Below are 144,179 nucleotides of genomic sequence, written 5' to 3'. Positions count from 1 at the left end.
GCATTTTATTCAGTTGTTCAAACACTTCACACCCCAGATATCCAGCTTTTATTAGCTTTTGCATCTTCAGAGCAGCAGACAAAACCCTTGCTGAGACTGAACCTGTTTGGGAAGGCCTGTTTATCTTGCTTTGGACTTTTTCCCTTGGAGGTGCAGTGGGTTTTTAGTGGAGTTAAGTGACTTTCCCTAAGGCGTAAGAGTTGGTAGGGAGAAAAAAGCAAGAACTGAGGCAGGCTTTTCTGGCTCCTCTTTGGTGTTATTACCCATCAGCTCTGCACTCAGCACTCACATGTTCCAAAGAGCTTTCCTGGGAGGGCACCACTGATACCAGGGGCAGGAGGTGACGTTTGGGGTGTGCTGTGTGTGGCCATCAGGGCTCCCACACAGTTTCTGAAGGAGCACAGAGTCACACCCCGTCACAGCAACCCCGCAGCACTCAGGAACATTCCCAGGGGAGGTCATCGTGTCCACACCATTTTTTCGTCCTCTTTCTGTTCCTCCCACTCATTAGGCAAACAAATATGTTCTGTGTGAATACACATCACAACAGGCTGGCAAGCAGCGAGCAACCAAAACAAATTACTGACAAAATCCCTCTGTCAACTTAGCAGCAAATCTGAACACCATGAACTTTACTAGGATGGATATACTAGAGAAAAGAAGATGCTGATTTCATGATGCTGCCATAAGCTAATAATTGGAATGCTAGGCATTCCAATTTACCTCCTCTTCCACTGTCCTGCTTTTTAACTTCCTTTTGTCTGTCTCTCTTAACTCTATCTCACATAATTTTTCTCATTTTATTCATGTTTTGATGATCTTTCTTCACGACCAGTTTTTTATATGCATGGTTATACCCATTCTTCCCATATGCATCAAGATGCCATTTTTATTCCTCTTATTAATTATTCTTCTCTGTTCTGGCTTTAAATTTTAAACACCAAAAGATTTTGGAAGTCTCAAGAAATTTACTACTTAATAGTTCATATTAACTCATGTTAAACTGCTTTTATCTTGCAAGTGTCAGTCCTTCTGACTGGCTTATCTTCCTTTAGGTTTCATGGTCAGTTTGTTAACCATGAATTAGAGAATTGGAAATGTTTAGTAATATAATTCAAGTACAAATGAAAGTTCACATGACTGGAAGGTGTTAATAAAGAGAAAAAACCTAGACCTTCTGGAAGATTCAAGTCACCCCTCTAATCCAAGACTAAGATTTACTTTAGGGCCTGAAAAGCAAATTCCACTACTGACTGACATTTCTTTTTCCTGGAAAACAAAGTTTTGGAAACCTTTAATTCCCCCACTGAAATAAAAATGGAGCCACTTAATAGTTTTCAGAAAGGAGGAATGTTATTCTAAAGTTTATATTGGGCATTTGCTTATGAGTCCCAGATTCCATATCAAAATATTCTCATTCCATGCCACTTTGAATCAAGCAGAACAGGAGCTTAAGGGCTGTCACAGACCAGTCTGGTAATGGGACTGCAGCAGCTTTTGGTTCAGCATTCCAGCCCAGGTCTCTGCAGGTGGTTTCACTGGCTTTCCTGAACAATCCTGTCATTGTGTGTAATGGTTTTAGACCAGTGAACCAAATCCTGCCTGCCTTTCTCTTTAGTTTCAGTGGGAGTTTGTAAGCAAAGTATCAGAGCTCAGAAAATGGCACATGATCCCACTTGAGCTAAAGGGAGAATTTGGGGTAGGTGGAATGCAATTATGAGGCTGGAATTCAGCCAGGTTGCAGGCAGGAGCTATGAATCTGCCAAGTGCCTATGAAATATGTCTCAAAGTTGTCCCCAAAGCAGAGAGAAAAGAGTACTGGGCTGAGAATTCTCTGTTCTCTGCTTCCACGTATGGAGGTAGAGGGGAAGGTGAGGACCAGGGAGAGCTGCTGTGCAGAGCATTCAGAGAAAGGCAGAGGAAAGTGCCAAAGGTGGGAGAAAACAGCAGGCACTGTCAGAACACGCCTTTTCTGCCCCTTGCTGCCAGCAGGTGGGGAACACAAGCAGGGCTCTGGTGGTCACGAAGGCAGTAAAACACCTTGAACTGCAGGCTGTGGGGAAGCTCTCGGTCCCTATTTTATGGAACAGCCCTTTGCAGGAAATACAAAGGGAGAGGAAATTCAGGTGCAGAGACTTCAAATCCAATTTTCTGAAGCATTAGAATTGGCTAAACAGAGCTCTGTGACTGGTTATCATTAAATTATGATAAGTGCTTTATTACCTCTCCCCACTTGCCTGGAGTCCAGAAATCCCATTTGGTGAGAGGCATTCTCAGGAACCAGGCAGAGCTGGGCTCAGACTGAGACTTTTCTTTGGTTCTACTCTATTGGAAGAAACAAGGAGACATTTTTGATGCTTCCCCAAATGGATATAGCAGTAATTAGAAGGAATTTTTCCAGTCTTTTTCTCCCCCTTATGAGTTCAGCTTTCCTAGACAATAACTTTCTCTAGAGATTCAAGTGAAAGACTGTAGCTAAGTTAGGAAACAACACATCAGAAACAGCTGCTGACTGCTGGGTTGGTGGTGTTGGACTCCAAGAAACCCCACAAAAATATACATCAGAAAGTGGGAAAACTTTTATTTTTTAATCAATTTTCTTCCTGGTCCTTCTTTCCTCCAAGTAAGTGATGTTTTCAAAGTCCTGTCTGTTTTCACCTGTGTGTTGAAATAGCGTGTTATTTTAAATGTTTCTGTATTTTTTCCCTTCTTTTTTAATTTTAAAGTATTTTCCTGAAGTTAAAATTAGTTCAGAGACTCTTAAGAACAGCACTGATGCTGTGTTTGGCATTTTTTTGCCCAATATATATATGCCATTTCAATAAAATATGTTTTACTGATGAGATACATGTACAGGAAAGCTAAATGACATTTCCTTAATCAGATGGTCAAAAATATGGGCAAAACTGAAACATAAACCCAAAATTCAGACATGTGTGTAACAGAGATATTCTTTGGAACCAAAAAACCCCAAAAGATCAAAAAAAGCCCATTTGATTCTTTAAGAAACTGTAATTAACTTTTGTAATAAATGTTCCTTCTAAATGGCTACACAGGGAAGCATCTTCTGAGAATGAAATATGAAATAATCTTAAGGCAATTACAAAGAAGTTTTTGATTTGCAAAATTTAGCATAATTATGTAATTTTCTTTTGTGTGCAACCAGGCTTGGCATGGAACTCCCACAAATGATGAGTCATATGGAGCTGGTTATTTCCTTGAGAATAGCAAGAAGCAAGTGAAAATTATCATCTGAATACAAGAGCCCAGGAGTGCAATGCATGAATCTAATTTTACAGTAGAACCCACAGCAAAAAGTTCACCCTGATGCTTGAAGAAGCTGCACCAAAGGTGATCTCTGGAGCACTTGATGGCCTGGCAGGATGTGCAATGGGAAAATGCTGCTTCCCTGAGATGGGAAAATCAAGCTTTCAAGCACCACCTGCAGAAGAGTTCACTCCATTAAGGGTTTCATTTCTTTGCCAGGATGTTTGCAGTGAAGGAGCTGTAAGAGAGTGTTTGACTTTATTATGCACTGTGAAAGGTGAACATATTGTAGACATTTAACAGGTTCCTTCTTTCAGACTTGTTAAAAACGGAGAGCTCAGTAAATTAAATGTTGCCCAGCTGAGTACGTGGCATTCCGTGTGTGGATATAGAAATTTGTGCTGCAGTACATGTAGGCAAAGTGTATCAGTCAGTGATACTCTTAATCCAGACTTTAATGACTCAGTGTGTACTCTTGAACAGAAAATTGCTCCTCTCAGTGATATTAGCCCACAAAATCATTTGGATGATGTCCCATTTTCGTCTAGATCCAAGCAAATACTATTAAATTACTTACAAAGAATTCTTGTAATTTCTTTTAGTTTTCAAAGTCCTTTTTACTGCTAAATTTTTCCTGAAAAGTGCTTTATCACATTCTGAAAGTGCAGTGTTCTACCTAGAGCAGGGATGGTAAGGAGGCACTTTGGATTAAGCAACGCTTTTTGTATTTTTTCAGAACTGTAAATATTTTTTTTTTTTCAGATTTTGTTTTATATAAACAATTATTAGAATTAAGTTCCTTTTAAAACCCACAATCAGATGTCAGTGGTGCCCAAGTGACAGGATGAGCAGCAGTGGGCATAAATCATGTACAGGGAATCTAAGTTAAATATAGGAAAAAACTTTCTGGGACAGGCTGAGAAAGGGGAATTCTTGGAGAAAATAAAAATGAGAGTGGCCCAAGGCCCTTGGCAACCTGCTTGTGTCGAGCCTGCTCTTAGCAAGGGTTGGAGCAGCTGAGCTCAGGAGGTTCCAACCTCAAGGATTCTCTGATAAATATTAATCAGTGAAATGGATTATTCACTGTTTTCAGAGAAAGGAATTTCTAATTAATGCACCCTTTTCCAAATGAATTATGTCTCTGCTAACACAGTTTTTAGAGCAGGAATCTCTATTATAACTCATTTTTTTTCCAGTGGATTCCTACTCTGGCACGAACTTGTTGTGCCATCTCTCTTCATTAAGATATACATGACATGTTCACAGGACCAAACCAAGTGCTTTTACAGGACATATGCTATGTGACTGGCAACACATTAAAAGATAATTAAGCATATTAAACAATAATTTGATTTATTTCATATTTGTTTTATATGGGGATATAAAAACTGATTCATGCCTAATTCGTTTCCCAGGCAGTATCTTTTCATGGCACAGATGTTGAGCAGGCAGTACCAATGCTGTCACCAGAGTTCTGCTCATGTTGTGTCAGGGAAAGGCTTGATCAGACAGTCTGTAATCAAAGGATCAATCACATGAAGAGGACAAACACATTTGTCCTTGAATACTCCTAAAATGTGTTGGTCAGAGGTGACCAGCACAAATAGAAGCGCTAAAAACAGGTCAGGACAGTTAACCAGGAGAGGAAAAAAATAAACCAACTTCTGGTTTAAGATTTTTTCTTCCAAATGATGAATAAAAGTGACTTATCATAGGCAGAAACCTAAAAATTTCGGGTAATTATCCTTTCACTTTTCTCTGCATTAGCGTGGTTGCTTGAAGAGATGCAAACTGCATGATAGACTTAAAGTCAACAAAAATTTGTCTGTCTAAACCACGTACAAATTTATTCCAATTTTACAGATAATGAAGGTTCTAGTAACTGAAAATGGAAATATAAAGTTAAATAGACAAAAATTTAAATGTAGAGTTTATAATAACTCCAAAAAGCTGATCTTCCACTTTGTTAAAATGTGTTCTGATTTAGATGGCTGAAGTGTTGTGAGTAATCCATTGCTATAGAACATCATTTATAAAACACCACTTAACACATCTTGTGTGAAGTATCTATTATTAGCAGATTGTTGATTTCTAAAGAGCAGAAAAAATCTCAAAGGTAGAGGTGAGATAAAGGATGAAATTTCACTTTTGTAAGTACAGATTTTGAGGAGACAAAACAAACCATGAAAACTTTTAACAATTATTATTCTGGAATACCATCATTTTAGAAATTCTTCAGGGGGTAAATTTAGAGGTCAGATTTAGAAACACACAGAAGTAACTGCGGGGATATGAAAAACAACATGTCGCATTTGAGAGCTCTCCCAGCACTATTTTGGCAGAGTATCAGCCGTTCTCAAACATCCTCCTCAAACTGCAATCAAGGTCATCCAGCAAACATCCCATTTCCCAGACAGCCTCCCACCGGGTTGGGCTGGGACACTGACGGGGCTTGGAGGAAGCCCTGCAATGATTTTCATTGTCCAAGGGGCTCAGAGAACCAGAGTCTCTGCCTCACAGAGACAATGGTGAAGCTGCACTTGCACTTCAGACTCTTCATTTTTCTTATTTCATCTTTTACAAATTCCATTTTTTTTTTTTTTTTTTTTTTTCCCTGGGGTTGAATGAACTGTGTTAGGAATGCAGGAAGTCAAAATGTTCTTAAATGGCAGACAAGCCACGTGGGCAGTGATGTGACATTGGCCAAAGCTTTGGTTTCAGCAGTGTTCTGAGAGCAGACTGTGACCTGTTGAATGGAATGGCAGATTTATTAGCAGTTGTGCTCTCTGCTGGACGAGTTGGAGTGGCTGTGTCTGGAGATCCAGACTCTTCTCTGCTGCAGAGCCCAGCCCCAGCAGGGTGAGGGGGGACAGGGCTGTGTCCCTGTCCTGGTGCCCAGCCAGGCTCTGGCACTTCACAAACCTGAACTGCAACAGCAGCTGGGGTCACCACCTGCTGAAATGATCAGACTGGAGTTGTGATCCCCATCAGCAGCTCTTCACCAGCCCCAGAACGTTCTACAAAAACACTGCATTCTGATATGAATGTCCATTTAATAATGGCCAGTTCTGAATCAATTGGATCCATTAAAAATGGGGTTTTTATGACAGATTTCGCAACACCTCTTTGATTTCAGTTCCAGAGAGTCAATTTTCAATCTTCCACAAGGGTCAGGGCACTGAGGCACTGAGTAATTCACAGGCCTCCTTTTGATAGACAGAACAGATTATTAACTTTTTTTTTTTTCCAATTTTTCATTCTTTCAGAATAGCTCTGCTTTTGAAGGCAGAACCAGGAAGTTTTTCTGAAGATAACTACAACAGATTGTGTAAAAATATATTTTTTAAGACTTGTTTGCCTGCAAGATTTTCCCTTGTTTTTTTCCTAAATTAATAAAATCAGTGTTTAATATCCATTAATAATCTGTTTCTATTAAGATTCAAGTGCAATAAACACGTTTTTATTCATTTATTTGCATACTATCACTTAAATCCCCTCATTTTTAGATCATGGCTGGGTTATTCAGGGCTCTCTGCAGACCTATAACAAAGAAACAAGTATTTACTCCAGAGCATTTACAGTATACATGAAAGAGGAGATGAAATAACAGACCAAGACAGACAATCAAGGTTGGGGAAGAAAAGGAAGATAAAATAAAAAATGAACAAAACTAAGCAGAAAAGAAAAAGTCACTCATGACTCGTGGTAAAACAAGAAACAGATCTGAAAGCACGGTATTTGATCAAAAATGTGCAGAGATGCACAGATGTTACAAAAAGTAATAAGTAATAATATCTGCTTCCATTATTTCTAATTGATTATCTAATTTCCCAGCCATCTTTACATTTTAGGGACCAAGACTCCCTACCTCTGCTTACTTTTGAGGCTATGTTCAATTTCTCTAAGAATTTGGAGAATTTTGTCCTCGGGGTCTTTGGCTTACCTGGTCTGCATCTCAGTTTTATCAGCAGTATTCCCTGTGGGCACTTATTTCATGAGGTATTTTTTGTAATTAGTGCCTGATTTTGAGAACTGATCTTTCATGCTCTAATTACAGAGATGCTTAGGAGTAAGTTGTATTATTTCTGTATTATATATAGAATACGCCCTTGGTCAGCATTCTACAGAACTGTCAGTGCTCTCTCTGTCTCTCTCAGTTGTTAATTCAAGATTCAGAACATGTTTCTTCCATTGAGAAAACCTTGACCAAAGCTAGTTTCTATCTTCAAGAAAGGTTATTTTCCTGCTGTCTCACATTCTGCACTGGAAAATGTTTAAATTTGAACTATTTCTCATTATCTGGCTTTTCCTGTGTTCATATTTACCTCTATGGTCACATGCCCTACACACACAGGTTTATGAAATCCTTGCACCTTCAGAGGAAAATATGTCTCACTAAATACACAAATTAATTCCTATTTCAAGACTGTAATGGTTTCTGTTCTTTGGTGATTTGTCATTTCAGACCTTCATAGAAATAGTAGAACTTTGTGTTGTAACGTTCTGGAATTCCCTCAATGCCTGTGCTAAGGGCACACAGTTCTGCTGATGAATGTCCCGTGCTTTGAGCACTGATATGTCATTAATCACGTTAAGAAATAGGCCTAATGAACCATAATTTAAAAGTAAGACTATGTTACCTGCTCTCTTCTTAGTAAAAGTTAAGCAGTCTATTAATATCTCTGCATTTGGGGTGCAGGAGTAGCTGGGTGTTGCCATGGCAGGTCCTTTTCCCAGGGACCTGGGAATGTGACAGGATTCCCCCCATGCCCACGAACCCCCGTGAACACTGTTCCATATTGCACACTGTGCTAATCACAGCCAGGGCATGGGCAAATTACTGGAGTCTAATCCTCATTTATACTTTCTGTGAACAGAATCAGAAAACTGCCTGGCATTACAGCCTGAAGGACTCTGGGAATGATCTCCTCAACTGGAGCTATTCCCCTCAACAGCTACACTGAAACTGTGATTATCGGGAGCTGCGTTATTTAAAAAGGTATGTGACTGCAAGCAAGGGATATAATTAGCATAGTCTGTTCCTTAAAAGCTACACCTGCCATTAAAATTTTAAAGAAATAAAATCTGAGATCATCTTTGTAATTTACTAACACTCATTTCCATACAATTTTGCCAGAACTGCACAAACTTGGTGTTGACACAGCCTGAGCCTTCAGAGTTGCGCTCAGTTTGTGCATTTTGGTGTCTGTAAGACTGACATTGATTGTCTCAGATTTCGTACAAATTTTCCATTTAACTCTCAGTATTTTATAACCTCAGTTCTGAGCACACGAGATGGGTGAGAAGCAATTGCCTCTGTTACTGAGCACAGATCCTGGGTGAGCCTCTACCACTGTCGTCAGAGGGATGCAAAGGGAACAAATCCCATTTGGATATTGGTCTGTGCAGTGCAGTGAGAGGGGAATGGTTGTTCCTCTAACTTGGTTCAAGAGCAACTGACCACTGACTCATGTGCAGCTCCCTGACCACAGGACCCCCACGTCCTTCCCTCAGTGCTGGAATTTTATCCAGGACCTGACAGACCTCAGATATGCTTCCTTGTTTATATTTGAATTTGAAAAATGCCGAGCATCTGCACCTGTTCTCCTTGAATGACCTTCTATTCTAGAGAGTCAAACCCCAACTTTTTACAATCCCTATTTGCAAGTAGGAGAAAAAAGACAGAAATATCATGTTCAATGAGAAAAAAATAGGAACTAAAACCACAAAGGTCACTTTTCACTTGTAACTGCAAAGATCTGTTATTTCAGATGTTGCAATGTCTTAATTCTTTTATTCACTGAGGTGTTAACTCTCCTTGGACTTGTGAGACTTCTCCTCTAGTTACACACATTTAATGAGAAGTAAATAGATTTTTTAAAGCCCTGCACTCTGCAGGAACCCAGTGCAGGTAGAAACATTAATTGTTTTAATATTCAGGTGTTTATTTCAGGACATATTAGCAGTCAAAACTGTGCTGTTCACACACTTTCCAGTGAAACTGTGGAAGTCCAGAATAAGTCACAGCTGTGTTAAATCATGTTCTATCTTTCAGCTCCTTGATTTTTTCTTAGCTGACAGGTCTGCAAGGACTCTGCAGGTGAAATCCCATCTGAGGCCATTCCTTGGCTCACGTGCTGGGGAAGCACCATGGCCTGGCAGAGCAGCAGGGGGATGGCACTGGTGGCACTGCCTTGGTCACTGTCCTCTCCAGGACATCTCCTGAGTGCTGCCTGGGGCGAGTGCAGAGTTTCCAGGGAATCCCTGAGGAGGGAACAGCAAGTGCCAGGCTCCACTGGACTCTGTGTGCAAAGGCACCCTCTAACCTGTGCTTGCCCACCCTCCAGGACACCTCAGCCTCACCGACAGGACTGTGTGCTGGGAGAACAAGGAGAGGCTGTTTCAGTGTTCAGAGGGAGGATTTGAGCCTTTCACAGTCAACCACACAATTGGGCAAATCATGCCATGATAAAATCTGAGTTTAGAAACCTTGGTTTATCTGTTTGTGTCGGGGTGCTATAAAAAGCACATCACCATGGTATCCCAGCTCTTTCCAATTAAAGAAAACTATTTCTACCATTTACTTAGCAACACTGACAATAGCCTCCAGCAGCAGTAAAACAACTTGACTGCCTGGCATTTTACAAGATAAATTCTTCACTACAGTCTGTTCTTTCTTGCACTGTTGCTTGCAAAGACTTAAAAAGTTACTGCTTCCTCAACGACTGGGACTGGTATTGTTACAGTCATTTGAGCTATGGATCACTAGGTACACTTTGTACCTTCACATGCCACTTTGAGAAAAATCAATTTTAGTCTTGAAGAGCTGGAACAAGTGTTGCAGAAGATCAGTGCACATTTCCAGGTGCTGCAGGGCACTGGCATCTTGATGTGGATTCAACAAAACATGACATAGGTATGGTGCAAAATTGCTTACTCTTATGCTAAGAGATCTTCTGAAAAAGATTACCCAGTAAATCAGAATACTGTGAGGACATGCAAGGCACAGCAGCTGCAGTAAACACTTCTGCATTTTTCACAATCTTAGCACAAAACATAATTTATGTTACTAAATATAAATTGCTATGCTAATAAATGTAGTAGGTATAAGAGGAAAATCAGATAATATTCAACATAGAGATTAAAAATAGCATGTAACTGATGTTGAGAAAAGGATCTGTTTATACCTAATAATGGTTAAAAGTATTTAAAAAGCTTCTGTCCAGCACTGTCACCTAAGTTGGATGTAATGTCAATACAGCTACTCTCTACCTTTTTTTAAAAAAATTATTTGAAATCTCTGCACCATTTTTATGCCTCTGCAAAGCTTGAGAAAAGGTTCACTTACTTTCTTTGCCCTTCTGTATGTCTACACAGACAGAAGAGTTAATTTCTAAATCTCTGTAATTTAGCAGTGGGTGTAGCCTTCCCTGTCTGAAGGACTCAGATTGCACTTCCACGGGATATTAACTGAGCTCTCAGTGAGCACAGCCCAGAAATGCTGAGTCCAGACAAGACATTCTGCTGAACTCACAGAAATGTTCCCTGCCAGATCATATTTATGAACGTTTCTGAAAGAGTAGCTTTGTCTCCGAAGAGGTTATGCTAAATCAAGTATCATCTGTTTGTAAGAATTTAACTTAATGCTGGGTCAGGGGGTGTCCATTCTCCTGCAGCTGATAGAAGTCAGATGTGTTCTGGTGCAAAGATAAAGCAGAATATACATTTCCCTGTGCATCCAGGCTCACTTGATGCAGATCTATGCTTCTGTCTGGAGTCCTACCAGCTGGAGGCTGCTGCTGGCCCCCAACCCCTCCTCTCCATGCCAATATTCCCTGTGGAAGGCAACCCTTTCTGTAATCTCCTGGATTTCCTTACCTGGGTGCTGCTCAGGTAAATGATCCAAGTTAGCAAACAGAGCAGGCATAGAAGAATTTTGCTAATCAGAGTGATTGGGACTGGGGCAGGTTTGGAATTGCCCACAGGAGCAGCTCCCCTGGGAGATTGGTGGCAGCAGTGACCTGCAGGCACTGCAGGGCGGTGATTGTTGCACCGGCCGTGCCTCAGATGGAGAGGGAGATGAAAACAGCTCAAGAGACAAAAATGACACACAGGGTATGGATCCTGTATAAATACAGATTGGAGCTCTCCATTTCCCAGTGGAAGCACCAAATATTCAGGCAACTGCAGGCTGCAGAGCAAAACCGAAGGAGCAGAAAGGGAGGATGAGCAAAGAGACTTATCCAAGGATTTGCTCCTCTGTTTTTCCTTTTCTGTACAGTTTTCCAGGAAATACAGTTAAACAAGCAGGGGTGGCATTGAAGTACTCTCTGCATTCTTCCCACAACAAATCTGGATTTGTGCAGAGATTGTCAAAACTCGCCGAGTCACACCAGCTTTGTTCGTGCTCTGTTTGGAAGAAAAACCAGGTGAAAATTCACTGCCAAATATCAGTTCTGTAGAACAAACTGGATAAAGGAATTGTAAAATAAGAGTGAATTAAGAAATTCCAAATATATAAGTGACTCAGCTTCATCGTAAACCCGATCTTCACTGAAATATGAAAACCAAACAAGGATGTTTAAAGTGCTTCATTTGGCAAATTCTGGATTTTTTTCTTATTGTTTCCTTTAAAAAATAGCTGATGATGGTGATGAGGATTTTGTGACAAATTATTTTGACATTTACACATTTTACTGAATGCTACTGGGCACTCGTAATTTATTGTAATGATTTATGAGTAAAGAAGCCTACCAGTGTTCAAGTGCTGATATCCTTTCTGTAATTCTGGCAAGGATTTTCTAAACAATAATGTTCTCCTGTTGTATTTCAGGGTTTCTAGAGCACACAGAACATTTACATTTGTTCCTGCAGGGGAAATTTCTCAATGACCTCACCTTCACTTTATCTTCCTTTTTTGAGAATACCTTTGAGCACAAATCATTCTTTTACATTTCTAATTTTATGATACCCCAGTTACAGATCATTTGTATCACAAGTGATTGGATCAGGAGCCATCTACTTATCCAAAATATTATCAGGATATCCAGTCTTGCTCAGGTTACCTTTTAGTGGGAGAAAGGCTTCTGTAGATATCATATACACTCAATACATTTCTTTTCAAAGAACTCTGAAGAAACAATCCCTTTATCTTGGAGGGGGTGCTGTTGTTCCATTTTTGTTAACAGGAGGTCTATCAGGAGCCTGGTTGATAAATTAGAGCACCAGAAAAATAAAAAGGAACTTAGGGAAGTAGGACCAAATCCATTCATGGAAATCACTATCAGGAGGTGGATCAATGGGCTCTGTTATCAAAAATCAGTGCAGGAATGATGGGTTGGAGCTTTGCTGATATTGTCCATATGTTGCAGGCCAGAATCAGTGGAGCATTTGGATGCAGAGCTCCCCTGTGGTAAGCAGTGTTTCCTGATGCAATTTGAGCTCTTTTATTTCCATCTCATTTTACTTAATAAGAAATCCACTGCATTCAAAAAGAAAATCCCTACTTCCTCCATCAGAAGTGAATCCCACTGTTCAGAAGCCGAGTGGAACAATGTAAACATTTCCTGGAAATCCTCCTTGTATTTCTGTGTGATTAATTGTCAAACTCTAAAATTTATTTGATGAAATTGTGGCTGTGGAAACCCCCTCGTGTGAGCCCTAGCATGTAATTCCAGACTGTTCTCATGCTGTTCAAGAATTGTTCTTCCTATACATTGGCTTTCCTGACCGTGTGACCATATGCTTAAAAGTTTATTTTCAGGAGCAGAATCAGTTTACAAGTCTGAGTTATATTTATATTATCTCCACTGTAGCACTTAAAGAAAGCAAAACTCAGTTTTGGAGATTTTCCTAATTAGTCATCACCTTGAATGGAGTGTGCTCAGGGAAGAATGCTTCATCCAGAGTCTATTTTTCATTGCTTTATATTTATTTCTTATGTTGAGAGTAATGTTTAGAGCAGCATTGCTGCTCATTACCCTGCTTAGGACTTGACTGTTTCCACTAACTGTCAGAGTCTTTTTTTGGAGAAAAATATACTTTTCCTCTTAGTTTGCTGTTTCTAAATTCAACAAACATATCACATGCCATTTCCTCTTTCTGCAGTTTCTGCAATACTATACTTGATGTACAAAGCTAAAATTATCTGTGCATTCAATTATAGGTGATTTCAAAATTAGTTCATTTATGGAGAATGTTTTCGAATGAGTGTCTAAAGCAACTCTACCCCCATTCCTTTTCATGCACAGGAGAAGTAAACCCACTTTTTTTTCTGCCTTCCTCTCCTTACTGCCTTACACAAAAAGCAGATTTTTTTCTCTGATTGTTCCCTGTATTGCTGCATTTTAGGACTTCTTTGAAGAAGCTACATATGAGGAAGCTAACATATGAGGAGCTGAAAACTCATAAATTAATTAGATAATCTCCTTCCTTGCCTCAGATTGCTCCAGTGAGTGCTCTTTTAGAACATCCCGAGCTTGTTTTGACTTGTAGTGGCTGCTCAGAAGGATCTGTAGCATCTCCTGTTCATGGCCAAGTGTGCGCTCCACAGCTGCAGTGATTCTCTCTTGTTAAATCTGTGGTAAAGGTATTTGAGCCCAGCTGAATGATGTGAATCTTAAATATTGACTGAAAAGATGGTCAGAAGTTTGAAAATGTGAGTTCAGTTTCTCTTACACCTGGTGTTTTTCCTGCTCTCTAAACAGTAAATGGATCAGGCATTGAATCAAACCCAAACCTCACCTGTAATTACACCTCTGCAAGGAGTATATGAACTTGTCAGAAATTCATTAGAATGATAATGTGTGAGTGTTTTAATGAAATTATTTTGACACAGAGACAGAAGAAGCAGCAGAAGGATACAAGAAAACCGTGAGTTAATTACTTGAACTTAAAAGCCTCAACCAAAATATCAAAATAAAAGAACAGTGTTTATTTTTGCTTCAATCTGCTTCTCACAGATACATCTTTTTTACCTATGGTGCTACAAAAGACCTTTTTGAGACATGAATTATTGTGAGAAAAACAATGTTCTTGCATTAAACATCTTTATTAATATGGATATTGTGTGATTTAGCTGTGTCTAGCTTCAAAACACAATGTTTTGGAAGACAAAGTACAACCAGAATTTAGAATGAATGTGAGAAATAAGTATTTGTAGATGGATACTTTACTCACAATTCGAGTTTAATCCTTATTCAAATTGAATTTCCTTTGAGAAAGCTTAAGGCCATCAATCTATTATCAGACAACAAAACTGACTATTACTCATTCGAGTTGGGTTTTTTTTTTTTTATTAAAGCTGTAAGAAGTTTGGTGAAGTAATGTGTTTGTAAACCCAGCCTGCAAAAACACAGCAGATTGATAGTCGTGTTTAATTTGGTACCAAAAGAGCTTTAGTGCAGTTTGTGTTTTCTGATCTTTTTTTCCCTAACACGCCTCAGCTCTGATTCCTCCCACCTTCCTCTTGCCCCTTGCAGGTTTCTGTGGCTCTGTTGCTGTGTGTGTTACGTTCTTTACTCATCCTGGACTGAGTTAGGGCAGTGTGCTGGTGTGGGATTCACCACTGGCTGAGGTGTCTGTGCTCACCAGCTGCTCCCTAGACACCCACCCATTTTACACTTGCCACAAAACTGTTTTCATGCTAAAGTCTTTGAAATCTGAAGGGAAATTCTAGTGACCATGGATCCCCTGTCTGGCTTGCCTTCAGAAGGATGTGGAGGAAAGCAAAGCAGAGGGATAGAGTAGGTATGGAATTTACCCTGAAACAAGGGACACTGAGGACCAAAACTCAGCAGGGCTGTTTCAAATCCAGTGCCTTGCAGACAATATGGAGCTGCAGTAACATAATCAGAACAGAACCAGCTGCTCTGTGACAATGGCAAGCCTTAACACAATTACCTGGAGTGTCACAGCAGAGACAGGACTCGAGCTGGCACAGATTTTACACCTGCAGGGAGCCTTTTAGAATCCCTGAATGGTTTGGGTTGGAGAAGACCTAAAAGTTCCTCTGGTTCCACCCCCTGCCATGGGCAGGGACACCTCCCACTGTCCCAGGCTGCTCCCAGCCCCAATGTCCAGCCTGGCCTTGGGCACTGCCAGGGATCCAGGGGCAGCCCCAGCTGCTCTGGGCACCCTGTGCCAGGGCCTCCCCACTCTCACAGGGGAGAATTTCTCCCTAATATCAAACCTAAATCTACTTTCCTTTAATTTAAGGCCATTAATGTTCATTAGCCATTTCCTCATCCTTAGGCTTCACTCTGCTCACTGCTGGTTGGGGTCTGCAGCTGTGCTCATCTCTGCTCTGTACCAGTGACTCCCTTGTCTCTGAACCTCCCTTTTATATGAACAGTATTGCTTTCCTCCCCTTCTGCTCTTTAAAATAATATTAATTTGTTTATTTTGCCAAAAAAATGCTTTTAGGGGAGCAGCCAGGACCAATAAAAGTCATGGATGCTAATTAAGGTAGTCACACATTAATAGATTGCTTTTCTAGAGGTTTGAAATCACCACACATTGTAAAGTCAAAATTAATCCTTTTTTAGTGACTTGTAAATGAGGGCAGGTTATTATTTGGAAAACAGGAACAAAACCTGTAGCCTCAACCTCATTAAGTTATTTTGGTGTAGAACCATAATAATCAGTGTTGCTTGGGGCTGAAACAGATGCCCAGTATGATCATCAAGGATATGTTTATGCATACCTTTTGAAAGAAAACCCCAGAGACGAGGACACAGCAGGATTCCATATCCAGCAGTTCTTCTGAGCAGGTAGGGGACAAGAATGGCATTGCTCACCTCCTCCCTTTTTACGAACAATACTTTAAGGAATAAAACTCCACACTAACAGCAGGAATCCAGCTGATAGGTATTGGTCTGAATGTGCTGCTCAGTCACAGCAGAAGCACCACTTTAGGTAGATTCAGTGCTCCATTTTTCCTCCTGATAGTTGTATCATTAAGATTTTGCTTGAATTTCAAATGTTAAGTGTACTATTGGTACAAGAACACAAAATGATTAATGGCCCATCCCAGGAAACGTGTCATGTCAATAAAACTGGTTTTTAATAGCACTGCTGCAATTCCCCAGTTGAAAGAATTTCAAGAGTCAGTTAAGACAAAACCTATTTTTCTTTATCAAAATTCCTTAGGAGTTCTGTACCTGAGCACAGAGGACAGAATGGGCTCAGTAACTACACAGAGGATTATTGCTACTCTGCTCCCATTCTCTCACTCCTTATCAGGGAAGAGAACAAAAAAAAACCTACTGCTTGCAGCTCCTTTCCTTTATCTCCCACCAACCCAGCAGCCAAACTAACCTGCGTCGCAGAAAAAGGGCTGGAAACACCCTTACTTCAAGCTACCAGGGAGCTGTGTGCCCAAAAACATTCATTGGAATAGTCAAAAAAGTTGGTTTTCCTTAGTGATTTTTTGTGTGACCAGCAGTAGAAGGCTCTGGGTTCCTTTATTAGACCTTGTCGACTTCTCTTGGGTGTCTTTCACCTGGTCATAGATTGGATTGCAGGTGATGACAACTTCCAGTTTTTGCATTACCCCAATGCTCATTTCTTTAGCCACAGTTTGTGCCCCCAGGAAGGCAGATGCAGCCTTCTAGTGTCGTGTAGACCTGCTGAAGAGAGAATAGTTAATAAAAGGGAAAAACAAAACAAAAAGCTCTAGATCTCGGGAAACGTTGCTGCTGAAAAGCTCCAAAATTATAATACTCAAACTGATTGCATGAAATTTCCAGCTGTTAAAAGCTGATCTTGATTCCTCCTTTAATCACTCTGAACACATAATACATGTCTAAAATTAAAGGTCATCCACTCACCCAGGGCCCTACAAACGTGCTTTGACATCAAAAGGTTTACAATTAAAATCCACCAGGGCTGGGAGGTTCCAGCAGGGCTGTAGGGATGCAGCAAGGCTCTTCCCGGGGCAGTGAACACTTTTTATTCCGTGTTGGGGCTGAGGGAGAGGGGCTGGCTGGGATCAGGCAGGGGGACCCCATCCTGCTGCTCCTGGGGGTGCTGGCAGCTCTGACCAGCGGTGTGGCCGAGCTCAGGAGCAGGGGCAGGGACGCTGCCCACGGCCAGCCGAGCCTGCAGAGCTGGGGCAGCTCCGAGGAGAGCTGGGAAGCCGGAGCCGTGTCCTGGAGCAGCCGGGGATCGCTGGGACCGCGGTCAGGCACAGCCCCAGCTGTGGCACAGCTGGGAGCATCCAGGCTGCAGCCCAACGGGACAGCGGCAACTGCGCAGCAGCAGCGGGGCTCAGCCCCGGCTCGGGGCACCCAGCAGAGCTGGCTGGGCTCGGACACAGCCCAGAGCTGCCCTACAGCTCTCCCCGAGCCCTGGAAGAAGAGCAGAGCTCTCAAGGCCATTACACTTTGATGCATTAATGTTTAGGAGAAATATGGCTGTTTCTCTACTTAAAATTATTTCTTTACCAGCAGAGCGGAGACGCTCTTTTTCTTTACATTTCTGTCAAAAAACAATTGGTTTGTCAGGTTGCATTATGCCACATCATTTGGTGAAACATGAGCTGACATACTGGAACTGAAAGGTATTTGAACATATCATGTCAGAAACTGGAAGCAGAAATACAGGCTCTTGCTCTCTCTCTCTTGGCAGAAGTTCTTCTTTTCCACTCTTGTTTTAATTCCTCTTGATTGCCAATTAAAAAAAAAAATCACTGCGAAGACAAGTGTCCAGTTTTGCTGCCTGTGCTCAATGCCCCTTTAATCTTTCCTTCTGTTCTTTGAGAAAATGCAACAAAGCCATGAAAGCAGAAGAAATACCCAGGTGAGAGAATTTGCTTACAAAAATCACCTGTGAGACTCGACAACCTGAAGAAAGATTAATTAAACAGAAATTTGAAAATTAAAGAAACCAAAAACCCCCAAGGAATCAATATGTCAGTGTGTAAGAAACCAGAGAAACCTGATGCCAGTCATCATCATTTTATGGGATGATACATGTCAAAGATTGAAGCTGAGAGATTGGCAGGTTTTTTTTCAAGGAGAAATCCAGGGCTGCTGTGTCAGTGTGACAGGATTAGGAACCAGCCCTAGGCATCCTCTTGCTCTTGGTCAATCTGAATTTTTGTGCCCCGACCTCTAGTGATATCTCACCCAATTTATATACTCATTCATTCATTTAATTGTGTGCTTTTTCATTGATGTTTTTCCAGAAACTGAAGAAAAGGGAATACAACCTCATTGGTGTTTGCTCTCCTTTCCACCACTTTGTTATGCACTCTCTTTTCTGTCACTGCTGGGTGCTTTCTTCTCTTTTCTGTCTTCCTTCCTTGGTTCTGTTCTTCCCTTTCATAACTTCTCAGCACATTGCACTTTTCCTCACTTTCAGCCTTCCCCTTTCCTGTGTTTCTCCAATCACCTTATGAAACTCCATCCTTTTCCTGTATTATTTTACGTTCTTTCTCACTGGAATTGTCTTCTCTTGTCTTGCTCGGGAGTTGAATTTTGCTGGGAAGGGCTTTCAAAAAGCTGCTGCTTCCCCAGTTTTCTTCTGCTGTGATAGTTACCCGAGATGAGACTGCTTTGGCGTGCATTAATATTTAGAGACTTGTTTTATGAATCTGAAGATTGATTTAGCATGAGAGTAATGCAGGGAAACAGATGAACCATGGAAATGGTAAGGTCTACTTTGCTAAGATTCATAAATCTAAAAGCCGTGCTGAGGTGAACAGCTTTCAGAAGAGCAAAACCTAATGACAAAATCATTGAGTGTCTAAAGTCTTAAGCTCAAAACTTATCTTTCACAGGCAGCAAAAAATGATCTTTAATGGTTAAATACATTCTCCAAACTCTTACAGAATTACAGCCTTTCTCTTTAAAATGCACAAAGTCTAAGGAGTTCAAGTAACAGTAGTTTTCCTAGGCAGTCAGGTGATAAATGTGCTATTTGCTAACATCATGTATGCATTTTCTTACAAAAGCACAGCATATCTTAAAATGTTCTTTGTACTGCCATCCTTTTCTTTTCAAAAATTATGGGCTTTTTTTGCCACTGAGGTTTTTTGTCTTCTAGATACCAAACCCAAACACTTTTCAAGGTCAAACCATGCAGTACAGATTTAATTTCAGCATGGACATGTGAAATTGTAATCAATGCATACTTATTATTAACTTCAACAAAATATTCCCATTACAAGTGAAACATGGAATGACTTTTACCACCCCTCGCTACAGAACTACTGTGCTTTTAGACCAGCCAGTAGAAAGGAACATTTTGAATAAAATGAGATATCCAGAGGTGGGACTGTTGCGTCTCTGATGCACAATAAGTTCTACAATGGAAGCACTACAGCAGAGGATTGAACACATTTACTGCCCTGCTGACAGGGGCAGACAGGGACGAGCTCAGTGTCCGTCACACAAACTTGGTGTTTGAGAATGAGACACGTTCTTCTTCTGGCAACTCTGGAGCAGTGGGAGGGAAGACATCTGAGAAAGGTACCTTGCAATAGTCAAGAAGTTTGCTTTCTCTTTGTGCTGTGTGTTGTCTTGTGCTAGAAGAAGCAAGTTGAGCTCCAGGGTTAGCCTGATGTGTACTTGTGTAATCTATACACAGACACTGCTTTTTACCTGTAAATTCATTTTACTTTAAGACAAGCAGAATAAGCCTTTTTCCTTGAACCACTGAACTCTCCAAACTCTGCCAGTGAGACTTCCCTAAACCAATCAGATTATTTTGATATTTTCTACACTTTGTTTTATGTATTGTGAACACTTCTCCTCAGTTTAGGGATAAAAGCTTGACTTGTAGAACCAAAGCCCATTATAAAAAAGAAAAATCAAAAGCAACACAGAGTGTGCAATTAAAGAGTAAAACTGCAAGGCAGTTCTGCTTTCAGGAGGGTTTTGTCCTATCAACCCATCATGTAAAGTGATGCTTATATGGCTGGTGTGGGTCTCTCACGTGTGCAATATCCACATCACAAAAATAGACATTTTGGAAAACAAAGTGGCATCTATTCAAGATGGAAATGTACAGGAGAAGTCACTGCAGAGAAAAACCAAAAAGACCTATGGGCACCTGCCCTGGATTTTGAATAAAACTGTGAAACTGGGCACAAAGTATGAAGAGGACTTGCAGCAGCTACACGTGGCTTGGTTCTTCTCAAGCACTGAGGGAAATTCAGCATTAATGAACCATTTTCTAGCTTCATACATTGTTCTCTTGGGAAAATGTGGTGCTTCAGTGGTACTTGCTTCTTGATAAAATTGTGTGCTTCTCTGTTGTTTGTGTTTTGGCAAATAAACCCACCTGCATTCCAGAGCTCTGCAGCCGTGGGCTCTCTGCTGAGCCACACTGCAACACCTGGCACAGCCTCTAAGCACTTTCCGAGTACTGAGAGCCAAGCAAGGAAGTTAGAGTTGTAAAGCTTGGTGAAAAAAACCCACCCAAACCCCAAAACACCGTGAGTACTCTTTGGTTTTGTATTTGTTCTAGATTCATGACTCTGATGGGTAAGTTCTAAGATAGAGCAGGAGGTGCAAATGGTGTATGTGAACACAGAGGTTTTCAAAAGTGTCCTGAACATCACTAAAGAATCCATACTACCAGGAGAGTCTGATCATTCCATGTTTGGTTGTTTTTTCCCTGTTGCAAAATCTATAGTCTTTATCAATATTTGAAGAGTCAAACCATTCCCCTCAAATGATTAATAGAATCCCCTAACATATAGGGGAAAATGTTTAAATTGGATTTTTTTTTAAAAGTAATCAAAGATTAAATTGTTTTCATATAGATTTTTTTCTGAACCTATATTGAAGCATTTGAATTGTGCTCATGGAGCTACATTTATAAGAAAAAGTATTATCTTTTATTAGATCACACAGTATATCTTGAAAAAGAAGCATCTCAGGCTCACAAATGCTTTCTTGGCCCCTCTGTAGGGATATGGAAAATAATCTTGCTGGGAGGAAGAGAGCTCAAGGGAGAATATAGATGTCCTGTTAATCAGGACATAAAAAAGAAAGACGCTGTGATGTGACAGTGACTGGTGGGAGAAAATCTGGCAAACAGCAGAGAGAAGATTGGGAGATATGACAATTTGGGAAATGTATGTATAATTTATAAATCCAGACTTATTTTATCAATTTCATGTAGCACTCTTGCTCGGTCTGTATTTAATCTGCCACTTGCTGGCTGGGGCTGTGCCATAGATCACACACTCTGTGAGAGCAGATACAAGAGTGATCTGGCAAGAGGTAACAGGATATGATTTTTGCTCAGCAAAGCACTGGCTATGCTAAATAGACTGGTTAAACTAAAGGAAACTGATGGTCTCAGGTTGTCTTCTAAATTAGAACAATGGAAACTGCCTAGTGAGGGAACAGATGAGGAAACCTGGTCTGTGAGCTGGGGAGCTGTTGGAACTGCAGGCTGATCAGAGGGGCACTGAGGCTTTAATACCACAGAAGAACTGTCCAAAACTCCAAGGTCTTGCAGGGTTACAATGGTCCTGGAGAGAAGGTTTTGATTTTCTGGATTTTCGTTTGCCTTTTTGCTTTTTATTTTGGGAGCTGTAAGCCTGGGTGCTTTCTCTATTAACATGTCCTGGATAATAATATAAATTTATAGACTCCACTTTGTAAGTGCTGTAGGGTCTCACAAGATGAAGCTGTAAGCTGCAGTATTTTGTGTCTGGAGTGGGAGGTTCTCATTCTCCTCGCTCCTGCTGTTCCGACTTTGGTTACTTCCTGCTCATTTTACTGATCCAAAAAGTTCAGGTTTGCCTTTCCATCAGCGTGTGCTTACTAGCAGCACTTTGGCACAATCATCTTCCCTTCCTCCTCCCCAGGTATTACAGCCTTGAAGAACTTTTAAGTGAGGACTGAGCACAAGTTTCTGTTTGTGTCATCTTGTCCTGGAAAGGAAAAATGTTTGGCAGAGCGCTCCAACCCAACCAGCAGCTGCAAAGGAAGCAGGGTATCTTCTCCACACCAGCACAGGTCAGCATATAGATGTTGTTGTTTTCCTGTCTTCTTTGAAAGGTAAATACTGTCATAAGTTTAAAATGTGGGGTTTTTTTCTCTAACAGGTCTTTAAGCATTCAGGGTCACCAAGGTCCTGGCTCGGTGATCTCAAGTTGCTGTTAGAATACAAATATCTTCCAACATAAATGCAGCACAACTGTTCTGACAAAAATGTGTGCACTGAGTGCCCAGCCTGGCCTGGAGTGACCACCACCAAGGGGGAGGCTACAGCCCAGATTCTCCTTGGTGGCAATGGTCAACCAATTAATGCAAATACAGGATTTTTTTTCATCTCATTATATTTGATAAGATTTTATACATAATTAAATATTCAATTACAATAAAATGACTCTCTTTTTCCCTCTGAGCAGTTACAACCTGCTTGTGTGAGGAAGAGGAGGGGCAGGCTCTGCTCTCTTCTCCTTCATGACCAGTGACAGGACCTGAGGGAACATCATGAAGGTGACTCAGGGGAGGTTTAGGTTGGACATTAGGAAAAATTCTTCATCCAGAGGGTGGTCAGACACTGGAACAGGCTCCTCAGGGAAGGGATCACTGCCCCAAGGGTTCAGGAAGTGTTTGGACAGCACCCTCAGACACACAATGTGACTTTTAGGTTGTTCTGTGCAGGGCCAGGAGTTGGACTTTGATGATGCTTGTGGCTCCCTTCCAACTCAAAATGGCCTGTGATTCCAGCTGTTTTGTGCTGGTTGTATTCACTCTCCACATAGCTTGCCTCAAACAGCCCTTCACAAAATCAGAATTATCTGTATGAAAACTGTTCCTTCGTTGGGGGCCCCTCCTCAGAGGCGCCAGCCCAAGGTGTTTCTGTGCTGCTGCACTGGGAACAAATGGCTTTATGGGACAAGACAGGTTTGTCAGGACAAAAAGAAATCAGATATTCCCAGTATCTGGGGAGAAAACACCCAAAAAGGAATTTTTAAAGGACAGTCTATACTGTGTAGTTGCCCCATATAGGTATGTAGGTAGCATTTGGTATTTACCAGATAATTTTAAAATGCCTGGTGAGTTTGGCCTTAACTTCAGAAACAGAACCGCTGTGCTGAAGAGTGAATAAAGTTTTGTAGTAGATGTTGGACTCACTAGTGGTTTTTGAAATGCACCCTCTAAATCTACAGCTGAGCACGGCTCCTCTTCCTACAGTCAATCCTAACTCCCACCTGTGCCAACCACAAAAGGTTTGACAGAGGAACAATGTGCTAATTTTGACAGAAGTGTCAAATTTGTCTTAAATTTTTTTCATTTACCATGTAACATGACTGAAGGAAGCACATAGGAAATACTTTAGAATTGCTTTTCAAAAACAAGTTCTTCTGGCAAATCAAGAGACTTTTGTTCAAACAGTTATTTGCTATTTTTAGTTTCTGTTGTCATATCCACTTTTCTAATTGCCTTTTTTTTTTTGTAACAGAAGGAATAATAGAGTCTTTGAATGAAAAAAATTGATATCTGAGGCTAGTCTTGGTTCTCAGAGCTAATCTTACTCAGTTTGTACTACTTTTTGTTTGTTTGTTTATAACAAGAAGTCTTCTCATGCAAAGCAAACATTTATGAAAATGCGTAAACATTTCCTTTGGAAATCGAGGCTTTTAAACCAGTTTCAGTGAAATTATGCTTACATTGATGTGTCAGAGCAGAAATAGCACACTGCATGTCTTGCTTAGACTGGGATATACAACTGCACTTTGGGGCAGCCTCGCTGATTTAATTGTTTCAATCTGAAGGTCTCTTTATTTAATTTTTGTCTTGATTTTTTCAAATTATGCTGGAAGGTGTCTTTACATAGATCCCATTCTAATGAATGTTCAATTTGCATGTTTTGAAAATAATTTTTTCTTTATTTGGAATCTGAAAACTAAACAGGTGAAGTATCAGGCAAAATGCACAAAGGGTCCCTTTAGGTAATCCAGGTGGGCATGTTCCTCAGTACCTGACTGCTCCAATTCCAGAACTCCACTGGACAGGAAAGAAGCAGTTTTGGGAAGTGCTTTATAGTTGTACAAGTACATGGTAGGGGGGCAGTCCAAGGACTCCTAACTCATATCTCATTTTAGTTCTTACCAGCGTGTTAATGAAGTACTGCTGCATTCTTGTAGCTGGTTTCAACATGGAACACTACAAACCAATATATATTTATGAGATCTCTTTTCTGACATCATAAATCTGTTAAATTCCTGTCTTTTCCATATCTATCTATAATAAAAACAGGCAGATGATTATTATTGTGTCTCACCAATAGGTGTGTAAGTTTAAGAGAGACATAAACAGTTTCCTGCTTTTGACTTAGAAATCTAGCTCTGATTGAATTTTTTAAAAGGCTTTATGAGAATGCAGGGAGTCCTGGCTGCCTGCAGCCGTGTCCATTTTCATCTGATGTTGTGCCTGTTAATTGCTTGGCCCACCTCACTGGGGCAGAGCTGCCAAGCCACTATAGCTCCATACAGGCACTTTGCATAAGGTGAGGGGCATCATTTGCAGCTGGAAGAGCCATCCCAGGGAGGTCCTCAAAGCCCTTTGGAGCACTGAAGCTCACCTGGTGCCCTTGCTGTGCCAAATGTGACTCCGGGTGGTGCAGGGAAGGCAGGCATGGAAAGCAGGATTTCTCCAGCCAGAAGGGGCCATCTCCACTGCAGCTGGCAGCTTGGGCCTCTTGTACTCCATCTAACAGGAAAACACTGCCTGATTGTGGCTGGAGAGGGAAAATTAAACCACCCAAGACAGAGACTCTGACCTTACTCTGAGGAATCGGCTGATCCTGACACAGAGTGCAGGAGAAGAAACGTTGTTGAGTCCAGGTGGTGCCATGAACATCTGGAACTCCTGAGCCTGTGTGGAAGGTCTGTCTCCTCCTCCTGTGTTAGGATTTGGCTTTGCCTTTCCTTTCATCGTGGCCAAGATCTTCTGAGCAAAGTATCTTTTTCCTGAACAAAATTGGAGTACACTCCTGCTGCAGCACTCAACATCAGGGCACCACCAGATCCTGACAGCAGCCCAAGATGATGTGTACTGAGAAATCACATGACTCAGTTCTCAATGGATGCTTGACAGGTGCTGTAGGCAAATGTTGCTTTAGCTACCAAAAATTGCATTTGAAAGAGTCTTTGGCCTAAGGGATATGTAAGCCTGTGCATCAACATATTTCACTTCAGTATAGAGCAGATGCATTGCTTAGGACATTTTATGTCCTGTTCTATTATATGTTTGTCCATTTATATTAACTCTGGAAATTTTAGAAGTGGGAGAACGTCCTGTGTATTTCTCAATGTAATAAGTGAATTCTGGAGTCAATATGTAATACATATTTTATTTTTTCTTGTGCCTATGCTATCTGCCGACCCCCTTCTGTCTGATACCCATCTCCTACCAGTGCACATCTCGCAAATGTTTTCTCTTCCAAGCAGAACACCTTCCTCCTGCTCTTTCTGCCAGGTTTCTTTCTCAATGCAGCTGAGTCTCTACTGGAGCTCTGAGCCAGTTCTGAGGCAGCAGTGTCCTCTTGGATCAGGCAGCAACATCATACAGGAAATACCAACAGGGATCAAGAGTAGCTTGTCAACCAGAGAAACACCATCTCGAGATAAAGGGAAGTTTCTAGCTGGTTCTTTTCCACAGTGACCACACACCCTCTCTTCCACTTGGTTTAGTGCTCGATCATCTGGAAACAAGAGGGTGGAGAAAGATCTTTCTTGACTTAAGTGCAACTTTCATTTTATATCTCAGGCTTTCTAGCAATAAACATAAAGAAAGTAAAACACCTGAAAAGAAAACAACATTCTCAGGAACCTCTTGAGAACACCCAGTCCAAACCCCTGCTCAAACAGGGTTAGACAGAGCAGGTTGCTCAGGATTGAGTCCGTTCAGGTTTGAGTATCTCCCAGGGTCATTAAGGAGGTGTTAACACGACTGAGCAGCTGCTACAACCAAAAAGCAATTACTGGTGCAGCAGGACATGGTTTGCTTAACAAGGGCCTTCCCCTTCTTCCTAAGGACTGCTGGAACAGAGGAAGAATTTAGGAGGAGCAGAAGAAACAGAATCTGACTCTTGAAATAATTACGAACTTCTTTATCCCATGTGGTGCCTGCACAATGTGGAACCTGGTGATGGAGCAAGTTCTCAGAAAAGATTTGGGTAAATCTTAAGTCTGGTGATAAGCAACCAGTGCAAAATCTTCCCCCAAAATGAAATTCAACCATTAAACTCACACCGAGCACTGCAACGTTTGGCACGGAAGAGCAGACGTCCATTTCTGCTCCAAAGGCAGCACGTGAAGCAACACTTGCTGTTGGATTTGTAACTGTGCATTGTTTGCTTGGGGAGCTGTGAATACATGTTTTCTGTTATTAGAGATAACAAATATCTCTTAATATTGAATTAAATTTCGGTCTTTGCATATTTAACAATCGTATGCACTTAAAAATGCAAATAATAACACTTAATTTGTTCTGAATTTACTTCATCACTAAAATATTTGTACTCCAAACCTGGGATATTTTACAGGTTCTTAGATTAACTTTGCAGACAGCTTGTCAGTGAGTGGGGGTTACGTGCGTGGCCTGGTGACATGTTTTTGACAATCTGTTGCCAGAATATCTGTCTATCAATAAGTTTATCAGTAGACTTCATTTATTAAAGAGAAAATTAGTAGCGGGCTTTGTTTTTCTTTTCTGCTTAAGTAAGGATATAAATTGCCAGTTGGCTTGTTTTGTTGTTGTATTTTTCCCCTGTGTGCTTGTGGTGGGGGCTTTTTCACTGCAGTATTTGCAGTTTGATTTGAATTACCTGCAGGAATAAATTCCTTTTTCAGTGACGAGGATTAAAAGAGAGCACCGAGGTATTACTGTAGTCAGGCAACATTGCACAGTGTCCTATATTAAGCATTCCCTGAAAGTAAAGATTTGCATGTTCCACGTTAATTATCCCACCTCTAATTGTACCCCCTTGCCATAATACCCTAATGAAAGTGCTATTTATATTAATAAAGCATTACACTCATAAGAGCAACCCATCACACTGGGCTTCACTCCACATATAAACCATCTAAAATTAAAAAGGAAAAAAAATGAGCTCTACCCCAAGCAGAAAGCGAGAGAGTGTGTCTGGCAGCTTATGGAAACACAGCACATCCACAATCACATCTGACTGCAGACTGAGGGGCATATCATACCTCAGACAACCTCTTTTTCTCCCTCAGGGATATTAATTCTCTTTATCTACTCAATTAGCATGTAAAATTAACACTGTTCCTAAGAATATTAGTGATCAGAATTTTAGTAATGCTCATATCAGTGTTCATCTCACTGCATTTTCCATGACAATTAAGGTGATAGTAGAATTATATTGTAAGAGTCCTGTGACATCCCTATTTGTCAAATATTTGTCCTCTGCTCTTGTACAGGAGACTTTTAAAAAAGCCCAGACCATTCCACTTTAGAGGGAGAAATTTATTTTTCGCCTTTTCTTAGTGGGCTTACTGTGGTAGTTGACACTTATCAGTAATATTTAATCATGGTGTGGAGTTGATTCAGAGTGACTTATCTGAAACATCTTAGCCTATCTCTTTAAAATAAATCTGTCACATATTCATAAACACATATAGAGGTCAGATAATGTTAGCTGTCAGCTCTGACTATGTCCTGGCTTTTATTTGAAAGCGTAGAGAGACCAATCTTAATAAGAGAACAGCACTGCTGCATTTGAATTACATGCTTTTTGTCCTTTTCTTATTTGAAAATCCTGCCTGCTTAATTTGGCAATAAATTAAGCACCGCTGTTAAAACTGGATTTTCACTGAGACTGAAGGAACAACGTCCCTGCTAAGAGGAAATGATTGCAATGAAGAGGTCTGGTTCATTCATCCCCACCTTAATTGAGCTGTAGGACTCTGGATTTAGATTCCAGCCGGTCTCTTCCTGGCAAGGATCAGTCTCAACAAACAACGTGATTTTAGGATCCTATGAAAAGATGGCTTAATCTGGGTATTTCCCTTCTCCCTTGCTCCTTTCCTACCACTGGGCTGACATGTCTTACCCATGCTGCCCTCTCTTCTGTGGTCCTCCTGTATAAAGTCGGTGGCCAGGCTCTAAAGGAAAAAAAGATATTTATATTAAAAAAAAAAATATATACATATATATCTCCATCAATAAAATGAGATATATGTATAATATATCAAGCAATTTTTAATACTCAGAATTAATTTCTTAACAGGAAAGTAAAATTATCTAATAATATACTTTACTAAAGCTGTTCCATGGCAGTGAGCATGATTAAGAAAGAGCAGTTTTCATCCTATAAATTATATTTTAAAATTGTTTTAATAAGGCAGTAATGCTGTCATTCATGTTTCCTATATTTTTAATAAGTAAATTGGTTACCTTTCAAGTCTTCTATAAAACTGGATTTCTGTCCTATGACAAAACTGAAAGTAGTGCTTTTCCCAAATTAATAAATTATAGAAATTAAAGGGAAATTCCTGAGAGGTTTAATTTTCACTCCACATCTAATCTTCCCATTTGTGTTTATAGAGGTTTTCTCTGGTTCTTGTTTCTAAAATGTACCTCCTGGTGAATATTCATTACTGCTGAACCCATAGAAGCAGACATTTATTGACAGTGTTAAAATAAACTCAGTCTCTACAAAAGAGAGCTTGGTTATACATTTTAATATGTCTGCTTATCTTTGTATTTCTGTCCGAGTCAGTAAACAACCTGAACAGCTCTCTTTTATAGCCTGTAATGACTTGAGCGGAAGAGCTTTGCAATTATTTAATTAATTCTATTGAATATTAGTGTGTATGGCTGCCAAGATATTTATGAACTGGTTCAGTTCACTCATCTTCTGGAGCTCACTCATACTGGAAACCCCTTCTCTCTTTAAGATCAGTGCCTTCCCCTGAAAAATACTTATATTTGTGGTTTATTTTGCTTTTTTGCCATGTGGCAGGAGGAGGAGTTTGTGTCTTTTCCTGCCTACCTGCCTTTTTAAACAGAATTCCTGCAGTCTGGAGCAGTGTGTTATGTGGATCCTTTACTGCATTTAGGAGAGCAAGCATGGCACCACGATTGAGGGGTGTTTCCCAGCATGGGACACTGTTGGATTATCCCAGTTTCAGAGGAATTACAGACAACCACAACTTTCTGAAGCCCCCATCCATCCCAGACGGGGGTGAGCAAGGCACAGCTCGTTGTGCCCTGAGCAGAAATATCACCAGGGGCAGAGCTTGTATTAAACTGTATTCAGCCACTGTTAAATTCTTTTTAGTTTCTGCTGATGTCAAACAGGCTGTCCACTGAGGAGCTCTCATTTGTGCAGAATTAACTTCTAGAAGAAGGGCCCTAAGTTGACAGAATGTAAAATATCATCAGAATATCATTCTCAGGGGCACAAACCTCACTGCCCTGTAATCCTCTGACTTCCACAGCACTAGGGTTTGGTTCTCAACCAAAACAAGAAGGACATTCAATTATTTTTATAAGTGGGTAGGAACACTATACAGGACTGTAATTCTTTGAACCTTTGTCCAGGAAAAAAATCCATCCAAAATCAGGTATGTGCAAGGAATTGCCCCTTGTGGGTGAGCTGTGCACAAGGAGCAAATGCTAGAATAAAATGTTCTCTTAAACATGATTTACTCTATATTAGTGCTACTATGGTACAGTCCTGGTCTGAAAATGCATCATGCAAACTCTAAATAGCTCCTTTGGAAACCAGAAAAACTTAGAAAAGGATCTGATATCGATAATTTCTTCCCCATGGCATTCAAAAAGCAGAAAGTGGAGCAGAAGAAAACCCAGGTGTTCAAAAAGTGACCACATATGGTTACTAACAAATCTTATAAGCTCAAATTTGGATAATTCTGAAGAAAAACATCTAAACAAAGTGTAAAGAAAAATTTTGAAAAAAAGAATCCATGGAAATGGTGTCACTGGAATGTGTGCAATTATTTGGACATTGCAGAGCAAAGGTTAAACTTCTGCTGGCAGGAGGTTGGAGAAAGGTAAGACCAGATCAGCTGTTTCATTTGCTAATTAGTTGATTTTATAAGTACAGGCTGATTGAAGAGATTGCAACAGCCTAAATATTATTTACTACTTGGATCTGTAAGTTTCATAGCTGCTAATAAATATCGCATTTTATCAACAGTTCACTGTCTTAGAAATCCTGCCAGTGGTGTGTTCTTCTGGAAAGTGAGTTTAGATTGTCAAGAATCTTGGAGCAACAGCCCTGAATCAGCTGTAGGAATGGGGTGGGTTTTTTGTAGGCCACCCAGTCAGTCTGTTTTTGTCTTTCCTTCTAGGTTTGCAGACACAATTTAGTCTCTCTGCCAGCTCACCCCTTGACCTTCTGCTGAGAATGACCTTATAACACCAGTTCTGATGACAGTTTGGGATGAGGATATTTATTCACTGAAGCTCTGGACCAAACCCATCAATTCACTGCATACAGAGGATAAAATGTGCCACTGGGCAGCTCTGACTTTCAGCCTTTGCTGTCTGGGGTCAGGAGGGAACTGATGACCTTTCTGTGAATGACACCATGGCCTGTCAGAGAACTCTCATTTAAAATACTACTCTAAAATAGATAAAGATACACCCTAATCACTAATCAAAGAAGAGCTTTAATGCCTCAAAAATGTCGAGCAATTTACAGGCGACAGAATGAATTACAGCTGAGTTTGAGCAGCCATTGAAGAAAAGGTTCAGGGGCCATGACAGAAAGAGACCTTGGGACGGGCTGATCCATTATTAATTCAGTCTGCCAGGTCAGGTCCTGGCCATGTATATTTGCAGTGGGTTCAAAATGCCTATTAAACATTTACTATTTTGAAATGTTATTTATACTGCTAAGCCACACTTAGCATGGATTGACACATTTTAGCAAGTTGCTAAAATGCAACTGTGTGGCACATGATTAGGATGTGTGTGAACACACATTTGGACATATGTATGTGTACAAACACAGAACTGTGTGCCTACAGACAGAGCATCTGGAGGTGGTTTTTTTGCCTTTTCTGTTTTACCATCCCTTGCATTACTTTTCTCCCCTTCTGCTTTCACTGAGCCTTGCCAAGGGTAGACCCTGAGGCAAAATACCTACAAGTTTGCCTGCCATTTTGACACTGCAAATAATTCAGGAGGAATACCATGGACTAGTTTTTTCCATTCTCTTTCCTTACTCCCCTTCCACCTTCCTTTCAGTTTTGTTGCCTTTATTAAGGATAAACAGTAAAAAAAACACTATTTGAATTCTCGATTTAAAAAGCCAAACAAAATAGCTCCTTTTTGGAACAAAGGCTTTGGGGGAATGACCATGATGTGAAGAAAGACATGAAAAGTAGTTTTTACTTCACTGTTAATTTTAGCCTATGGTTTTGAGGTCAGTGTCATGTGATCTTAAGCAGATAAATGCAGCTGATGCACAGCAGAGTTGCCAGAGTTTGCCATGGTGCACTTTTCATACTTTCATGTACCAGTGTTTACCTTCATGGAAGTAAAACCTCGGTATTTGCTGGCATTCCAGGTAATCAGTGAAATAAAATGGCAGAGATCCCAAAATTACTTCTTTTTTGTCATTGTTCACCTTGCAAAAGTAAATCTTTCTCTTAAAACACAGACAGTTTTCAGAGTTCTTGTAGAGTTTTCTTCTCTAAAAATAGAAATCCTTATTTGTAAGAATTAAACTATCATACATTAAAGAAAATTATTGCACCAAACATAACCTTTCCTTGCAGATAAAAAAAAAATGCTTTACAGCTACAGGTTCAGTTAGTTTATTCATGCATATAAATCTTCCCAAGGATGTGTGCATTTTCAGAAACTTTTTAATGCTTTAATTTGCAGCTTATTCCAGAGTGCCTTTGTTAGAAAAACCCGTGCAATATCTTGAGAATCTGGATTTGTGGCATTAAAATAGTAAAAAATTAAAACCAGGGCTTTGTGATTCGGCTTCCACCTGGTGTTACCTGGGAGCAGTGAGAGGAAATGTCACTTCATCTCTAGAAAGTGCACGTGTGACTGAGGGAATTGGCTGCACAGGCAACATGCTCATAAAATGCCCTGGACTTCATTAAGCTGGATTGGCTATCAACGGGTTCCTGAAGGAAGAAAGTGTGGTTGGTATGTGAATGTGTTATCTGTGGAAGACTTTTTTCATTTAACAAGTAATTCACTGTAATTAAAATAAAAATGAAATGGCTTTCACTGTAATATCCTCAGAGAGTTTACCAAAGTGATATCCTAACCCCATAAAGGCAGAGGTAATTTTTCATCCATAAGGTTTTTATGGAAATATGTCTATTCTTTCCCAAAGCAGAAAATGATGCATTTTATTTAAATTACATTTTCTAGGCAGGAAGATTTTTTGTAATAGAATTCTTTACACACTGCATAATTTATGGACTCTGGGAACAGGTGATTAAAATGTTGTTCTCAGTGGAGAAGGTCCAAAGGAACCTTTGACACACCTTAAGATCACTCCTATTTACAGTATATTTTTGATAATTTTATACAGATATGCTCACATGGAGCTTTCACAGGGTGAGAAAGAACAACACTGGCTGGGTCTATTTGTGTTTGTAAGTCTATTCGGTGTTTACAGAGCAGTTTATTTTATGTTCTGCTTTAAAAAAAAGAAAATCAATATGGGCTGTTTTGAAAACAAGCAAACTGTAATTAAAGGCATTGATGGATAGTTACATTAACAGCTCTTCACCAGCTAATCTGGGACCATCTCTTCTGCAGTGGTCTGAAAAGGTTAACAGCGTATGGATGCCTCCACTTGCCACAGCTCCCACACAGCCCTGCCAGGCTGGGGAATGGTGTGAGAGTGCTGGCCTTCTGGAAAAGCACACTGTGCTCCAGCTCAGTTCCTGCTGCCAAAAGTGGCCACACAGGACACGGCTTTGCCAGGCAGGCACATCATTGACTAGTGTAAGTATTATTATTTTTACTTTTTTGGCAATGTGGATCAAGCAGGCTGAATCAGCAAGTGGGTGTGTGTGGAGCTCAGAGGCAGCTAATGGGTGTTATTGAGGTTTTGGGCTTTTTGTTGATGAGAACTCTTGGTTAAAAAGAAAAGTCAAAAAAGAAGACGTTTCAAAAAAATCACCTGAAGGCACTGAATATATTCAGAAAAACCCAGAAATGAATAATGCATTATTTATCTTCTACACATAACGGATTTTTTAAAATTATGCTGCTCTTGATCAGTTTCCAATATATGGTCATGGAATGACCAGCTCAGGCTCTGGGGCAGAGCTGTGGTGTTTGTGTGGGGCCTGGCACAAGGAGCTGTGGTTCCCAGTTAAGCCATGCCCAGCTGTTCCTAGGAGGTGCCAAGGTCAGGGTGCAGCTGTGCCTGTGCCCAGCTGTGGGTGCAGCTGCTCTGGGCTGTCCCGAGGGCAGCCTGGCCTGGGACACGGCTCCTCGCTGGGGATGCTGCAGAAGAAGTGACCCTGTAAGTTCCCTTCTTCGCTTGTTTCTTTATCATCAGCATAGCTTTCATCACAGGGCAGAGAAAAGAATCATGGGAGAGGTAATAGTTTTATCCTTTTAGATACAGTATATAGTTCTTTAATGGCACAGTTCTTAAATTACAGCTAATAGTTCACAAACTCTTCAGAGTAAAATGAAATTGTTTTGGTTATTTCAAGTGTCATGGGGAAAGGTTTCTCATTCTTGTGAGTATCTGGGTAGTGGCATAGCCATGAAGAAAAGTGAATTGGGAAGAAGGTAAACCGTGGTAAAAGCAGGGAAACTGAAAATGCATTGAAGGGATAATTGACAAGTCATCACCCCTGTTATTGATTTCCTCACAGCAGAGAAAGCTTTGTAGCAGATGAAAGCCTGGCTCTTCATTCTCCCACCTTGAAGAAAAGTGGTTGTAGGGAGAGCATTTGGTTATTGCTCTCAACTGGGTAAAATACTTGAGGGCTTTGTTTGGCTGAGCTTACCTGTTTGACTCTAATATAGGCAGATTCACTGAAAGGGGGAAAATTGTTTAGGAAGCTGAAGAGGTGAACTGTATGGCAGTGGCTATGCTTTTATCAGTCTATAAGAGGCAGCTAAAATGTGTCAAGAATATTCTGCAGTCCTCCTGTAGGACTCTTCATCCTCTGCAGTAAAAGCATGAACCTGTCACAGCATTTGAACACCTGAGCTAATCAATCTCCATCTCCTATGGAGGCTGATGTGGGACTCGGGCTGCATCTCAGTGATGTAGGAGCTGCTCTGCTTGCACTGCTCTCACATCCTCAGCACAGATCTCTCTGAGGGCCAAAACCAGCCAGGGAACTCCTCACAGGGTAGAAAATGCCATGTATTCAAATGTATTATCACAGGATGAAGCAGAGTCAAAGTCATTTAACAATGAATCATCAAAAACATCTCTGGCCAATTTAAAAAAAAAAATCACTGAAGTATTTCTGAGTGGCTGAGTAACCTCTAGAGCAAGAAATAACACTTGTAACTGTGAAAAGAACCAAGTGAAGAGGGATTATAAATTAGAGAACTTTATTCATAATAATGTCATAAGAGGAACAAGTAGAAGAATAATATTGCTCTATCAAATATCTTGTGTGTCTGGATCCCTATGAAAAACATAAGAAAGCAATTGAAAAATATATACAATGAGAGAGAGGAACTGGAGGTCTCAGCACAGTGTCAAACTTATGATGTAGTTGGTGTACAGAGACTTGAAGGAATAATTCACATAGTATAAATCCTAAATGGAATTTGAATTTTACAGGAGTATGTCTTGCAAAAAAAAAAACCAAAACCAAACGAACCAAAAATGCAAAGTGAGGGGATATTCCCTTACTATAAGAACATCAACAGGGATTAAGAGTCTGTAGAAGTATGGAAAAAATAGTAAAATCCCTCTGATTTCTTCAACCTGATACAGACCCCAGATATGGAACCCTGGGTTTTAGAGACATTTTGTGAACACTCATTAAACTGCAGGTTTGTTAGCTCAGTTTAATCTTTTCAGTGTATATAATTAAAATATAGACTATGTTGATTTTCACAGGTTAAGGCTTTTTTAAAAAAAAATCCAAACCAAAACACCAGATAAAGGCATAAATTAAAATTACATATGGGATTGGAGAAGTAAAAAAAAGGGAAGGGAAATTGGGACACGGGAGAAATCACCTGGGAGGAACTCGTTGAGAATGTGCTGGTGGGGGCACAAAATTGGAAACTGCATCACAAAACAACAGTGTGCTCTTTAGGAAAGAAAGGAAGATAATGAAAAAAACAATTGATTTCAATAAAATTCAGTGAGTGTTGAGCTGTGCTTCGTGTGAACCCAGATGGGGTGAAATAAGGTTAAAGACACTGTGAAGAAACAATAGCTTTTATTGGTTTTAATTCTTTTAATGGAGGAAGGAGAAGAAAGAGGCACAGAAAGGGTAGCAGGAGGCCAATTTGGATAAATCAGGAGTTGTTAAATCATCCTAAAACTGAAGTACGGAAGAGTCAAGGTTACCAAGGGTGAAGGCATAGGTACAGAAATAGGAAGGTGAGTGTACAAAAAGGGATGCAGTTCTGTAAAATATTCAGACATTACTTCTGTCTGCTACCACTAAGGAAAACATTTTTTTTAAAATCACATTGAAAAATGAGAAGTTATTGAGTGAGAAATCTCAGATGTACAAGTGTTTGATATGTTTTTCCTGAACTAAAAAGGCCAACTGTGATTTCTTGAATGAAGCAGTTAATTTTAATGCCAAAAGGGCAAAATAGGCTCTAATAGGAGAAGATAGAAGAGCTGGGTTATACATTTTCAAGATAGTTGGGCTATATTAAATTAACCCAACAGGCTGAATCAATCTCACAGCCATTCACAAAGATCTTAGAGATGCTGGAGGACAGGTGAGGCTGTGAAGACTGAGAGTGGTGTCTGGGATTTTTTTAAAACATAAGAGCAGGAGAATTAAAGGTGAGGCAGCTTAATTTCAATTTTGGGAAAACCAGCAAACCGAACATACCCCTGGTTTTTCTTTCCACTTTTCTTGCTCTAGTCCCCAAGCAAATGTCTCATTGAAAGTGTCCAGATGGACAACTCCAATAAGTGGAAGAGCTCCTTACAATTAAAACTTAGGAAAGTTGTCCTGCACCTTTTCCTTCCCCTTCCCACCCCATGGACAGCCCTGTGTGCTGGCTGGCTTTAATTGCAAATATCACCACATTTTTATCCTCATGCCTTGGGTTTGCTGCACTGCAGGTCCTCTGGTATGTTTTGAAGTAAACTCTGCTATTGATGCATTATTAAGTGGATATGGGGTTAGTGCAGCCTTAGAGAAAAATTTTTCCAAGGGCTGTAATTTCTTCAGCGAGAGGCAGGTTCTGTTTGATTCCAGACACTCTGTAGATAAATATTCTGCAGGGTGAATTTCCAAGTGCTGTCCAGTACCTGGGCTGACTTATGTGCCCAGAGTGAAAGTTCTGTTTGCATCAAGAGAAAGACACATCCTGGTATCCCTGCACAAGCAGCACCATCATATTTTGCGCTCTCTTCTAGGAGGGAAAAAAGGAAATCATATTGTTCCAGTGACAAATCCTTCCCGTCTCAACTAGAAACTAAACCAGTGCCCTGCAGGAACCTGCCCTGCAGGAAAGTTCCAGCTTTAGTCCCAAGCCAACACAGCTTGTCAGCTTCCTACCCAAAGTTTCTTTGGTCATCAGTGAGAAAGCCCAGGAAGTCTGGGATAAACTTGCACCTTAAATGTGAGCACAGTGCCCTGTGAGTGACATTTAGAGGAGTTTTGCTGCATCTTGTCATTTTAACTTAAATCTTTGACAGCCTTGTTGTGTGGACCCCGAATCAGTGGTTTGGTTTCCTTCCCAAAGGATTTGCTGTGTTTTATTTTTAAAACGCATAAACATTTTTATATAATTAATTATTTAAATGACCAGAAAATGTAAACCTCGCTGTTCAGCTTTTAAATTGTAACACCAAGTTGTCGTGGGTGTGTTTGCTTGTTCCTTCTTCTGTTGGTTTTGCTTTGTTTGGTTCTTCTTTTAACCAAAAATAGGTCATGGTCTCTGTCCAAACCCCTCCATCCATCAAATTCTGAGGGAAGCTCAGATCTGGATTTTTCATACTTTGAAAATCAAATTAGTCTTCAATTATTTAGGGACTTCAATTTTCCTTATGAATGCAAATTCCTAAAGACTTTTCTTACCCAGAAGAGTGTCTTCCTCATAGATTAACATTACTGTAGGTTACTGGGGTTCTGGGGTCCAGTCGGGACGGCCGGACGTAGACGGTGACGGATGGAGACGAGAGATCTCTATAGGCAGGTCTTGGGACACAGCCGGTTTATTGTAAAGGGCGTGGGTATTGGGGCACTGCTCAGAGCTGGTAGACTCAGCTCTGAGCAGGCCCAAGAGAGCAAGAGAGTGAACGGGTGAGAGAGAGAGTGTAAGAGCAAGAGTGGAAGAGAGAGCAGGAGAATAGAATGGAAGAGAGAATGAGAATGAGAATGAGAATGAGAATGAATAGAAGAGAGAGAATGAGAATGTCTGAAGTCCTGGTTACAATACAATAAATCATCTTCTGCACTGAATATTCTAATTGTCACTAACCAATCTAATACAAGATACAAATCCTATGGCATTTACATACAGCCTATAAGAGTTCTTATATTACCATAGAGTGTTACATCTTAACTTCTAAAAACTGCTCTTTGGACCCCTTCTGCTGAGCTAGTAGGGTCTGCTCTGACCCTTGGACCTGTTTGCAAGCAGAGGGTATTGTTCCATCAAGAGGGGATTACTTCAGTGGCCATACCATTGTTTTCTAGTTGTTCAGTAACTAAGACCTGGTATTTCAAAAGTGGCTTTCATTTCGATGTTGCCTGTAGTTTTCATATTCCCAAAATCTTTTGTCAGGCAATCATATTTCCAAGGCTTTCCTGTTTCATCTTCCCCAACACATTACCAAAGTTACTTTAGAGTTTAATTACTGTTTTGTGTAAGGTTTAAAATCAATAATCTTGCAGGAGCTTCTGCACTGAGAACTGAAATTTACAGTGTCTGTATGGGAGGTATGCAGCAATATTTGTATCTTATAAGTTTTTTCTGAACTTGAAATGCCACATGAATGCCTTCAGCATTGCAGCAGACCAGAAAAAGCGATCTAACATAGAAATATGTCCTGGCCTATGAAAGTCTTTACAACTTTGATTTAAGTACGTTCATCACAATTACAGCAACCCAGCCTCCCGGACTCGTTGCAGATGTTTCTAATTTATAAGCCTTGGGCTCATTTTTCATATGGAGTTTTTAAGGTTGTTTGATTTACTTTTTTTTTTTTTTGTTAATAGATTGGTCATCCTCATATCTTAATAAAACAAAAATTGAATTATATGCACCACTAAGCAAGCATGACAGGACTTTTGCTAGCAGATGTAAAGTGTGAAAACCTGTGGGAAAATCCTATTCATTTTAGGTTCCACTTGAGAACGCTGCAGTGCACTGCAAATGGATTCAGTCTGAAAGAGACAGAAGCCAGGGAACAATGGAAATCAATGATTTGAACCTAATTAAAAAGACCTGATAAAAATTCTGGAGAGCCAGATGGCAAAGTCAATTTCTCAGTATAATATCTGTGCAGATAAAGAATATGATTAGCTGTTGACATTCTGCAAGGGTAGAATGATCTTATCAGCGGGATGTCAGAGTATTTCTTTAACAGTATTAGACTGTGCTTTTATGACTATTGTACACCTGACTTAATGGAAATCATTTTTCTTCCAGGAAGTATGAGACATAATGTTTTTCTCAGATGTCACAGTGCAAAACTCACGAGTTGGTTATCTTGATAAAAGCTTTACACTCTGACCGCTGAAGGCAGACACATACATGACTTGAACATTAAAGCTGGAATCAAAGGGCAATTATAGGTGCTGGTGAGCACTTTTGTGAGTATTTCTCTCTACCTTTGTGTTTATAGTCTCCAGCCAATTCTGTTGAATTAGGAGTAAATTTTGGAAAAGGAAGTTTCCTGTACATATGTGTAGTGAAGCAAATGTTTCAGTGCCTTCAGCTGAGATGTTCAATTTTTGTGCAAAATGCTTAAAAAGACAAAATGAATAAATTATGTGATGGCTCCATAGCTAAAACAGTCACGCTGGAGAAAAGATTTCTGCTATATTTTACCTCCTCCTCCACTTTATAGACTGGGAACAGCAAAGTGTAGACTAAAAAGGGGTGATCTGAGACTTTTCCTGGGAGGAAGAAGGGCCAAATTGAAATGCTTTTACAGGAAGAATTAAATCTAGGTCCTGGATATGCCAGGCAAGAGTGGTCTGATCACATATCTACTGAGTAAAACAGAACTTACGATCATACACCATTATTTTCTCATTGTCTTCCCTTGAGATGTTGGCTATAACCATTTGTAATAAAGGTTTCCATGTTAATTTACTGCCGTATTCAGAGATCTAGAAGGAATGTGGGTGCTAGCAGGATTATGAGCCATTTAATTTTGGTTTAAAAACCAGTCACCTGGGTGTTGTTGATGTTAGGTTTGGGGTAAAGATGACTTGAAAGCTTTGCTTGTTCCTGAATTAAGCAGGCAGTGGCTGGTTCACTGCGGGATGTCCCAAACCCCAGGGAGCTGATGACTGGTGTGAGCTCTTGTCCCCTTCAGAAGTTCTCTTGCCATAGCTCCTGTCTGTATTCTCAAGACAAGAGTTGCAGCATGGGTGGAAAATTAGGAAAAGAAGCGTTTGCTAATTGAAAAGATGTCTGTGTTAAGTGGTCTGGATTTCAAGGGCTGGTGATCAGGTCAGCTGGGGCTGCTGGCTGGCGCTGTTTCACTCTAGGTCCTGGACACCTGAGTGTGTCCAAACTGCTGTTAAGGGTAGTTTTGTGGTCAGGCCACATTGCATTCTTTCCCCTCCCTGTGCTTGGTGAGTAATCCTTCATTGTGCAGAGCAGCAGAGACATGTCACATTTAACTTTCCTGGAGTGTTGCTAAATGTATATCTGTATGTGACTTCCTTATTTTTTTCATCCATAAAAAGAAGCAATCTGCATTAACTGCCTGTATTTCATGCATTACTACATTTTATTACATGCATCAAACCAATACCCACTTCTGTGTTCATAAATATTAGTGTCTCTAACATAACCATTACACATTTATTCTTTTGAATTCAGACAATGTGAAACATAAGTTACAGCTCTTTAAAAAAGCCTCAATAATTATGGACAGCCTGTGATGCAAGCAGCTCAGGTATAAATTTTAGAACAGATGAATCTTCCTTAAACTACACTAATTAAAGTTGCTTCAAAAATCTGGGCTAAGGATAAAGCAGATAATGCTTTACACAAGTAAAACACAAGACTCTCTGACAAGGCTTGCCTGGCACACAGTGCAGGGGGAACAGTTCTGAGTAATTGAGCGTTGAAATCTTCTTTCTTTATAGTTTTCAGATAAAATCAGAAGCAGAACTGCTGACTAGCAATTGGCAAACAGCAATATTCAGATCCTGACTTTAAAGCAACCTAAATTACTCTGTTTCACTTGCATATTTTAATTTAAACACCTTTTAAACACCATCTGAACCCTTTAATACTTTGACTATGTCTCCCCTGGGAATTCTAAAGGACTGGCTGAATATAGGACGTGGCTCACGGCAGTCATTGACTCATGCCCTTTATTGAGATATTAGACTTCATTATGCTAATGTCAGAATTTGTCTCTGTCCATGCTGAACACTGAAAGAGGAGTAACACTTCTTATTAAGTGATAATTGATGAGGTGACACAGATGAGGAGTCTCTCTGCAACAAGATGCAGCTTGGGATAATCAGGGTTCCAATAACTGATCACCAACTGGCTGCTGTGCATAGGAGCTGTCACTAATGCATTATTCTATAGACAAATGCAGTTCCCATTGTCACAGTGTAAAAAGTCACTGTATTGACAGTCCTTTCTCTATCCTTAAAACAATTTAGAGGCCTGGAAATCCTCCTACTGTGGAAACAAAAAGTGTAGCAGAATTTATCTGCTGCCTGATGACTTTCATAACTAAGAGTGAAACTAATAAATTCTCTCTTAAAAACTATACCTGTATTTCCTTCATGATATAGTTCAATGAGGTATTTCATAGGTGATTGGACCCCATCTAATCTTCCAGGATTTGGAAAGCTCAATTTTTCCTTTTAATCTGTGTTTTGTACTGCATAGATATCAAGATAACATTTGTAATGCAAATGACTTATGCAATTTGTATTTTTGAAGTTGAAATTGTAATAATCATTTAGTCCTCAGAGTGAAAGTCATTTTCCAGCCTTTATTTCTTCACCCTTATGTTCCCCAGTAACTTTGTGTGTGTGGTTGTTCTAGATCTGCATTTCTTGATGCTGTAGTTAGTTCTGTTTTATTGTACAGCCCATCTGCAGCACTGCTGGGAGTATATCTGATGATCTCATTACTGGATCAAAGCTTCAGTCTCTTGGGTCACAACCCTGCCTAATGTTCTTGTGCAGACCCCTCCAGACTTCCACTAAAAACAGCACTTTGTGCTCATAAAAGCAATTGCTCAGGACATAAGCAGCCAGAAAAGAAAAAAAATAAAGCACTATAAAAAGTACTTGAGGCTTTTGAGTAAAAAAAAAAAAAAAAAAAAATGGTTTACAGTATCAACTTTTCATTCTATCTGCTTGCCACATTGGTCTGTCATGACCAAAACTCAGTCATTTATTATTTTATGAAGAGAAAACATAGAAAAAAATGAAGCTTGAAGACCGTATTTTAAAAACATAATTTATGATCCTGGAATGAGACTCAAGAACATTTTTATTTTTCAGATGCTGTTCTCTTTCTTTTACCTACATTAGATGAACATGGCACTGTTTTATGAATTGTAAAAGCTTCCTATCATTAAGCTGTGATGGAATATAATGAGAAAAAATATGGAATCTTTTTTTCCTGTTCAATGGGAAGACTTTTCCAACTCAGCCAGCTGACAGCAGAGGAGCAATCTGTTGTGGAAAGAGGCATCCCTGGGAATAGATAAGCAGGGGCAGCCTTGAGATAATGCAAGCTGAGGTCTCACCTGCACGCAGGAGTGACAGCAGTGCCTGCAAGCTCGGGTAACTCGAGTAGAGAGCCAGTGCTCCCCACTCCAGGTGAGACTCAGGCAGGATGGGTGTCCCTGCAGCAGCCCAGGCTGGCTGGGAGTGCTGGGGGAAGGAGCTGTCCCAGGGCACAGGGATTTCTGTGGGACACAGGAATGGTCACTCCCAAGGGATCCATCACTTCTGGGGCTTTGAGGCCGGCTGTGTTTCAGTGTCCCCCCACTGAGTGCTTCTGTAAAACGATGGATGGAACCCCTGTGTTCCCCAGGAGTGCAAAGTTCAAATATTCTCTCATGGGAGCTGCAGGTAACTCCAAATGAGAACTGGAGTGCAGCCATAGCTTGTGTTAGGACGTGGGATATATTCACACATCTAACAATAACTAGCATTGTACATCAGTTGGTCATTCTAACAATAACCTTTGCAAAGATGCCAATAGAAACAGTCTGAGAGTGCTAGGTACTGCCTTGTGAGGAAAGCTAGGCCATCACTGAAATTTGATAGAACCTTCTGGGAATCTGCCTGATGGGAAGAGCACAAAACCATCTGTGTTCCTCCTCAAGGCAGGAACCTACTGCAATTTTTGAAGGTTTTAGCATTGCAGGACAAAAGGTATTTTTCCTGAAACTTTGTCTTTGCATTTAGGTGCCTCTTCTACTCTTGCCAGTACAAATATCCACCTGCTTTTCCTTACCCTGCATAATCCCTCATTTGGAAAAAACAAAGAAGGGAGGAAGGCATGAGAGAGAAAGGGTTTGCAGATCCTCTAGCAAAGAAGATTTTAAAGCTTAAGTAACTGCAATGTGAACTTATTGCCACATGTAATATTGCTTCTTGATTTATCACCTTGGAAACAGCCTGAAGTCTTTGTTTTGTGTAGTTGCTCTACCGTGATTTAAAAGCAGAGGATGAGAGAGACATAGATCTTATAAGATTTAACTCTTCCATGGTAAGAACCTATAATCAGATATATTAATTGCTTGGTTCTGGCCATAGTTTCTGAAATAGAAAGGCGTCCCATGTGAATTAACAGAGTACTTATCACTATATCAAGTTTCCTCTTCATACCAGTAAATTTGCTCTTCTGCCTTTTAAACAGACAATAAAATAAACATGTTAGGATCAACATTTTCACATTTCAGAAATTTTGGATAAAGAAGCTTCTACTGCTTTTCTGAAAATATGTGTAACTGGCACTCCTAAAACTAACCTGGTATGGTGCTGTTGGCTCAGAGAGCTGCAAGGGGAGTATCAAAACCAGCTTAAGTAGCTTGTGCCAAGCTAATGGCTGCATGCTTGTGTTTGTGTGCCTGTCTGCTAGAGAAGTGCTTATTAAATAACCCCAAATAACACACTTCTGTGCAGATAGATGGACTCGGAATTTTCCCTGAGTGATGGTATAGGAATCCTATTACCCAGCCTGAGTGACTCTGAATGAACTGGGGGAATCACAGCACATGTCGTTTAATGCTCTCCTATTTTTCCTCCTGATAATTTGTGCAGAAGGAGGATTGATGTTTCTCACAGTAGTCTCTCTTTCGTGTTGCTTTTGTAATCTTTACTGATATGAATTAATATTTAGCCACTTCTCTTTTTACTAAATTTTGTTACAAGTGTGTAGTATCAGCACTCCCCTTGAGCACAGTCCTTCTCAGTGCAAAGCACCACGTAGCTGTAATTCCTCTGGTTTTCTCTGTGAGCTCAGCCCAGTCAGTGCTTTCAAAGACTGTTCTTTAATTTTGCAAAGCCTCGAATTTAATATTATTTTGACCTTTTTAATATTCTGGGTTTAGAGTGTTCTCCAGGCTACAGTATTTCACCAAGTGAATGAGTGACTACAATTTAGGATTTGAATCGGGGATTTAGGTAGGACCAAAATAAATTTCCTTAATCTGTAGATGAGATAGTTTAAATAATCATGGTTTCCAGGCTGTAATTTTCTGGTTTTCCTCAACAACTCTTGCTGCTACAGTTTCTTCCTGTAAATCAGAGTTTTTATTTAATCGAAACTGTGCATGGAAGTTCTGTTGAGTTGCTTTTTTACCTCTCTGTCCATCACAGTCTGAATGGTGGGAGGTACTGACACTGACACTGGGGTAAATTCTTCACATCACTGAAACAAACATTCTGTCTTCTTAGATTTTTAGACTGGGGAGAGTTTTGATTTCTCTCAGCTCACTGAGCATTATTTGATTTGGTTGTTCTTCAGATTTCTTCGAATTTGCATGCATTTATCTTTGTGTTTTCTGGAATGCTGTATTGCAAGATAAAGTGAATTATAGATTAACATGCAAGTGGACAATGCAAAATAACTAGAGTATACAAAACATAAGGAAAATTTAAACAGCTCTTGGTGATTGGAGGGGTCAGGAAAATATTTACCTCAGAATAAGTACCTTTGCAGCAGACATGTGTAAATTAACCATTTCAATTGGTACTGACTTTTCCGCCCCCGCTGTGATACACACATGGGGATTCGGGGGTCAGCAGCTCTTAGGGAGTCCCTAGAAACTGTTTGCTGACTGATCAATGTGTAATTAGGGAACAAATTGGAGGAGGTCACTGAAAAGGGCAGTCCTAATATCAGAGGCTGAAGGGGATTATCTCATCTGCCTCATTGCTGAATCAATCTTATCCCCTTTCCAACCAACAAAATTCAATTAACTTTTATGAATTATTTAGCCACACTGAAGCCTTAGATAGTATTAATATTTGTGTTTCAGCCTGTTTTGTGCAAGGAATATAAAATATTGCTTCTTTAACATTAATCAAACTGCAATGTAAAATGTAATTTTCTATTTCACTGTTTTAAGAAATACCTTCTTAATCATGCCTGATGCTGACTGAAAAATGTTACACGGTAGCTTTTGCTTATGTTTAGATTATGAATTGCCTCAGGAGAATATCAGGGATTCTATGTAACTTAAATTATAGATTTCTATTTTTTTTTTTACTCAACGACAGCTTTTTAAACAAAAACTTTTAGAACTTTGATGCTACCAGACAAATTGCAATCTGCTACCACAACCCAAGAAGGAAGGGTTCGAACAATGTTGCTACAGTATTTATTAGTCTTTGACTAAAGAGTTCAGTTCTTATCTGAGAAATTGTGCTCCAGAGAAGCTAAGAATAAAACAGGATTGACTTGTAGACAGGAAAGGCTTATTTTGTGTCTCAAAAAATGAAAGATTGTCAGTCCTTCACTCACTTCCTGCACTGTTCTTAGTATTATAGCAATGATCTAGTCATCAAAACGCAGAAATTAGGAATTTGAAGGCTTGACAAGCCAATCACAACAATGAGAATGTCTCTTGCAAGTACTCAGTGAAATAACAGACAGGCTTGGAGGGGGCAGAGCGAGACTGCTCGAGTGCTGGTGGAGCCACTCGTGTCCATATTGCTGTGAAGGGGTAAAAAATCCTGTACAACTCGTTCCCCCAGCTGGTTATTCAAACTCCTGGGGGAGAACTGGAGTCTGCAGTAACTTCGTGTTGCTACCCCACCACTGGCACTCCCTCCTGAGCTGGTGGCTTAAACTGGTGGGAGGATGTGTGCAAAAACCAGAGTCAGAGCAGGGAAAGTGTGAACTGCAGCTCTAGACCTTAAATAATTTACCTTGGGAGTTTTCTTCTCAAGCATTGTGGCCACTGCAGTCAGCACTTGTGCATGTAAATGAGTTATCCAGCAGCTGTGTGCTCTGCTTTTGTTTGGGCTGGGACAATATTGCATGACATCCCCCCTCCTTGAACTATCATATCCTTCACCATCCATCAGGCATTTTATCAGTCCCCTCTGTTTTCTCTTGAATTTCCTTTGGCTGATTTAATATTAAATTTTACTCTGATTTTCTACTGCATCTTTTCCATTTACTTTAATTAAATGTCTGAGCCTTGTGGATCAAGATAACTTTTATTAAAGTTAATAAATGGATGGTCCTTATTTGTAGTTCCTTGCAGTTTCTCCTAGGTTCATCAAAGCCAAAGATTTTAAAGATAGAACAAGGTTATAAGAGAGATGGCAAATCTGAATACTGAGGAATTTATGACATGAATTTCAAATGCAAGTAGCTAATTTTTCCTTAAGAAAGCACAAGTAGAGCGTTACCAATGAAGCTGGAGAGATACCTTTGTGAAACATCTCAGTCAATCGCATGTCAAACACGATTGGCTGAGATAAAAATTTACTTACAAAGCACCGAGGTTTCCACTGAAATTTGGCATGTTGATTGTAGATGGTGAATAATTTACAATCTCAGCAGTGCTGCCAACGCCAGTAAGAAATGCTAATTCTTGTACAGGAATGTGCTGCTCAGTAACTTCGATTTTACTCTCTGCTCTTACAAGTGTCTCACCTTTCCAGTGAAGGGAGCTCAGAACTTATTTTTCTCAGTGTCAAAGCTGTGTGTGATAGAATGGCAGCATTTATCACACTGATGGGCTGCTGCTGGAAGCTGTTTGTGTTGTACAATCCTATAAGTTTAGCTCCAAAATGTGATGTAGAAAGATGCATCTGCTTTATCTTCTTCCCTTTCAGTTGTTCTCTTGCATTATATAAACAAGAGTTGGGGAGGAGAAATTGTTTGAAAATCATTTTTTTTCAGTTGCTTGGGGATTTCTCACTGTCAGTGTCAATAGAAATAATAGCATTGATATTAGCTATCAAAACCAGAGCTGTACAGGATTTTTTTTATTAATTGCTGTAGACTGTGGTCTTGCAGCTAAAGCACACTGAAGTCAGGCTGCTCCCTTTTTCTCAGCATCCTCCCAACAGTTTACAACTAATGCCTGTTCAACAATATAAATGCTATGCAGATATAATTTGCACATCACTGTTAATTCTTTGATTAGTTCAAGAGGAATATTAATGTTCATTATTAGTGTAGAACTCAATTAAGATTTCTGCTGTTGCTTATAATAGTTTACCAGGTTTTCTGGAATGTACACAAACTGATTGAGATGTGTGCGTGTGTATATATATATAAATAGAATGTTGGTTCTATTAACCTGCTGATATTTTGGTTTTCTTTTGGCATACTCGTGGCAATTTCTGGTAAAAAAATAGAAATAAATTGAAGATTTATAAAGATAAATTTTTATGAATTTATTTTTTATAAATTTATTTTTTATAAATTTATATTTTTGTAAATATAATTTATAAAGATAAATTGAAGAAATGCAGGACTATAGAGAAATCAGAGGCAACTGTAAGGGATAAACAAGAGAAAACACCATTTTCCACTGCTTATGGAGTTGTCCATTCAGAAATGTAGCTCAGTAGCACTAAGCCAGCCTTGCAATAAAATCCAGGGAATTCAGGCTTCTCGTTAGCACTTAAAAATCTGTCTAGACTTTATGCCACTGCCAAATTTCCTTATGCAAATGCTCACAAACACGTTAATATTGTGCAGCTGGCCTTATGGGATGTGTAATTACCCTGACAAAACTGAGGATAGCTTCAAAGTCAAGTATTTGCTTAATTTCAGCAACTGCTGAACCTGATTTATACCTTCAGCAAGTGACAGCCTTTTGAGTTTTAATGGAGGTTTCCACTTAAATAAAGGGAACTGGACTTCCTATACACCCTGCAGAAACAGTGAATAAATGTCCTTTAAGTGGATAGAAGAGTTCTGTGGGAAATATGAACGTTTACAAACTTAAGTTTACATCTGAATCAAAGTTTTTCCCTTTGAATGTGTGGCACTGAGTATTTGTCAGGACTTTATTGTACGTGGCATCACAGTGCTTAGGACTGAGCAGGCTGCAGAGCCCTCTGCCATCTACCAATATCAGCAAAGTCATATTTATTAGGCTACTAACTGTACTTGAGCCTAATGCCAGTAATGTTGATGTTTTTAAATCCAGAGAGCGTGAAAATAATTTAAAATTAATTTCCAGATCTTTCAGGCAGAACTCAATACCACAGTGCAGGTCTCCACAATAGCAAAGAAAACTGTTTAAGCCCAGTTAAGGATCTTACAAAATACTTGTTTGTGGATGAAATATTTTCTGGTAATGGTGGTTGGGCAGTCCAACTTCCCGACTGAATAAGTGGTACTGACCCTAAGCACTTTAAAGTTTGAAAAAATTAATGAAAAATAAGGCTAGAAAACCTGATTAAGAAAGTTTTAAGCCTGCTTCTATAAAATAGGTCTGTTTGAATAAAAACTTTTAAAATGCTGTACAAATAGCAGCAGATATGGCAATTTTTCACAAGATCCTATCTAGAGAGTGATAAGGGTTATAAGATTGCCCTGGTGCAACAAATAACAGTCAAAATTTCCACGTTTCTAAGCAGTTTGCTGCAAAGCAGCTAAAAGCAATTATATAATTTCGATATCTATAAATGCTATAAATCTGGGGAACATGGCACTGATCCAGATCCAGAGCTCTATTTCCATCTGAGCTAAGCAGGTTACAGCATGAGTGCCATTCCCTTTTCCCCTCACTCCTCTGAATGGTGGATTTTCTGTGCCTGTCCTTAGCACATGAATAGGAGCACTCTGACTGCAAGAGTGGTGTCTTTCCCTCACATAACCAATGCTATGAAACCTGAAACCAATAAAGAAGCTTCTCTCAAGGAACAGGAGCAGATTTCAAAGGGGAATATATTTTTTAAGTGTAACTTTTGGAGTAGAATGTTTTGTCCTATTGAGGAGCTTTCAACAGTCCACCAAGGTTTGTTCTCATGGGCACTGCAGCCTGGGCTGCCTGGAGAGGGGGGGCTGTGGAAACCTCAGGGAGTTCAACAAGGTCCTGCTCTGGAGCCAGGCTGGGACTGCTGGGGGTGTTCACCTGGAGGTGGGGAAGGTTCCAGGGAAACCTGGCAGCTTCCAGCACCTAAAGGGGCTCCAAGAGAGCTGGAGAGGGACTTGGGATAAGGACATGGAGTGATAGGATGAAGGGGAATGGCTTCAAACTGACAGGTTTAGATGGGATATCAAGAAGAAATTCTTCCCTGTGAGGGTGGGCAGGCCCTGGCACAGGGTGCCCAGAGCAGCTGGGGTTGCCCCTGGATCCCTGGCAGTGCCCAAGGCCAGGTTGGACAGGGCTTGGAGCAACTTGGGATAGTGGAAGGTGTCCCTGCCCATGGCCGGGCAGGCGGAATGAGAGGATCTTTGAGGTTCCTCCCAACCCAAACTATTCTATGATTCTAAATGGTAAAAGACAAACTGTTGTTAGATTCCAACATGGGATTTTCCCCTAACGTTTCTGGAATTTCTCAAGGTTTGTTTTATGTTGTTTTACCATTGTAGTGAGATCAGTACAAACCTTCCAAAATCAACACAGTAACCTGTGGAGGAGGAGGGAAATGATTTCCATTCAGGTCCTTTCTGCACACAGATGTAAGCATAAGAGAGGTGACTGAAAGGTAACTCTATTTACTGTAGCTTTATTATAATCCTCGGGGAATTCATTAGCATCCCTCTCAAATGCCAGTGTTCAAATCCTGCTAGAAGAGAGCAAATAAGAAAGGTAACAGAAATGATTTAGGAGAAGATATTTTCCCAGGTTATGCAAATGCAGCTAAAGAGATTCGGCTTTGCTCTGGGTTTCCCTGATTCACAGTAGTAAAGATGTATTATGCGGGTTCCCCTCTTGAAGAATCATTTATCAGGGTGACAGGTGAATAATGAATGCAATTCACTAATATTGCACCATCTCCTCATCGGGGATTAGAGCGAACAGGAAGGAAGAAAAGTCTTAACGGGGTTAGGAAGGGATCAGGTGAACCGCAGGTTTGTGTCTCCTTGTAAATTCCATTTCAGCAAGACAATGAGGATGGCTGCTGTTGCTAATAAAGGAAACAAAGGCCGACAATTCAGTTCCTAAATTGCCCCTGATAAGGTGGTCATGCTTGCCTAAGTTTTCTGTGTTTGCAGTAAACCATCAGCAGTGGTGGCTGCTCAGGGGTGTGTATGTCCTGGATGCTGGATAGAAAATCTATAAACAATGCTGCAAATGCTTTTTCAGCTGAAAAATACTCTTTACACTCATCCCTTATCACTCTTTTAAAGTTTTGCTTTTAAAGCCAAGATTCCTTATGACATAATTGTTTGTTGTAACTATTGCTCGTGTATATATGCACATTTTATTTGCACTCAGAGGAAAGAACTCAGGTAGAATGTGTCTCTCTCTGTTAACTGACCACCACTGAAAATTTGGTTTCCTCCAGAGTAATACGAAGGCAATTAATGCTTCATCCTGGTACTCCTACAAGTTTGCTTTCTCTTACTCTTTGTGCTGGTCTGCAATACTCACCTGCAAATGTCAATGTCTCTGGTGTGGGAACTGTGTTGGGATGTGCTCACCTGAAGTAAGAGATCTCATACAACACTTAATCCTTGGGCTTTACGAACCCCATGAAATGCAGAGCTTCCAGAACTTTACTGGGTCTGCTCTGAGATCTAAACCCCGCTTTATTCATTGCCACAGCATAAAACAAGAATTCTGTAAGTTACAGATGGTCATCAAATTGACAATGTGTTTGCTGAAGCATGAATTTCCAACCCAATGAAACTCTGCTCCCCATGTGCTCAGGGGGCTCCTGGGATAACACAAAGTGACAATGTGCACGGGTATGCAGGCGAGCACAGGCTGCACACAGCATATGTTAGGTCTTGGTTTCACGTGGAGCTGAAGGGAATTGAGAGAGAAAACATCATGATCTTAGCAAAAGACCTCTTTGGTACAATCAAACCCCTTTCTCAGTTCCCATGGGATGGCCTGGAGATGCAGCTGTCCAGGTCTCTGGTTCCTGTGAAACACCCCATAATTCTGGCCACGTACATGGTGGAGGTTCTGCAGCTCCCACACATCTACCTGTGACCACAGCCCAAGACTAAGACCAGGCCTTTTGTTCATGGCTATAACTCCTGCAGTTCTGTTCTAAATAATGAAATTCTAGGCTTCTGACAGGTTGCTTTAAATTTTACAAGTGTATGCTTACCCTACAAATGTAAATTCACATTTACATGGTGCATATGGAACTGGGAGATTCTCAGTGGACTGGAAATGAGAACATATGGCTCCTAAAGCCGGGGCAGGTAAGGGAATGTTTGACTTCATAACATCAGAATAGCCTGCAAGTCCATTCAGAGAACCAACACACAAACCTGGGATGTGAGAAGTGCACCCACTCTCGTGTGTTTATATAAACACACACACACACCCCAGTGGTGCCACTTTCTTATTAATGTGAACGTATGTTTCTGAGTTTTACATTCAGCTGTTTATTTTTGCTATTCCTCTGGAACATACCTTAGAAACTTGGACTCTGCTGAAAATTTGGTGCTTAACCATCTGGTTTTAGTTGTCTTGTTTTTTAATGGGCATCACTAGGTTATTTTTCCAGCAGTTATTTTCTTACACACGTTCTTTGATGTCAGGGTTGAGGTGTAAGGACAGCAAGGGAATGGATCAGGTGCCTGAATGCAGCTGCAAATAGAATACAAGGAAATTAGGGAAAGTTGCCCAGTTCTGTATCTTTTGCTAACCTGTGATTCTTCAGAATGACAAACTAACTCAAGAATCTTTTTTTCTAAAGCTGAGAAGAAACATTTCAAATTTGAGTCTAACCTTCCATTGCCTCAAAACTATCTGGGCCAAAACCACTGAACAATTTCTGAAACTGTTCAGAAAAGCAGCTTTCTGAAAGCTCCTTTTTGTTTTAGACACTGCATTATCAGAAAAAGAGGTATCCTTTCTCTTTCCCAGGGAGATCAGCAGTAATAGCTCTCACCAAGATGTGAGAGACCCAAGCCCAGTTCTCAGGAGGATGGAGAGTCATTATCTATCAAAATCCTTGTCCAAATCCCCTCTCTGAACCTGCTGGAGAGTGGATTTTTAGGTGTATATTCCACTACCCAGTTAAAGAAGTTGTGAGTAATTTCAAATGGATTTTTCTGAATTTTTATAGCTGGAGCCAGCAAATATATTTGTATGAAATATTTATATAATCTCCAAGCCAGAGAGGGAATAAGCCACTAACTTGGTAACTCACCTAGGAAAATGGGGCACAGAGCTATCAGTCTCTTCTCCAGGCCTTAAAGATTCATGCAGGGTGGAATAACTCCATATAAGATAATAAGAAAAGCATGCATCAATAGCCCACCTAGGGCAGTGTCTCCAGAAACAGTAAATGTGAGCTCAGATCAGTGCAGGCAGAGCCTGCTCACCCTCACAGGCTGTGGAATCCCCCTGTGGAGTGAGGGGACAGAAAAGCCCTGCCAATATCACATTTATCAGTTTAGTCCTGGGTTTTCTTTTCGAACAGGTGCTCAAAAGCTGTTTTTTCATTTCGGTCCTGACAGAATGTTTGAATTTACCTAATTTCTTTTCATTTAAAATCCTCCTTTGACAGGATTCTTTCCTTATTTGACTTTATTTAAGCATTTGTTGCCCCTCTGGTTTATCTGTGAAAAATGAGTATGAAATCAGTTTACCCTTTGGAAAGAATGGCCTCAAGCTCACCTATTTTTAGGACAGCAAGTGAAGACTGCAAATTTGGGTGGATATTGTCCCGATTAACAAATACTCTGCTCTTTGTGTCTGGTGGTTTTAAAAAGAAAAGCTTTTAGGGAGATGAAGGAAGAATGGAGTCTGTTTCTTGTGTTCAGCAGTAAGTGATGGTGAAGCCAGTAGAACTCCTTGCCTCCTTCTCATTTCTAATTACCACTTATAACAGAGGAAAGAAGAGAGAACCAAACAAAATCATGGGAATTTTCTGACTCTCTAATTGCTTTTCAAACTGCAGTGCAAGTGCTTCCTAATTATAAATAATGAATCAGTGGCAATAACAAGATACACCTTGTGCTGGAACAGACATGGCATAACTCTAACCCTTCATAGTCAAGGCAAGGCTCCAGTCTCTCTGGAATTGCCAGGCCTTTGGATCATCTGGCAGAATGTGCTGTAGGAGAAGCACAGCTGGGTCTTTTTCTCTCAGGAGAATCCAATGAAATACCCTGGTGTCAGACTCAGCTGGCTGAAAAAAGCTGCATGCCCCGAGTTGTCTCCCAGTTGCCTGCAAAATGCCTTTTTTCATCTGTCTTGCACTAACTGGAATTAGTTCAGCATTTCAGATTGATTAATAAGTATTTCAATAATATTCAGAGCAAACATCAGTCCCAAAGAAATACAGAGATGTCATGAAAATTGCCATTGGAAATATCAGACCCTTAAAGGTGAAGAATGCTAACTATTTTAAAAATAACACTATGACAAACTACAGTAGTTACCATAACTTCTATTTTATTATTGGAACAACAAATATTTTAAGCTTTCATTGAAATGATACAGAAAATATTAAAATACAAAAATTAACATTAGCATTTCAAATTTAAAATAAAAAGGGGAAAACTTGGCCTGTCTGACTGCTAGATGGCTTCTGTATTCCCTGGTCTTGCAAATATATGCACGAATTTTTGTGTTGGTGACTGGTACTGCTGAAGGCTAAGAGAAAGTCTAACTCAAAATTCAGAGAAAAGCCCATGGTGGACTCATCTAGCTTAACTTCTTTTTTCTTAGTTGGATTAACTTGATCTTCTATTCCTCTGAAACAGTCTGATAATTTTGTGGCAGTACAGCACTCACAATGTTTCATTTTGTAATTGTTTTGACTGGTAGACATGCAGTTTTCACAGGTGCTGAGTATTACCTCTAAAAAACACGGTTTCTAATTGTCGGGCTGTTAATCCAGTTAGTTCAGTGACATAGAGATGGTACTGGCCATACTTCATCATGTAATAATGTACATTATACACTTGGATGACTGTAAAACCTCCAGGCCCCAAACTGTCACTCTTCTGATGTCTTTATCTGGCTTTCAGTAAATCATAAATATTCAGTGTCTATGGATAGGCTTGTAGAACAAATTGATATTTTTTTTAAAGGTGAATTTTCAGTTCTGAAATTGTAGGTATGACTTCCAAAGCCCTGTACGAGGATTAGGTGAAACAGCCTGGATAGAGGCAGATGTTCACCATCATCTTCTTCCATCTGCTCTGAGGTCTGGTCAGCTGGGAAGTCTCTGGACAGCTGATTTTGTAGAGTGAGTCTTCAGATGCAGGTGCCAAGATGCAACTCTGCATCTCCTCCTGTGCTCGTGGCATGTTACTGAGACTGGCTAAACACTTCTGACTGGATTTGATGGGGTTTGTTTGTGGTGTTTGTTGTTTTTCCTAGTACACTGAAAATGGCAGAGCCTATGAGGAAATTAGCCATGTCAAGTAATAATTTCTAAATATATTTTTTATGGAAATTTTAGTTGCTCAGTGCTGAAATTCAATTACTGCTCAAAATAGCAAATTGAAATCAATTGTGTCACCTCATTCCACAAAGCTTCGTAAAATGAAAGCAGGAATTGAGATCTAGTATGTGTTTAGGAAATATATCAGGGAAATCCATGCAGATTTCCCTATTGCAGCTGGTTCTGAAACCTCTCTGCTCAGAGCACATGTTCTCTCTTACATCTCAGCATCAGGAAAAAACCAAAGCCAGAAAAACTGTGCCATGTAACTATTTGCTTTTGTGAGGGCAAGAACACTCGAGGAGCATCAGGAGCTAAAGGTAGATGAGGAAACTGGAAAAAAAGTACACAATAATGGATTCATTCTGCATTTGAAATGTACACTGATTCCTTTAAAATAAATCCTCACCTTTGCTGTATCGTGTATTGAAAAGGTCTCAAACTAAACTGCACAACTGAAAATAAATTGCAAGAATTCAGAGCTGGAACAGAGCAAAGAAGGCAACTACCCTGGTAAGCAATAGTTTTGGTCTGAGGATAATTACCCACTTGGGTTGGAATGAATATTTTATGCCAATGAATTTCCAGTATGAACTTCAGGTTTGATTTGGACTGGAAAGCTTTAGCAGTCACTTGGAATAGGAGCTTGCTCCCATTGGTAACTCCAAGGCAGTGTGGGAGTGGGAGCTGTGAGTTTCCAGGCTCCCCAGAGGAAAGGAGCTCAAACTCTGGCTGGATTGTTCCCTTGCATCTTATTGCAAAACACTCTGTTCTGAAGAGTTTTGACATTTTTGCTATCTCGACAAAAAGCAGTCTTTTGGTTTTGTTTCAAAAGTGTATTCATCATTTTTCATCTTTCATTAAATTATTTTTTGTTTACATCAGAAAAGACACCCAATTGTTTATCGAACCATGAAGTTTACCTTTTCCTTTACTTACCCTAGTCACGTGAAGTTGTGAAGGATTTTATCCTGTAGTCACGTATTTGGTATTATCTAGCAAAGCACAAGTTGCAATAAACTCTCTCATTGAAATTAGCTGGTATTTTACTTTATGGAAACATGAACACATTGACTCAAACTCATCATGAAAATACATCAGGCATGAACTAAGCTTTTCAAACCCTTCCAGGGCTTTTAAGAAAATATGTAAAATAACTTTGTCCCAAACCGAACTTAATTTAATGTGCTTCTTCCTCTGAGAACTCCATTTTTATAGAACATATTCTGATATAGCCTTTTGTTGAAATAGAATAACACTGGGAGATACCTGGGAACATATCTCACTGCAGTCATATCAGCTGTAATATATGGGAATATATTTGAGTATTTTCTATATTAATAAACACAAGATTATTGCTGAGAATATGTGGTTAACCATCCTGACATTCACTCTGGAAATATTTGTCCAGGGTATTCATTCCCAAAGAATATTAGCACTGCTTTGAAACAGACCATTGGAGATTCAGCTGTGATTATTCTTTAGATGGGTTTGGTTTCAGGATTACTGTGTCAGTGCCATTTTATCTCATTTTATCATGATGAAACTGTCACATGAAACCTTCAGATTCCCTCTTCCTTCCCAGTTCCTTCCCTTTCAAACATTATTTTTTCTAATATTGCTCAGAATGATAAGAGAGTTTTTTGTGTGTACCTGACTGTACAAAATGCTCCCGGTAATGCAGGTCCCAAAGCTCCCAGACACAGGAGGCATTCCTGGTTTGGAGCCACCTGAAGCCTTTCATGCAGGGCACAGGGAATGGTCTGATGAGAGTTCCTAGAGGTGAAAATCTGGGGATGTCCCACTCACATCACAGCACATCCGTGGCCTTCTCTGGAGGACTAAGGGAGAAAGATGATGGTCCCTGTGAATTGCTCTGATGAGCTGTGCCCAGCCTGGTGGTTCTGAATGGACTCAATTTCAATGAAATGCACACATAGTTCCCAACATGTGAGGAACATGATTAATACAATTATTTACATTTACAAAAAATCACCATTTTCCCTAAGGTATAAAATCTATATTGTCCAGCTCGTTCAGATCCGTTTTGGGAAACTCACGTGCCATTAAACTTCTTTAGGAACCAAGCAGGGCTCTTTCCTAGCCCTGGTTGCACACTGCCTTGGGTACATTCTTGCTCATTAATTTTTTCACTGAAAGGGTTGCCAAGCACTGGAAAAGGCTGCCCAGAGGGATGATGGAGTCACCTCCCCTGGAAGTGCTCTGGAAACCACTGGATGTGGCATGCAGGGCTCTGGTCTGGTTTGCAACGTGGGGATGGGTCAAAGGTTGGACTCCACAATCCTGGAGGTCTTTTCCAACCTTAGTAATTCTATGATTTGTCTATTTGCATTCACAGAGATTTCCTTTAGAGGCTCTACGGTCTTTGTTCAGTTGTTTCTCTCTCAAATGAATGAAAATGTTACCAAATATTTTTGTCTTATTCAGTTACCAAATCTAATTAATACATCCAAACCCTGTACATTTTTACATATTTTAACCCAGTTATTCCAAGGAAAATAGGTTTGACTGATAATTTTTTGGTTGGTTGGTTGATGGGTTTCGGGGGTTTTTTTGGTGCCTGTGTGTGTTTCTGCAACCACGCCTCACATTTTAGTTCAGAGAAGAATATCACAAGAGGCTGAGAGCCTTAAGTATATCAGATTCCTACAGGTTTAGTGAACAGCAGTTGGGTGGAGGAGATCCCATTATTCCTGCAGGTCACAGAAACCTGGAGTTTCAACCAGAGGCTCTCCACAGGACAGGGCTGCTGTGAGCTGACAGTGCTCCAGCCCTGCACTCTGTGCTGCTCCCGTGCAGAAAGGCTTTATTTAGAACCCATTAGAGATCAAACAATCTCACCAGACACGAGTCTGGATGAGAGCAGGCTTCCCGTGGGTCCACAGTGTGCAGAACAAGCTGTCATTTAGTTCTGTTTGGCTTCTTTAGTGCAGTTTCCATCTCCAGCAATCAAAGCATGCATTAGAGTCATTATCAGTTCTGCTGCTTTCCTTGTACCTGATTTTCAAATTGTCAGAACAACGTCTTTTGTTCTATAATAAATTAATTGTATTTGAATCTTCTATCATTGGCAGCTGGACTTCTTTGTTTAAATATAAATATGAAGATGCTGGTTTATTTGGATTCCTGAACACTGATTGTATGATAATTGTATCTTCTTGTGAATAATTGAATTATTTTCATATTACATTAATTGCATTTCCCTTAAAGCCTGCCTGAAAATCAAACTGACTTATTTACAAGTATAGGTGAATACTAATCTAGAATGATCTATTTTTAGACTGAAAAAACTGTTTGCAAAGTTCTCCCGTATGCTTTTATGATTGGTGGTGCTGGTAAAAGCACTGCAAATGCAGCTGCAGGAAGTAACGTTTTCCCAAAACAACAGCTCATGCTGGGTATGCTGCTGCAATTCTACAGTGCTGGTATTTTATGAATAAATAAATAAAAAACAGGAAAGGACTAGAAATGAGGATTAGGCCCACAGTATACATTTATACATATTGTGCAAAATATGTGCTTGAAGTTTCTGCTTATCTAAGAGGGTTTTTAATGATCAGTAACCTTGGCTGGTGCTACCTATTGGTTGCATCCAAGTCATGGAATATGTTGCAGGAAACCTCCATCAATTTCACAGGCTGAATCCTGTAATGGGAAAAAGGGAAACACAATTCATGCTTGAAGCTGAAATTTTATTATTAGCTGAATTGAAGTCTTGACACTCCAAAAGTATCATTAATTGTGTTATGATGATGCTAATTGTGCAAATTTTATACAGTTAAAATAAACACAAATATTCCAGTACCTCCCACTTTACCTCCAGGTCCTGAGGTCAACAGCTTCACTTGTGGCATGAGCACAGGGTACAGAAAATCAATAGCGCCCTGTGACCTTTGCTGGGACAATTAGGATATTGATACTTTCTTCTTTGCTATGGTAAATTCTGCATCGGTTCATTTTTAATATGTTTATTAAAATGCTGTATATGTTGATATTTCTTCTTTGATGTGGAATTCCACTTTACATCCAAATTTGCTGCATGTGGTTTGGGTTACATGCATTGGACTCTTGCTGTTTTCCTCTCTCTTATTCCTAAAACTGGCTGCAAGGCTACACTGGCAAAATTTAATCCAGAATTCAAAACCTACACATCTTTTTCATTTTTCATCTGGGAAAAGATCATCTGAATACAAACTCCTTGTGTATCACTTATGTAGTATTGATATGTTTTGACCAGAGAAATTAATGACCTTTCTCCAGTTGGAATATCAGTAAACATAAATTTGTTATGTTGCTGAATACCAGCAGTGTTCATCACGTTTGCTACTTCATGCTATACAAAATAATTTGTATGAGAAGTGGGAATATATTGATGATTAATGCTTATACTTGGTCCTATTAAGTGAAATCTGTAGCATTTGACATAATTTTGAGGTCCAAAGAAGCCTATTGGAGTCTGAGTGGTGGGAAGTGTGTTCCAAGCTCAGTGTGGTAGCAGTAAAATATTTGAAAAGAGAAGGACGTGGGTTGGCATGGCAACACTGCTTAACTCATATTTGTCAAGGCCACTACAATTACTTAGCTGAAGCCACAGGTCACAGGAAGAATGTTATCAGAAGCAAAATTGTTCAATCTTGTCCTCAACTTCCAGGCCAGAGGTTTTTAGATAAATCAAGAAGTGCAGTTTGACTGGAGGAACTCGCTCTCTCTTGCCTTGGCCTCAGCAAAAGCTCATATAAGCACTCTTTTGGTCCTGTGTGTTCTGGATGTGAATTGCAGATTATTTTGGTGGAAGCATCTTTCTCTTGTTGACATGATGAAATGTCTGGATAGGAAAAGTGGATTTTTTACTTGTTTGAGGTGACACTTTTGAATGTGTTTCAGAAATCACTACTCAATGTTTGAGACCAACCCTGTGTGACAGCGGGCATAAGAATACAAATTTAGTGTATCAAAAAATGGGGTTTGGGGAGAGATCATTCAGTACAGAGCACTGTACTGCATTTATACAGAAAGGTGGAAGGAATACCTGTTCATTTGGGGGCTGAAAGGATTTGATGTTGTAGAACTGGAAGGGGAGCAGAACAGGGTGGCCACTGGATTGCTGCAAGGCTTGTGTTAGATCGTGGTTTAACTCCTCTTAAAACCATGAGCTGCGGTCTCCCATCGTCACTGCTACATCTAAAAATTGGTTTTGTCAGCACAGGGGTTGGATTTTTTGATCAAAGTTTAAATTAACTGATAGCATTAAAGACAGTTCATTGAAAATAAAGGTTGAGAATTTGCTCTCGCAGTTGCCATGATTTTCAGTAGGAGAATTCAGTGGTTGTTAATATTTCTGCCTCTCCAAATCCATTTAGCTTGCTTACAAATACGGAGCAGTAAAGCTTCATAGATTAAACAGTGATAATTAATTAAAATTCTAGTTAAAATAATTAAAATTCTAGTTGATGTTTAAATTTAATTTTATATTTTTTTTCTTTCATTTCCTGAAGTTGTGCACATGGTGTTGTAAAATTTCGCATGTAGAATTTCACATGTGGGTTATAAGACACACTGTTCCTGAAAAATGGCTTGTAAAAGAAAGGCATTATGGATTTTAATGCTATTTAAGCTTTATTTCTATTTTCTTCTTGGATTTATAATGTGCTTCTTCTATTGATCCATACCATTAATGCCGAGACATGCTACATTTCTTTTTGGAGATTGATCATGCTGAGCATGGTTTGTTGGCTTTAACTGGGATAGGCATAAGGAGAGGACTCTGAGCAGAAGGAACAGATTTTTTCAATGAAAAATTCCTGGGGAATGTTTCTGTTATAGTATAGATTTTAGATACTACTTTGAATTATCAATAAAGATAGAGCCCAGAGGGAAAATTTTGCCTTGTTTTACATGAATAGATTCTCAGTTGGTAGAAATAGGCCTAACTCTTTCCATTTCAATAGACTTACACCACTTCACAGTGTCAGTGTGGGGGAAAAAATATCACTTCCATCAGCCTTCCAGGTAAACAATCCAGTAATTTATCCAAATAGCGTTCTCAAAACAAAAATGTAGAAATGTACTTGTTGGAGCAGAAAAACAGAATAGCAAGGTTTTCTGAGTTCACACCTTGCTGAGGCTACTAATTGAAAGTGAAAAATCAGAACAATTTACAAGAAAGCAAAAGCAATTAGCAAAAGAATATGACAACAGTGAAGTTTATCACTTGGAAATGATCATGTTTTGTTTCTCAGAAATCTTTATGAATGAAATTTCCTTGGAAGTGTTTCTTTTGCAATTGACTCGTTGAGTTATCTGTTAGTTTTTGGTGGTAATATTTCATTTTGCTCAATTTGCTTAAAATAAGGTCCCAAGGATTTTGGCCTTTTGTGGTCAGGCTGTGGAACCTGCAAGGAATGGGTGCAGCCTGTGGGACACCTGGCTGGAGTCAGCCCTGTGGCACCTCGTGCAGTTCTCCACGGGCACCGTGGTTTGAGGGGCAGCACCTCCAAAGGCCCCTCTATTCCCATTGCCATGCCCCTGCCATCTCCTGCCTGAACTCTGCACAAGGACTTCATCCCACTGCATGAAAATCAGAGCAGATCTGAAATAGTTAATGAGAAAAATGGGGGGAAAGAAGCAGCCCCTGCAGTGTGTTTGAACAAATAAAACGTTATCTTTGAACCTTCAGCTCAAAGGTTTGAAGCCACATCCCCCATCCCGTGCATTGTGCTGCTGGTGATTGCCTGGAGATTCTCAGTCAGTTCCAGGAAAAATCTGGGCTTTTGGGCTTATTTGTTTTCTCTGTTGTTCCTAAAATGCTCTGCTGTTTTCAGTATTTATGGCTTGATGTCTGTTTGACTGTCATCATTATCAAGACTTGTGGCTTATTGCTATTGATATAAAAATTTGATTTTCACATTGGGATAATTTAAACTGGGAGAGGTTCGGGACCAAGGCTGAGTGAATGCTCCATTCTGAAAGAATGCAGTTATCCCATTAAAATATGGGTGCCTCTTAGCACTGAGGACCTAGCTGACCTTTGACTGGACTATTTTCAGTGGCTACACATGCCACTGCTTTTGTGGCAATGGATTGTTTCCTGCTAGAAGTGCCTTTTAATTAAAGATCTAATCACTAATAGCTTACTGGAACGCTCCTGTTCTGCTCTTCTTCTTGAGGTTGCAAATCTTATTTCAGAAGACCAAGGTGTCTGTAACTTTCATTGTACATTATGTTATTAAAAAAATTTACTCCTACTAATGTTTAGCATTTAAAGTTGCATTGACTAAGTAGAACTACGTTGTCTCAAAGCAGTTGGACATCCCTTAAATTTCTTACTTAGTTGTGATGCTGTCAATTAATAGGTAAGAATTGAGTCTTCCTGACTCAAGACTTCCACTGAGTTGTACCCATTTTGTAGCTGAGATTCCCAGCAGAGGAGGATGAAAACACAGGGTTTAGAATGTACCTGGGGATTTCAGAGATCCACGTCTTGGTAGCAAAGAATTAAATACAGAGTTCATAGGGTACAGAGCTTAAATTCCCCTGCTGCTATTTTTTTGTCTAAATGTATCTTCTATTTGCTCTGTGTCAGAGAGACGAAGAGAGTGGCCTCTCCTGGGAGGTGGGAAGTAAAGGTTTAGACCTTTTTCAGTAAGGCAGAGCTCAAAATTAGGCCTTTGAGTCTTTAAAACTCTCTCTAACCCCCATAACTGCACTGCTTCTACCAGCATTTCCCTTCCCTGAATCTGTGTCCTGTTAGCTCATTTCTCCAAAGCTCCTCTCTGTCTTTAAAGAGGCTTCTGAGCAGAATTGTGCATTTGTACCACATGCCCAGGGGCAGGATCTGAGCCTCTTCATCTCCTAGGGCTGATCCAGCTGTGGGTCCTGACAGTACTGGGGAGTTTTTAATCCTGAGGTGCTGTTTCTGCCCTGTAAAGGGCCGTGCACATCTCACCCCCTGCTCAGGACTGCGATTTTCAGGCATTGCACTGAAAATTGGTGATGCAACAGAGTGAATAATTGTAGTGTTTGTGCCCTTTATCTGCCAGTTGGCCTTCCTGTGCCTTCATTGTCAAAAAAGCTGATATTTTCCAGCTCGGCACTAAATACCATGATGTGTTTGGCATTAGAACAATACTGCCACTATAAACTCATTATCTACATGTACATTGTGATGAACTCAGCTGAACTTTTATTCACCACTCTGATCATGGGCTTTTAAAAGAAATCACTTCAAGCTGGAATAGGTACAAAGAAGAGCTACTAATATGATTAGAAAATAATTGAATATGAAATTTTTTGGGGGGAAAGTTTCTTGTTCACGTCCCAGTTCCTTGCACATACCAGAAAACTTCAGGTGTTTTAAGCAGTGTGTTTTCTTTCCAACATGCACATGAAATTACTGTAATAGATGTGCATTTTTTTCTCCTACAATTCCTTTTATACCTGTTATTACTTATCTCACAGTAGCACTGGTAAACAACAGAGCAGTGTGGGATAGGTGTGATACCTCCTGTAATTATTGCACTCCCACACAAGTCATTTTAGGCTGTGCAAAACTTGTTCCTCTTATTACCTCATCTAAATCAATACTGTAATCTGTTTTGGATGAGAGACAAAGGGCATAATCCTGGTTATTGTAGAGTGTGGGGAATTTATCCAGAGATTTAATAAATATCGCACAAAATTAAATTTAATGCAAAGGTAGAATTCAAACTTGACATTGTTATTGAATATATACCTCTATGTCAAGTGGAATGAGATTTGTCTGGAAGAGAAGAAAATAGGAACCAGCTTTGTGGACAGGGAGAATTTGGGGTTAGCATTTCAGTGAGACACAAAAGCATTATTCAGCTCTTGACTGGGCCTGCCCTTTGAAAGAATCAAGAGAAGCTTTGGATATCTCTCTCTGTGGACAAACTAGTGTTGGGGAAGATGAAACAGGAAAGCCTTATAAATATGATTGCCTGACAAAAGATTTTGGGAATATGAAAACTACAGGCAACATCGAAATGAAAGCCACTTTTGAGATACCAAGTCTTAGTTACTGAACAACTGGAAAACAATGGTATGGCCGACTGAAGTAATCCCCTCTTGATGGAACAATACCCTCTGCTTGCAGGCAGGTCCAAGGGTCAGAGCAGACCCTACTAGCTCAGCAGAAGGGGTCCAAAGAGCAGTTTTTAGAAGTTAAGATGTAACACTCTATGGTAATATAACAATTCTTATAGGCTGTATGTAAATGCCATAGGATTTGTATCTTGTATTAGATTGGTTAGTGACAATTAGAATATTCAGTACAGAAGATGATTTATTGTATTGTAACCAGGACTTCTCCATCCACTCTACTTACTCCCTTACCCGCTTACTCTCTTACTTACCTCCTCTTTGCTCACTCTTACTCCGCTCTTACCTACTTGCTCTTCCTTTTACACTCTTGCTCTCTTGGGCCTGCTCCGAGCTGCGGCTGGCAGCTCTAAGCAGTGCCCCTGTACCCACGCCCTTTGCAATAAACCGCATGTTCCAAGATCTGACTTCAGAGATCTCTCGTCTCCGTCCGTCCCAACCGTCCGACCCACCCAAGCTCCTCCAAACTAGAAAAGGTTTATTCAGTTCTTTTTGGGGCAAAGTAAATGAATTGCAATCAAGAGATCGTATTTGCCATAGTTGTACTGTGACTTACATGGAAACTGCCAAGTGCTTCTCTGATCTCTGTTTTAAAGAATAGGGGCTTACAGTAATAATTGCATTAATTCAGACATATTCTGTATAATTATGGCATACATAGGAGGTGAGAAAAGATGTTATCTCTACTTCACAACGAATGTGAGTCATAAAATGATGAAGATCATGAATGCCAAATTTGCCCTGAAACAATTGGGAATTAGTTACCCATGAATGTTCCATGTCTGAACCTGACTTTGTTGCTGAGCAGGGAAAGGAAAACTGTGCAGTACCCAAAGTATCTCAAATTGTAGATTAGCAGTCTGATGGATAAACTGCCCATTGTGGAACAGGTAAAATTTTCTGTCTGTAGATTTACTGTGCCATCACTGCAGGTATTTCACTGGCCTAGGAGGATTCTCCCTACACAAGTCTCTATTAACAAAAGATCTCCGTGGCTTAATGCTCATTGCCATTTATCTAACCACTAATGGAATTAATTACAGATAACATCATTATATTTCTGCTTTGTGATGTGTGGTTTAGTAGAGAATCATATCTCTTATTTTTGTTTGTTTGATTTTAAAGAAACCTTGCAAAGTGCATCTTAAACACCACATTTTTCCTCATGGCTAATCCATTGTTTGCTCCAGCTGCCACTAGCCAAAATTTGGCTTCTGTGGCTGATAGCAAACAAAAAAGAAATGTCTACTTTGAGTCAGAATTGAGAGAAAACAATTTTGAAGGCATAAGGTTTTTGGCAGTGAATCTTCAGAGGTTGTCATGTTTTCCTGGTGAAGTCTTAATAGGAATCTGTTTTTAGAGGCAAACAAGTGGGTCAGCAGCCCGGGCTGGCACAGATAGGTCATCCAGAATGCCTTGAGGGAAAGTATCAGTTTTGGTGTCAATACTTACATGAAGAACAGATACATTTTTAGGATCTCTCTCTATGTTAATTACATTAATTCTGTCTTCTTTGTGGTTTTATTCTAAAATATTTTCTTTTTTAAATAAGTCATTCTAAGGGCAATTCTTTCCAGGCTCACTGTGTATTACATAATATATTATGGGTTTGGCTTTTACAGTTCCAATCTGAACTTGGGAAGCTCTTAAGAAAAAAAAAATTTTCTTGCCTTGTGTTGGGAAGTCTCCTGTCCCTCTTTCCTGCTCAGTTGTACATGCTTCATGCCTCTTAATCTGTCATTACAGCTCATAGAATTTGACACTTCCTTAATCTGACCTCAAAATAAATTTTTTTTTCTTGGTTTTTATTTTTATCTCAAAAGCTCCTGTCTTTTTTTTTTTTTTTTTTGGTATAAATTTGTAAATTAGCTTTCTAAAGGAAAAATCCCCAGCGATGTTTTGTTTCCTTGATTGAGCAGGATCAGATGGGACAAGGGGAGGGAGCAATAAGGGCTGTGTTCCACCGAAGTGACAAATGCAAATCCTTCTGTTACCTTGCATTGAAAAGGGCTCCCCTGAAGGGTAACTCGAACAGTGGCTGCATTACAGTGTCAAGTGCAAAACCTTTAATGGAGAGAAATTGCCTCGACTAATCTATTTGTCAGTAGGGAGGGGAAGTAGAAAACTATATATAACTTAGAAGCTGAAAGGTTTTGCCCTTCTCCAAAAGAATAAAATAATATAGCACTGAATAATGGGTTTGATTCCAGTTTTAAATTAGAAATCCAATTTGTTCTTATGAGCTCCCTACTCCATTTCTTACTACTCTCTCAATTCTTCTGGGTGACATTGGGAGATAAAGCAGAATTTGCAAGATTGAAATAGGTAAATTTTTCTTAAAGGTAGACTGAAACATGTCCAGAATGATGTAATATAAATTGTATTGCATTTATTAATAAATGCCAAGTATCCCCAGATAAGATAATTTTTATGCTTAGAGATGTGTTAAATGTGGATGCCAAATCAATTCTTCTCATAATTAGTTGTACCTCTTGTAGGAGCTGAAAAATGGGATTTTTTAAGCTCTCTGAACACAGTATTGTGTTATGACCACATGAACACAAGGAGAGGAAACAGAACTGTCAGGGGGAAAAGGGCTCTTAAAAGAAGTGATTTATATCATTTGGAACCACTCTCAGAAAATGGTCTCCTATAGAAGTGCTTTTTAATAATTTATCTCTGTTTAAATTGGGATTTGTCTGCTATGTTGCGTGCTCATCATGCCCTGGGGTGGGAGGGATGAAATGAGTCAGGGCACTACTTAGGTTATGACAAACTGTGCCAAATGGCACTTCCACAGTTTAACTTTATTGAAGTAGAGATCTTCTCAAGAGTGAGATAAGTAAAATTTATTACCTTCTTTTGAAATTATTTTTTAAAGGAAACAATAGAGAAAGAGAGCCCAGGTTTCCGTCTTCCTGTTCTGAAAAATCCCATTTGCGTTCAGAGAACTGTAAACTTGGATGGAAGCTGAAAAGTCAAGTGCAAACGGTAGAGACTGGCATCAAAACATAATTGGTACAGAAGCATTTATTGCCTCTATGAAAAGGAAAGTATTTATAGGGAATATTCTAGAGGAATTGTATTTTTTAAGTTTTGCGTTATCAGTGCTCTCTTGCTCACAGGACCCCAGAGTCCTTCATTACCTGCTATCTATAAATCATTCTCGCATTTGGTAACACAAGTTAAATGGATTCCTTTTTCTCTTCTGCCTCGTACAACTTTCCCCCTCTTCTCATTGTCTAAAATTTCCAATTTGAAAAAACATCGTTTCAAAATATGAATTGTATGAAGATATAATTGAGTCTGCACTACTTCTTATCAAAGACTTCAGCATTTATTATGGCTCTAATGTTTTCTTTATCATGTAGAGTACAGTACTACAGGGACAGCAGCAAAAACATGGGGACAATGACAGGAACACAGCCAGTGGGGGTCCCTGTAAGCACTTTCCAAGTACCAGCCATCAGTTCTTGAGGCATTTCCTGAGCCAGAGCCGAGTTTTTGTAAATTTCTGGGGGGGGAAAAAAAAAAGTTTAAACTTAAATATTTACTTCCCTGCATGGGAAACTGTTTTGCTATTAATATGCAGGAATTGTCACTGAAGGATGTTCCAGATGATGCAGACCAGCATTCAATGACAGAACACACATTTAATCTTCCAGAGGACAAAGTCTACTCTGTACATGAAATTGCAGAATGTTATAGTTCAACAGGATGTTAGTTTAAAAACTGAGGTGAATAGAGGGGTTGGATGAGAACCTCTCCATGCTTTTATTTAAAACATCTTTTGTCTAATAGCACAGTCTGTACTCCAGATACCTGTTCCTAGTGACAGGAGAGGGAAGGATGTCATTCCCAGGGTGAACAGGGACAGTGTTCTTGAGCAGTGTATGGAAAAGCTTAGGAGGGAATTCCTGGGTGATTCAGGATGTCTCTGCAAGGCCAGGGATGGGCAAATGCAGGCAATATGTGTCTGAGAAGAAATATTTTGGGGCCTTAGCAAAAGGCTATTTATTTTCTTTCTCTTGAATAAGAGAAAGAAAATACCTACACTAAATTTTTTCTCATCTCCTCAAAACTGATAAGTAAGCAAAGCACTACAACAAAAGCTGTGTGACTCAGGAACTTGGCAAGTGTGATGTACTCACCTTTTAGCCAGTGTGAATGCGAAGTCTTTCTCCGGGCTGCACAAAAGAGCCAGAAACTCCTGCCTTTGTCCCTGAGCACCGAGTCAGACCCCAGGCTGGACATCAGTCCAGGGGGGACCAGCAGCTCCTGCCAGCTTTCCCATTGCCTTTCCAAAGGCTTGCTGTTTTCCTCTGCACTCTGAGATCAGCCTGGAGGCTGGCATAAGGACATGCCATAAGGAAGGAGACTTCATTGAAGAAATGCTCCTTTTTTCAAGATAGAATTTAATTAAGCCAGTTACAATCCTGCATCCTGTGTCATCCTCCCCATGAGAGCCATTTGGCACTCGCCAGGAGGGTTTGCATTCATGGAATCCCAGAAGCCCAGAATGGTTTGGGCTGGAAGGGACCTTAAACCTCCTCCAGTTCAAGCCCTGCCATGGGCATTGCATCCTCGTGTATTTCGCTGTCTGTTTGGAGAATTTCCCTTTGGTGCCTTTGCTCCTGCATATGAATTGTCCTCTTTGCCTCACTTTCATCACATGTGGGTAAATTCTCCTCCTAACATCCCTAATATGACATCCTTGCTAATATCTGCTGTGCTTAGATATGTCCCCAATGTAAATTATTAGCCTCTAAGTGCTGGCAGTGTTAGCATATTGTTGCTGTAGGCTAAGTGTAATTCTTTTAATCTCGATGGTAATTTCCTGGTTAAATATTTTAAATAAATACATTTAAATAAATAACTTTGTACAAGGAATATTAATCATATCACTTTAGCAGTATATTTGGATATTCAGTTATTTCTGACTCTCTAGTTTTTAACTTTTATGTCTGGAGTCTAATTTGGCAAAGAAGAAGTGCCTTGTTAGCAATTGTGTATCTTGATCAGCATGTTTGGTTTCTATTGGTATCAGTGCACAGAGTGAAAAATAAGGCACGGTTTGGAATTTTGTTCTTCTCAGTTGTAATCTACAGGCACTGTGGGATGAGAGGGGACTTTCTACTCTGCTCTCTGGTTTCAGAATATTTTAAAACACAAAACTGGGGCAGAAATGCAGGTTTTATGCCAATGCCTTTCACCTGTTAAAAATGAAGGTGAATTGGTTAGTGTAGCTAAGATATTATTTACATTCTTGTGTACTGCAATTGTAGCACAAAAGCTTTCACTATACCCAGGATGCTCCTGAAACAAAGGGAGTTCATCTCAGTTTATGCCAGTATTCACAGAAACTTGCTTTGATGATTCCTGGCACATTCACATTAATTTAAGCGCAGGTCAAAGAAAACCAAACAGGTTTTAAGCAAAGAGCCAGCTAGAGTGGATGATTGCTTTGTCACAAACAGTGAAAAATCAGCTTTTAAGTGGTCATGAGACAATCAAGGGATGGAATCTGTATTTGTGGCCTTGGCATAGAGGACTTCATAAAGGGTGGTGTGAGGAGTTATGGGTGAGGGACTTTTCATTTTACCTTGGGTTTTTGATGTTAATGCAGATCTGCTGTGGTTGCTTTTCCTGTTCTCTTCACGAACTCCTCATGTTTTTAAGGCTGACCTGCAAAATGTGAAGTCGTTCCTGCTTTGAAAGATTTCCTGTGCAGAAATGATTTCTTTATACTCGTTTTAGAGTTTTAAGGAGAAAAATAATAGGAACCATAGGATTTCCTTGGAAAATTTCTGGATTTTGCTCCTTTGTACCTCACCTTTGAGTGCCTCTCTGAGGCTGGCTCAGTTTGAGTCCCACCACAGCCAGGGTCATGTGGAGCGCTGTAAAATCTGTGTTTGCAGAGTCATTTGTGCTGTTTTTCCTCATTTAATGCTGTCCTTATGAAACCTGGTAGAGCCCAGGTTGCTACAACTGAGTTAAACTGGGACACCATAGAGATAGTTTCTTTTTATGGTGCCATTGCCCAGATATGGACCAACTCAACAGTTTAAGGTTTATTTTTTCACATAACAAAATGCTAAATTTCCCTGAATGTCACAAAAAAGGAGAGAAAAAATCCTCCTCCTACTGGCGGAATTAAACACATACATTGTGTATTTTTATAGATTCCATAGCATTTTGCTATTTCCTCTGGCTTAATTTGATGTCCTTTTCATCGTTCTGTCCTATTTTTCTGGCTTCTCTTTTTGCCTTGCGCCTTTGTAATAATGTCATTTGAATTTCTAGTACCCTTCCAGTGAATGTTTCAGAAAAGCCCTACACTTTGTAAGGTCATAATGGAAATTCTTTAAAAGTTAATTTTAGAAAACCAATTTGTTTCAATCAGTTCTGTATAGACGAAAATTTCCCTGGCTCCGTATCTGGTTTACAAATATTCATATACAATTATGAGCACTTAGAGTTTTCAAATAATATTTGTTCTCCTTGCCCCTGTTCCTGCTACATGGGAAGTCTGAACCTTCCTGTTTGGGAAAGCTTTTATTCAGGACTAATTCCCCAATCCAGCTGAAAGCTCAGAAGAATAGCAGACGAAAATACACTTTGAGTGAGAAACAGAACCGAGAACCTTTCAGGAACTGTGAAGAACAACTGGAGAAGGTTTGCACAGCATGTCATTCCAAGCAGTGGATGCCTTCCAGAAAGAAAATTCTGGCTCCAAGCTCTGTTTTTCAGTTTTCAGTTAAATCGAGGGAAGTAAGCCAATAATGCTTCTTTTTATAAAACTTTGAGAGTGTTGAGTAGTGCAGAGAAATGAATTGAAAGAAACATCTCACTTAGGATAAAAACAGAGAGGGAGAGCAGTGGGGAACTTAAAAAAGCTGTTGAGCCTGAGCCTGGGACAGCTCCAGGGGAGAGGAATAACGAGAGGCCAAGGGAATCCTGCGGCATTTCTGTCACGCTGGGATTGACTCCTGGCAAGATCAGTGGGAATCCCGGAGTTAACAGAATTTGCCCAACAGATTCTGTCCAGAGTGAAGCCAGCGTGGATGGTGACAACCCCAACAGCTCCACCCAGAGAAGGGGTGGAACTATTTTAATTCCACAGCAGCACCCTGGGTCATATTTACCTCATTTCTGGATACTTTTGGGCATTGCAATGGGTCTGTGCCGTGCTCTCAGGACTCTTGTCCTGGCTGGCACCTGCTCTGCCAGGATCCAACTCCACCAGACCTCAGAGGGAAACTGCTGCTGCATATGAAACAGGGAATTGTTATGAAACAGATAATTCAAGAAATGCAGGCTGTACTGGTGCTGTTTAACAGGATTCTGGGTACACCAGCATTAATTAGATGCTGTCATTAGGCTGCTGTCCCTTGCCAACAGTCTGACAGCAGAATTGGAGCAGATCAGAATATGGTGACATCAAAAAGCATTTGGATACAGAATTATTTAGTTTTAAAAAGCAAATGAGTTTTGGTAAAGCACATTTAAACCCAACCAAACCATATCTGCAGAAGTGATTTAAAGTCTGTATGAGACTTTTGGCATTAATTTTTCATGAGACAGGCAAAGTGGATGAATTATCTTCAAATTGGGATTTAGTTGTCTAAGTAACTTGTTACTTACTCAAACTTTTAATTAACTAAACTGTTCTCTTTATAATTCATATTGAACAATTTCCTGCAGCAGTATTTTACAGGTGAAAATCCATGGATTGCTGATTTACTGAATGAGAAATAAAACATGAAGAGAATGACTTGTAAGAAGATTTTAATTTATTGTTTTTTCATTTCACTTGAGCATGCTCTTACTTCTGTCTGTGCAATTCCAATTTTTCTTAAAAGCATTATTTGATGAAAAAATTGACATGTATACCCTCACTTTTTCAAGGTGTGAAATTATTTTTAAGAATTTCAGGATGTTCTTCATGGAAAAAAACACTACTCAAGCATCGGTTTTAAGGTTTTTATTAAGATACCCAAAAGAAATATTTTAGTAAAAATAACACAAATATTAAAAAAAAAAAAAAATCCAGAAGGAAATCCTTGAAAGAACAAAAGCTTGAGGAAGTCTTGTAATGCCCCCAAAAGAACTGTTGGTTTTTTGAAGGGGTGTATCAAAGCATCTCTTCTTATGATAACCTGTATTTTCCTCTTATTTGTTTTATCATTAGAGATGCATTTCTACTGGATTATATTGTATTTCAAATGTAGTTTATAAATGCAAGAGAACCTGAAAATTTTCTCTGAAATGGCTTTTGAGATCCATCTGAATTTCTCTCGTTCTTGTGACAACCTCAAAAGAAATGAACTCAAATTGCCATGAACAGGGAAATTTCCATCATGTTGCTATAAATTTTAATACCCATTTTGTTTCTTAGAGTGATATTAAAAATGGTCAGCATTTTATCATTCCAGTAAGAGAAAATTATTCATTTTTGCCACTTATTCCTGCATTGCCAATCTAACCCTTCCTCAGTTCCTTTACAAACATACACTTAAAGTAGGTCTAGCTGGATTCTTTGGTGGTTTCCTTTTTAAAGGGCTGACATTTCTTTCTGTAATTTAGTTTAGACTGCCTCCAGTTTTTTATCACTTTGTAAATGTCAGATTTGCAAAATGCATACAGAGATTTATAGAAATGTGAAAAATTTGTGTCGTCTAATAATTCTATCATTCTTCCATACTTCAGTCTTGGGGTTTTCCTACTGTCTGTATTTCAACCCTTCTGGTTTTCCCATTGCTCCTTTCATCCTCCTATTCACTGAACTTGAATTTAATATACATGGCATTTTCCCAGACACCCCTCTTTGTCACATTTAATTTGAAGCCAGAGGAGAATTTGGGTGAGAAGGAATCACCAGAGGTCTCCAGGCACAACCTGAACCTGCACTGAAGAGTCCATGAGGAGAAACACAAGATCTTTGTTTCTTGTGGAAATGATGATTTTTAGCAATAGGGAAATTGAAATTAATCACATTAATCTTGTAATAAATGCTGCCTGGAGATTTAAAATTTGGGATTAATTGAAATAATTTTTGATATATTACTTAATTTAGAGTTAGAAAACCAGGAAAATAGGACATGATTATGATAAAGAAATAGTAAATAAAACATTGTTCTGTGTCATTTAAAAGACTATGTAACATTCTGAGTTGCTAATAATGAACCATAATGCAAATGGAGTAGACTTTTAAAAATTATTCTCCAAATTCTCTCTCTGTACAAACTGAAGAACAGATAATGGCAACATCAAATATATTTTCTTTTTTTTTCCCTTAATGCACTTACTACTGTAATGTATGAACATTTATGCATTTAGAGGTAATATATAACTTTCATAGAAAGATGGAGCTTGCACTTCAAAGTGGCATTTTTTTAGCAAATAAATATATTTTTGTGCTTGCTTTATTATCTAAATGCCTCTTTATTTATTATATACTTGACATGCCATTTACTGCTACGTTATTGATAATTGTATAGACATTTTTATAATGACACAGAAAAAAACACAATTGGGCAGAGTTTGCAAGGGGCTGGTGCAACATAAAACATATGAGGAGCTAAGGGATTCAAATTCATCACTGAATTAGTGAGGAAAAAATAAAGACAAAGAGACTGGGAAGAAGACAGGATAGTGAGAAATGCCATAAAACTGTGCTTCTTTTCATGCTGGAAAGGCTGTGGAGAAAGGAGCATCAATTTTCAGATGTTCATGTCCTTTGTGTTTGTTTCTCTTTGAGGACTTTGTTCTTCCTGCAGAAGTTTTTCTCTGGCCGCACTCTTTGCTCAGAGAGAACACGTTTCAGACAGCACAATGGTGAATTTTGAGCAACAAAGTCCTATTTCAGAAAGGGAAGAGATGTAAAGATGTAAATAGATGTAAGGATGTAAAGGGAATAGACGTAAGGGAAATAGATGGGGGGTGTGCTATTTTTCTTTCACAATTAACTAAATATAACCATTCTAAGTGCTTGGTATTTGTGTAGCTTTAAAGTATGTTGGTTTATGCTTCTTCTGAAATGCCAGTAGATGAAGAATTACTTTTAATATATCAGGAAAGTGGTTTGGACCGAAAAATTGACTAAAAGCTGATGCTATCTGTGACATGTAAGAAACAGGATGGATTTTGGTGCTGCGCCTCATCAGCAGACACATTTTCTTCTTCCAGTTGTTACCCACCTCTGTATTTTAATAATTATGAGTAGGAAGGCAGAAAAATTTTGATTTTCCTTTTGTACTCTGAGCTTTCAAATTCTTTTTGCCCCAGGCAAAACTTTCCTTGCCTTAGTTTCTGGTGAATATACTGTGCTATCAAAACACCAAAGAATAAAGTGCAGCTGGGGGTCAAGAAATTAAAGCAAACGTGTTTGTGGGTTGTTCCAGTGACTCCTGATGTCCTGATTTCCCTGTCAGCACACCCAGAGCAGCTTGGGCCAGGGACTGAAATCCTACTCTCATTCCCGTATCCAAACTCCAGCACCTTTCACTAGAGCTGCAATGAAAGAGCTTGATTAAACCTTCTTAGAATTCTATTTCAAGTCTACAGCTCTGAAAGCTGAATAATAATATAATGAGTAATTAAACATATGAATTAAAAGGTGAACCTCACGCCTTGGGCTGAATCTGTTCAGGTTTTGCAGATCATTTGAGAGGGAAAGGTCATTTATTAGCAAGCTCTTTTTTTTTCTCTGCTAGGTTTCAAAAATTAAATACCAACCTAAGAAAGAGATAATTTTATAGCTCACTTCTAGAATGAAAACTGCCTTTTTCTATCGTACCCAAAATGATTTCAGTAGTAACTGTAATCACAGTCATCTCCATAGGCATTTTGTACAGGTTGGAGTGTCTAGAAAAGTGTTTATGTTGATAAGGGAAAATAAATGCCATATCCTACAATGGCAATATTTCATCCAGATAAAATATAATAATGGGAAGAACACAGGACAAAAAATATCAAAAACTGCACCTTCATTATGACAATCTTGAGGGTACAAAAAAAAAGCATTTTGAAAACACTGTCTCCTCTGGGTTGCTGCAGTGTGTCGTCCTTCACAGTGGCACAGTTTGAGGGTTTGAAAGTTTCATGTGCTCCCTTAAAACTGCTTTTATTTTTTCCCTCTTTCCTCTCCACCCCCCCCCCCCCCCCCCCATACTTTTTTTGCAGGAAAGAAAATAGCTAGAAGGACAAAACCAAGGTATTGTTTCTGCAGGTCCTGGCCGCTCGGCTTGACCTCCACAGTGTGTTTTTGTAAGGGCATTACAGTAAAATCCCACATATGGGTGGCATTAACCTTTACCGTATCTTTTCTCAGGGGTAAATTCCTTCCGTGGCACATGGGAGAGCTGTGGAACCCTGGGAATACCAATGGAATGATGGAATCTTTCCTCTGTCAATAGAAGCTCTCTCAAAATTCTCCTTATGAAAATTCCTTTATACTTCATGCATTTCACTTGTAGGTGGGATCTCCATGACCCTGAAATTCTCTCCTCATATTCACATTCATGCTTATTGCAAATACCAGAGGGACACAAGGCATAAGATGTTCTGATTTTCACCTTTGTATTTATATAAATTAAGGATACTTTTTAATACCAAATTTTGATAAGAAAAATCCAGCAACAAGAACTTTCTGTGTGTGAAAAGAATTCCTGTACCTTGAAAATGCTCAGTATCTTACAAAAGAAATAGAAAAGTTGCATATGAATGAGTCCCAAATTTAGGAAGTGTTGTGACAGCTGAGGTCCAAGTGAATATGAGGACTTTTTATTTTGCTTTAATTTTTGTTATGGATTAACCCCACCTGGCAACAAAGCCCCACACAGCCTTGCAGGATCTTCTTTCCTATAAATTTGGGAAGCTTTGCTTTGCATACCAGGGATTATGTGTGTGTGGTGGTTGCACTGTGACTATGACCAAACTGCTCCTAGTCACTGAATGATCCAGGTAAATCATTACATTCTGTGCTGAAATTGTAGCTTAGAATTAAGTTAACAACCCATTATTCAGAGCTCGCTCTGCCAAATGCACGAAGTCGATTTGGCACTGAAGACAGCAAACATTATGACTGGGTGTCAGAGAAATTTGGCTCCACAACAGAGAGGTTCCTGCAGCTCGGCTTCACAGCTCAGGCCAGTAGCTGTAGCTGGAAGAATTGAAAATCTGCTCCCTGTTTGCTGAGACAATCTGCAATTTCCCATTCAGTTCCAGGCAGTTTTATGTCTAAAGCCACGAGAACCCAGTCTTCAATCAGTTTATCAAATAGGAATGAAATTAATCTTTAATGAGTTTTGATAGTGGTGATGACTCAGAACATCTGGCAGTTAATTGGAGCGATGAGTTCAGTGTATTTTGAAATAACTTTTAATGTGATTTCTCATACAACATCTGGATTTGGAGTGCAATTTCTGTGGTGTAACCGGGATCTCATTCATAAAACATCCATGAGGGATATCAGTGAGCATAGGAAATTAAAACTCTGATAACTTCTTTTATGTTGTTTTAAGCTTCCACTTTTTATGGATGGGACAGTTTGTATTTTAATAATTTTAGTTTAGCATCAGATTTCTACATGGTCAATCACTTCTGAAAATGAAGGGTAGACTGGTGTGTGGTATTCTTGGAAAACTTCCTTCTCAAGCTTTGCTTTTTCATATAGTCTCTTCTAATTCAAGATTACAACACCCCAACAGGAAGTATGAGAGTTTAACTCTCTGCAGGCATTGATTTTTCAATAGCTCTAAATTTAGCTAATGAGGTAAAGTCATATTTTTTTTGTGATAATAATAAATACAAAATCATCCAGCAACATTTTTAGCCCCGTCACAATCTAGTGATGACTTCCTACATTAATTCTTTCATCTGTGTTACTAGTATTGTTGTTAGTGAATAAAATATTATTAATTCAATCCAATACAAAATTTATCCATCCTTACAAAAATACAGCTCATTTCCTCTTCGGCCTTCCATGTGTAGAACAGGTTTAGTCTTCACAGAGACACTTGTGTGAAAAGAAAAGCCTTCTCCAGTCTAGGAAATGGTTGGCTAGGAGCACTGTTAGAAACAAAACCAATTTCTCAAATGGCCCAGCTGTTCACTGTACGTTAATAATGATCCTTTTTATTTGGGTGCTGTTTGGTATTTGTAGCTAACTAACTCTCTTTTACACCACCCAGCAATCTGCCTTTAGAGAACAGAGAAAACTGATACAGATTGAATTAGAAGCTGTTAAATACATAGGAAAAAAAGTCAGTTAATTTACTGTAGAGCAGTTATTAGCAAAGCACTGAGAGGTGCTTTCAGGTGTTTTTTTCTGTTACTGTGTCTTTATTTTTTAAAATTTTACCTAAAGTGGTGAGTATAAAAACTTTCACAAGTTACAGAAACTCCAGAAATATCCTCAGTTGATTATTAACTTTGAAGAAATGGAGTATTTTCAAGGTCAGATTAAGAAACAGTTTCCACTATTAATGCTGGAGTGTTGATATACAGGGAATGGTTTGTAGCACATGCATTAAACATTTCAAGTACAGGAAATCCTTTGCTGTTTTTCCTCTTCCCTTCCTTTGAAGGGAGTAATTTTTGTTTCAGAAAAGGACAACTGTGGCATTGTCACTTAAATGTAGTGAAATGAGGAATGATGGTTTAGGAAATAGCCTTCCACGGGAGATGGAAATAATTTGGAAATGATTTGCTGAATGTTTGTTCACAGAGCACAGGTCCCAGTTGAATTCCATGGTAATATTCTGTACATGCCTTCCCACCACAGGTTTTGGAATTCAGGTTATACAATTTTAAAATGTCGATTACTACCTGTTTGGGAGGACACTACCAAGAAAAGGAAATGAAGAGAACCTTTTTAGGTTTTCTCATAGGTATAAACCCCAGATAATTTGGATGCTTGAGTAGTTCTAAACCACTTTTTTTCCCCCCTTTTCCTTCCAGTAACTTTTTGGGCCAAAATGTTATTTCAGTTTGATGCTTCCAAAGTATTTTTTTTCCAGAAATTGCCATCTGGGGGGGACTAATATAAAATTTTACTTTGATGTGGTTATTTTGGACTGACGGATTTTCTGCTTCTTTTTATTCTTAGTGCTCACTTGCTGCACATCCTTAGAAGAGGCACTTTAGGGTAAATGTTCTACAGCAATTGCATACATTTATACAATCTTGTCAAATGATGTCTTACAGTCTTCCCATTTGTAAAATGTGTGATAGAGCTGCTCATATAAGTATTTTGGAACGTTATTGTTTGAAAGGTTTGTTAATCTTTAGAGGAGTCTTTCCTGCCTTAGCAGATAACAGATGTAAGGGACAGGAGGCCTTGGTACCGATTTGGTTTATCTGCAATGAACCTCTTTCAAAACCAATTTTTGAAGAACACATATGTGATTGCTTCTGTTGTGATATCTCTGGGCAGCTGAGGTGGGCGTGGGAAACCAAAGCAGGAGAGAGAAATCCGAGGCTGGGAGATTCCTGCCCCTGGCTGGCCCCACCCTTCAGCTGGGCACTGATGGTCCCTGGTGGGAATGTCCTGGTGGGCTGAGAGGGATTTGCCTCACAGGGCTGGAGCCTGCCCCTCTGTCCTTGGGTAGAAGGGGAAAGCCTGTGTGTCTTGTATTTGGGAAAGAGTAAATTTCATGGACTCCTGGAATGTTTTGGGCTGGAAGGGACCTTAAAACCATCTCGTTCCAACCTCCCTGCCATGGCAGGGACACCTTCCACTATCCCAGAGTGCTCCAGCCCCGTCCAGCCTGGCCTTGGGCACTGCCAGGGATCCAGGGGCAGCCACAGCTGCTCTGGGAAAATTTCCACCTTTCTGTCCTGCCCTCAGTCAGTGAGACAGCACTACCAGGAAAATTAGTCCTTGTCATCCCCAGTGTCCCCTGAATGTACCAAAATGCTTTTAAGCCAAACACAGTCCTTTTAGCTCTGCTTACCAGCAAGAAAATATTCAAATGTTATTCCAGTATTCAAATGACAGGTTGTTTGTTTGTGTATTATTTAATTCTCACTGACTTTAGGGCAAGATAATGTTTCTATCTTGGAAGTTTAATAGCACAAGTGGGTGTTAATTCTGATAGAGTTCAGGAGCAATAAAATGCTGCCAGAATTTCACTAAATAGCAAACTGCTGGAAATTTTAGTAATACAGTGCTAGTATCAAACAGAACGAGCAGCCAGGCTGCAGATGAGAGATGGAAACCACTTTGAACACATCTCAATTGGCAATCATTAAAGAGGCATTTTTACTGATTTTGCATCTGGTATTCAGAAAGAATTCTTAGTTCTGAAAATGTGTAAAATAAATGGTGTCTATAAGGTAGACAGTCTATTGCATTTGATTGTAACTTCAGTTAAAAACCCTTATCAAGAATATAAGCATGAAGAAAAATGTATTATCTCTATAATTCTCTGTGAAAACACATCTCAATGCGAATTTGTAAACATTGAGCTACCCAGAAGTCAATGGAAAATGCTCTGCAGATTTCAAATACCTCATTACTTTTATTTCAGGGCTGATATTTTATTTTACTGGGCTTCAAGGTTTCTACTCTCTGACCAAAGTATCAACCCAGGGAACCACTGAAAATGTCATCCTAACGTAGAGAATGACACATTTTACTTAGAAATGTACCTTTCAGCATGTACTTGAGTCCTACTTGTGTGACTCAAGTGAGTATCACACAGGAAGGAATTGAGGTTAAATTCAAATACCTGTCTAAAAGAAACCTTGAGATGGAAGGGGGAGGGGGTTTGCTTTCCATTTAGCAATTTGGAAGTGTGGAGAACTATGAAAAAAATGAATACAGGAAAACAAATACCAAGAAGTGTTTTTCTTTTCATTCTCTTTTAAACTGTGTCTGAGTGGATTTATGTTACTTGTGAATCAGACACTCACTGTGTGTGTGCTGTCTAAAAAAGAGCCAGTATATTTTCTTGCTTTTTCTACATATTATACAACCTTTTCCTTGGCTTCCTGATCACTATTATTTGTTCCTCATCCTTTTAATCCATTGACTTTGATGTTTGTTGGCCAATTCCAGCCACATTTGACAAGATATAGATCTGAGGCATGGGGTCCTGTGGAGGTCTGAACGACAGGCTCGGCCATGAGCTGACTCCAAAGCTGTTTATTTTCCTTGCCATTAATTTGGAGGTGATGCCTCTCCTGAATCACGAAGCAGCAGCCAGCTAAACAGTCAATGTGTGTGAAGCTGCAAACTAAACCAGAGCAGATGCCACTCAGCAGGCTAAAAAGAAATTGTTCATACACGTGGAATGGGCTGGGAGTCTAGGAAAAAGAAGAGAGAGGGAATGAGGCAGCTGGAGATTGAGGAATTATAAAGGGATAGGTTGTAGATGTGAGGGGCCAGAATAAATCAGGAGTGATGCATAAACTCACAAAAGGCTGGCTTTTGTTACTTCTACTGCTCAGAGTATTAATTGCTTGTCTTTCCTTTGCTGCTCTTCACAAGAAAGAAGAAGTAAGAAACAATCACTACATTTCAACTCAGCTGGGAGACAAAAAATAATTCTTAAGCAGCTCATTCCTTATATTTAATGTATCTCCAAATAGTATTCACTAGAGATTGTTTATTGCCCCGTGTTCTTACACAATTTGGAAAAAACAACCAAATAAAGTGTCTTAAAACTGCTACTTCCAAAGCAGTTTTGAGGTGTCTCTTTCTGGGGGAGATGTTTAGAGTGCAGGTTGCTTACATGTCCTGTGTTAGCTCCTTCTTTGTGAATTAATTTGGTTGATACAGAAACATCAAAACAGATTAAGAAAACCTGCCAAGGTTTTTCCCTCCAGACTTTACGACCCTTGCTTGGTAGGAAGTTCTGTGTAGGTTTTAAGATATGTCTGTGGATTTCAGCATATCCATATTTTTAAGGCTTTGCATCAGATGGAGGAAAAGCAGACAGTGACAAGATTTGCTGGGTGTATAGTGTATATAATCTGACGTTTTCAGGACACGGATTTTAACTAATTTACACCATCAAGCCACACTACTTCAATTCGTGACAGCAAACCATCTTCAAATTTTATATATTAATGTCTTCGTTTTACAGATCTAAGATCCATCAGTTTGGTTCTGAAGAACTTAATCTTCTTTCCTCCTTCCACATTACAACTGAGGATCACTACTGTAGCCACTGCTAGTCCCACCTTTACCCTTCCCTGTGTCCAAGAGCTCACCTGCTGCTCTCAGGCCCTGGCCCCTCCCTTTCACAGAAAGTCCACAAATTAGCTATGGATGGATTCAACCCTTACCTCTGGCACTGTGTGTATCTAATTTGGCCCCTGCTATCTTTTCCAAAGCTATGAGGGCTTTGTCTCACTCTATGGCACTTTCAGGATGAGGAGGAGGTGTCAATAAAAGTGTGGCAAGTAATTGTTGGTGAGAGGAGACTTTGGCAACAGATTTATTCATGGTAAGTAGTTGTTTTTCCAGAGGGAGGGACCAGGATCTCTTGACTCAGTATCTCTTGTCGTAGCATATGAGGGCAGTCAAGGGAAAATAAAGCATTTTGTGGGATTACAGAACTGTCTTCAGGTTTCTCAGGTTTGTAGCTAAGCTCTGGTCTCTCTCATTATTATACTCCTTGGCTATGGCCATAACCCAAGCCCTAATGTCAACTGAAGAACAAAATACATCAGAGCAGAAAACACTGAATTCTATTGTGGAGCAGAGAGAGTTGTGTCCAGAATAATTCAAAATGGGAACAGCTGGCTTTGGTCAAGAACAGATTAGTTGGTGAGTTGGTATAAGAATTACTGTGGATCAAAATTTGCACATCATTTCAAATAATAAAAATCCAGCAAGTGTTAAAGATGTGAAATCTCAATAATTACTTGAAGTTTCTGAAATATGCCATTATAGTTTTATAATTAAAAAACAAAACCAAACCCCTTTAGGAATACATCTGTTTCCTGTAACTTAAATATCACCCCTCCAAAGGACTCTACTTGGATTTTTTCCTTAATGTGAAATTGCCTTCCAGCTTTATAATCTGTTTTATTTATACTCCTGTTGTTTTATTGGTGAATATTTTAATTGCCATGCTGACTAAGCAGGACCAATATCTGACTTTGCTGCTACACTGAAATTGTCCCACATTTAGAGCAGCTGTTCCTCATCAGCTCCTGGATGACACTTTTCCAGTGGCCTGGGTATGGAGCTGTCCACTTCCACACGTCTCCTGTGCCATCCCAGCCTCCATCCTGGGCTGCAGTTTAACACTAGCAGTGCCAGGAGCTTTGCTCTCATTGGGTTTGTATGAAAACCTCTGAATCAAGCCAACTCCTTCTGTTTATTATTTCATTGGGAAATACAGCTTCACTTAATGTGGGTAGTTTATAACTTGTATAGGCTAGAGGAAAAAATGTTATCAGGTGCTGCATGGATTAGCTGGGCTAACACAAGCAAGGTTTTGTTCCTCACAAGTTCCATGCTAAAATGACAAGCCTTCCCTGAGATGTGCTGAAGAAGAATGAACTGCACTTTAGGGCATTAATTAAAAAAGATTCCTCCCATGCTTTCTTAATATTATATAATGTTATGATTAAAATCTTTCTTGTCAGAGAAAATAAAATTATATTTTATTTAATCTAAGAGTAAACACTTGAGCTGAAATGTTGAGGCAGACAAACAGGCACACAAAACTACCCCAAGCTCTCCAACACTGAAAAATCCCCAAGTGTTCAGCTGGCTCAGTGTCTTTCCTGTGTTATCCCTGTAAATCCCCTCCATAGCACAGGATGCAGGCAGGCTGGGGGCTACGGGCACTGTGACTGATGTGCACTGGGTTTGTGCAGAGTCACGCACAGCGAAGCAGAGCCACAGGAAGCCACACCAGGTACTGCTGATAAAAGCTGCTCAGTGGCTCAGAACAGCTGGAGCAGACTCAGGTAGCTCTGGCATTAAGGGACTCCAAACATAATGGGACAGTTTCTCTCCCTTTAATTTTGTGGAAAATGAATTGCACTCTGTACGAGCGAGGTGACAGTTGAGCTGAGTTTCCCAGATAAACTCTGGACACCTGAGGCATGGTGAGGATTTAAGTGGTGTTAACCATGGTGGGCTCAAGTTGTCTGCTCAGAATCGTGTGTGAGATGCTCTCGAGAACATCCCCGCTCAGAGCAGAGACTCCTGCTCCGGCAGCAGGATCCCAGAGTGCATCCTTCCAAGGAGATTCCCACCTTTATCCCAGGCTGCCTGTTCTGGGGCAGCAGAAATTGTTGGTGAGGGCAGCATCTCCCACTGCACACTGTCTCCTGTTTGGAACCATCCCCACACTGATCAATGGTTTCTGCTGCTCCCTGCTCAGGGCCGGCGTCAGCAGAGCAAAAATGGGAGTGCAGAGGAAACTATTTGCAGTGCAAACACATTTTGGGTAATTAAGCTGGAATTGTTTACTGCTGATTTTATTCTGAGGGAGAATATGGATGAAACAAATGTGAGATGATCTCAGTTGTTGAACAGCAACTGGGTACTGCTTAATTCCAGACAAAAAATTATGCATGATTATTGAAGGTAATTGTAATTTTGGATTAAATATGCCTGGGGGAATAAAAAAAAAAAAAAGAAAAAAAAAGAAAAAAAAAAGGCAATATACAATTAAAGGTGGAAAAGGCATATACTTAAAAGCTATCACACAGCAAAATTAATGTTTCCAGTACAATCTTGTTTGGGCTTCCTTGTGTGAGTGGATTCTGTGCAATTACACACACAGAGGCAATCTTTAACACAAAACCTGTGCTTTGTCTTGGACACCAAGATAATGTAATTCACCCAATGAGCAGAGGTTCAATATTTCATTTAATTCTCACTGTTAATTGCTGTTTGTCTGCCTGGCTTACTGGATCCCAGAGGGCTTTGGTGTGGGGAAGGAACTGTTCATCACTCCATTGTCTGTGACGTAGCTCTCATCAATACAATGCAGAGGTGTTTCTCAGCATTCCTTTGATTTATACCTTCTCATACTGCTCCTTGGAGACAGAAGTCTCCTATTTCCACTTCACAGATAAGAAAGTCAAAACCAAAGACACTGAGAACAAAAGCTTTTGCTAATTTCAGAAAACTGGAATTTTATGTGTTTAAATCAATGCTCTGAATTTTCACAGAAACCAAGTCCAGGCCCTGGGGGAAAAACCCATCACCACAGAGCTACTGATTTCCTGTGAGGAAGGTTGCTTAAAGAAGTCTCACAGACTCTGGTTTCCCAGAGCTATACCCATGTGCTGCTTTTTCCCCACAACACCCTACATCATTTACTGTGTGTCTTTCAGCTCATTCTGTAAATGAAATGGAAATCTTGGGGACAAAATGAACAAAGTATCAAATAAGTAACAGGGGATGAAAATCTCCACTTCTGTAATTCTGCAGAGTTCACTGAAGTTAATTAAAGAAAGTCTCAGACTTCTGGATTTCCTGAATGCTTTGATGGAACCATAAAAAAGTTGGATTTCTCATGTACTTTTGTCTTCTATAACACCTTTCTTCCCAGTACCTGAATCTGCTTTTAAGTAATCAATTAATATTTGTTGCAGCTTTGGGGAATTTTTCAGATCAATATTAACTGCTGAATAACTAACACTGTAGGAAGGTTAGAAAGAAGAAAAACTGTGGAGAAAAAAAAAGATTTTAGCTAAACTCTTTTAGGTTTCTGTCTGCATATGTTTAGTTACTGAATTGGAATTCTAAATCCATTTCTATAATTCTGGTTTTTGAACTACTAGGTGAAGGTTTTGAACTCATTTAACTTGGTGACAAAGTAAAACAAACTGTCTTGAGGGATATATCAAGAAGGAATTTGCAACTCAGGTTATTATCTTTCACCTTTTATTTATAGCCCAGAAAACTGTAATGGCATTTCCTGAAAAATGAAAGCGTCTCCCTTCTCAGCCCCAAAACTTACATAAATAGTGTGATTTGAACATGAGAGCTGTTTATGAACTGAGCTGAACAGACAGAGCCCCAGAAAATGAAATTGAGGATTGCATTTATGGATTGCATCAACAGTAGATCAACATAAGAATGTCAGGTAGAGTAAATTGTGGCTCAAATGAAGCTGGTGTGGTTTTGGACCTGGCAGTTTAATCGTCCTTGTGGTGTCCAGTATTGGCCAAAGCAGCATTCCTCTGTTTTGGATGTGCTGTATGCTGCTGAAGGTGCAGACTAGCAAATAAAATTAAAATAAAAGAGTAAATAAAATGCTGAATGAGGAGGGGAAAAGGAAATTTATGCTGTTTGATATATCTGATTTTGCACGGTCCATTATTTATTTACCTGTGCAGGTGCTCTCTCCTCCTCCATTTTTCCCCTTCAGTTCCCTGCCTTCTCCCCCTAGCATTATTCATACAGAGATAAATAGATAGATATAGAATTTCTATTATTACTATTATCATTGTTTATATAGATCTCACAGTGTTTCCCCTCTGCCTCACTAAATATTTGTATTTGAGGCTTCTGGAATAGCAGAGATTCTGGCTCTTTTGAGAACCCAAATTCTGAAAGTAATCCTTCAGAAAGAAAATATTTAGAGTTTAAAGCTTTGCTTTGCTCTTGATCAGATCCCTGGAGAGTGGTGGTGATTGGTTTGGGTTGTTTACTTCATTGTCTTGTTTTGTGGGGGTTGAAAGTCTTTTCTTGGTGCATGAGCAGGGAGCAGCTTTCCAAATCCAGGGGATGTTGCAGCAGCTGGTGCCAATGGTGCTGCCTGGGCATCCCAGTGCCAGGTTTGGTGTGAGCTGGGAAAGGCTTCTGTGAGAATGACCTTGCTGGAATAATTAATGCCATTCATTATTAATAGTTAGAATTAGAATGTGGGTAAATTGTGGTGGATCTTTAGGCCAAGATACTTCTGGCAATGATTGGCTCAGCCCAAAGAAACACTTTTTGCTGTTTTCTGTTCCCTCTGGGAACGTTGCTGCCAATGGAGGCACTAAGGACTGGTACAGCTCTGCCCTCCACTTAAACTCTTATGATACCTGTGAAGGAAGGGCTGGGGCAAAACCCAGCAAACTTCAGAAAAAAAAGGAATGTGGAAGGCAGGGTGTGAATAAAAGGAAATAAATAGAAGCGTGGAGGCAGAGAAACAAAACTACAAATGCCCAAAAAATCAGAATTGGCAATAAAACATCCAATCTTTTTCACAATTATAAAATCAAAATTTTTTGGGTAAGTTTGCCTTCAACTTTGCATCCATAAGGAACCAGGAGGAACTTAACTTGCATGGTTTCAGACTGGCTGTGTTGCAATAAACACAGATACAGGCTCTTTTCCAGATGATCTGTTATCATTCTTAGATCACAAGTGAGATAAGGAGACTTGCTCCTTTCCAGGCTGCACAGCCTGTATGTCACTTTAAACACCAGGCTTAACCCTAATTTCTCTGTTTCATTTATGTTTTCTGGGTTACATTCAGTCAATCCGCACCAAGAACAAACACCTTCAGGGTCTTTGTTCAAAACAGTGTGAAGGAATTCTGCTTGCATATTTATTCCACTAGCAAATTACCTCAAAAACCAAGAGAATTGTTGCTGAGACATTCCCACAATCATATACAAGGTCTGTTACACAGGAAAGCTGAGAAATCAACATAATGCCTGGTTTTTGTCCTCACTGTGAATACGCCTCTGTCACCTGTTGGCAGCCCAAAAGACAGAATTCTGCAGAATCTTTTCAAAGTCTAGAATCTGAACTTTTGGAATGTTTGTTAAAGGGAAAACAACACTCTGTTCATGTTTTTTTTTGTCTAAATACTTTCCCAAATCACAAAATTTATAAACCTTTTATGTATTAATAATTTTTGTCAGCGTGCTTAGAAATGGCAAGAAAAGAATCCTTGACAAACGAATTTCTTAGGCATGACAGTGCAGGTCTTAATTAAAAATATAATTCAGAGAACAAGAAGCTGTAGACAGCCAGTGGAACAATTTTTCATTGAGAGAATGAGAACAAAACTAGTCAGTGATACCATTTGAGCTTTTCTAACTCTTATTACTACACAGTCTGATTCTTAATTTTAGATGAATAGAGTATTAAATGCTTTTAAGGATCTACAAAGCCTGCTCTCTCCTTCTTCTTTGTCCACCTTTGTTGAAGTTTTAAATTATATATTATCTTTTTAAAATGTAACATTTCCTCCTAATTAAACTCTTCCAAAGGTAAGGAGGTATTCTTGTTTTTATAGATCATAACAATTGATTGGGAGATTGGGCTAAATGTGGTTTTGTAAAATATCAGATTGTCTTCAGGCCACAGGGGAGTCTGTTCTGCTTTACCTCTACATATGAAAAAGAAACCCAAAAGACCCCCAGCTTTACAAATCAGAGTTCAAAATTTCACAATATGTCAATACACAGGGGAAATGGGAAAATCAGGCCCCTCTCCCAGGCATTCCTTTTGGTATGATTTCTGTAGCTATGAATTTTGGAGTGTTTGCAGCCTTTATATTTAAAAAAAAAAAAAATCGCCAGCCCTGTGTTACTATCCCAACAGGTTTTCATCCCAGCAGGCACATCAGCAAAGGCAAGCAGTCACTAATGAATGACTATCCACAGAACTGTCATGGAGCACCTTGCCCATGGTTGCACAGTAAAATGCTTTGTTTAAGTCACCATGGAGATGGCTCAAATCACTGGATTTTCATTTGAAATTGTTATTCAGGATCTATATAATTTATTAATGTAGCTTGTTTGATAGGTGGTGACTTATGGAGAGAGGATAATTCAGTCATTTCCAAGGATGTGACTGTTCCATTAAAGCTGCTCAGCCAAATGATGAAAACTGAGCCTTAAAATTGGGTAAATAGTGCTGGAGAGAAATGATTGCAGAACTTCTTTTGTCGTATTTGCTCAGACCTTAGATAATCTGAGAGTGATGCTGTAGTTACACAACTATCAGAGAAGTCAGCTCCTCCCTTAAAACACTGCATGAAATCCTTTTGTCGTTGCCTTGCATTGAGTCCAGGACTTGGGAGGAAATGTCTCGCATGTTTGCTCAGATGTAAATTATTATGAGTGCATGTGCAAAATTCCTCAGCTGATTTGAAATAACAGAATCTCCACAATCCAAGTGAGCGGCTGATATTCCAGTGAGCATTATCTTCTACCCAGTTGCCTACTGTGAATTTGAAAATCTTCATTGGTGACATACCTATTTATAGAAAGGCAGAGAAATAACGAATAAGTATCTTTGCTTTTTTTTAAATTCTCTTTCCTAATTTCTCTAGAACTTAGCGTCAAGAGTCCCTTTGTGATGGTCGTAATAGAGACTTACATATGGCTTCCTTTGATAGGAATGTGCATACTTCCCTCTATTTTCTTTCTAAGCCAAAATGAAAAAAAACTCAAACAAAAACAAACAAACAAACCCACACCTAACCCACACTTTTTTCTCTTTTGTGCATGGAAAGGGTAAAAACTCCCCTGATTGTTACAACAGAAGTTTTATTTGAGTTATTCATTAAGACTCGTGTGCATCTCCACTCAATCTTCTCTTCCTAAAACAGAATAAACAATCACAGGCTTGACAATTCTTCCAGGGCTGAAACCCAGGATGTAAATAAACAACTGCTTTAGGTGATTTGATGGTGGCTTTTCCAGAAATGTGCCAAGTGTCACAGGTAAGTTATTTTGCCTCTGGGGATAGGAAATAATAAAGCTTTAGATAAGAGTTCGAGGGAAAGGTTACACTAAACTCACATATTTATATTTGTATCAAATACATAATTGATAAAAATGCATTTCCCAAGCCCTACAGGAGCTTAGACAGTATTCTGCTATTGCTAAATTCTGCTTATCATTAAACATAGATGAAGCTTTGTCACATCTTCCAACAACAGATCCTGGGAAGGCTGGGAAAGTTTAATGGAGACCACTGCCCAAATAAACACAGCAATTTCCTGGACAGGATATTTTTGTTTGAGATGGAGAAAGCACTGCAGTTAAATTCATCACTGAGCTTCTTTCTCCCTCTAAACCAGGTCTGTAGTCCCCTTCTGGTTGTGTTTGTGGACAGCATCAGAATGTGTGACACAGCAGTGCACAAACCTCCAAGTACTGGAAGAAATTAATACTGTGTACCAGGAACATTTCCATAATTACACTGAAAGCACCCAGTAATTAAAGACACTCTATTAATAATGTTACCAAAATACACTTAAAGACTTCTAAAGAAATTTCAGACTGGTTTAAAATTTCCAAATCCCCAAAGAGATGAGGAAGCAGCTAAATCTGCATTTGATAAAAGTCCAAAACAATCTCGCTGCTGCATAGTCAATCTTTAAATTCATTAAGAAACCCCTTGTTTTAATTAAAGTTACACCACATAAAAATGAATCTAAAAACTCATCTGGTAACAAAGACCTCTTCCTTGTTTGCTCATAAGACACAAACTTCAATGCATATTTTTGACAGAATTGCAGAATTCCTCCCTCTGCATTTTCAGATGTCATAGAAGCCTTTCATAGCAAAAGACTGTAACATCTTTACACCAAAAATTGCATTCTATTAATGCTTTTCTGAATGGACCCAGACTCTTGGTGATTTTGTGCAAAAACCAGACTGATTTTTACTTGATGCTTTCAGCAGTTCTATTGGTATGTTGTTCATTGCTCCAGGGTTTGTTTCTCAGTTTTTTTCTTCTTTTCTTTTTCCCCCTCCTTTATTTCTGCTGGTTTCAGCTTTGATCTTAATTGGGAAAAGTTTCTGGTTCACTCAGATTTCCATGGAACTTTGATAGCCATTGGATGTGCAGAAGAGCTCTTCACAGACTTCCTTGCAGCAATAAAGGTGGATATTTCCCACTCCCTTGATTTAACAAATTTGCGTTTGGGTTGGGTGAGTGTTGGTAGAAGCACCCCCATGTCAAAAGAGTTGTTCTTCCTACCTGGAACTCGCAGGGCTCTTCACTGCAGGCTCTCTGAGGGGGGCAGTGCCTTTGTACCCTCCTGACGTTGGGTGCTCTGACCCAGCCAACAGAGCCCGAGTGCTCCCTTGGGAGGATCAGAGCTCTTTGTATCCTCTATCCCCAGGAACTGACCTCACCTGGCTGCTGCTTTGCACTGTGGAAGTTTAGAAAACTTTATTCTCAGAAAACTTTATTCCACCTTTCTCTCTGCAACCTTTTTTCTTTTTCAAGTCCTTTCTCTTTTTGGTAATTTCAGCAGGTCAGGCTGAAGTTTGTTGGTCTCAGACTTTGATCAATACATTTCCCTACCAAATATAAGCTAGCTTTTCTTCTATTTTCAAATCAATACCCTAAAGTCTGAAAAGTAGTCAAACAAGATCAAAACCATGGCATTTAAACAATCCTACCATAACAGACTTTTGTTCGAGTTTAGAGATAAAGCTGCTGCTCACCTTGATTCTGAGTTCATGGGCCTTTATTTCAAATGCAGTTCCTCAATAAGTTTACCCAACATTTACAAAAATTAAAATGCTGCTGGTTTGTTTTCTTTTAAACCTGTCTTTATATAAGCTACTTTTTTCCCACTTTTTACTTTTTGCTTCAAGTATAGAAAACACTTTCAAAGTCACCCCAGGGAAAGCTCTAAGCCAGAGGACATGCAGCATTTTCACTTTTTTTGTGCTTCAGGCTAAGATAGTTTGACTGTTTCATCATCTGAGTAGTAGGCAAAGTATAAATCATGTATGAAAATGTCAGCTGAAATGTTAGTGCACCTTCATGTCATTAATTGCATTTTTTTAATCTTCTGTCTCTATCATCTTCAGAAATTCCCCAACATAAACACAGTTGCAAGTACTAAATACTCCAGAGGGTTTGTTTTGTTTTGGTTGTAGTTGCTTTTGTTGTTTTGTTTGTTTCTTTCTCTTTTGGAGAGGGAATGTTTGTGGATTTTTGTTTGTTTGGGTTTCTCAGTGGTACAAAACTTGAAGAGATACATACTAGGGTTTTTTACAACTGCTTTGCAAGGTCTGGTCAAAATCTCATCCTCTAGACAAGAAAATCTAGGTAAGATTCCTGAAGTACAAAGGAATTCCTGCGGAATTTCACCATCCAGCAGAACTTGGCCACTATTTTTAATTAGGCAACATGGCACGTCTTCCCTCAGAACTATTTAAATTCCTGTAAATTATACATGTATCTCTAAAGATACTCCAGTCCTGATTGAAATAAATGTAGTATTTGATCTTCCTCCTTTGTGTGTGAGAGGACAGAAAAACCAGGAAAGAAACTAAACTTATGCTATGGAATTCAGAGATTTAATTTCTTCAGAGAATGTGGAGCCCGGTTGGGTTTGGCTGCATGACAGAACCTGATGTGTTTTATAAACATGACACAGCAGACTTCCCTTGCTATTGAACATTTTACTGCTGCATGTTGGGAACTAAAACGAAACTCTCTCTCTCTCTGCTGGGACTAATGCAGGGGTTTTGTCTGGAAAATCACCTGAATTCCCATATTTCTCTAGATATGTTGTCACTGGATGGACTCTTTCTCTGTGACCTAACGTCTGCCAATTTCAACTATGGAGCCAAAATGTCCTCAGTATTGTCTTTTGTAGTTATATTTGTCCTCTTTCTTGTCTCTTGCTTTTATTAATATTCAATGTAACATAAATTCATTGCTACTTCAGAATCCCCGAAATTGAATTTACTGTTCCAATATTAATACAATTATTAACTTCCTTCTGGAAACTCTTCATCTTAAATCCAAGTTACTGTTGCATATTCCTCTGGCCACGATGCCCTCCTGTTCATTTGCTATTAATATAGAAGTTTTTATGCTTTTTCTTTACCTATGTACTTTTCAGAGAAATGTAACTTTTTTTCTAATGGAATTCTCAGACTAGAGAATTTATTATTATTTTTAGTCTTCTTCCCACTTGCCTTGGGAAAGCAGAGACTTTGTGAGCAAACTCTGTTTCATTTTTTCATTGCACGAACACATTCATTGACCTGCACTCTGCTGAACTATGTTAATTTTTCTTATCAGTCTGCCATAGAAAGATAAACTGAGGTGTTTATCAAAATAAAATTTTGTGAAGGTTACATTTCTGCATCCTCAGCTCCCTAACTTTATCCCTTCACACAAAATGAAGCAATCTTCAAGTCCACAGGTTAAAGCAGAATAGTGGCCCTTTCTCACTGCCAAAGATTTTCAGAATAAATAAGAGTTATTCCTGGTCTTTGTATCCTCTGGTTCTCTGGAATGCTGTTATTCCTACATTACATCTTGCTATTTGTTTAAATATGTCATTTTAATTGAATCCATAAGCACAGCAGTAACCTTTTCTGATTTTGTGGGTGTTTCAAAAACACTAATTTTATTGACCCTCAGGCCTTTAGTTACCTGGCTCTTTTTTCCACTCCAGTTCATTTTCTTGATAAGAATTAAAATACTTTCTGTTTCTACAGATGATAAATTTTCTTATTAAAAAACACTAAGAGGCTGAATTCCTTCTTAAAACCATAAGTCGTTCTATCAATCAATTAGATTAAAACTGATTAAAATAAGCTTGAGGGGAAAAAGAAAATAAGACTCAAACCTATCATTTTTGAAAATTTAGCCTCCTATTTTGAATTATATCAGAGAACAAATATAGTGACTTTCTACATACTTTGATAAAAAGGCAGCTCAATACATTTAAAGGATATTCCTAAAGTCTGTCGTTCCGAGAAGCAAAAAGCAAAGGAGATTGGAATCACAAACCAATGGTTTTTTCACTCTCAGGAATTGAACAGCTGATCAATTCTCCTTAAACAAAACTGAAATCACATTTTCAATCTGATTTTTATTTTTTAACTGCTATTTAAGAGCATTTGCCATAATTATGTTGAAAAAACATTATTATCCATCAAAAATGCAGAATTTTTCCAGAAAAATATTTTAATTTCTGATTTTAAGATGGAAAAATAAAATCTGTGCTTTCATTTGCTATTTTTCTTCTTAAATCACTTTCATGTATGTTAGAGAGCATATTTGTCTTTCCTTTAATTATCAAATGATTAATTTGTCCAGGTAGTCTGCAATATTTCTTAGTCCAAAATAATAAATTCACAGATTATTGAGCAGGCAAGGCAGCTGCAGATGCTTTTTTTTCAGAATAGTTCTCAGCCATTTAAAGACTCAATAGCTGGGCTGAACTTCTATTGTAATTCCATCACAGTTATTTAGCTAAAAGAAGCAATTCCAGAATTTTCAGGCAAACCCATGATAGCAATTTATAATCCTTAAAATTGTGACACTGATATTACTTTAGACCTTTTTATGGCAAGATTAAAAGGGCTTTAATACCTTTCTCTCACAAAGTGGTGTGGAAATACTGTCTTTTCTGTGTTTCCTGAAATAGCTGCTCAGACTTGCAATAACTTAAAAATATTATCTTGGGAGTTTTCAGGGCACAAAGTTAAAAGATAAATTCTGCTGCTCGTCCAAATGTTAGGATATGCATGCTAATCTGACATTTCTGAGCAAGGGATGGAATAAAAACTTCCTGGAGTAGGATAGAGGCTGTTGGACAATAGTTGGGATTACTCTTCATGCTGCTCATGAGGAAAACACCAGCATGTGATTAAGAACTACAGATACCTATAATGTCTTTAGAGCTCAGGTTTTGTTTAAGAATCAGGAGAAATTCATGTGCACATGTAATGACTCTCATATAGAAAGTCACAATAGTGCAGACTCTCCTAATACTTTCATTTCTCCTAATACATCTCATTTTATCTCCACATTTGGACTCAATTGCAGTGATTTTTATTCTATTGTTTTCTGCTATATTCTTGGCATAAAATTCTTCTCAAATCCAGTAGCATCCTTGATATCAGATGATCCAAACTGACTTGGGTCAGGTATTAAGAATGGACTCAGTAACATCTCATTGGAGATTAGGATGCTCTCATTGAGAGATTGTCGTTTCAGGAATACGTAAAGAAAAGATATAGGGAACTTCTTGTTGGCTGTATGATGAGAATGTCATGGGTGGCAAGGATGGGAGACACGTGTTCATGCCACACGTTGGAAATTAAGGGAAAGAGGAACATTACAGCACTGGCAAGAGGCACAGCATGCAGTATTCCCTGAAATGCAGAAAAAATTATGGTAAAATATTCACTAGTGAGTACATATGGCAACTCAGACCTGGTGATATACCTGTGGCATACCTGGGGATGTTTTTCAAAAAGCTCCCTGGTATCCTTTTGTAGCACAGCCAACTGCATCATACTGATCTTAGTCTATTAAATTCAGGCAGATAACAGGGTCAGAGCATTCCATCTGTTACAGAGCCTCCAGAAAGTCTGGAGCCCAAATCCAATTCTTACACATTTACCGTATCTCCTGTATAGCCACTGGATAAATTGAGCTTTATCAATTGCTCTCCTCTTTCGTACCTGGCAGTCATTTGTAGTCTGTGTTAATGAGTACCAAAATGCCACTCTCACTAACTGGTTTTATATCATGTTGAATTTCATGGAGAATCTTCCCAGCTTGGGCAGCAGGAATCCAGGAAACCTGTTTGCTGTGTCTCAAGTGCAGTTTCAGAGACTGAAAGGATGGAAAGATAAATATTCGGAGGGACACTCTATTAAGGCTTACACTTTTCTTTTTTGGTTTTGGTTATGTAGAGATTTTTGCAATTACTTCTGATGAACAACATGTACTGACACTAGCAACGGAACAGCTGAACCTCTCCATCCTTCAGAAGTGGGGAAGGGAAGGATGAATTCACCTTTTCTTTGGGAATCTGCACCCCACCAAAAAAAACGAAAAAAAACAAGACAAATATTTTCTTTTCAGGAGAATGCAAAACTATGGGGTTTTAAAGTATGTACTGTCCATGAGGATTCAGAAGAGATGTTCTTTCCCTGTCTTTTGGCTGAGTATCCAAGGGAAGCGAGTTGCTCTAATAAAAAGGCAATTCCAAGCAATTTAAGTTTACCCCTTGCCTGTTGGGTACTGCTTGATACTGAATTTTGCCTAAAGCTAATGAGTCTTGGGATTACACTAGACCATCTTTTTCCAGTTTTTTTCCAATTTACTGTTTATTTGAATATATTTTAATTAAATTAAACATTGCAGTTTCTTCCTATGGTACTTTGGAAACTCCACATTTGGGCACGTTTGCTCCAGGCCCTTGCAGGTATCCCTGGCAGCTGCTCTCACAGATCAACATATCACAGTACTGAATATAGAAATTGCATTAGTTTGCCATGAGTTGTTTAAATATTCTGGCTGGTAAGATAATGATGTTCTGTATCAGAATTCAGTCATTTCCTCAGTGTATTCTTCTCAACAACTGCCGGGCTATCATTGAATATTGAAGGAAAGGAAAGAATTCTAGGATTTTTATTGCTGCTTCTTCAGTTGTGTCAGGTTGTGGAAGTACTCTTTATATCAGTCAGGACAGGGTTTAGCTCTTGATGGGAATCAACAGTAGTTGCCATCACTTCTTTGGCGATCCCTTTGAAAGTCTCATGTACATTTTAGGTCTGATACGATCATCTCTGTGTCTTGGAAGTCAGTTAAGGCACAGAAAATCTTGCTGCAAGTCGCTCCACAGCAAAAGCGCTGATCTTGTCTGACTGCTGATCGTTTACTGAAGAAAACTCCTCTCCCCAGGCTGACAAGTATCAGAAATCGTTGTGTTCTGTAAGTCAGAGATCCATTGTAGATAAAGCTGCAGGTTCTCTGTAGATCATCCCTGTGCTCATCAGGGCACTCATCATCCATGTGATGGTACTCATCAAGAATCCCCAAAATGCAAAAACATTTGTGAGGAGAGGGAATCCTCCAAAGCCAGAGGAGCGCTGCTGTTGTGTAGATGAACCCACACCTGCCTGAGAAAGGAGCTGAGACTGCACAGCCTGAGCCCTTCTGGCCCTGCTCTCTTGCACGTGGTGCCCCACAGGTCTCTGCCAGGCCCTTGGTTTTTCCTAAAAGCAATTTATCCTTGTTGGCCGTGCACTGAGTGAGGGATCAAGATTCCTGTACCCCTAAGGCTGACTGGATTCTCTGCACCAGGTTATCAAAGGATTCATTTGACCCATGAGGTAACAAAGCTGTTTGAATACCGGTCTAAATGATATTCTCAAAATGTGGTTTCAGAAATGCTCTTTCTCATTCTTTTTTTTTCTTTTTCCAGCCTGCAAATGGATAGTAAATGGAAGTGCAAAAGCAGAATGCAGCAGCTTATACACAGCAGAACTGGGGAATATTTTCTGGGTAGGTATTAAAAGCTGTTAGGTCAGTATTCGTGGCATCTTATCCTATTTACTCCCAGTTGATAACTCAGCTGGATGCTGGAGTTTTACTTGATTTCCAGCAACCAAATCAACATTTGAATACAAGTCTGACTTAAATAGACAGAAAATAATTATATTTAATAAGCATGTGTTAAATGAGATGTTGAATGTTCTGAACATGAGAACACAAACAAACTCTTGAGAGAACAATTGCAGAATTGAGTGTTCACTGCCATGATCAGCAACCTCCCATCTGGAACTCTGCCACTGATCTCATTCAGAGAAAAGGTAAGCCCAAAATTAGGAGGAGCTTTTTAAAAAGCTTGTATTACTTTAATTAACCTTTGCTCTTCTCTAGTTTTTCACCATGACAAGAAGATGTAGCAGCTATGCTGTCAGAAAATACTGTCAATAAAGTGTCCAGTGTTGTTGCTCTTGTTTAATGAAGCATTTTTTTTCTGTTTGAATTTTAAGTGTTTAACAGTTTAAAATACTTTCCCAGTGAAGTACACACAGATTAATATTTCATTACAAGAATTTTATTACACCACGTTCTATCTTTTAGAAAAAATCCCCCAAAAAAGGATGCAAATTTTCTCTCCATCCTCTGTAAAAACAGAAACAGCAGAAATTAGGGCTCTCTAACCCAGGGTCTAGCTGAGAACAAGGGTCTGTTGAGCTGCCAAGTGGAGGCCAGTAGGAAGCATGTGGAGAAATGTATTTATCAGTAATGTGGTGATATTCTACCATCCTCTAACCATCCTCACCAAAGGAAGGGCTCTGTTCCACAGTGCTGGTAGATTTTTTTGACTTGTTCCTCTAATCAGTGCTGTAACTCCCATTGTCTTAACACTCCCTGAGTCTGGAAGCAACAAGTTTCATTGTTAAACTTTGTGTTTTATTGAGAGCTATGTGCCAAATGAAGAATTACCTCTTTTTGCTTGTTTCGAAGCCATCGGTTGTTGGGGTTTTTTTGATGCACTCTGGTTCTTGTGTTCCAGCAATGCTGAAATGTAACTCTTGTTCACTGACTCCATGCCACTCATGACTTACAGGCCTTGATAAAAACCTGGAGGCTTTTGTGCCCACTGGAAAAAGAACTTCTTCAGTTTAGCTGTAAGGAAATACTTCCCCACATTTTTACTTTTCTATGCTACTATATCTTGTACTGTTTTACTGTTTTACTTTTTCTATATGAATAACCTGTAATGCACAAAGGATTCAAAAGCATAGAATGGATTCCTGTCCTAAAACAATGATGTTTTCAATTTTGTTCTCTCTCCATTTTCTAAAAATTCAATTGCTTTGTGTTTGCCTCTGAGCTGATGTGTTTGCAGAATTGTCTATCATAATTCCAGCAACATATTTCTATGCAGCTTGGTCAGAGCCCAACACTGTAGATGCAAATTAAGATTTTTTTTTTCCCTCATTGTGCATTGTTTTTATGTCTATCAACATCATATTTTAGCTGACATTTTATTGCCACTTTCTCAAATTTGCAATAAAATCTCGTTTTATTGACATCAATAGATGAGAAACAGAAAACCTTGTAACTTAGTGAAGTTTTATTTCCAGTTTTTTCTGAATATAGGATCCAGTACAACCATCCTCCACCGTAAAAGCTAACCTAGACCCCCAAACAACTGAATTTATTTAGAAACCTTTAGCAAGGGATGTTTCCAAAGCCCTTTGGCATGGTGTTGTTAATCACAACATCTTCTCCTCTGTCCGTCTTATCTGGACTTGTTTCAATTTTTGCCTCCTTTTAGATAATCCCATGGTAAATGATCAGCTCTTCCTCCACTTCCCTTCCTGCAGTTGTGGTTCAACCCCAGCAGCAGCTCAGCCCCACACAGGCACCAGCTCACTCCCCCAGAGTGGGATGGGGGAGAGAACCGGAGGGGTAAATGTGAGAAGACTCGTGGGGTGAGATAAAGCAGTTTAATAGGTGAAGCAAGAGCCAAGGAATTAATTCAGCTCTTCCCATGGGCAGGCAGGTGCTGAGCCATCCCCAGGAAAGCAGGACTCCATCAGGTGTGACATCAAACCAGCACACCACCACCTGCCTCGCACCAGACGTGCAGAAAGCAACTGGTCTGGGGAGCAGGAGCTAAAAGTGGAGTCTGGTTTCTTTTGGTTTTCTGGGTTTTGTTCTCTAAATACTCCTCCTCACAACCCACTGACCTCGGCCGTTCCCTCTCCCCTACGGCATCCTCATCAGACACAAACAGCAAAGGATTAGGCCCATATTCCTCTCTCTTCTGAGGCAAAATCTGCTGACTGGACAACACTTTTATGTCAGCAAGTTTGCAAAAATATTCGAGTGGTGATGTGCTAGATCCTGTAAGTGTGAATCTAGTGCAGTGCACAGCACCAAATCATATGGGAGGCTTAGGAACAGAAGTTGCCACATGTAAAATGCACCATTGCAAAAAACCCTACAGGAAGCAAGTAAAAATCTAATCTAAGTAGCTTTGTTTACTGAGGAAGAGTATGTTTTGCAAACAAGAACAGTCTAAAGATAATTATAGAAAAGTAAGAATAACAACATTTAGGTTAACATTTACCATAAAAGAACAGAAGCATATTACTATTGAAAAGGCTTGGAAAACATCTCATGAGAATGTGCCATTGTGGTTTTATACTGAAAGTTCTATAGGTTATCCTTTTTTTCCTGAGCCAAGTGGAAGAAAGATTTCTCTAAGAGTTTGTGTGCCTTTCCATATGCCACAGTTTAACAGACACTAGCAGGTCTGTTTATATCATCATTTTTCTCTCTTAAAAAAAGGAAAAAAATTGCTCTTTGCTAGTTTTCATATGTTCCCTAAAGATTTTCATCTTGCAAATAAAAGAGCTTAATTATTTCTATAATGAAAGGATTAGTGTTCCCATGAGCAGACTCTTTCTGTTCAAAAATCATTGTAGGTGTAATAAAATGCAAGTAGTTCATGACCAATGCAGCTGCTTCACAAATTACTGGAGTTAAAAAAGTAAGGAAATAATAAAAAAAACCCACCCAACCAAAACCCAAACAAACAACAAGAGAAAAGAGATGTTTAAAAGAGAGGATTAAAAATAAAACTAAAGACTAGTGCCATTAATGGATAGGGGCAATCAGGTCAAGACCACGGAGAATAAATTAGTTGAGAAAAGTGTAATACAATAGCTGACACCTAAACAACCCTCAATGTTTTTGTGGCTTTTCACTATACTTTTGCAAGAGAGTTGTAGGGGTGTATAACAGCTGCCAAGAGAATTTCCATATACTGCAGCTAAAGCACATTAAATGCCTTTGTATGTCTGTTATATTTTATTATATATTGACAAATTAACTCGGGTTTCTGTGTTCTCATTTACACTGGTGTAGCTATTGACTTCAGCTGGTTCAGGTTTTACCCCTCTGAATGAATGAGGGTCAGTGTCTAGCTCATGGACAAAAGTCACCTAATGAGTATGGCATCAAAACACTGCAGCAGCTCTGGTTGCCTTCAAAGCTTTGTGCTTGGTTTAAAGGAAAAGCCTGACGGGTTCAAGTCAGTGAAGAAGAGGAGTTCCCAGAGCTCCCTTGTGGAGCAGAGCTCTACCACACAGGTGAAGTTGGCTTCCATCTGTCCCTGCCTGACTGCAGGGCTCTGCTGCAACAACAGGCTGAGGAGACAAAGCACTTAGTGTGGGGACTGAAGAGCTTTCCTCTCCTTCCCTTTATTGTTTTACAATCCTTTCCTGCTAATGCAGGAAGTCTCTTTATGGCTGTGAGACTCTCACAGCTCTAAACTGCTCTTGTGTTTTCTGGGGACTTCACAAGTTCCCAGAACAATTTAAACTCAGTACGGTAAAGGAGATTTAAAAGTTCTCTTCCTTTTTCTTACCTTTCAGGAAGTAGCATCAACCTGTCCTTTAAAAATGAGTCTACATTTATGATTCAATGCAGTGCAGCAGCCCAAGGGCCAGCCCAGAGAAGCTGCTATAAATCATTCAAAGCAGGGAGATAATAACACTCTTATTTAAGATCTCGTTATATATTATGCATGTTTATAAAACAGAAATAAGTGTCTCTGACTGAGCACTAACATCTCAACCTATTTTCAAAACTCTTTTCTGTGACTTATGTAGTCTTTGATCAATTTTCATCACTGTTCAGTGAACAACTTTATGTTTACTTATCTGAAGGGGTTTTTAGAAGTATTTATAATTAAAGTAAATCCAGTATGTTTTAACAGTAGACTTGTGTCTTGCCATTGTGGAAACACTACTTTAAAATGCTGAATTTTGTCTTATGAAACTATAAATCTATACCTAAAGGGCTGGTTTATGCTTTATCTCACCCAATTTAACTGATACAAGAAGATGCAATCCTGTCACCAGTTCCTCCTGTCCCTCTCTTTCCTCTATTACATTCTATTTAGCAGTCATGTAAAACATGAAATGTAGAAAAAACTGAAAACTGATTTAACAACCCTCCCCCCATATACTGGTTTTCCATCGGATGAGTGAACTGAACTGACTTAATCTTTAACATTGAATGTAATGCACTGCAAGCATCAGGGGAAAAAAGAAACTGTGTCTTTCCATGGAAGTTTCCAGTTACTTGAGTTTGTATACGCTGCAATCACGCTCTAAATTACTGGATTGCTAGCAGGCTTCTGACTCCCACTTACTGTGTATTTTAAACTATTCTCTTTAAAAGGTAGAATGCAATTAGAACAGCTTAGCGAAGTCTTTGTATTGCCACGTTTAACCTTTCCAGAAACTTTGGTAGTACGCTGTGTTTTTGTGAAGTATTAGTGCTGGCATTAGGAGCAATTCCTGATTTATTATTATGTGTCAGTTTAATTAACATGCTGTTTCACTCCCTCTTCCAGATTGTTAATGAAGATGTTAAATAAACAGGACCAAACAGTGATCCCTGCAGAGCCCCACCAGACACCTCCCACCAACTTGATACACTGCCATTTTTCATTACCCTTTATTTGCACTCAGCCAGCCATTTTTAAATCCAAGTGACAGTACTCCATGTCCAAGCCAATTTGAATTAATTTTGCAAGTAGAGATTTTGTAAGACACTACATCAAGTGTTTTACTCAGACCAGATATATTACACATGCTTTCATCCACTAATTTTCTAAAGCTATCAGAAAAAGCAATCAAGCTTTGAAGATTACTAGTGCACCCAGCCAGCTTTTTGCTGGTTTATTCACTTACAAAACCAATCTTGGCATTATTAAAGATTTGCCACTCCTTCAGCTGATGACTGATTTAAAACAATGCATCTTTCTAATCCATTACCTTCCCAAAATAACATATAGTCCTGATTATTCCTCCTAAGTGTTATTTTAGGGCTGTATGGCATGTGAGTTTAAATTGTGATTGGCAGACAGATATTTTTCTTTAAAAGGATCCGCGATTTCAGTAGCTTAGCTTATGTTTATTTTACATGCTTCCAGCTGTTAGCTTGTATCAGCAGTTATTCCTTATTCCCAGTATGAAAGCAAGTAGGTCCTATGACACCTCTTTAATTATATCAGTGAAGGAACAGCAGACTGGCAGCAGAGGCAAAAAATACAGTAGAGCAGGATTAGTTCTCACAAAACCAGATTTATTTCTTACAGCAGAGGAACATGTCAGTCAAAATAAACTTTCTCTCCGTATTTAATATATTCCTTCCCTCTCTGTTTTATTGCCTACTCATGCTATAAATTGTAATACTTAAGACTTCTAGTCAGAATTGGGGGGTTTTTTTCCCTCTTTTGGCATGTCCATTCCTTATTCTTCTGTCTCCCTAAAGCTGGAACCATTTATTCAATACGTGTTCCCTTCCCAACAACCTCCTGTGGTAGGGAAGTGCTGTGTTTGTTTTCCAGGTGTGGTTTGGGGCACAGAGAAACATGGTGCCTTCAAGTTGCTATAGACTCTTTAGTAAAATTGGGAAGGTTTCAGGCATTTTTTCCTCCCAAAGCCTGGCCAATATCCTGGCTACTAAACTGGGCTTTTTTTACAGCTGGCCCTACTGAAACACTTTCCCATTCTTGCCAGTGTCATACAAACACAGTTCTTGGTTATTCCCTTACCTGGGGCTCTGTTCTGCCTCTACTTTGTTGATGGTGTTTTTACTGAAATGAGTCCAAAACATTTACTGCTACATTTCTCTAAATTTTTCATGCTGTTAAGTCAGCTTGTTCAGGGTAAAATTTTCAAGCTGAAATGTCACACTCAGAAGAATGCTGAGAGTTTTGCTGACTTTTGTGAGTTTCGATCACTAGGATCCTACAATCGGTGTATTCTTACTGAATGCGGTTTTTCTTTATTCCTTTACTTAATTTTATTTATCAAAATTAATGGTCTCTTGATTCAAGTCTTTCAGCTCACAGTGGAATGACTGCATCAGAATACCCAGTGCTTAACTCCTTTGCATGTATGCACGTGTGCATGAAGGCAAAAAGGCACATTGATTTTCTTCCCAATGATAAGAGAAACAAAGGTCATAGCTCCTCACACTCTAATTTACGCAAGAGTAATGCACAGAATACAGCAGAGTTCACTTAATGAGGATGGAACATGCAGATGAGTGAAAAAGTGTATCACTTTCAGTTTTTATTTCCCAGCAGAAAGAATACAAAATAATACAATAATATAAAATATCTTTTAAAAGTATCTCTGATTAAGACAAAAGCAGAGTGTATAATCCTCTTTTGAGCTGGAAACAAGGAACTCAGGCCTCATTTTCCTTTGCTCATCCTTTGGAATATCCTGCATTAAATGCTTCCATGCTTGTGAAAAACTGGGCACATGCCTTGGGCTCCTGCCTTGCTGAGGTTGCACTTGTGGGACGATGCTGTTTCACAGAAATACTCCTGTGCTAATGTGCTGCTGCCTGCTCTGATCTTCCCTTCCCCCTCCCCAAGACAAGCCAGGACTTGTCCCAGCCATGTGCTCTGAGCTCCTTTGTTCCAAGCGCGGGCAAAGCCAAATGTTACCCAAACTCTTTAGCAGAGTCTGATTGGCCAGTCACCCCGGGTCCACCCCCAGTCCGCCCCTTTCCCCTTCTCCCAATAAAGGAAGGGCCTGCGACGGGGCCCGCCCTCTTTGGCTTTGCAATCCTTCTGTGAACATCTGTGTGTTTCTGTTTGAAAGCTTCTAATTGCAGGAATTAGCCAAACCGAAGGCTATATTTCTCCCTCTTTGCTTCTGCTGGTGGTATCAGCTTTGCAGCTACCATTTGCCTCTTTCACAGCTACTGAAATGCTGGATTGCCCGTGCTACCTCTGTGGGCTGCTCGAGGCTTTTTAAGGCATTGAACTACGAGCCTAGCCGGTAAAAAGCTGTGCGTATTCCACACTAATGTGCTTTCATGGCTCTGGAGGCAGACTGCTGGAGAAAAACCAGAGGTTTGTGCTAATCAGTGTCTGTAATCCTTAAAAACAGAGAAATTGCTGATTAACTCAAAGTGATAAGAAATGTCTGGTGTCTACAGCAAACTGCCTGGAGTTAAAAGTCTCTCCACTGAATGACCTTCTGGAACTTGAAATGTGCATTTACACTCATACTCAGCAGTGGTTTTCTAGTTTAAGATTATGTTGTCAGTTGTCTTCCAAGACTGCTTTTTAGTTCCTCTGCTGCTCTGCAGAGCTTTTCCTTACCCCGGTGTTAGTGACAGAGACACAGAACAGACAAGGCAAAGGACAGAGATAAAAAAAGAACATTGATATTACTGCAGCGAAGAAGTCATGAACAGTGTCTATTTAGAACATTCAAATTTGTATAGTCCATTGTTGAAAATGAAAGTTCTGCTCTTTGGAAGGGATTTATTGTATCTAAATGGACAGGTATGGATTTACTGTAGGCTTGAAAGGCTAAAATGAGTTTTGCTCCTGTGCATCCACATATCTGGGTTTGTGTCTTATCTTCATTGGTGACCTGCCTCATATCTGAGTCCCTGTTCTGTCAGCTCCTTCTGAGCCACTCACATAATTAATAGGCAACAAGTACAGAAAAGTTCAGCCATTATTTCTCTCCTTGAAACTGTAACGGAGGCTTTGGAAGCAACTTAATTTTCAACAATGGGGTGCAACTTGCACTCAAAGCAGAAATAAAAATGCCCATTTCACTCTGTAATTGAATTTAATCTCCAAATTTGGCACAGTAACTCCTGAGAGGTTAACTGAATTTTCAGTTCACCAAACAGAAGTCTTTAAAATGTTTATTGGAATTTTGCTCAGATTTTCTCATGTTTCATGGAGTTTCTGAAATAGTTCAGCCCGATGTGAAGTTTTAAACATCTGCCAAGCATCTGAGAAATAGAAAACTTTTGAACATTCAGTAGTAGCTGCGCAAGTGTATTTCTCTGCATTCATCATGATCTAGTGAGTTTAGACGATTGTTCATAGACACCCACTGAATGTTGTTTTCTGAAGCTTCTAGACATATTTTGATGAAAAAATAATCCACAACTCTGCCTCTCTTTTTAAAACGAAAACATCACAGTTGTTTTTTCTGTGCTCTCTCCTCATCTATGATCAGAGCAAACCACAGGGTCAGGGTAGGGCCTTGTGTGAAAAGTTTGAAGTGAGAAAATAAAGTTGTGATGAGGCATATAAATGGTGGGAATATAAAATTGGAGATGGTGAACACTGAAGGTTATGAACTGGGGATGATGCAGCTGCATTAACATCATTAGCAGATAACACTTTAGGAAGGGACATTTCTATCTGCAATTCTTTAAAGGAATCATGACTATGGTGTTCTAAAGACAGAAATAACTTCACTTGTTTGTATTTGGTCATTACTGTTTAACTCTTACGTTTCACTATTTTTGTCCCAGATATTAGAGTTGGCTAGAAACTTAATCTAAAAAATTCAGCATATCACACCTCCAACCAAACTGAAATTCTTACATATTAGTGTCATTTCAGGAGCTGGAATTGCCTGAAAAAAATACAAAATGAGAAACAGGAAAAAAAATCCTGAAAGCCGCCCACACGTGTGAATGTTAAATCATTCGAGTGTTTAGCCTATGGCATTCTGTGGTGAAAGGACGGTGCCTCTGCCTTCCTGTCCTGCTTTTCTGTCCGGTGGGGTAAGAGATCTATTTTCACTTAAATTTTGTATGCATTTGCTATCTGCTGTATAAATGGCTAAATGCTGAAAGCAGGTAGACATGGGAGAATCTTTATCATGAGAGTTTTTGTTGGAAGAGGAATGTCTGCATTCCCTTTTCTTCATATGGCCATTTGGACCCAGTTCCATGTTCTCCCTCAAAAGCTCTGCAGTGTGCTCCCAAGTCTTTTGTCTAAAGTTCCTGGAGTAACTTCCCGTTAGACTGGGAGGAAGAAATGTCATTCACAGCTTTATTAAAAATATGCAGTGCCTATTACTTAATTAAAATCAAGCCTGATATAAACTTAGATTGCATCTGCCTGATAAGAGACGGTCTACAATTCTCTTATCATAGAAACTGTTGTGTTTGACTGTGTTTTCCCTCTATTTTAGAAATGAAATGTTGAATTAATGAGCTTCTTCCTCCCCTTGGAGTCCCAAAAGCAAAGAAGAAAACAATATCCATACCCAAGAATTTCCCGCAGTACTGAAATATATTTGTGCTGTGTTGGCTTTTCTGTATTTTTCATGCTTCTTTTTTGTTTCTAACAAAACTGGTTGCTTACCCAAAATCTTATGATAACTTCTAGACTACAATCTATTTCCAGCGTCTTTATGAAAGAAAAGCTCTGTCATTATGTTCCCAAAGGGATGTACTAGTAAACCTGAAGTCTGGGGAATAAAATTGGAAGATTACTGTTTCTTGTCATATATTTCTGTTTTATGGTGTTGAGTATGCTGGAATGGCTTAGTGGGGAGAAAAAACAACAGCAGCGAAGGGAAGTAGCTATTAATGTCCTATCAGAGCTTGATGGGGCTTGATATAATTAAAAAAAACAAACTTGTGATATCTCCAGCAATTGTAATTTCAATTATTTGCTAGCTAAAGGCAACTTTCACCGCTCCAAGTTAGGAAATCATGTAAATAGACTAATTAATATAATTTGCCTTGTGCTCCACTAAGAGAACAAAACCAAATATTTCATTCTTTAAGAGAAAAAAACCCCATGGTGTAAACCAAATATTATAAATATTCAGCCCATTCATAAAGCAAACATTCCATATTACAAGACATCCTCAGCATTTCTAAGGAATTCAGCACTATTTAATGAAATTATGATGGCTTGCTTCAGCTTTCCAACTGCATGACAATGAAAGGGAAGTGCTCCTTTGTGTGGATTAAAGCGAGCTCTTTTACAAAACGCTCTGGAACACATGTACAGCGGGGGGCCAGCAGATAGAAAGGAGGTTTCATCATCTTGTATCTGCAGCCCTTTAATATCAAGGGACTTCCACAAAACTTAAAATAAGTCTTTGAACTATTCCATGCTGTGGTGGTAGAAAGGTACAATAAATAATATTTCTCTTTTTCCTCGTGTGGAATGAAGAGATAAAGCTATTTATAAAACTGTAAAGACTTACAAATAATTCTAACAGGTTGTCATATGTTAATGTCAGTGAGAATTTAATCACCCAAAGTAAAAAAATCTATGTTATTTTTCTCCAATCCTATCTTATTTTCATAACTCTTTCTATTGACAGATTCTCTTGTGATGGTAAATTAAAGGAGTGCCCAAGACCACAAAAATGTAAAATCAGAAAAAATACAGGGACTGACCCAGTCAGTTGTTTTTAAACCATGTGGCAGTTTTATTTTTTGTTCTTGTAGCATTTACAGGATCTAATGAGGAGTCATTGTGCTCAGCGCTGTACACCTGCTTAACAAGAAAATAAAGAGGTAACAAATCTGTGAAGATCAGATTTATATAACAAGTAGCAGGATTTCTGTATAAACTCTTTTGTGGAGTTGTTGGTGCAGGAATAAGCAACCTTGCTTAGGAGCAGAACAATTTTATTCATCAATTTATTAATAAAGACTTTTATGACAGCTGCTTACCCAAAAAGATGTTCAGTGATGGGTTCAGTTTGCCATCTGGGATTGGAGTGCCCTGAATTCTTTGGCTTTTAGCCACTTTCACTCCTGTTAGAAGGAGATGCATCCATGGGCTTGCCAGGTGATCCCATAGTGAATTAGACTTTATCCTCGGAACCAAAGAGGAGTTTTAGAGAACAGTGAAGACATGCATGATTTTTAGATTTGTAATTTTATAATTTTCTCTCAGTAAATCCAGCAGTGGTCAGGTTCTTGTCCAGAGGAGACTGGACATCCAGCATTCCTTGGCAGCCTTTATCCTGCATCCAAACTGAAGTGAGGAAGGCTTATGCCAAGCTTGCCATGCTGTTTGTCATGGTAAGTATTAGAAAAACGAATCCTAAAAATCACCCTACTCTCTCACTCAAAATAATTTTATGCTGTTGATTGAACTGATGGCTCTAGTTGTCTTTTTCATAGCATATGAGCCATACACAAAATTGAAATGTGAAATTTGACTCCCTCTATTTCCCTTGATCCTGTAAAGCCCTTCTTTGGGTCAGTGACAGGTTGCCACTGCAGAAACCCCTGTCCTGAGTGATGATAAAATGTGAAATGTCCTCAGATCTGTCTGCCAGCCAAGGAGCAGAGCCCTGTGTGCTGCCTCCCAGTCCAGTCATGTGGGAGAGAAGCTGTAAAGTTTCCTTTCTATTCCTAGAGGTGGCCTGCTGCAATTGAAAATGGAGAGAATAAAACCTCAAACATATAAACTGAGCACAGTGGGTCTGAACCCTTTTGTTTGTGCTGAGGACATTCATCTCTCCCTGGGTTTTTAGAATATGATTTTCATTTCCCTCTCCCTACATTTCACAATGTAGGGTTTCTTTCCAAGCCTTTTAAAATGAGGTTTTTTGCCTATTAGAAATACAGAGGTTGATTTATATTCCTGGGCTCCCTGATGAAAGGCTGGCTGTCTAATGGCGTGGGTTTGGTAGCTGTGGTACAGTGCAGAGTGTTAAGGCCGTAATAGGAAATCAAATAGTTCATTTCACAGCCATCAAGTACATGCTGGGCTGCCTGACTGGTTTATGCTGCTTTATCTTTGAGGACATAAAACCTATCCTTACTTTATGAAAACATACTTCGTGTTGGATAATCATTTCATTTACATATAAAGGTTACACTTAATAAAAATATATGAACCAAAATTGCAACAAAGATACAACATCATAAACCACCTTTTTTAAAGTGTGCTGGTTTTTCCCCTTGAAAGGCTTCATTGCTTTTAAGACAGGAGATATTGCTTCAGAACTAAAGATTTAAAGCTTTTTTCTTCTGCCTGTAGTAAAAGTAATAAAGCTTTTTATTGTACAAAGACTGTAAATATATTTAGCAATAATTTCAACAGCTGGAAGTGTCTAGATGTCTGTAGTGGAAATACAAGGATCATATTTACCTAGACTTGGCCTTGAAATTTCTATAACCCCTTTCTTTCCACCTGAGCAGCACGGAACAGTTATTGTCTGTTATCTTGTAAACACTGCCAGACAATCTCATGGAGGAAATGACTCCTTGCAGTCAGAAATAAGATACTGCTGGAGCAAGGGTGTTGTGGGTATTTTCTGTTGTCATTGTTGGTGACAACTGTTTCCTGCAAAGAGGCATCGTTCCTGCAGCCTGGCACCAAACCCAAAGCTCCGCCAGGGCTCCACAGAGCAGAGTCTGATGGCAGAGAATTCCGTGCCCTGGAAGGTGCCCCATGAAACGTGACATCCTAAAGTAATGGATATTGCTTTGAGAATCCATGGCAAGAACCACAGAGAATGTGAGGAGATTGGTCTTTATCATTGCTTTTGTTATTCTAAATGCATGAGGTACTTTGAGTCTGGTAGAGTAGCAGATTTAGGGGAAAGGTAAAGTTCTCTGTCTTTCGAAACAGAGAAAGTTGAGAAGCAAACTATCTATTTTCATTCCTGCCAACACCTCATTGCCTTTCTCAGTAAATAGCACAGTCAGGGTTTCATCCCTAAATCAGGATTAATATATTTCCATTCTTTCAGTTTCATATGGTACTTCTGTTGACCCAAGAATACAAACATGCTTTCAACTCCTAAGCCTTATTATCCTCTGAGGAATGTGTACAGAGAGACCAAGGTACTCTGTAAGCAGTGGAGCAGTGTGTCTTTCGACTCCATCTATGAAGTAATTACAATTCTTCTATCTTTGTATGATGGGAAGTATAACCAATTATTGCACAGTTATAATCACGAAATAGAAACAAAATGCATGCACTGGCACTCATTCCTTGTGGGAAGAGCAGGAAGCAGTAGTAAGTTTTGATGAGTGCAGTTAGAATGTCTGTTGAAATTTCTTTGTATCTGAAGGATAAGTACTTGCAGAGTTTCCAGGAAAAGACTTTAAAAATTCCAAAATTTTAGTTAGCTCTTCTGAAGTTGTTCTTTTGGGGATTTTTTCAACCTAGGCCTTTCAATCACTCAGATTTTTCTGGACATAATCTTTTATCCTAGCATGTAGAATGTTTCTTGTGATGTCCAACCAGTGCAAAATCTACTCTTCCTGGTGAGCTTCAGAACATCAGAAACTTGACAGAATTGGGTGCAGTGCACAGAAAGAGTCATTGCACAGCCCTTTATGAGGAGCCCAGCGTGTCTGGGCTGTGGTGGAGCTGCAGCAAGGGAATTTCTGCAGCCCCCAGCTCAGGGACACTGAGATGGACACACTGGGATCAGTCCACTGATGGAATCCCAGCCTGGCTGGACGAGCAATTCCCAGTGTCAGTGCTGTGCCTTGGGAGTGCCATGTGGAAGGTCTGGGTTCCACTCTGTAGAAAGGAAATGTGCTCAGTGGAGCACAGGTTTGGGTGATTCTTGGGTGGTGAGGAAGTGGGTGACCTAAAACGTTTGTTTATTCTCCTACTGAATGGTTTTGATGACCTCCTGTTAGAGGTTTCTTTCCTCCTCAGCTGACCTCTGCTCTGCCTTTTGTACCCTGAGATTGAAAAGACTGTCCTGAAACAGAGAAACTCTGATGAACAGAGCAAGCATTTCACTCGAGAAATTTTAAATTTTGACTTGTAATACTTCACAGTCCCAAACAGCATGAAAAAATGATATTTTTATGTCTCAAAAGGTTTTGAGACAATACTGAAACATCCAGGTTTTGACAGCATCTTGCCAGCTACTTGAATTTGAAACAGGAGAAAAGTCTGTAGAGAATACAGGAAGAGTGATGATAGTAAGAAGGAAATGGGTTGTGTATTGTTAAAAAAACGGACCCATGCAAACGTGCAAGAGTAATGGAAGGTATCAAATCAAGACAAGTGTAATTGTATTGATAATAAGTTAGGTTAAGACACTAAAGTTTCCTAACAAGGCTGGAGGGGGAGACACCTTTCTGATGGATGAGAAGACCACCGAAGTGAAGAAAAACATCTGTAAAATAACACATCTCTCATTTTTTAACAATAGCCATTTTAAAAATTATTATTGAAACAGATTTGAGCAACATCTCTTGGTATCAGTGCTAAATTTTTTTGTAATAGGACCAAAATCTGTATGCCAAGAATTTTTAAATTAAGATATTCAGTGGTACACTTCAGTAGAAAGTAGAAAAGCATTTAAAAAGTAGACATCAGTAGTGATTAGATATGTCAATTAACATAGTGTAAACAAGCATGAGCTTGTGTATTTCTGTGAAATTAAATCATACTGTCTCAGCAGTGGATAAAGTTACTTTATTTACCTCTGAAAGGTAACTGTTCCATGGCTGCTAGATCTGCAGGTGATCTATTATACAAGCTATCAGATATAGACAATTACATTATCAATTACATTATCAATTTATATCTTAAATCTGTGTAGGATTTACGGAATTTGATTTTAGGAAGCATACACTTGACAAGACCATTTTTCTGGTATCCTTTGGGGATGGCAACCGAGTTTTGGTTTTGTAAAACACAATCACATGTTCAGCTGATAGAAATTGAGGGTGATATTAATGCAATTAGATCTGGTTTATCAAGATTTTATGCTTCTGAGTCTAAAATGCATCAGTAAGTCTAATGTCCACCTGGCTTGTCTTGAAATAATTCAATATATTATATAATACCAGATTTAGGTCTCCAATTTGGGTAATTAAAATCATAAAGATACTATCCCCTAGGAACACAGACCTCTATTGATGAAATATTGATGAAAGATGACAAAATATCAAGAGGAGCTGAAAGCACCTGCACAGGAAGATTTGTTTGATAAGCAGAGACGACTTTGCAGGAGGTTGCAGCAGTGCAGAAGGCTGTAGCACTCACAAGAGCTTGGGCTTGGGTTGCAGGGAATAAACTGCTGAAAGTGTGGCACTGAACAACCACAGCCACCTCAGCACACAGGAGCAGTGGACTGGGGAAGGAATGAAGCAGGTTTAAAAAAAATATTGCAGGCAGGTCCTGCTGCCCCCTGGGAAGGAGTTCGGTGTGATGGGGCTTCATAAATAGATGTGGCTACTTAGATGCAGACTGTTAAAATTGCATAACTTTGTACTTCCTTTAAGGCTTTTAATCCTTCCCTCATCAAAGCAAATTAAAGTTAAAAAGTATAGCAGCTGAAGAGGAATTACCACTGAATAAGGCTGATTGTTGAAGCTGAATGGGTTGCATAAGAATGACCTAAAATACTCTTTCTTTTTTGTTTCCATACCCAGGATAACATGGAATGAGCATTTCTGTGCGTGTTTCCTGCAGAGGACTTTGCTCGCTCCTGCACCTTCGTGCCACAGACAAATCTTCCAGCTCACAGAATGGGGATAATTAGAATGGAAGAAATTTTTATGGTTTGCAAGGAATTGGATCAATCAGTTTTGACTTGGAGACTTTCATTGCCATTTATTTGATAGTTAGAAGCATCAGCATCTCAGAAGTTAATGATCTGCCTAAATAATGGGGATTGTAGAAGACTGAATGTTACTAAATTAATAAATATAATAAATATTAACTCTTTCACTGCAAGTATATGCTCCCTCTGAAATTAAAGATGAGAATAATGCTGGATTTTCAGTTCAGAAGTAATGGTTTCATATATTCCTAAGATCCATTCTTTATTTATGATATTGATATTCAGAACAGAGCTGTGTATTATATTCATAATGCCCATCTGGGCTGTGCTTTCATGTTAATTGAGAGACATTAATTGTGCCTCTTAAAGTGGAAATGGTCTCTGTCTTCAGGTTTGGGTTTGTTTAGCAAGTTTAGGACAGTCTGATAAATGTGGAGAAAATATTTGCTCCTTATGTTTATGGTGAAACAGTGAAAGTTTACCATCTCCCCGGGTAATTAGCTTTCGATGCAGGAAATATTTGGGGATGATATAGGATTTACTGAACAAAATGGAAAGTATGATGAGAGATGAAATGAATTATAGACAAGTGAAGGAAATGGGGAAAGTTTTAAGAGAAATTGTTTTATATAGAATAGTTATTATAACAGTCATTAAAACAGCAGTAATAAAATTATATTTATAGCTGAATAAGGAGTCTCAGTGTGATTAAGATATGGAAGTAGCTAATTGGACTGCTGAAATATTAGGATATTGAAGTGATGAAAAGTATACAAATGAAAATAAAAGTGCATAAAAATTAATGAGGAGACTGAAATAGGAAATGGAATAAAGGAAAATAACAAATGAAGCAATGTATAATGAATAAACACATAGCTGGTAGACAAGGAGACAATAAGGACATTGGAAAAGTGAAGGGATATTCAGTGCCTCAGAGCTCCTACTTTTGCAGAGCCCTTGCTCAAGTTCAGCGTTTGGGTTTCTGTGTGTAGAGAAGGATGATTTCTCCCATTCCATAGGATCAGGTTGCTCAGTGCTCCCCATCCACCTTGGCCTGGAGCACTGCCAGGGGTGAGACAGCCCCAGCTGCTCTGGGCCGCCTCTCCCAGGGCTCCTCACAACCTTCGCAGCGAAGATTTTCTTCCTAAAGTCTTGTCTAACCCTGCCCCTTTTCAGTCTGAAGCCATTCCCTGTGTCCTGTCACCCCAGGCTCTTGCACAAGTCCCTCCCCAGCTCTCCTGGAGCTCCTTTAGGCACTGGAAGGGGCTCTGAGCTCTCCCTGGGGCTTTCTCTTCCCCAGGATGAACAACCTCCATTCTCAGCCTGTCTTCACAGGAGAGGTGCTCCAGCCCTTTGAGCATCTCTTTGCTCTTTCTCAGTGGCAAGGTAAGAAAAGCAGTTCTCAGAATATAGTATATTGAAAGGTTTGTGGATAAGATTATTGTAAATTCTTTGACTTGTGTTTCAATTCTTTCAAGATTCTTATAATAATTTTTTTGAATGTATTTTCCAAGCTTGGAAGATTTGGAAAAATACTAACAATTTGGAAAACATATAAAACATTTACTACGAGAATTATGAGATTTGCTGCACACTTCTATCTGTGGCTTTGCAGTGATAAATTCAATAGAATTGTTACTGCAATTATACACAAAGTTTATGCTTGCACATAAATATGAGATGAACTCTCCTGCCAAGCACTTTAAGTAGCAGCTGATGTTTCATTATATCCCTGATTTATACCAACGAGGTAAGATATTTACTGTTAACTAACTCTGTAAATAATTTTGGCCTCTGAGATACCTTGATGTGAAATATGGTCAGGAATGAAAAACAAAACAAGGTATTTGGATTAAAAATACTCTTTTATTGCAAGCAAACAGCTTTACCTATATTAATCCATTTAAACTGAACCCTGTTTTATACAGAATTATCTGATTCTCTTCACTATATGTAACTAGAAGGGCTAAGCCCCAAAGCTCCATTCTTACTGCATGTTGTGTTAAACAGACATGGTTTCAGCAATTTCCATTCCTTGTAGGAAAACGTGGAATTTAGATTTAGATGGCCACAGGACCTTTAGTTTTAGATGACTTTTTTTCCCCTGAGAACTACAGTTTTTATCATGACCGGTGTGATATTGTCCAGAAGGAAAAAGTGTCCTACCTGTCAGAAAGCCAGATTACTGCTCTCAAATGTGTGTTAGGAAGTTAGACAGTACAGAAAACTGGATTCCAGCAGGTGCTGCTGCAGTGTCTGGGAACTGCCAGTGCAAAAGCAGCCTGGCTGTGGTTGTAGGACTGTGTAACACCGTGATGAATTCTGTGCACCCTCACTGTCTGCTGCTCTGTTGTGTTTCAGGTACTCACAGTGCTGGGTATTTGTGAACAGCACCGAAAATTGGGTATTCACTGGTGATATAAATAAAATCAGCAACTGAACACGACTCTGAGAGCAAGTGAAATAAACCACGGAACCAGATGTGTATCGACTTCCTTTCTTTCTGATTGTGTAGTGCTGCACTGGAAGGGACATGAAGAGGTCATTTAGTGCAGCTCTCCTTGCTACAACAAGCTGAACAGATCTGTGTCATTTCTGAAAGGTTCTCGTCCAGTTTGCTACTAGGGAAACTATCAGAGCAGTCCTTTGGATTAGCCTTGCTATTAGGATGGTGGTGCTATTAGGATATTTTTCCTCTAATGTCCAGCTTTGAGCTTCCTTATGCCTTTTAAACCTATTGCTTATTCACTGTGGCCATGAGGAACAGGTAATTCCATTCCCCTTTGCAACAGCTTTTCATTTTCCTGATGACTGCTATAATGTTGTGTCATTTTTCTGTCTTTAGGCAAACTACTGCAATTCAATTATTGTTTTGGCACAGGTGCTATTGATTATTCCTAAGTATTCTTGTCCCTAGCACTTTTGCCATTTAAACTATCTTCTGTTTTAAGAGCTAATCTCTACCTCAATAAATTTGTCATGTGGAAGTTTAAGAAAACACAAGTATTTTTTTCATACAATGTGTAAATAAATGATGGAAGACTTTGCACTTTGGCATTGCAGAGGCCAAATTATAAATGGGTTCAAAAAAGGATTATACGCAGCCCTTATGGAAGAATGGTCCACTGGGAGCAGCTGGAAATAATTTTCTAAAGCAACCTGTAGCACAGGAATTCTAAAATTATGGATTGTACCTGGGAGGGATGAACGAGGAAAGGGTGGTTCTCTGCTTGCCCTGTTTCTCGTCTCCTTTCTCTAAGCATCTGTTACAGGATGTTTCAGTTATGACCTTCTTTTGTGGGATTGCTTCCTCTTTAATAAGCTTAGGATGCACTGGTTTGCATATGCATTTTGTAAATTTGTTGGCTTATTATTTCTGATAAAACCCATAAAAGGATTATGGACCTCTTATCTCCTACCAGATTAATTGTGAGCTAAAACAGCAAAGGTTAAGAGGCTTGCCATTTCCTTTTTTCTCCCCTTGCAAATGGCTGCCTGAGTCTCTCTAAAAACATTTATCCTTCATCTTGCTCATTAGTTGTTGACCTATACCTTGTAATACAATCTTCACTCCTTTTTGAGATAAAGGAAAAACATTATGTAATTATGGAGATGGTCTCATTCTTTGAAATGTCTAATTATTTTTTTGAACTGTCCTTATTTCTTGGTTTAACTTAATTTTTAAGACAGGGAGCTCCAATTTTGAATTGGTCAAGAAAAAAAATCATACTGCTTGTTTTTAAGTAGCATCATTTTGGTTTTATTTGTTTCCCTCTTCTTCTTCCCTTTATTTTATTATTAAGAAATTTGGTTGAGATTGGTCCTTGGAGGACAGTAAATTGATTCTGTACAACCTGGATATTATTAGTAGGTGGTGGAAGAGTCAATTAATTTAAAGCCAGGGCTAATATCTCTCCCTTTTCCAGCTTCTGTTTTCTGACTCATTTTGTAATTTCTTAGTAATGCTCATCTTTACCTGGCTTTCAATGTTGTGACATGACCACAGAATATTATTTTTCTTTTATCTGCTCTGGAAAAAGATTGTGCATTTTGATCTGTAAGCCTTCCCAGGGTGGGCTGCAGATGGTAACAAATGAAAAACTTCAGCTGGAGCAGATTTCCAGTTATGTGATGGTGTGGCACGAGGAGACTGCTTAGTCACTATTCATTAGCTGCTGCTTCCCTCTGCAATGGAATGGAGATTGGTTTGTGTTTCTGTGCTCCTACCTTTGGGAAATAAAGACTCCCAGTGGGGGTTTGAATGTGGTGGTAGGTGTTGATTGCCCTGACCTGCCCCAGCTGGGGCATTGCCCTCCCAGCCCAGCCCAGCCCAGCCCAACCCAACCCAACCCAACCATGGCACTCTATGCCCATTTCCCAAACTCATCTCCACTTCCTGCCTTGGCTCTGCTTCATCCCGCCGGGTTTGCCAGAGGATCTGGGCTCTTGCTGGAGCTGCTGCCCTCTCTTCCCTCTGCAGAGCAGGTACGGTGTGAGGGGTTCCAGCTGTGTGGCCACCCTCGGTGTGAGGGGTTCTGCAGTGTGGTCACCTCTGGGAGCCCATCCTTACCCTGCCCTTCTGCCCCTCTCAGCCTTGCCCTCGGAGCTGGGATGAGAGGGGTAGAGGGGCTATGTCCTGGTAGTACCTGGATGAGTTTGTGGGGGTTTGCAGGTGTTTTGTTCTGCAGCTTGCGTGGTCCTTTGGCATTTGAGGGTTGGCACAATGTTTGTTTCCTTATTGAAAACTTCTCTAAAGAACTGTTTTGAAAAAAAATGGATTTGGGGTATAGCTTATGGATGTTAATGCCAGCTTCAGTTCATCATTATGTGTTAGATTAAAAACTGAGTTGCTCTAGTTTACATTCCTTGTTGTTGCTGATGGGTTGGCAGTAATCTTGGAGGGGGCAGTGTAGGCAGCTGAGGATGATAATGTTTGAGCTATTTTCGATTAATCTACTTACAAATGTGAGTTAGCTTCCTGAATCACAGGCAGTTAATATTTTTCACTGGCTTTCACTTTGACTTTATTTTATGTTGCTCACCTGCTATGATTTCGAAAAGGGAATATAAATGTTACTCTGGCACTGAAGAGTGGTGAGATGGCTGTGGAATTTTACTTGTTAATAAAAGCTGAAAATCTTCAGTGTAAATTCATAGAAGTGGCTGAAGAGCATGTAGCTAAAATCCCACAATTTATAATTACTCTGTTCTTACACCAGATCATATTATCTGCTTGCAGGAGCCTCAAGCTTTGCTGAGGCTTGATCCATCCATTAATGACCACAATAAAAACATAGTGCAAGTACCTGACTTTAATTTTGTTTTGAGGTGCATTGAAATTAGGGACTTTTGAAAGCAAAACCAAAATACTTGTGCATGAGGTCAAAATGGCATAGGAAGACTGACTTCTTTGAATAAATGTTGTCGTCCTTGATTTTTTTTTTTTAACTGATTGCTCTCCTTTTCCCCTGGAGCCAAAAGGGTCTATTTTTTCCTTCATAGTGTAACTCTGTCACAGATATGTAGCAAAGCAAAATGATAACTGATGTATATGATCTGATTCCTTGTGGAGAAAATTCTGCACGCTAAACATAATGCACAAAAATAACACTAATTGAGAGATACATCTTAAAATTAAATGAGTTCTTCTCTTAATTCTTAACAATTACTAAGCATTTTTGTGAGTCAGATTGTCATTCCTTGCTTTCCACAGTAAGTTTTGTAATTAACAATGGAAATAAGTAGCTTCAGGCAAGATCTTCATTCGTATTTATATATATATTATATCTATATATATGTATGTATGGGACAGTTTCTCACTTACTGCAAAGGAATTTATCAGAGTTGCATATTTTTGCTTTGGCAGGACCTTTATTGCCTTTTATAAAGTTTTTAATATCTTGAGCACAGCAGTAACTTTTCTCAATTGTTTGTGAGCTCATCTCATTTACACTTTACTTGTTAACTGAAGGCAGCGTTGCTGGAGAAAATAGAATGGACATTTCCGAATGGGAATGTGTGTGAAGTTGTATCATCTGGTTTTTTGAAGATAATAAAAATTAAAATAACTAAATGCAAAAGAACAAAATTAATGATAGTTGATCTTATGTAGTGGAATGTTCCTCTCCTAAAAACTTTCAATAGAGACAAAAGTTACAAATTGTGTTGGAAAGCAAAGTCAGGCTTTAAAGTGTACAAGAGGCAGCTCCATGGTCATTACACTCGCTGAACAAGCATGCAGGCAAACATCACATGTTTCAAAAGATGCAAGAATGCATTTGAAAGGCATCCAGTTCTATCAGACAAATAGCTCTGGATGGAGACTCCAGCTGAGAACAAATTAACAATCGGCCTGGAATGTGGCTGGTGCTTTTGGTTTAATCTAGTACTGAGCTTTTAATGTCAATAGATGGGCTTCATCAAAAAAGTCGGGTTGGGATACTTCCTGTGGATTCCATCATAGAATAACCCTTTGGATGCTGTTACTGTGCAGTGTTTGATGGGAGAAGATGACTGAAACACTGAGCAGCAAATGCAAACATGACACATCCTGACAAAGCCAAGAGGCTCTGGCACCAGATAGCAGAACTAATCTTTCACTGGAATTTATAGTTATTTTATCTTCTTTTTTTTCAATGTGTGGCATTTTCAGAGCTCTTCTGAATGAATCAATATTAGAATGCAAACCGGGGCATATTTCCCCATTATTTTTATCACCAGTGGACTTCACTCAGTAAGCAGTTTGTTATATGATATTTTGTAGATGAAGGTTGCTATTAATAATCTGTGCATCTGAAAATTCTGAAACTGTTAGGTGACAGTAAGAGAATGCACTCATGGATAGGTTTGGTGAATGCACTTGGTTTATATAATTCAGAAATGCAAAAATGTTTGTAAGGCAGTGTGATTCTTTGCTTGAGACTGGGTTCAGCAAGCCCTCACTCTTTTTCCCCTGGAGTGCTGGTTTGCACCCTGGTGTGTAGCAGTTATACATTATGGACTGCCCACCATCCTCAGCCCATGGGTGATATTTTGGTATGAAAGTTGTTCCTTTGTTTGATTTTGTATCCAAATGAAAGGCATTAGTCCCTTGATGTTGTAGTGCACAGAGCTGGGCACTAATGAAGGGGCTGATACTGAAGATTTTTTTTTATCCCCACTGCTGTTTTATCAAATAAACTGTTGTACAATATGTTTGAGTAATGAATATAACATAACAAATGTTGTTACAGTTTCTATTTTGTTGCCAGAAGATGGGTCTCGTGGGAAAGATTAAATCTTAACAATATGATCACTTGGTGGCTTAAGCACTCTACTGAATCAAGGCCTTCTTTATTCTAATTAGAGAGCTTCAAAATAATCCCTGTGTAAGGATGCAGTGGAAACTTGCAGGATTACAAATGGGCAACCAGCAGGAATTTCTGACAAGCGTTCAGAAAATGTCTTATGGCTGCTTTAAAAGATGAGGGGAATCTGTTGGGGAAGATGAAACAGGAAAGCCTTGGAAATATGATTGCCTGACAAAAGATTTTGGGAATATGAAAACTACAGGCAACATCGAAATGAAAGCCACTTTTGAAATACCAAGTCTTAGTTACTGAACAACTGGAAAACAATGGTATGGCCGACTGAAGTAATCCCCTCTTGATGGAACAATACCCTCTGCTTGCAAACAGGTCCAAGGGTCAGAGCAGACCCTACTAGCTCAGCAGAAGGGGTCCAAAGAGCAGTTTTTAGAAGTTAAGATGTAACACTCTATGGTAATATAAGAACTCTTATAGGCTGTATGTAAATGCTATAGGATTTGTATCTTGTATTAGATTGGTTAGTGACAATTAGAATATTCAGTGCAGAAGATGATTTATTGTATTGTAACCAGGACTTCAGACATTCTCATTCTCACTTCTATTCATTCTCACTTCTATTCATTCTCTCTTCTATTCATTCCTCTCTTCCACTTCTACTCTTGCTCCTACTCTCTCTCTCTCTCTCTCTCACCCATTCACTCTCTTGCTCTCTTGGGCCTGCTCAGAGCTGAGTCTACCAGCTCTGAGCAGTGCCCCAATACCCACGCCCTTTACAATAAACCGGCTGTGTCCCAAGACCTGCCTATAGAGATCTCTCGTCTCCATCCGTCACCGTCTACGTCCGGCCGTCCCGACTGGACCACCAGAACCCCCGTAACCTACAGGAATCTTCATGTTCAAGACCAACTATTTCCCTGAAATTAAGGTCATACTTAGAAAGAAATGCCCCTCAAAAAACTCCAAACCTCTGATATCTTCCCTCTTTTTCATAACCAAAACACCATTTTTTGTTGCTTTTCTTATACTTGCCTATATAAAATCTATTTTTTTTTTCTTTTGGAAAATATGCTGTTTAAATTGGCAAAATACCAAACAGAGCTTATTATCAAAATTAATTAACTTCATATCCTTTGATCTTCAAAAAAGACTTCTTCAAGATTGAAAGAAAGAAAATATTTGTTATTACTTTTGCTTAAAATATTTAAAAAATATAATTGCAAATGCTGACCCATGCAGCTTTAGTGGGTGTGTCTCACTGTGAGAGAACTTTAGTTTACCTTTTATTTTACGTGCAGCTAGTACATAGTTCTTGAAATCAGAATTGCTCTTCCACTGTTCTTAAATTTTCAGTGTTTTGAGAGTGAGGATTTGTTCCAGGCTATTTTATTTCCTTTCTGTCCTGATATTATTGAGGAGATGCTGGGAATGTGTGACCCAAGCAGGGGATCTGACTGTACAGCTGTTTACAATACACTTTTTCTGACTCCTACTACTGTTTGTGAAATAAGGGATGAAAGACTTTTAAGAGAAGTTCAGAGCACTGAAAAATCAGCTATCACTTCCCAGAGCCTTTGGGACACACTCAGGGCAGATGGCAATTTGCCACCAAAGCACTCAAACTTTTGCTGTTATTTAACACTGTTGAGCAAGTCACAGACAAAGTTCTAATTGATTTCTGGTTATTCTTCTGGCTGTTATATTAAATGGGCGAAGCTTAAGTGAGGTTTACCCTGGAGAACAGTAGAAATAATGATGCCTTGCTGGAAATACAGAAATAAGGAATCTGTTGGCTTTTAAAACTTTTTACTAAGTATCTCTTTGCACATGACACCAGCTGAGAGAAAAGAGCTATATCCCATTTTCCAGGTGTAAAATCTGCAGTCCTTTCTTTCCCTCTTGAGGAAAGCATTCACGATGTCATTGGAACTTCCTCCTGTCCATTACAGAAAAAATCATTAGGAGCTAATTAAGGATAGTTATTACCAGCCTTGGTTCTAGGTATTCTAATTCCTGCATCAGCCTGGATGCTGTGCACAGCACAGAAAGTGCCACATGGAAACACCAGTCTGGGCCCCACAGATGGTTTTTGCTGTTCTGTTCAAACTCATAAGCCTCTTTTGGGAAAGAATCTGTGAAATGTAACAGCTCTGTATAGACGCACGGTCACTTACATCCTGTAGTTTGTAGTGGGCTGTTTGGATGGAGAAGATGCAAATGGAGCTTATATTAACTTTATTTATGGCTGCTTTTTGTCCTGGACAATGTCACAGAGTAGGAGATTATCCCAAACAGACCTTTTATTTCCAGGAGTACCTGTTCTTCTGTGAGTTTTACTGAGCATGTTTGTTAAGTATTTTTAAGTTTTGAGCAGTAATATGGGAAAGGATAATCTTCCAGACTTTCTCAGCACCATGGATGACAGTTTTGATCAACATCCAGCTGCTCAAACTTCTTAGTGGCTTTAATTTCTCTTTTTTTCTGTTAAAAAAAAAAAAAGTAAAAAAAAAAAAAGGATAGAAGACCCAAATACACAAAAAAGGCTCCTTAGTGTTCTGTTAAATTCCATAATATCTAGTTCCGATTCTATTACAAGGTTGAGTTTTCTGGCTTTAAGTTTGTTCCCCTTATAATGGACCTCCTCAGCATAAGTATCTTGAGCATCTTTTTGCACTGGATGAAGAGCACGCTCCCAGCAATTCAGCTGCACATTTCCCCTTCAGGTGGGGGGAGTTGCATTGTCCTTGTTTTTACTCAGTGAATGACAAATCTGCCTGGTTCCTCATTGTTGTGCCACTGGTTAGTGCTAGAAGTATACCTAGTTGTGGATTAAGAAACAGTATTTCTATAAAATATCAAGTAAATGTTGAGTTCCATGTGTTTAATTTGCAAAAGCCAATAGTCTGAGTGGGAGCTACCTAAAATGGGCACTCTGAAGAGCCAAGGAAAAGCTCAAGGGGTCAGCTGGGCAGACTCTTAGCTGATTACTGTGGGTAATTCTACAGAACAAAACAGTTTGAACAAATCTCTTCAAGAAAAACTTGAAAATCCAGTCAGTTTTTTCCTGGAGAATGACCTAAGTGTGAAAGAGCTGAGTCAAAACACGTCCTTAAATGAGTCTGATAGAAGTGGTGAAAATAGATACCCTCCTTGCTGAGTGTCTTCAAGGGGCTGTCGAACAGGCAGACACACATGCTGGCCAAACAGCTCCCAAATGTTTCCCTCCTCTTGTGCTGATAATCTATATAAAACTCCATTTCTTCAGCCAAATTTTTATTTTATGAGAATATTTGACAAAATGGGCCTTGCAAGGGAGGAACTCATAGTTTAAGAGTTTCCTTGTGCCTAGGAGTAGACTGGAGCATAGACCAGATGAGAGAATGGGAGGTTTCTCAAGCAGTAGAGCTTGGTGATTACCTGACACTGCTGCTGGGAGATTCCAGTGTCTAAAGTGATTCCCAGGCTAAACTTCTGTGATTTGTACAGGTGGTGCACTGGGAGGGACACTGGGAACGTGGTGAAATAGCAGTGGAGATCTGCAACAGCTGTGTTGCTGTGTGGGTGCCTTCATCATGAGCTGGGGGTCACTTCTGTGAGGACCAAGGGGCTTGAAATGAAGGCTGCAAAGACTTTCTTTCTTCTGCATTTTTGTTGAGGATTTGCACTTGGTGCTGGGTGAGGTCAAATAGAATAGATGGATCTGCCCAGCAGACCTTCTCCTTTTTTGGGGTAGGGGGACGTGCTCTTTTCTGCTTTGGTTTGGTTCTTTTTGTGGCTGGCGTTTGTTCTTGCCTTTGAGGCTGGATTAACTGGACATCTGGTGCTGGAGATTTTCTCCTCTTCGTTAAAGAGACATGAGTTGCTTCCATGCCAGTCTTCTGATGTCTGTCCAGAAGATTCCGCAGGCACTGAGACATGCTGAGTTGTGAGTTTAATTATCCTGGCAGGTTGTTAGAGACAAAACAAAGATGGGAATTGCCACTCTGATAACAGAAGCCTGTACAGAAAATTCTCGAAGGAATACATAAAAATGCAAACTGTTTAGTAATATGGCACTTTTTCTGCTCGGGAGCTGCCTAAATGTGTTCCACATGTTTCTGGAAATTCCAGAGTTGTGATTGTGTTTACTTTTAATGCTTAATAGATGCTATAAAATGACTGTTTATGGGGTGAAAATAAAATAAAGCATTTGCATTTGTTGATATTTTCTGTCTGGAAAGCAGGGGATTGTTAACTGATGCCAATCAAATTTGGCATTGGGTTCTATTGAGTTTGATACAGTTATTGGCCATAATATGTTTCAACATCTATTTTATATGTTAAATATTAGTGTACAGTTAAATAACCCAGTATTTTAAATATAGTTCATATTATTGCCTATAATTAACCCTGCATCGATAACTTGCCATGGTTAAGCAAGTTGTGGAGGACTTCAAGACTGTCTAAAACTGCAAACTATTGAATTTAGAAGACTTAGACATGATTTTATTAATTTTTTTTTTTTTGAGATTTAATAACTTTCCATGCAGTCAAAATGCCAATGTCTTTTATGGAATTGGGCCGTGCATTACAGGGAACTATTTGATACCACAAAGGAGATGCTGCAGTACAGCCCCTGGTAGCAGCACGCTCTGATTTCAGCTTGCCTCTCACATTCTGTGCAGTCTAGCATTGGCTCTATTGGCTGGGGACCCATTTTCACACAGATCTAAAAACACGAGTAAAGAAATAACTGCTTTTGTTAGTCTTGTATTTCCTTCAGAGCAGAATTACTCTTCCAGGAAGACAAAGTATGATGAATGTATTTATTGTGAAATGCTGGCAAATGCACCTGCAAAGCACATTTGAAGTCTGATAGGTAATGATGTGAAAAGTATGTGCCTGAGTAAAATGTCATGGTTTTCCCCACATTCATTCCAGGTATCCTGGACAGCCCTAAATTTATAAACGAAAATTATAGTGTCCAAAACAAGGTCTTGATATTTCTCATGGCTTATGGAAATAATGGAGAAGAGCGGTTAAAATCCAGGAAGACAGAATGTTAGGAAATTGATAGAGAGGGGAAAATAACGTGATTATCTCCTACATGGGCATCTCATAGTGTCTGCTGATTTATCTTTGTCTCAGGGTGTAGTAGAACTGCAGAAGATCTAGAAAAGAGTGCTGCACGATAATCAGCAGAATGGAACTTTTGTTTTTAAGCAGCTCATGCTGGGAGCTTTTAGGCTGAGAAAAAGAAAACAGAGAGGAAGTATGAATTAGCTGGAGAAAGAGAACAGGGAGAGTTGTCTCTTCCAGTATGAGAATTAAGATCTATCAAACCCAGCAAGTGGTTGGCTCAGTATGATTAAAGAAAACAGTTCCTCACCCAGCATGGAGTTAAGCTGTGGAAGTTGTTGATCCAGTGCATTGTGTGTAGATAATAAAATTTGTGTGGGTTCAAAGCAGTTGGACAGGAGGTAACAAATTCAAATTATTAAGAGTTATTGTATTCAAAAAAGATTATTTCTCTTCAAGAAGTTCTTGACCCCTGGTTCTTTGGATTGTAGAACATTCCCACAGAACAGTGTGTACACTCTGTCCCTGGATCCTTGTCGTGTTCCCACAAGCTTCCTCAGTCATCTCCTGTTGGCAGCTGCTGGAGTATTGAACTGGAGGGATCTTTGGTTTGACCCCGTATTTCTGTTCTTGCAAATTAGATTACTCATGTGTATCTGCTTCAAAAAAATAAGTAACAAACTTTTAAAAACGCGAAAGGGGAAAGGGCTTACATCTACTTCCAAATATAAATATAAATTAGTAACTAAAATCACAGTACATCTCGTGATTCCTTGTTTCTGACTTCTTGGGCAAAATGAAGGCTGCAGCTCAGACTGGGGTGCCACAGTAGATTAACTGGGAGCACTGGCCTCACTTAAGTGGTTTTGTTTTTCTGACAGAACCTGAGAACTCTGTGATAATCTCTAATCAAGACAAATCAAAGAGCAGACAATGTAACACATTTACCATGTGCTTTATTTACACTTATGGAATTGTGGTGTATCAGGGCAAGTGGTACCAAGGTCTCTGATGAGGAGCATGATCTATTTCACACAGACTTATACATGTGTGTGTCTTACAAGTCAGTCTTTTTGATTAACAAAGATGTTGAGCTCTTGTGTAAAATTAGAGTTTACAGTTTTCAGACCTGTGAAAGAGATAATTTTTCTCTATGTTCTCTATGGAACAGTTCTGAATATAAGAGTGTCTGTAGCACTGTTTAGCATTTGATTGTATATTCAGCACTTTCCTGGGAAGAGAAAGATCTCTTGCTGTCTACAGAGGTATTCAAAAGGCTTTCTTTCACCATTCTTCAAAAGACCTTGAGGCTATTGTATTTGCCTTCCTATGCAGGAATAGCAAAACAGTCTCTGAAAGTTCATGAAGCAAAGTTTTGAAGAGATGGGAGAAGGGGGTGAACTTTATGGTGCATTTTATTTGTTCATATCCCCCTGACAAACGGCCTTTAAAGTTCAGGGTTTAGGACCCAACGGATCAGCAGCAACTCCTGCACTGGCTCTGCCCATGCCGTGCATGTCCAGGGTAGGAGAGGGTCAGGAGAAAAGGGGCCACGTGCCAGAGCCTTCCCTGTCAGCCTTTTTGGGTTCCTGCCGCTGCCCCCAGGGACTGGGAGCTGCCCAGCTCCGAGCAGGTGTGAGAGTGAGAGCAGCCCCTGAGCTCGCCCATCTCCAGCACTCAGACCTGGGCAACACGCCTGTCAGTTCTGCATGGCTTTCCCTCATCTTGAGTTGCAAATACCTGTTCTCCTTGAGATGTTTAAGAAGAGAAATGCCTTGCGACGTAAGGGAATTGATGTCACTATTTCTGTTTATTTTTAGTTTCCATTGCATTGATTTGTGGCTACCACTGTGGGCAGAGGGAACATAAACCCCCAAACCTCAAACCAAACCCTCCCTTTCTCCACCCCCAAATAGCTCCTCAGTATATGAGAAGGCTACAAAATCAGATTCCTTCATCAGGAATTTGTACAATTTTCATTGGCTTTTTCCTTCCTTTTATGCCAAACCCTTATACAGTAATCTTTTTCTTCATCTATTTTTTTAATACATTTTCTACCGCCATTGACTCCTAACAGGTTTCTACATAGTTTATTCTATTATACATTACAGTAAAATGTGCAGAGCCAAAAGCCATGGGAGTTTAGTACAACCACTAATGGAACATATATCTAATTTGGAAATCATAGAATATTTTTTATTGAAACTCTTGGGAACTGGTTTTTTGCATCAGCTTCTTAATAAATTTTTAGATTATTGTTAATTCATATTTCTTGGAGCTGGAGCTGTTGATCACATTGCTTCACTGTTCTGTACTTTAATTCACAGAAATATTTTATTTTTTCTTTTTTTCAGAAAATAGTAATTAGTATAATACCTAAAAAATTCATTCTTTCTACTCTTGAATAAAGTCAGTGATAAATGGCCTTTGTCAACTTAGATAATGTTTTGTGTACTTTTTCTAGCCAGCTAAAATTTAAATAAGGAATTACAAAAAATCATAGTTGCATTGTTGTTAGTGTTGTACCCCTGAAAGATATTAAACACATCCTTTGAATGGTACTAAATTTCTGTAATGTAACTTGATGATAAAAGAAAAAAATACACAACTTTACAACACAGTTGTTGCTAGGGATTGGCAGCATTTGCAAATTACCAGAACAAGTCAAGACCTCTGGAATAAGAACCCAGAAAAAAAAAATGTTTCAGGCACATTAGGAGAATGTGAGTAGAATTCTCATGATAGATGAGAAGTTTTTAATAAAAGGAGAACCAAGAAGTTTAATGCCCTTAAGTTATTATAACTATTTTCTTTTAACAAGCAGACCAAAGTTGTACAGCAGCCACAGAAATATAGGAAAAAGGTATATAGGTCTTCTATACTGTAGAATGAATTTGATTATTGTATTCTGAATGGAAATTACCATTCACTTGATTTTTTTCCCCCAGATTGTCTTTTCTGTTTGACAGAGCCAAACACAGCACCCAGTAAGGAAGGTTGTTTGTCAGTGAGTGTCCACAACAATCTAAATGGACTAGAATCCTATTGCTTTCCAGTTTAAGTCTTAATTTGCATCTTTAGTAATTGTGGTTTCATGCAGATTTATGGCTTTTCTGTTGGATTCTCCAAGAGTGATTTTCATTATTACATGGTGAGATGCACGCTAGATTAGGTATATTTTTCTATGATATATTAAATATTGAAGCAATAACCTGCTTTGCCATAACTTATTTTGTCTTTGTGACCAGATCCCACTGAATTGTTGATGTATTTTTGGGTGAGAAGACTGACTTGTCCTTTTGGTCACAGAAAGAACGTTCATGGCTTTAATTGCACTCAGTAACTGGGCATTAATCCTGCTCTCTCTTCTTTAACGAGTTCTTTTTAAAACCTTTAATACCTCTTTCACAATGAGTGGTGAGTGCTTGTTTAGGGACTAAATATTTCCTCTATTCTCAGTTCTGTGGGGAGTTTTTTGGGTGTCAGTGATGGTGGGGAGGGTGTGTAGGGTGGTTTGTGATTAAACAAATGAAGCAAGTGGATTTTTTGGTGGCGTATCATCCATACACAGAGTCAGAAATACAATAATAGCCCATAAAAACCATCCTAGACACGCAAACTGACAAATCTGCGTGCTTCTTACTTGGAAAATGTTTTGAACAGTTATTTGAACCGACCCAGTTAGAAAATTGTTATAATAGTTTTGCAGTGAAAATTGCCAGCTGAAGGCTAGTTTGTAAAAAGGATTGAAGCCTGTTGAATTACTTTCCCAGTGTAGTAGGTGGGAGCTCTTCTGGCTCTCCCCAAACTGCGAGGTAGAGCTGTAAATGTGATGGCTGCATGTGAACTAGTGCAGCAGGCTGCTTGTTTAGCTCTGTTAATATCAGGCTTCTGTGTAATCAGCCTGCCTTTGAAAGAGGAAAGGGATTGCTGGTGACAGGAACCCCTCAGCACAGAGTGGCTCAGCAGGAGGAGAAACCCACCCAACAGTGGCCTGGAGGTGCTGAGTGCTGATTTGGCCACGTGTGTGTATCAAGCTGTCAGACACGTCACATTTGAACTTTTCTGTGCTGTTGTAGCCACAGTAGTAATTCATGACTTGGGCTTTTGGAATCTCTGGAAATAGGAAGTTGGGAAAGTTGCTCTCTGCTCATTCTGCTTTTCTGTAGCCTCTGAAAGTAGACGTTTTACTCTCAGTTTTGTCAACGTGAGCATGTGGAACATGAAGTACTCTTAAGTGTAAGTGAGGTAAGTGGTAAGAGACTGATCCCAGATACAAGTGGAAGGAATCATAGTGTTTTCAAGGTGAACCTTTCTCTTTGAAATTCTCATGTCCTGCTTCATCCACTGTTGTTTGCTTTCAATTCATGCACAGCCTTTTGGAAATGTGTCTATCAAACCTGAGTACAGCAACCCTGAGGAATAAGGATTCCACCAGCAACTCCTGCTCATGCTTTCTCTAATCAGCTGAAGTACTAATGAGTAATCAACAGCAGTGGAAAAATTTACAGCAGGTCTGCGTTCCATGTGCAGCGTGGTGAGCAATATTTTGCTGCTGTTAGGTCCCAGCTTGACATCTGGTGATATATCTCAGATGTCTGAGACAAGCTGAGAGTAGAGAGATGGGCATCTGGGGTGCAGTTTGCTGGTTTAGAAGCCTGGCGTGAGGAAACCTCGACACCTAGAAGGGAACATTTCCATTGTCTTCAAAGTACAGTGTGAACCCTGGTGTTTTACTATGATGGCAAATGACACCAGCTTTATTTCTTGTTATAAATTCAGATTTTGAGAGCTGATGTGTGACTGAGAATATGGCTGCAGAGTTAGAAGGAATAAAAAGAACTTTCCTGTAAATGTTTAGCCTTAATTTAATCTTCCTAGTGTAAACAATGAACCTGTTCCCTTAGTACATAATTTCAGTAAATATTCTTGCAGACTGCAGTCATCCAAAATAGTTTTGGTACTGATACAGCCTGTAGACCACTAACTCCTAAGCTTGGAAAAAGGGCAGTAAACACTTCAGCATCCAAGAATGTGGATTTTAACAGAAAATGAATAGCTCAAAAGTGTATGCTTTGGCTTTGATGTAGCTAAATATGTTGAACCACAGAGACTTGAAAGAATTTGATAAATGCTCTAAAAGAAAATCAACTTCCTCCAAGCAGCCCAATAAATAATTTTCCCCACTTTCTTTCGGCTTGTTTTGCAGAGGAGTGGCATAGAAAGGCTACTAGAAAACATTAAATGTCAAAAACTGAGCCAAAAAAAGCCACGTGAGCTTGAAGCCTTCCCAGAGAGAGACGGAAGATTCTAGACACAATCCAAGCCCTTAGTAATCTACATTCTTAATCTCTTTCCTGCTGCCATTGCAGTGCTTCAGCATTGCAGTGTGTGATTTATCAGTGCCAGAAATGGCTGTACAGCATTACAGGAGATATCAGCTACTGGGATTTCCAGATGGATGATATAACACGAGATGAGAAATGATGTAATAGTGGTGAATGTAGAAACTGTGGATAAAAGGGAATTCTGGATTCCTATACAGTGGGGGTTTCTTTGTTGTTGTTGTTGAGACACTGAAAATAGAGTTTGGTTTCAGTTTTGGTGTGAGCCTGCCTACCATTGCCCCTCACTGGAGAATTGGCCTCTGATCCCCACTGCTTTAGCTCCTCTTGTTGCTGATACTGCAGACATTTGTAGTTCAGAGGGAATTCAACCTGCAGGAAGGCAGGGGGGACCATTGCAAGGCCGCAGGAAAAGGTGCCAAGAATTGGAAGCAGGTGCTCCTAATGCACCTTCCTTGGCCAAAAATTGTGTGTGCTATTAAAGGAAATGAGATTTGCTTTGGTTGTACCATTGCTCAGTGGTACCATGGCAAGCAGTTCTCTGGACGACTCTCACAAAGGGCCAGCCATTGCTCAGTGTTGTGTCATTATGAATGTCAGCATGGGAACGTTTCTGTATTTCAAACACTGAGCTCACAGCTGACATGAGAGCTGACTTTCAAATTAATACAGCACAGTAGAGGATTTAGATTCTTAAAAATGATGGTACTCAGGATCTGACACCACGCTCTTAGATCACCCTGCAGGGCCAACCAGCATATAAAAGAAGGCTACAAATGTGAGATTTTTTTTTCCTAAAGTCCTAGAATACTGAAACAGATACACTTTTTAAATCCACGTGTCAAACACAATACAATAATGGGACTAATGCTGAATGAGAAATTGACTTTGTGGTCCCTGATACCCTTCTACTCCGGGTTCTGCAGAACTTTGTTCAAGAGGAATATTTGGAATACTGACCATTAGGGACAGAAGAGCATTTACAATAATTCTGTGATTATCTCTACATGGGGCATGATTTTCTTGTGTTCAGTTACTCCTTCCTGATTAGGTTGTACAGTAAATTTTTGACTTTGGCAAATGTTCATAGTAAACTTGTTATGTGCACCTGAAGCAACAAATGAGACATCAAGAATCAAGACAAAGCAAAGACTTCACATTTAAATGTTCAGACAGAAAGCAAAATTGACCAGCATCTCAAGGAAGAATGTTTTCAGGTAGTAGAGTATCACAAGCAGGTAACACGCAGGCTGGAAAATGCACTTATTAGCAAATACTTGGCTAAAAGTTTCTGTAGTATTATCAGCTTTGAAATCTGTCCCTTAATGGTCACAAGTAGCACGTTTGGAGGATTCAGCAGACTCTGAGGTGCTGCTTTAGTCTGTACAAGTGTAAATAACTTCGAGTGAACGTTGTGTAGGCAGAGAGATGTGTAAAGCCTTCATTGGATCTAATCAGTGGTCTTCATGGTAATAATTTTTAGGTATTCTGGTACAAGTGGCTTTCATCTCAAGAATTCTTGCATATTACAGATGGATTTAGATTCTGGAACAACCCAGAAGTTTCTAAAAGCAAAGGTCTTGCTACCTGTTCAGAACAAATTGTAAGTATATAACACTCTTAGTTCAGTAGCCACACATGCACTTCAGACTTAAGAGTTAGTATTTGCAGTGATTGTCATATAAAAAGGTTTACTTGGGCATAGGAGTAATTACTGATGATGGATGCCAATGGTTTTAGGTTTCAGTGCATAGAACTTAGCTCTGCTTATAGGATTTTGTTAACACCTATCACTGAAGATTAACCTGATCTCTGTAGCACAGGAAATTAAAAATCCTTTGACAGTCATCTTCAGATTATGAGTGGGAAGGCAAGATGAAGTGTCTCTTAGCCCCTTAGCATGCACCTTTCTCTTCTATTTCCTAGAGAGAGGTAGGAAAAGTTGTAGGGATTAAAAAGAAAAAGCCAATGGTACTGACAAGCAACACATCTTTCATCTGGGTTATGGTGCTTTTCACGTCTCTGTATGTTATTCAAGTAGCTGAAAGTGCTTTTATGTTTATAATTCAGCTTTCAAAGATTGTACCTGAGAGTAGGGTAAGTTATTGTAGTTTTTCAAGTGTTTTAATCCTTGGGTAGTGCCCATAAATATTTAACAGTGGCTACTACAACCCTTAGTCTTACTGATGGACATGGGCATTACTGCAATGCAGGTAAGAAATGTAAAACTGGGGGGAGTAAAGAACCTTAATATATTTCTTCCTAATTTTCTGTCTCACAAAACTTGGTTTTGTGGGGCTAAGCCCCATCACAACAAAACTATTGAGGTAGGTTTCTTTCTGTGCTGCTTCTTTGCCTTATCCCAGCATTCTTTCTTACAAAATGGGGTGGCCAGAGGACTTTTGGAATGGAGTGGGCAGGACATGCTGTCAGGGATCACTGGAATGGTGCTGGAGTTTTTTGTCTGGGATACCTTTCTGCTGGTTTAATCAAGAGCCAGTTTGCCTCTGTGACTTTCAAGAATTAAAATGAAGTTGTTTCTTTTATAGTTGCAGATGGAAAGCCTCTTCCTTCCATTTTGTTTGTAAATCCTTGGAAATAATTTTGCCAAGAGCCGGCTTTGTTGCCCTGGTGGCATTGGATGTAGACAAGGTTTATAGGTGCAGGTGAGGCTTAAGTTCACTGTGTGCTTTGTGCCCACTCCTCAGGGCCATGGATATTCTCATTTTGTTTTAATTCAGTGAATTAGAAGCTGCATCAGCTTTTTATGCGTGGAGTATTATGCCTAAAACCTGACTTGTGTGAAGGCTGCATCTGTGCTTTTCCAAAACACAAAGAGCCCCAGGAAAGGGTTCCCCTCACAAAATCACAGAGTGGTTCAGGTTGGAAGGGACCCCTGGAGGTCACCTGGACCAACCTCCCTGCTCCAGCTGCAGGAGCTCACTTTGGGGAAAGAATGGAGTCCCTAAGTTCTGCTTTCAATTGCTGAGCTTTGCAAGCAGAGGTAGAAAGCCTTCAAGGTAAAGGGAGAAGTGTTAAAAGAGAGAAAAAGAAGACAGAAGAGAGTTAGGACTCAGTGCCTTTTGTCACTTCTCTCAAGGCTAAATATTGGATGTTAATGGCTACTAACTTTTGGGTTTAATATGCCTGTATTTTCTTTGTGGTGTCTCCTAGTTCTTCACTTTTATCCGGCTCATAAAAGTAAAACAGTTCTGTGGTGGGTTTAGAGTACTTTGAAAGAAGCTAAGATAATGGAGTGTGCTGTAAATTTCTAATGGAAGGTACTCAGGGCTGTAGGTGTAAAAATGAAGAGGTTTGTTGTCATTAGTCCTTTTGGGTACAAATAAAAAGCATCTGCCAGCTCTTGCTCCTGTTGGTGTGACTGCCAGGATCCCTGTGAGCAAAGCCTGGGCAGAAATGACACTGTAATATTTGGATGGGTGAATTTAGAGAGAAGTGTGCATCTCCTAAGCTGAGTAGTGCCAGAGGACGTATTCAGACACCTGCTTCAAAGTCATGCACCTTCTTCTTTCATCCAGCTTAGAGGCAAATCACTTCCTTGGTAGAAAAATCAAAAGCCTAGAAGGCAAACTGCCCCCTCTGCTGATAAGGGCACTTAGAGCAAAACTCCCTTTGATTTCCTAATGTTTAAAGCTATTTGATACTAGGCTTATTCATTTTCAGAATCCTTTGACTGTAATATGTATATTTTAGTCATAGCCTGTGTCACTAAATCATGAGTTTAGATCTGAATTCTCAGTAATTTAGGAGACTCAAAAGCTAGTGTGGGCTGGCTATGTTTTCATCCCTCCTGTTTGCCTCTAGTTTTGCTATTGGAATTGCATTCCAGATGGGAACGGGAAGTACTTAAATTCTCCCAAGAAGTAATGGCAAGTGGGTGGCTAAAGGCACTTCCTGACACCTGTAGTATCTTCTGTGCGTCTGCTTCAGGTAGAAAAGCTCCTTTTCAGTGATTATTTGTCCAGTTTCACGATAGGAAATTCCTGTAATTCATCATGGGCCTGGTTTATATTGTCTTGATTCAGCATGCCAAACAAACCAACCCAAACCACAACAGAAAGCTGCCTGAAATCAGCAGCATCAGAAGAGATGCCATTCCCTTCTTCCTAAATTCTACAACTCTTTCCCTCGCACGTGAGGTGCAATTAAATGGAACGAGGCAGGATGAGTATTGCCTTAGAAGCTTAGGAATGCCAAATTCGACTCCAGTCAGCTGCTGTGAAATCACAGAGGGTATAGCAAGCAGCAGGAGTTGGAGAGATAACTGGTGCTGGTTTAAAATAAATAAATACGGGAAAATTTTATTAACTTGAAAGAATTTTGTTTAAGCATCACCTGGCAGCATATGCATCAGATGAGATGAAAATACAGAGTAGAACAAATGGAGAAAAATAAAGGTCTGTGTTATGGTAGTTCTCTACTTTGATGTACAGTGTGTGCTTATGAGATAGTTAATAACTGTTAAACAAGAAGGAACAGAAAAAAATCAGGCTCAAAAGGAAATTAATTTTGAAGGCCACGTTCTTGAATGTCAGAAATCAGATAGATAAGGAGAAAATTCTAGTGTCAACTGTTAGGGGTTTTGTACATGATCTAACTTCAGATTTCCCTGAGTTAATATAAAACTCCTTTATTTGTCATCCAGTACTATTTCAAATGATCTGCTTCTTTATTTCATACCACAGAAAAAGTATGAAAGGAGGAAGAAAATAATTCTGATGAATGAGACAGGAGCAGTTTAACCTTTCCTTTGACATTTCTATAAGAAATCCACTAAAGTTTATTTTATCCAAAAAGTTGTAGAAAGGAAGTTGAAGCTTTGGGAGACAATGAAGGGAGGGGAACAGTCCTGAAGCGCGAAAATTTGCCCAGATCTTCTCTTAAATGAGCAGGCTTTGTTGTCTTTAACTGGCTAAGTTAGGAAGAGCCAAGGACAAGTCAGTGTGAAGAGCCCTGTGCCTGAAAGCTCTGGAAATGGAAATCAGAACAGAGTGTGCCAGGGCAAGCCTGACACTGTGTGGACTGGAATCTTCTGCTTCTTGGACCCAGACACTTCTGCAGCAGGGCTGGGGATTTTATCTCTGCCCTTTGGCCATGTGGTGCATTTTGATTTTTTTTTTCTAAGCAGAAGTGGACTTGGGCAAACACCCTGTTTTTGAAGAACTTACAGCAGCAAACATTTGAAACCTGACTCGTGGTCCATCATGCAGGCAACGAGCCTGACAATTACAGAATGTAGCATTTATAGCTGACCCAAAAAGTTATTAAATTGGAAATCTGGGCAACTATTTCCAAGGTGTATGAAAATCAGATTGAGACACTTTCACTCGGGCCTGACTTTCTGGTTTTGAACAGATTGGAGCTGTAATGACATCACAGATGGCAGCTGAAAATATATTCATTCTCATGAGATATTCTTATCTAGAATTTTGAGAGGCCTGGTTTCTATCTGAAGTGTCATATAAATATATGACTAAGTGGAAAAATGCTTTTAACTCCTGAATGTGATCTTTCTTGTTTGGCTCTCACAATTTAAAAAGAAGTTGGCCGTGCTGTCAGTCTCTCTATACTTTGGGAGTGTTCTTCAGTGCGAGCAGTCACATCTATTTTGCATTGTCTGTGAGAATTTAGCAGCAAAGGTCGATTTTAGTTTGACCAGGCACGTTTAAGGATTTTTTCATTAGTCACAGATTTTCTTAGGCAGCAGCATGTTTTTTGAATGAACTTTCTGCATTAAGAACAAATCAACTTTCTGCAAGTGACACCAGAAGAAATGACTTTCAACATAAGCTTCTTCTCCAGTCTTTATGAGATGATTCATGTGCAAGGCAGCCAATGATTTGTTCATGGAACCAATAAACTCAATTATGTGATTTTGCAAACACAAACACATTTTGGTGTCAAAACCATGGAAAAAATGTACCCTAACCCAAAAACTGTAGAGGTGATTCCGGGATGAGGATCAGAGCCCCCTGCTCTGAGCCACTGGCAGCTGAAGCAGTGTCACAGCCTCAGTTCTGAGCCAGACTGTCTACACTGAAAATCTCTGTCTTGAGCATCTGTCTTTTCTTCATGCTGAGGAAGGCAATCTTTGCTCATCCATGTCCTGGCAGGACCTTTCAGCTAAGGAAGATTGAGAAGTTATTTCCCTTTTTTGCCCTTTGTCTGACTTTCATCTAAGAGGGAATGTCAGAAGAAGGGAAGAGATTGATATTATGCAAAATCCAAGTTAGAAGGTAAAGCAACCATTTCCATGGAAAATTAGGTTACCAAAAAAAGTATAAACAATCTTGTCCAATTTTATTCAGGGATTCTACAAATGGAATTATGTGGGAAGCTTCAGAAAAATAATTATCAATCTTAGTATGATTCTGGCATTTCTGTAGAACTCCACAGAGTAATTATTTCAATAGGATTCAAGTTGCACTGTATTAACACAATTTCAATTCTAGATTAGCTGAAATATGTGTCTGTGAAGCTGGTGTCAGAATATTTAACACTTCAGGCAAATGTCTTCATTTCCTTTATTAAAATCAAGGATTCCCATCTTTTTCAGCCACTGTTTTATGTCTTTTATAGTAGTCTCAAAGCAAATGATACAGGTTGAATTTTTCTACTGTGTCTACAAATGATGAGGTTTTTCAGCACCTGTTAAGTCATGTAAGTGGGGCAGTTTTGGCCAGGGGAAGGCTTTGTTTCTATTGCCTCTTTTCTGCCTGCTCAGTAGCTGTTTAATAAGAGTTTGGTTTCATTTGTGGTTAAATCAATATTGTTAATGATCATATGTGATGGTTATTAAAAAAAAACTCATCAAAGAATCATTTAGGGGGGGAAAAAACCACAACCAAATGAAGACAATTTCACTCATGTCCAAGTAGTGTCTCATTTCATGCATGTTTCAAGGCTCCAGAGAATCTTACAATTCTCTTATTAAGTAAAAAGAGAAGAGGTAAAAGGGAGTTCAGTTGGTGCATGCAGAGTGTTGGCACCTCTGCTAATTGAAGGAGGACATAAAATAAACGTGTGAAGAAATTATTTCTACCAGTTTTCATCTCTGAGATCATTGAAAGCAGGTTATAAATCCCTGTCTGAAGTTCAGCAATAGTTCACCTTTGAGCACCTGTGTGGAACTTAGGCAGCCACCACTTTAACCATAAGGAGAAAGGGGGGGAATTCCATATTCAATCGTGAGTGACCCAAGGAAATTGGGAAATATTCCCCAGGTGATTTCTTCATATGGAACTGGATTTCCATCTCTTGCCATCCTTTGACAGCAAAAGGAGCAGGGGAGGCACAGGGCTTGTGTTTCCTGTTTAGGCCATGTTTTCCATCCCACCTCCTCCTGGATCCTTGCAGTGGGCCAGGTTCATGTTTGCTGTCATTAATTTCAATTTGGCTGTGTTGATTTACAGTAACAGAGAGTTTGGCCTGGATTTTTAAAAGCTGGCTAACTGGAAGGAAATATCAGTACATATTCAAAGGCTCTTTTATAACCACCATGGAGTAATTGTGAGTATTTTGGTTGCTTCAAAAAAGTAGAAACTCACTGAGGGAATTAAATTAGGCTAATGAAAGAAAGCCTTTTATTTAGAACCAATAAAACATATTAGACTTTGCAATAATCTGTCTGAAGTGGTTTTGAAGCCCTTTGCCTTGATTTTATTTGAAGCTGAATTGGACAGTACATTTAACATACTGTGGGAAACGATCTTGAACTGGTGTGGGGAACTATTAAATTGGATGTTAGATCTCTCGTTCACTCAACTCTTGCAACCACAGAGGAATTCCTAGAGTCTGAAGGAAAGATGTCCCTGAATGTTCAGGCTTGGCCTGGCTGAGATATATTGACTTTTGTAGGGGGAGGGTGGGGGGAAATATGAAACAAAACAGCATGTGGGTGATTTCCCAGTTTGGGATCGTGAGAGTGGTGCCTGGTGGGGAGACCCTTTGCGTGTTCTCTGCCCTGGGTCCAGGTGTGTCCTGGCCGTTGTTAGTGAGATCTGGATCTAAACAGATCATTGACCTCACTTTTTGCATGGTAACTCCTGTGATCTGTGTGTTTTCTTTTCCTTTTTTTCTTCCCTTTAAAAGATTTTAATGCAAAACAACACTGAAAGTGTCCTGTTCAAGTACTAATGAATATTTCATAGAGGACTGTGATGCTGCTTGACTTCAGATTTCCTTTCTCATTCCCCTGTGTCTTTTTCTCTGCCTACAAATAACCTGGCAATCAAAATAAGAAACAAATAATATAAAAAGAAGGTTCTTTAGAATCTAACATTTTGATACCTTTCTGTTGTTAAGATCACCTTTCATTTCAAAAATGATTACAAAATTTTTACAACTTTGTGTGCTTTAAGTGTTTAGTGACTTCTTGGATTTAAGCTACCGTTTTGTGTCATCATAATAGATTGACAAAAACTCCTGTAGAAGAATGGCATCCATTATTAAAAATTTCCCCAGGAAGCTTCTAGCAGACAAAAAATTTGCTAGCTATAGCTATTCCTCCTTTGTTCTTTTTAGCTGCGCTTATCACAATACCAAAAATTCATTCTTCGTAATTGGAATAACCATAACTTACCTCCAGTAGTTCAATGTAAAATACTGTCTCAGTGCATTTATTTCATAACCTGTTAAGGTGCTCTGCCTGCCTGAAGGCTGTTTCTGTCATGTCTTTTCTATGAGCAGAAGGCAGAAGATTGGGGTTTGCGTTGTCAGAGTGTTTATTTCTCATTTAATGTGTCACACAGCTTTTTCTCGTGGTCACAACAGGCTCCAAGGACAGTTTGCCTCTAAATTCCATGTTTTTTGCGCTGTTGTACAGAGATTGTCCCCAAACCCAAGGAGGCTTCTCATAACCTCCCTGCCTCCTTCAAGGAAAATGCTTATCTGCTGAGTTTTACTTAGCATTGTTTGATGCTTAAACTCACATTTGCAGATTTCTGTTGAAACAAATTAGGAACAGAAAGTTTCCTGGTAACCACCACCTCCTTCAAGTTCTATCTAACAGATAAAGAAAGAGATGTTTGTTCTGGTGTGCCTGTGGCATATCAATGCTGTTGTCAGAAAGCAGGCATATTATCAAGCGGACTACAGGTGGTGTTGACATTTATGGATCCCATTTTCTCTAAATAGGCTGCTTTAGAATCAAAGTCATATTCAAAAGCTGCCTTTCAAAACAGTGCTATTTCTCTTTTAAGAGAGAGTTTTGTGAGTTCAGACAATTAGCATTTTTAACAGCTTGCACTTTAGAAAGAAGGTAAGAAAGTCAGCACCCACAGGTCTCCATGAGGGATTAAGTAACATTTAAACTGGAAGCATGCTCAGCTCTCTGTAATTAGCTCTCCAATAAGACTTCGCTTTAAAACGGCACAAACTTCACCTGGTTTTTGTGCAAAACCCAACCCTCGCTGCAATGCTCCACTGCTCTGAGTTTGGAGGAACATCATTAAATATGAAAGATGACATTGCTTTTGAAAAATATTTTTAGTGATAATTATTACATGCCAAAACAGACAAAACTTTTCTCCCTAGTTCTAAAGGCCTCATTTTCCTGCCAGTCATCCCTGTACAGCTGTGCCTTTAGCAGCAGCCTTGACAGTGCTGCATCATCTCTGTGAAGAGGGTTTGAAACCCTCTCTGGGATTTCACTCAGGGTGTTTATGTGAGAATTCATGGAGCAATGGAATCTGCAGATGGTCTGAGTGGATGGGATGAAGGTGATGGGATGATGATACCTTTTTAAAATGACAGGATTTTTTAAATGGAGATGTATCCATTAAATTTTTAACTTCTCTCAGCTGTGTGTTTTCTACTGATGTGGTGGCTGAAAGAAAGTGATGAGGCAGGCCCCAGGATTAGTAAACACTGAAGGGCTGTCAGGACTGCATGAATACTGCCCTGGCCATTTAATGGTTCTCCAGGTGCTGCCTGGCTGGGGTTCTGGTGTCTGCTCGGTGTAAATCAGGAGCCTGTGACCATAAATCTCAGTACCCAGCACCTCTGTGGGACAGATTTCAGTAAAAGCAGCAATTTGCTGGGCTTTGGCTGCCCTGCAGTGACTGCTGGTCCCACAGGGCTCTGGGAAACGCAGTGTATGTGCTGCAGCGTGCCTTTTATGTTTTCTGTTCAAGGACAGCTGAGATTATTGAATTGCAATTAGGGCAGATCTTTTTAAAGAGAATAATAAGAGACAGTGACTACTACTTCCCTTTATTTTGCACCTTTTCTTTCCTCTTGGGAAAATGGACTTCCTGCACTAATTGCAAAGGACCAGATTTGCTTTGAGGATCAGGGCACCCAAAATGATCTCAATATCCTTGTCCATGGAAGTGATTCAATACAAAATACTGGACTGACCTTACATTTTATTTCCACTTCATTATTTCTCTGTTTAAAAACCACTTTTTTTCACTGTGCCAGGCACATGTTGCTATTTCAAACATCCTTTTAAGGCATATTAATTTGGAAACCACGTCTGAGGCACAACCTAATAGCTGAAACATTTTATTTACTTATGTTTCTAACACTTAGGTAACTCTGCGAATTGCGTGGGTTTTTTCCCACCCCATTTAAAAAGAAATTGCATCTGGGTCAGAGTATAAGCTGAAGAGATTTTAGCCCAGCTGGTGTATTGTGGTTCTTGTTTGTTTCCCCTCTGCAAAGTAATAAGTGAGGAATCATCTTGAGAATTTCTGAAATCGTTTCCTATACGATACCACGATTTTTAAAAAAGTGAAGCTGTGTCTTGCTCAGTTATAAACCCTAACATGAATAAAAGAGAAACAAAACTCATCTACAATGTTATCACATGCCTCAAGCAGCTGGAGAGTCATTTTCTTCTTAATAAAGAAATTGCTTGTTTACAAATAGTAAAGACAGAAGACACTTTACATTATAATGGGAATCGTTGTTAAACTGATTCTTTAAATATGAAAATCTACTTTTAATACCAGGGATTGAGAACCTCCAGAATTCTCTCTGGACGATCAAAGAAGACTTATTTAAATTCCAGTTGTTTGAAATGTATTGCAATTTGTAAACCTGCGATATGAATTTGCACTTCTATTAAAAAAATATCAAAGTCACCTCCCAAGGCTCTTCAGGTGATAATATATTTCTTTTAGATGGGCAAACTAAGGCATGGAATAATTAATTAGTTGCTCCAGGTCAGCTAGCTTAGGCCAAAACTATAATAAAAAATTCCCAACTGTCCACTATACAGCAGAAGTCAGTAAACAAACAGCTTCCTCCACTCTCTGCTTTGAAACCATGTATAAACTTTTTGAGATCTTGATGAAGAAAAAGATAATTCTGCATTTCACTAATGCATGACAGACTCAAATGCTGAAATTTTGAATAGATACTTTATTGTTTCTCCCTTTTCTTTCTCTTTCTTTCCTTGACCAAGAACAGAAGCAGAGTAATGATGGGGTTTTGCCAGAGAGGCCATTTGAGCAATAATTAACCAGAGCTCGATGGCTGACAGCTGCCATCCTCCTGTGTGAGGGCCAGTGCCTGTGCTCCTTTACATTGCATTATTATACTGGGATCATAGGTGGTTTATTCTGCACAGAATAAGTATTTGTTATTACCATCAAAGAGTTACAGAAATATATCTAATAATAGAAGTAACACCACAATTTAGGTGGTGGTCTTCAGACAATTGCTGTAGCTTAACAGTCAAAACCAGGGGGGTTTTTTTAGTCAGTCCAACACAGATCAGACAAAACCCAAGACCTTTGTTAACTTAACACACGGTCCTCTTACAGGAGCAGCCATGATATGTTCATTGGGCTCCATAGTTCTGGCCATACCCTGACCGTGAAAACTTTGACTTAATTTAAGTCACTGGTTCATTTTCATCAGTGCTGCATTCAATGGTAAATAAGAAGAAAATGAACAAAGGAAAAATAAACCATACATATCTATGTATAATTTCTTTTGCCATTAATCATACATATTACATTATTTTTGTATTTCCAATCAATCTGTTTACACTGGTTTTGTGCCTAGAAGTGAGATGAAGAACGTAACATACTAGCTCCAGTTGCACTACATCACCTCACTACATCCTTGCTTAATTAAAAAGCAGAAGGTATTAATTGCAGATTTGTCGTAACTTTCAGAGCAATCACAACTCTACAGTGTTTTTAGCAAATATTTCCAAATGTATTATGAGAGTCCTTGGAAGTGCCTTTCATGTTGCCCCTCACAGGTATTGCTGGGCAGCAGCCTTTGACCCCCTTTACTGAACTGGTCCATCCCTGGCCACTCCTTTATATGGAATAATTGTTCCTGTGCCAGGTCAGTGCTGCTCCATCTGCTGCTGCTCTTTGCACCCTCACAGCTGTGCCTCACAGGAAGGCACGGGATGGAGGGGTTTGTTCTTCCTCCCTGCTCCCTGCACGCCCTCGCTGGGGTTTGGTAAAGGTTGCCCCTCATTTTCAAGTCCTTCCTTTCATGTGGAAAATGCATTTCCACAGTTGGTGCTCTGTTGAATTTCTGTACTGCTGCCTAAAGGTCGAGCAACACAGCCTGTTCCAGAATTGCAGGGGATTCTCAGGAAAAAAGGATGTATTTTTTCTTACTGTTTTACAGTTTTCTTCTAAACAAACAAACCAGACAAGTACAAGGGGGAAGAAAACAGCAGACTAGGTCTGAAATCTTGTTACTTCTAATTCTTCCCCCAAAATCTGTAGCCTGGTACTGATCCAGCCTATGTTAAAAGTTCATACACTGCCTAGAGAAACAGACATAATTGTTTCATTAATTTCAAGATTATAATTAAGTCATCTTCAATGTTTTCAATCCTTTTCTCACAATGTCTCTATGAATAAAACATCTCCCAATGGTATATTGTCTATTTTTTAAACATCCTTCTGGATTTCTCTCTAAACTCATTCTAAATGAAGATACCATCTTGAACAGTACAGTAGGTCAATTTGCTTTTTACAAATTAGGATTTCTGCTATTAATTGGACAGTTTCTAAAGTATGGCAAATCAAGGATTCATAATTGTGTCTTAAAAGACTTGTACAAATACATGAATGAATTTTTCATGCATTCTTGATTTGTTAAAATGCGTTCGTTTCTCAGTGGAGAGAGAATAATAGGCAAGATACTAAAAAAGGCCTTAATTTGTGGGCAGAGGAGTGAGAAAAAGCTTAAAAAGGTATTACTACAGTCGGAGGGGGATCTTCAGGTGAGAGGGAGAGAGCCTGGGTGCAGTGAAGTGGTTCACAGAGGGGGTATTTCACAGGGTTGGAGTGGGGAGATCTCAGACATGGGCTCTGAAGGAAGAGAAGAGGAAATTTAAGAGGCAAAAAGGGAACCACAGAGAGAGCAATGACTGGAGCAGGTGGAGGTGCAGGAGAGAGAAAGGAAGGAGGGAAAGCAAAAAGTATTTTGTAACTCAGTTGGAAGAACTACATTTGGTGCTAATCAAGTGCAGCTGCATTTAGCAAAGGAACTGGCCCCAGATTCAAGAGCCCTTAGTAGGGATTAAGGTCAAGCAGTTTAACACTTGTGGGTGTCACGTCAAGAGACTGAGCTGAGTGTCCTTAATCAGCAGCCCAGGCTCTGCATGCACAGAGCGAGCAGCACTTATCTGCTGAGTGCTGCTGGAACCAAGAGGGTGGTCCAGGGGCTGGATAATTTGACAGCAGGAAATTCCCATGAAAGGAGAAATTTGGTTTGAAAAAAAGGAGAGCTGGCAAATGTTCTGCTGAGAAGTACAGCTTGATATTTTGCAGCTTTGGGAGGCTGTGGAATGAATGCCTGTGCTCTCTGAAATCTTTCTCATGTGTGTAACTCTTCCTCCTTGGCTACCTGTATGTGAAACCCACTAATTTATCACCAGAAGCTACAGCACTTGCTGTCCACCTCTTTCTGGCAGTTGGTTTTGTGTTTAAGTTCGAGGTTTGGTTTTTTAACCATGAAAATTTAATTGTAGTAGAGATCTTGCTTTTCCATTCTAGAAATCAGATTTGTATTTACAATTGCCTGAGAAAGCTTCAAATTCATAGTAACAGTGTGGACAATCTCAACACTTATTTTTAATTCAAAAGAAGACAACTAATCAATAATACATGTTTCCTCTGTTTGCTATTGGTAGGTTGAAAAAACCAGAAGTCTGCTTTTGCATGTAAAGTACAGCATCATCATTAAATAAACTGTTTACTCCTTTGGCTTTCTGCTTTATAATACACATCAGTATCAAAGACAGACGGGAGTTTTTTGGGGTTTTTTTAGATAAAATACTTTTGCTTTATTATTTATGGTGATTCAGATTTAAGCTATGTAATCTTTTACACACTTTGAGTCAAGATCCTGTTGAAAGTGCCACTTTCTGTTGTAATGATTTTTGTTTCATTTCTGTTTTGTAAGGACACTAGCTGGGAAAAAAGCAAATATCTTTGTTTTCCTGGTTTTAATAACAAGTGGCTTAGGAACTCTGAAACAGCTCTTTAGTTGGGCTGCTGGAAGTGGATATAGATATCTTAAAGAAGGGATCATGCAGGGTGGGCAGCATGCTGCTGCACACAGCATGTGCTTTCACTGCTCCAGTGGGCTTGGGACTCACTTCACCAGCAGCCAAACTTCACAGAGCCCGTTGGAATTAAATAATCTCTTAAA

At 39.4% G+C, this 144,179-nt stretch overlaps 2 long non-coding RNA genes across 4 annotated transcripts; both read left to right on the top strand.

Moving 5' to 3' along the window:
• The first annotated feature begins 33,049 nt into the window (after positions 1 to 33,049).
• LOC125333491 lies at positions 33,050 to 113,052 on the top strand. Of its 3 annotated transcripts, XR_007206883.1 has the most exons (4): positions 33,050 to 33,215; positions 89,476 to 89,584; positions 95,902 to 95,981; positions 111,684 to 113,052. It is a non-coding gene; the product is annotated as an uncharacterized LOC125333491 (long non-coding RNA). The 3 variants fall into 3 exon arrangements; XR_007206881.1 differs by lacking the exon at positions 89,476 to 89,584; XR_007206882.1 differs by lacking the exon at positions 33,050 to 33,215 and having other exon boundaries at positions 87,014 to 89,584.
• Positions 113,053 to 113,103: 51 nt separating this feature from the next.
• On the top strand, positions 113,104 to 114,295 carry LOC125333223. The gene is made up of 2 exons (XR_007206806.1): positions 113,104 to 113,200; positions 114,176 to 114,295. It is a non-coding gene; the product is annotated as an uncharacterized LOC125333223 (long non-coding RNA).
• The last annotated feature ends 29,884 nt before the right edge of the window (positions 114,296 to 144,179 follow it).

The sequence above is a fragment of the Corvus hawaiiensis genome, chromosome 14 (genome assembly GCF_020740725.1).
Source record: "Corvus hawaiiensis isolate bCorHaw1 chromosome 14, bCorHaw1.pri.cur, whole genome shotgun sequence".
Classification (NCBI taxonomy): domain Eukaryota; kingdom Metazoa; phylum Chordata; class Aves; order Passeriformes; family Corvidae; genus Corvus; species Corvus hawaiiensis.
The sequence above is the reverse complement of the archived record's forward strand: the minus strand, read 5'-3'. Positions and strand labels throughout refer to the sequence as shown.